The sequence below is a fragment of the Myxocyprinus asiaticus genome, chromosome 31 (genome assembly GCF_019703515.2).
Source record: "Myxocyprinus asiaticus isolate MX2 ecotype Aquarium Trade chromosome 31, UBuf_Myxa_2, whole genome shotgun sequence".
NCBI classification, from domain to species: domain Eukaryota; kingdom Metazoa; phylum Chordata; class Actinopteri; order Cypriniformes; family Catostomidae; genus Myxocyprinus; species Myxocyprinus asiaticus.
In genome coordinates, this window is record NC_059374.1 from 14,297,671 (window position 1) to 14,424,360 (window position 126,690).

General features: G+C 37.8%; 2 protein-coding genes and 1 pseudogene across 2 annotated transcripts; all 3 read right to left on the reverse strand.

Moving 5' to 3' along the window:
* Window positions 1–4,403: 4,403 nt before the first annotated feature.
* Window positions 4,404–78,353, reverse strand: LOC127421903 (prostacyclin receptor-like). Its single transcript, XM_051665112.1, has 3 exons — window positions 78,013–78,353; window positions 74,387–75,322; window positions 4,404–6,876 (listed from the first exon to the last, which is right to left on the reverse strand). Exons 2-3 carry the CDS (start codon window positions 75,209–75,211, stop codon window positions 6,598–6,600), a joined length of 1,104 nt encoding a protein of 367 aa, XP_051521072.1. The 5' UTR covers window positions 75,212–75,322; window positions 78,013–78,353; the 3' UTR covers window positions 4,404–6,597.
* A 17,639-nt stretch (window positions 78,354–95,992) lies between these two features.
* On the reverse strand, window positions 95,993–103,378 carry LOC127422114 (4F2 cell-surface antigen heavy chain-like; annotated as a pseudogene).
* A 6,395-nt stretch (window positions 103,379–109,773) lies between these two features.
* Window positions 109,774–118,806, reverse strand: LOC127421898 (protein phosphatase 1A-like). Its single transcript, XM_051665107.1, has 6 exons — window positions 118,143–118,806; window positions 115,924–116,495; window positions 111,937–112,054; window positions 111,665–111,779; window positions 111,284–111,347; window positions 109,774–111,107 (listed from the first exon to the last, which is right to left on the reverse strand). Exons 1-6 carry the CDS (start codon window positions 118,543–118,545, stop codon window positions 111,090–111,092), a joined length of 1,290 nt encoding a protein of 429 aa, XP_051521067.1. The 5' UTR covers window positions 118,546–118,806; the 3' UTR covers window positions 109,774–111,089.
* Window positions 118,807–126,690: the final 7,884 nt, after the last annotated feature.

Below are 126,690 nucleotides of genomic sequence, written 5' to 3' on the forward strand. Positions count from 1 at the left end.
ATCATAGTGGAATGCAGTGGAGAAATAGCAGAGATGGTTCTCTGATCTTCTAAACTACAGCACTTCCACTGTGACCAGGACTGTGGAAAATGTTTGTGTGGCCCACACAGTGTTGAAGCTGACGTCTTATTTATTGATCCAAAAGCAAATGGAGGAGAAAATTGTCTGGTTTTTCTTCCTCTGCGCACTGTACCGCCTCCACAACTCTCACAATGTGACATATATTGTAAACTGGGAAAACTCTTTTGTGGCCACATATGCTAATATTAACAAGAGCACTTCTATGTGACCATAAAGACCTTTTGAGGAAACCTACCTCTTAAATTTTTAGCAGCAGTATTTATATGGTTTTGTGCACTGGCAATGTAGAAGAGCGATCCAGTACTAGACTAGATAGACAGACGGACAGACAGAAAGGTAAACAGATAGATGGACAGACAGGTAGATAGTTAGATAGACAGACAGACTGATAGATAGACATAATGACAGGTAGATGGACAGACAGAAAGGTAAACAGATAGAGAGATAGACAGAAAGGAAAACCGATAGACGGACAGACAGGTAAATAGATAGACAAATGGATAGACAGATAGAAAGATAAAGACAGGCAGATAGGTAGAAAGACAGACAGAAAGCTAAACAGATAGATAGATGGACAGACAGTCAGAGAGGTAGATTAATTGATAGACAGACAGACAGATAGATGGATGGACAGAAAGATAGATAGATAGATGGACAGACAGTTAGACAGACAGGTAGATGGAAAGACAGACATATAGGTGGACAGACAGACAGAAAGGTAAACGGATAGATAGACAGACAGATAGGTAGGTAGATAGACAGAGGGATGGACAGATATATAGATAGACAAAGACAGACAGGTAGATGGACAGACAAAGGTAAACGGATGGATAGATAGACATAAAGACAGTCAGACAGGTAGGTAGATGGAAAGACAGATATATAGGCGGACAGACAGACAGAAAAGTAAACAGATAGGTAGATAGACAAACGGATGGACAAATATATAGATAGACATAAAGACAGACAGGTAAACAGATGGATGGATGGATGGATAGATAGATAGACACGACAGGTAGACGGACATACAGGTAGATAGACGGACAGACAGATATATAGATAGACAAAGACAGACAGACAGGTAGACGGACAGACAGAAAGGTAAACAGATGGATGGATGGATGGCTGGATAGATAGATGGACAGGTAGATTAACTGATAGACAGACAGGTAGATGGACAGACAGACAGACAGACAGAAAGGTAAATGGATAGATAGATAGACGACAGACAGACAGGTAGATAGATAGGTAGGTAGGTAGGTAGATAGATAGACAAAGACAGAAAGGTAAACGGATGGATAGATAGATAAATAGGTAGATAGATGACGGACAGACCGACAGATAGACACAGTAGATAAATAGAACTATTTTTAAAACTTCTTAGAATGCACTCATCCAGTCAGAATTTAGAGTCTGAACTATATGCCTTATAAAGCAATTCAACCATCTGTAAATGAGCGCTAACTTGACCATCTTCTCCATTCCTCACTGCTCCTTTCCAGAATCCATACATAATGTAACAAAAAGCAAATTCAGTCATTTAATCTGACTCATCCTAATCCAATCAAGTAGTCTCAGAAAAGAAATAGAGCTGACCTTTTGTAGATTTCAAATACAGTACACAAATAAGATTGCAAATACCGACTGATGTCACTGGTGTTGAAATGTTACCAGAGTGTGATTAATGGCTTCATAAAAAGGCCTGCCATCTGCTGAATGCTTGACGTGTGTTGCCAAAGAGCATCTTATTCCCCATCAAGCGTGTACGCAAGGACCTATAATCATAAATCCCTGTATTTGGCATCATACTCATCATTTTCCTCTTCTGTGGGAAACTCTGAGTACAATGATAGAAAAATTGAAAAGGAGGTGAAACGAATAGCACTGAGAATTAGGTCTGTTTCACACCACACTTGTTACGGTCATAAACGACTTGGAGCTTTCTTAGAATTGTTTCACCCAATAATGATAATTTTCATCATTTACTCACCCTCATGCTGTTTTAAACTCGTATGACTTTCTTCCTTCTGCGGAACACAAAGATATTTTGAAGGATGTATGAGGTGTTTTTGTCCATACAATGTAAGTCAATGGGGTACAAACCTTTAAGCTAAAAAAAAGGCATAAAGGCAGCATAAAGGTAATCCATATGACTCGAGGAGATTAATCCATATCTTCTGAAGCGACTCGATCGCTTTGGCTGAGAAACAGAGCAAGGGATTCAAGTCCTTATTCCACTGTAAATCTAGACATCCAAAATCTCCTTGATGTGTGCATTCATGAGAGAACCACATTCACACACTTCCAAGCGTTTGACGCATGTGCAGAGCACTGTACATGAACCAGACAAAGCGTTGCCAGGTTCGTGCCAAAATCCACAGCCACCAAAAGTCGATGATAAACACTAAAAAATAAAAATACATCTTATTGATATGTAATGATACCGAGATTGAGTACCTGGCAATTGCATGCAGCGTCAAAGTATCACCATCTTGAAGCCTGCACTGTGTTCCAATCAGGCCAAATGTCAAGATTTATAATGAATAAGGACATGCTATCATATCGTTTCTGAAGCCATGGATTAAACCACTCAAATTGTGTGGATTACTTTAATGCTTCCTTTATGTCCTTTTTGGAGCTTGAACATTTTAGACCCCATTGACTTGCATTGTATGGACAAAAAAACAACACATCCTTCAAAATTCTTATTTTGTGTTCTGCAGATGAAAGAAAGTCATACGAGAATAAGATAGTACTCATTCAAAACCCACAAAAGACCCTCATTTGTCACCACTTACTGCTGAAGAGGTGTAATTTAAAGAGATAGCAACTGAACAAATCACCGTTTACTTTAATTCCTTGCTAGTTCTTTTTAAATTCCTGATGGCAACCGAGCCGCCTCTTCAGCTGAATGAAGATTAACAACAGACTGCTGAAAGTCATACTGGAGTGGCCATTCATTACAGAGAGGGATGGCAACCCACATCTTTCATGCATTTTACACTCGCCGAAGCGTTGCAGCGCAATCCATTTTACAATTGCTTAGACCAACAGCTTAGAGCAAACTTATATTTGCTTATGTAAACACACAATGCCTCTGAGACTTGTTCTCAGATTATGAGACCATTACATACTCAAGGTTATTATCAGCAGGGTGAGACTTGAATTTTTTATATTGTGTTCAACTTCTCAAAAATCTTTGGCTGGCTTGCTATTTATTGTCATTCTTAGGGCTCTTTGTAAGACCAATACAGTAAAACGAAGTCTGATTTGATCAAATCAAAACACAGAAATGCTTGTGTTAAAAGTCGTTTCATTTTTTTCTAAAACCCCGCTACTAAATAAATAAATACCAATCTAATAAAAAAATAAATATTCATAACTTTTAATGTGATTATGGTCCTGAGAAATTGACAAAGACACATGGTTGGGCAGGGTGTTGTTTTCTTTACTCAGTGTCCATGAACAGGCAACTCTATTCTTTTACTAGCATGAGTCAACAATACATGAACAAACCCAGTGTACACAACTGAAGCATCAGAGTGCAATTTAACACGGTTTCAACTGTACAAAGTGCAAAGAAACTTAGTTAAGCTATATATCGATTTACAAACACACAAAACATTATTTCACAATACATTGCATAAAATTCATAGCATGCATGCATGCAGACATAGCATGCTTCTAACATAGTGGGGAAGAAAGTGAATTTAACTTCCGGTCAAACCTGTTTCGTTGTACACACATGACCAACAGTATAATTTCTGAACACTATACATAGTACATACATTAGGGGCTGTTCACACCGAATGCATTTTTGCATCCCTCTACGCTGTTTTTCAATTGTTTTTCTAAAAAAAATGTGCGCAAGACAGACATCTTTGACCGGAGCATCTTGAAGTACCGGCATTCTGTTCCCTTTATTGCGCTGAATTTATTGATTTTTTTTTCAAAAAAACATGTCAGTCTGAATGGCCCCTTTTTGGATTATTCTCAGGAAACAGTGCTCTTTATATCTGTGTCCACATATACTTCAGATATAATTAACAGGGATGCTGAATTATTTCTTTGATATTATTTGTTAGATTAAATTCTGTGTAATGCAAGAAACTTAAAATAACACAATTGTGTGTTGGGGGTATTTTAACAAACAAAACATACACCAATTTTCCCATGAGATCAGTTTGTGGATATAAAATATTGTTTCTTGAACTTCTGCAGTGACCTTTTCCAATTAAATTATAAATGATTTTTAAAATCTGTTACAAACGTCACTTCACTGGTACAATGGCAGTTTCCTGAGAATTACCCTAGTAAAACATACAAGACTGTCCATTTGTTCTCAGCTGTTTTGTAACAGCTGACTTGGACCCATGTGTAGTTTTATAATAGCTGCAAACAGTCTATAAATATGCATCAACACAATGTTGCATGGCTCCATTACAATAACCACTAAATATGGTAGACGAAAGCAAGTGTTCTTTCTTAAAGTCAGATATCCATGGTTTTGAATTAAACATTTAGGATTATACTTTGAGAGCAGTTATGAAAGCAGACGTGCATTGCTTTGGGCAGGATAGTTTGAACCTTGTTCTAAACATTCAGTATGGTGAAAGCTTTTTACACTATACAAAAGACTTTCCCCTCATAGTCTTTTCCCAAACAGCACAATATGTTCAGGCCAGTTCCGGTTAGAATCTCACCTGTCAGAGACTATCCATTTGGCCCGCTTTAGTCTCCTGTACGTGGGCCAGATACCTGTTTACTCACTCTTATTTTTTTTTTAATTAAATAATTACAATTAAAAGTATTTTATCCATACTTATGTACCACCATGAAATAATAACTGAAATGTGATCTGTAATTAGAAATCGGAAATTATATTTTTTCCCCTCAAAAAATTGCAGTTTGTCAGGGATTTTATGTAAACATGCTACTTTATCCAAACAAAATGATCAGACACTGAATGACTTAAATTTAAAATAGCACAAATGTTTCTCTAAACACCAAGAGGAGCAAACATAATAGCAGTTCTATTTAAATTTTTCACTAATCTGAGACCGTATAAATGGGCTTTTCACACTTTAAATTGTTCCTGGGTTATTATGTTCCATGTTTCACACTGTTTATACTGAGTTAATAAACCCTGGCTTAATATAGTCTTTTGCATATTTACTAGAGGTAGAACATTATATCGGTTTTACAGATTAATCGGTACCGATAGTTGCTTTTTGGAACTATCGGTTATTGGCAGATATCTCAGTTTTGCAGTTGCTGATAGGGTTTTTTTTTTTTTTTTTTTTTGTAATTCCTCATCAATAATCCTCATTTGGTGAAATATATATACAAAACTTTTCATCTGGTGGATATATAGGCTATAAAATACTTAATTTGGTAAATACTTGCATAAAGAGCATTGTAACGGTTTATAGTTAAATATTGGGATTTTGGTTGCACAATAAACTGCTTTGGGAACTGTATTAATTTTTGACAAGGATAGGCTAAGAAATATTTATTCCTTCTAAAAATCGATATTTAAACTTACAGCCGATTAATCGTTATTGGCCTTTTCTGCCACCTTGGTTATCGGTATCGACAAAATCCACTATTGGTCGATCTCTAATATTTACACATTTAATAACATTGATTGGATAGGCACAGCACAGAGCCTGTTTTAACAACTGCTTCTCCATCAATGGAAATGTGTCTTCATCACTCCAATTGTTGTATTTGTCGTCAATTTAATGTTTTAACTGTTTGAATGTTTAATGAGGCACTGTATACCTTTGGCACCGCAATTCAGCTTTGCAGTGGAGTTTCATAACTAAGGGTTAAAAGCTAACATGTTTTCAAAATTACAAATGGGAAACCTTGCATAAGCCAGGGTTAAAAGTGGCCTTTACTAAGGTTTAAGACATTAACCCAGTGTTAGGTGTAGAATGAAAAGCCTGGTTGGGAGTCATTTGAAGTGTTGTTAGTCACTTTTGCATTAATATAATTGATGGCTCAGCTTCCATTCCATTAGTCCATATCTGAACAAATTGTTCACTTGTGAGCTTCAAGAGCATGTTCAATGCTTGATGACTGGAAACTGCAGAATAACTGACAATCTGTGGAAACTTTTCTTTGTATGTGTGTGGTTTGTGCCACTACCCCAGCTTTGCTTAATGACATTGGTGGTTTGTACCTTCATGTTCTTTTTTGAGTTTTTCTAACAAGCACACTTGCATCTCTAGTATGTTGGGCACCTAAATTTCGTGTTTTACATGTACAGAAGAGCCTACTTAGCCCTAAACATTTGTTTACATATTTACAAAGTCCATTTTCTTCTCCATTGCCATGACGCCCATGTTCTCATTCTTGGTTCTTACCACCAAAGATACATTTTGTATTGGCTTTAAACCACTCTTAATGTAGTTTTTAAATCTTAACTAAAGTTTCCAAGTCTCATCTTCACCTTTTGAAATTCTTCAGTGCACAACGCAATAGGTACTTTGTCAAGAAATGCTCTGTTCTTCATTGGGGAAGGCTGCAGTAGATTTTGTTCTGGATGCTGGAACTGTGACTAAGATCTCCAGCCTCCAGAGGGAAGGACAGGGCAGTTTGAGCTGTGGTCTTCACTGAGTCTCTGGAGAAACGGCAGTGGAAGAATGAACGAAGGTGGTGGAAGACAGCCTTGCGGAAGATGATGAAGATCCAAGGGTCCAGGATGGGGTTAAAAGCAGAGAATCGGAACGCCATGAGATTCTGCTGGTCATTCCCCACCGGACTAATGGCATTCACAAAGCCACAGATCTAAAAGAGAGAGAGAGTGAAATTAGCTTAGTGGGAAACAGGGCTATTATTGGGGTGGTTTTTCTATGGCAGTTTTTTTTTAAGTAATTTGCAGTCTGTATGGTGGAATTTAATTACCATTGACTGGCCTGCATGCTTATTTTGATTCAGAAATTTAGAAACTGTGTTTTCTGCGCAATTAAAGAGCAGAGTTCCATAAATCTAACTCTGTATTGTTTAATGTGCATATTTTACTATGTGTAATCCAAACGAATTGTTGAACCCAACTGCTGAAGCCTATAATTTTATTTTATTTCCTTAAAAAGGAACTAAAAAATACAAAAATACAAAATACAATAAAAAATACATCAACTAAAAATTACAACTCCCACCTAAAAGTTTTAAACCATAACAGGCCTATATACGCTGTAAATCAAACATGCATATGACGAATGTAGAGTTAGATTGATGTAAAAATCACATTTAATCCAACCAGGATGTTCATACTGAAGGCACATTGGAAAAATGTTTTCTCATTTGAAAGTAGCCCAGATCAGACTGAAAAATGTTGAGCGCTTTTAGCTGTTCACACTGTCATCCAATTAGGGACTTCAAGCAACAGCTGCAGACGGGACGGCTACGGCTACCAGAAGCCAAGAAATGCAAAAATCATGATGCAAAAATAAAGAGGATGGTGTTATGGAGCATTCAATACTTCAAGAACAAAAAATATCATATAAAACAGCGAGTGAATGGTAGCTTTTAGTGTTAAATGATAACATACTGTCAGAAGAAGAGTTTTTACTCTTTTTAACAAGTCTAAAAACCTGTATATTATATTAACCCTGTAAAGCTTGACATATGAAATCTGAAAATTAAATATTTTTGACATTAAACTGATTTTAATGCATTAGACAAACAAAAAAATAATTTTGCATGTTTTTATTTTTATTTATTTATCATATTTGATACACTAGGCTTTAAAGGTCATTATCCTCCTGAGGCCCAGCAATTAATTTTTGTGTAGGACATTTGTTATTTAAGTTTTTCTTATCCCATAAATGCTACAGTATTAAATCTTGGGGTATTATCAGAGGACTCCCTGGGCTTTTCAGAGATATCTAATGTTTGAGAGTTTGGCCATGACAACTTCCTCTTCTTCGTCTATAAATATGGATTAAAATGTATCAAAGTTCAATTCAGCACATCAAATACAATATGAATAAAATATTATTTATTCAATAAACAATTTTTATCATATGTATTTTATGCACCAAACACTATATGGACATTTAAAAAAGGGAAATCGTAAAACATTTTCACGGGGTCTCAGGAACTTATGGTAAGATGACATCATTAATAGCTTGTAATGTAAATTAATGAGATCTTTATAATGCTCGAGCAAGCTGCATATATGAAAATACACAGAAATATTAGTTCACACTTTAAATATATCTAATAAAATGTACATGTACATAAAAAGCTCTGTGATTTTTTTGTTTTGTTTTTTGTGGTGGGCATGAATGGAATGTAATGGTGATTGAGAGATATACCTCAAAAGGCTGTTGTATCATATTTGATCCATGGATTTAAACAGGCTTTTTCAATAAAATAATATACAAAATTTTAACCAAGCACAAGTTGCTTATATTCAACAAGTCCTCATTTTAAAATATCAGTAACAACATAATCATTACTGTCACTTTTACATTATTAAAATCAGCAAAGATTTCACAGAAAAAAACATTTTTGGAAAAATTAAAAAAAATATTTTTCCATCAAGAAATGCCCGGAAATGTCCTTTAGGTGGCAGCAGACATTCTAGTACATTGCAGACAACAGTATTTTCTGCAAAATTTTTATTATTTTTATGATGCACAGGCTTTAGAAAATAACGTATCAAATTTGATACAGGCGCCGTTATAGGGTTAATGTAGTTGTTTTTATTCAAAGTCTATCCTAACCAACCATGGGTACTACATTTAACATACAAGTTAAGGAGGATGTTTAGGCTACTTTTTGTGCTCACATTACAAGTGTTGTAAAACACAACATTTTCCCACCTAATCTGTCACTTAGTATTGACTACAGCAAATTAGCGATTCTCACGTAGTAATTTTTAGGTAGCTTCCTATCCAAGACTTAATTTTAAGTAAGGCAACATCAATAAATGAATTTGGTTAACCATTTCATATTGAATAGATAATACTAATGACAAATGGGAAATACAGTTTCCTTGTGTCATTCCAAACCTGCTGTTTTTTCTTTCTTCTGTTGAAAACACAGAAGTTTTTTTGCTATTGTTTTCACATAAGCTTTCAAATCTCCCACATTCAAATGTACCACATTGGCCATACATATTCGACAGACAACCCGAGTACTTTTTAAACAAAATGTTTCACACAGCACAATGACTGTGGCTGAGAACTTACCGCATGATTTCAAGTCAAAGAAAGGCTAAGACGACCTTATGATAAGACAAAGGTCAGTTTGTTTTGTAGGATGGGGTTGTACTGTCTGGAACTATCAAAAACACTCGGTTTTAAGACAAAAAAAGCATTCTCTTAAACCAGGGGTCTTCAACCATTTTCAGGCCAAGGACCCCTTGGTATGTAGAGAGACGGAGCAAGGAGTGTTGCATTTTATGCCTATAAAAACGTGTATGGTACCATATTATTGTATGTACACATTTTATGATGTTTACATTGCAAAGCCATTAAAATAATTATTAAATTAAGTATAGAAGTGGTCAGCAACCTTTTTGACATGAAGTGCTATTTTTATTTATTGTTTTGTAATCACTGTGCAACATCCCCTCCAAAAAAATAAATAAAAAATAGATAGATAACAGACAGACAAACAGAAATACAGACTGTCCATGCAGAATAAGAAAACTTTTATAAGGTTACTGATAGGCCTATATCTGGAGTCTTTATCTCATGTTAGTGATCGATTTTATACATATGTTTCAAAATCACAGTTAATTTCTGTAGGAGGAAAACGTCGTAATGTGGACAAAATGACTGTGTGCACCTTTAATTATGTTGATTTGACAGCCACCGTCAGTGTAGCCTATGGCAGCTTGATAATCTCAGTGGTAACTATATATTTAGACATATTACATATACATAGGTCTATACTGTATACTAAGTAAGTATAGGCTATTGTTCTGAAAGCAAAAAGCAACTAATAATACAAGAAACTGTAGGCTGACATTCGCACACCATGGAAAACGCATAGCAGACACGTTTACTTACGCAACCCTCTACTGCAGCGCTGCTTAACATGATATGCGTTGCGTTATGAGCGGCTCGTAATGAGCATGGGCGATGGGCTAATTTTGTCAAACTTTAACAATGTTCACGTTCCATTTAGATCATTTCAAAATAAAACGGGATGCATGAATATGAGGAAGGTTTAATGCAAGAGGAAGATTTGGCATGCAGGTTCGAGGGGCTTCAGAATGTGGATGGACTAAAATACGTACTCCTCTCTTGCCAGGGACGTACGAGCACGAGGATCAAGTGAGAACGACTACTACCGGGTCCTTGAATAACGTATAACGTGTGAGTAAGGGCAGCCGGTGAAGTTTCTGGCGCCCCCTAGGGAGTTAGTGCCCTACACATACTGCGTAATATGCATATAGGGAGTGGTGGTACTGTCTCTCACTCACGTGCGAGTGATTATTACGAGTGCCGGTGGTGGATCAAACAGTAATTTGCGGACCCCCTGTTGAAGAACATTGTCTTAAACTATAATAAACATCACAACAGCATACACAGCATCATTGTACAAAATATCTGTTATATCAGTCTCAGATTTCCTGCAATAAATAGTCAACAGATTAGTTCAAGGCTGTGCTCTGGAAAATAAAATAAAAAAAACAGGTCTGCATTCTGGCATAATCATTTCTGAAACACAAGTCTTTGAGGTTGAGCTCAAAAACCGAGACCATGAGCGTTGATGGGAGGAGACAGCGCAGATGTGGAGCATCCCATTTCATTGTTCTCAAGGGCTCAGATTCCCACAATCATATAACAGATTATGCAAATTGCCGCATAGGACGTATAAAGACAGATCATTTGTCAAATGCTAAATGACAGTCTGTAATCTTTTGGCACAGATCTTGTTTTGCATTGTGCATGTCCAATGGTTGCGAAAGTAATACATTTCCCCCAAACTGAGAAACATGTTCTTCAAGAGCGGTTTGAAATCAGGCTTGGTTTCCATTGCTAATACCTCATTCCTCAATTGCTAATTTCCGTTTGATTTCACATCCACCTTTTATGAAACAAACCTCTGCTTCAAGCATAACATGCATGACACCAAAAACAACACAGGAAATGAAAAAGAGAGTTCTGTCATCTCAGATTAACCCAAAAGAGAAGCCTTTTTCATTCTGTGTATACAGTATATCTTAATTATTCAGTATATACGTATCAACCCCTTTAAAGCGAGCGTCAACCATCAATGACAGGAAAAATCATGTTTTCGAGCTATAAATGGTATTTAGCCCTGTGAAAACTTTGTCCTCCATTTCCAAGCCTGCTCACGGAGAAGTGATGTATTTCAATTGATAAAATCTCTGCAATTAATTACATTTCCCCTATGTGGCTTGGAGCTGATGAAATATCAGGATATCAGTTGTAAAGGCACTAAATATAAACTAATATTTTTGGTCCATATGCTGCCTTCCTCTTCCTCTTGCTCCATGGTCAAATAGGACTATGAATCTCCTAAAGGTGTCAGTTTTGTGTGTGCATGGCTGAAATACTGAATGAGTTTTGTCAGGTACAGTCTGCATTGATTGGTTAAAGCCAGGTTTCAGGTGACCGCCTCCCTTTGAGTATAAAATAGGCTTTTCACACTACACTTAACCCTGGGTTAATGTCTTTTTAAACTCAGTATTAAGGCCACTTTTATCCCTGGGTTAAGCAACATTTCACACTTATCATTTTTTGAAAGGGGGATAGCACCGTTTTTAACCCTGGGATATGAAAACCTGCTTTCTGTGCCAAAGGTATAGAGTGTTTCTCTGAAGTATTTAGCAACAGACAGCCAATCATTTACTAAATAGAACTTGCCTCGTTAAATATTTATGTAGTTTGTAAAGTTGCAGAAATTTTGCCGAACAGTGCTGGCAAACGGATAAACATGAATGGTTAGACTATCATGTATTAATGGACTTTTGTAAGTAAAACGGGTTGTGTGATCATCCCTATCCACTGTCATTGTATTGATAAGATGGGCCGTGATATGCATTAAAACATCTAATTTTGTGTTCCGCAAAACACAGCGAAATCGTAGAATGAACAAGTGTGATGTCATTTTGAACTAAATCTGTCCAAAATAAAGGTGTTTTTGAGTTTGTTGCAGTGGTCCGAAACAGCTTGTTAGGGCAAATTTTCAGAAAAAAAATTCATACTGGCTGCTAAATACCTTTTCATTGCAATTGGCCAACATCATTGATGGGTGTGACCCTGTGCTCCACCTACTTTGACGCCACCATTTTTTCTGTTAAATTTCTTCACTCAACATGAACACACTGAGGTAGGGCTGTCAACAGGGCTGAGAAACAAATTCAAATTTTTCACTAAAATATTACCACCATTCAAATTAAATTGGAAGTTTAAATGCATCAATTTAGTTAGGGGAAAAAGCTACAAGACATCCAGATTTTAAATTGACTTTGTCTCCTAAGTCCACAAGAGGGTGAAATGAATACATGTAAACTGAAGAGCACCGTGCTATGCATAACATTTTATACAGACAGAGCGCAAAAGATCTCGACGCGCTTTTCCATACTGAACACCTTTCAACTTGACACAGCATTTTAAAATGCATTGCTTATGTTTTGTTATGATAGGGAGCAAGATGCAAGGGCCAAGGATCTCAACCGTAAGGGGCTATTCACTAGGGGTGTAACGATTCATCGATCTGGATCAATGCATCGATCAAATCACCAACGTTACGATACATCGATACAACACGTAAACATCGATGTATATTTTTTAAGATGCATCTTTATTTTGAAATTCTCTTGCCAGCCACGTCCGTACGCATTTCTGTCAGGTGATGCAGCAACCTTATGAAATTAATTTTCCTTTATAAGCTCTAATATGGTTCTCAAATGGGACAGATGTGCGCGGAGTGACTGAAGCCTGAAGTTGCACTCTGCTCTATCCATGTGCGTGCGTAACAGGTCTGCAAGTTCTGGTTACAGGATAGCGAGCGGCTTACATGCGCAATTAAATTGGGCTTCCCTCGATATCGTTGCGCATGCAACACATTTGAATTCAACCAATTCAAACAGTTAAACAGCCGCAATTTTCTGAACATAGCTGACGAGGGAAAAAGAAAACACCTGCCCAGCTCCAACATCAGTTACAAGATTTTTCACATCTACACATAAACACCCTTACTTACATTTATCACAGTAAACTGCAACAGAATCTTTCAATACAACTGAGGTAGCCAAGAAAAAACACGGATAGCACAAACTCTCCTGTCATGGGCATGTAAGTATTTTGGATTGAAAGGCTTGCTTGATTGTTGTAAAGATGACAAATTGTCACTGTAGTGTTTACCTCATTCCACAAGGCAATGAGCTGTCATCGTATGATTTATGATCACATCATGTATGTGACTTTATTTTTTGTATTATTTTATTTTCTGTATTATTATTTTTTTTCCAACAACTGAAGTACATTATATTCTTGTGGATATCCCAATCTGGATCCTGGAATTGCACTTTTCAGAGAGCTCTATAAAATTATAATTTGGTTGCATTTGTGAGATAATGAATGTAATTGATTCGTAAATTATAATGTAAAATGTAATGTAAAATCTTATCGCGGCAGAATTTGAGGTCTCTGAAAAAATTATCGCTGGCTAAGAGAATTGATATAAGATCGTATCGTGATGAAAGTTGCAATTTACAACCCTACTATTCACACCGAATTCGTGCAGTTTTTCTATGTAAACATAACACGTTGGGCCGTGTTTCGCAGTTTTTCATCATCTTGCACAGGAGCACTGCGTTTTTTAGATGCCGTGTGAAGTTACAAACAACTTTGCACTGGTGTTTTAGCGCAAGATGCGATCGGTTGGAAGTAATCGTCATTGCTTGGCACACATCCAAATTTCGAAAGCGCCATGTAACAGGTAATGGATGGGCAAGGAGGAGGTTGGAGCCGGCTGAACAGTCAACGTAACATAAAACATTAGACGAACACACACAGCGTGTGTGAGCTTGGAGCACCTCCTGGAATCGGTGAACCTAGTCCTGGCATAGCTAAAGCAGGGCCTGATGTTGTGCATGGTGCATACTGGCGAGGGACTTGATGACTTCTGCCAACTACAAGGACTCCATGCTGGCGTATTTCCTCCAATTCTCCTGGGTTTTGGCACCACTGTAACAGATAAAGTATGGGCAAGGAGGAGGCGGGAACCGGCTGAACAATCAACATAAACTTTTAATGCACAAATGAACTTAAACAATGAACTTAAACAAACAGACACACATGCAACGTGGCCGTGTGTCTCTCTCTCTCTCTCTCTCTCATCTCTGGCATGGTCCCTTTTTATCGCTCTCCTCAGTGCTTATTGCAATCAGAAACAGGTGTTAGACATCATAGCGCTCAGGTGTGTGCACCTTTACCGCTTTCTCTCTCTCCGGACAAACGCTTGACCACGTCCCCACCACACAGCGTTTTAGCATTCTAATGTGCATTTTTATCTTAAATTCGGCAAATATTCGAAAATTAATTTGACGGTCTTTAGGCCTATTCACACCAAATTCATGACAAATATGCGAGACGAACTGCCGACGAAAGGTCTATTCACACAGAGACCAAAAACAAATAAAATTATAGCTGCAAGCAGCAATTATGGGGCCTACCACCAGCATGGCAACCACTGCACAACCCAAAGATCTCACAGAGCAAGCACAGATCACGTTGTCCCTGAATGGATTTGAACCCACAACTTTGCTATCCACTGCACCACGCAGCCACAACATTGCAGTCAACAAAGGGACATACCAAGCTTAGATTAAGCACAGCTGTTACCATGATCAAATTTATTTTCATGTAACTTTTCAAAAAAGATGCAAATCAACATTTGACTGGGGAAAAGCCCTGCCTCCATTCATTAAGCACAATACAAAAATCTTCGGAACTACACACATTTCTAATGCATGACTTGCTGAGGTGAGGATCGAACCGGGAACCTTCCATTTGACATTTCATGGCTCTGTATTTTTTTTTCATGAATTTGTATTCATCTAACTTTTCAACAGAGATCAAATTCAGAATTTGATTGTGGAACAGCCCTGCAACCATTCATTAAGCTGATACAAAAATCACTAGAACTTCTCAGTTATCTTCAGGACATGATGTTGATGCATACCAATTTTCGTAAAGATTTATCACTTTTTTTTTTTTAATACAAATTCTAAATAGTGGAGATATATGGCTGATATGGAAACTGATTAGCATGCTAAGCTAATGTTGCCTATGGATAGCATTGTATAGCAGATAGATAGGAAATAGCCTTACAAATGCACTGCTAGCATGCTAACTGATTAGCATGCTAACCGATTTGCATCTCGAAATTTGCATACCAATGCATACCAATTTTCTTTGAAATCTGACAATGTATTTAAAGGGGACATATTATGCACAATCCACTTTTCAATTTTTTTTTTAACATAATTATGTGTCCCCAGTGTGTGTAGACAACCACAAAATATGGAAAACGTATTATATTCTAACCTATAATTGACAAATGTGTCATTTTATTTGCACCGTTTTTATAATGATTTTGATAATAAATACTCTGTAGTTTCTACCAAATCTTGTCTCATGTGATCAAAACTGGTTGAATTTCATGGTTGAATTTGCAAAGAAAGTGTTAATGAATACTCTGGCCATATACTATGTAAAAGTAAGTTACGTGTGGGATTCCTATATTCACTCAGTATTTAGAAGTTATGAATGATGTAACTGAAGTAATATGAAGCCTAAGATTTAAGAATACCTGAAATCAGAGATTGCAATTAAATTAACAAATCAGCAACACTTACTGCTCTATTCCACGTAGCCGCAAGGGACCATAGTAAGCTCTATAAATGTTGAACACGTTCTGTAGAGAGAACACGCTCAAAGAAACGTGCTCCAATCTAGGATGGTCAATCATACATGAGGGATTATCCTGAAGGTGTTGCAGCTGTTTTGTAACCTTTATTACCATAAATTCCATAAGGTAAGTGTCATGGTATGTCATAAATACAAAATTTGATTAGAGAAATTATAAGAGCATCTAACCAAAACAGTACCTGTGGTATCTCCATGCCACATATATTCTCTGTCTCTGTAGGCATTGTATCACAGTTTCCACATGAGCACCTTTACCACAATTAAAAATTGAGCGTTATACTAAATGTATCATGCCACTATATTGCGCTTAGCGCACGTCATTACAGTACTTAGTGTGTGTTGCTTACTGAAGTAGTACTGTTCCTTACAATGAAATGCAGAGAAAGCTAAAGTTGGCATTAGACACCGAACAACACATCATCCATCGTAGCAAAATGGCTGAAATAACCCTACAAAAGTTACACAAATTCGTCAACTACCATTCCAAAACGTCCTGGTCCATGCTTATTATTGTGACTTCTGCCGTAGTCCCTCCTTTTTTCAGGGTCTGACTCGGGTTCAAACATGTACGGCTGAACTCCGCTGTTTTCAGTAGCAGCCATATTGGTTCTCCTGCATTGTTTTCACCGGGGTATCCATGGCACCAGCAGGAAAGGCACAGTCCACTTCCAGAAAGGGGTGTGGGGAGCAGCAGCTCCTTTGCATTTAAAGCTACAGATACTAAAGCAGCCTGTTTGGAACAGGGCTACAAACAGGGGTATAAACACATGGTAGAATAAACGATCTGTGAGGTATTTTTAGCTGAAACTTGACAGACACATTCTGAGGACACCTGAGACTTATATTACATTGTGTAAAAAAGGGCAAAATATGTCCCCTTTAAAAGATATATTACTTTTTTATAAAATTGAATATGGTGGAGAGACAGTATAGATGATATGGGGAAAATCGGTATCGTTGAAATGCTCATGATCCACAGAAAACAACCCCATGATTTTAGGACATATGGTTCAAAAGTTACAGGCAAAAATATTTATAAAAAAACATTTTTTCACATCTTTTGACTCATAGGTGGCGCTGTTGCAAAACTCTGTATGTGCCCTGAGATCATGGTGCTGATGAAGCACACCAAGTTTCGTTTTGATAGGACAAAGTGTTCCCGAGATACAGCCTCAAATCCGTTTGCACAGCCACCTCGTTAACTATGATGTTGCCTAACTTTTCAACAAAGGCAAAAATAAAAATTCGTATTTTTTTCAATCTGTGCAGCTCAGCCTGGAGATTATTTTGAGACCTTGCTTGGCAGAATTGGGTAATGTTTGAAGGAATAGTAGTGAAAAAATTATGAATGATATAATCCAAGATAGCGGACACTGTAATTGGCCGTTTTAAAGGTGTCATGAATTGGATTTTTATTTTATAATGTTCCTTGAGGTCCACTTATAATATAAGTGTGATTTTTTTCATTAAAAGTAGTCATAATTTGGGAATAATTGGTCATTTTCTATCCAGTTTTTGTGCCTCTGATTCAAATGCTCTGTTTTTTGGGGCATGTGTTCTTGGAAGACTTCAGTGTAAACGCCCAGTGCTGTGATTGGGTAACATCTTTGCATGTGGATAAGTGTAAACGCCCCCGCCATTACGTGTGTGTGGGGTTGTTTTGAAAACTTCGTATGGTTAAAAAAATGACAACCAGAGGAATTCATACATGTTTGAGCCAGAGTCTGATCCTGAATTAACCCCCTCCACAAACACCACGGATATTTCAGTCTGTGACAGCATGGTAAGTAATCACTGTAATTTACTTGTCTATTTGTGTAATAAATATTACTTTTATTCTTGTTTAAACCAAGACGCAGCACGACGGTGTGTATCTTGTTACACAGTTGGGGCATTTTCCAACGATGAAACATTTCTGTGTTTTACAAATGCTGAGTAATGCATGACAATACAAAATAAAGTGTAAATACATGGTGCTATCACATTTATAACTGTGAAAGGATACACTTACTGTGCAACATGTAAACTTATATAGGATACATTTGCTGGTGTTTGTCACACTGTCATTCGTCATATAATCATCTTTCATCATATATTCAGTGTAGTGACAAACGCACACATTGTTCATTACAGTGAGTCATGTTTTCATTAAAAAGGAAAGAGATTGTCTAAATATATTGATATCAATACTCTTTAGGTGCATCTGTGGCAAATGTGCCATCATGCCAACAGAACAAGAATATATATGCTGCTTAGAGATCCCTGTGCATTAAAACTAATACACGAGCGTCTAAAATCACTAGGATCAAATCAAATACTCAGTACACATCTAACAGTCTGTAACATACGAAGCAAAACAATTAACATGGATACTCACACTTGTTTGTTGCGACATCACTGTCGCGTCCAATATAGTTGGCACTGCATCACTTTTAATTTGTGTCTCTGCAAAGCCTGCTTCGAACTGTGTCTTATTTGTGAAAGTATCATCAGTAAAATGAAGCGAGCAAACAAACACGTCCAACGCGATCCGGGACTTCATTAAAAATAAACGTCAGCCACTCTTTCTTAATGTTGGGATCCTTGCGAAGCAAATGCAAGAGATCTAGTTTCCCACAACCTGGCACTGCACAACATCTTGACATCTTCGTGGCCATCGTGACACCTCCTGTTGCTCCAAAAATAATCTCACTGCTCATCTCTAACGGGGCTAAGCAGTGTCGATGATAAAGTAGGCGATGATCTGTTTATACCTCACTATGACATATTAGTGAGGAGGAAGTAGAGAACAAGCCATTTTGGCACCTTGGTTTCAATAAAGTCTTTTTTTGGACTAACAAAGAAGTTTTCGGTTCTGAAATTTACAGTATGTTTTTATAGTGCTATGAACTCTTATATGTCAAGATATCATGGTAAGTTTGATTTTCCAATTCATGACCCCTTTAAAGTAAGGGGTCCATTTGAATCATCAAGAGGAGAGTAATCAGACAAAAAAGAACTGTGTCTCTCTAGGCCAAACGGTTCAAAAAGTGCATTTTTGACATGGTGGCGGCGCTACAGAATATGTCCTAGAGACCCCAAATTAAACTATGTACGCTTCTATGGGCTGCCATAGACTCCCATTGGTGAGGAGGAGGAATAATAATAATACTAACAAAAACAATATAGCTGCAAGCAGCAATGATCAGGGCCGTGCCATTCCTTAAGCACATTGCAAAGAGCTCCGGTACAACAGAGTCACAACGTTTATACCAGCTGAAGCGGGTATCATATCAGGGTTCACCCAGTCTTTTGAACTGAAGCCCAGAGCTCTAACTACTGCACTACACAATCAACAATCTGACTGATGTCAAAGAGGCATTCTTGGTTGAGAGTATACAACTTTTTCTGAGAAAATAGTTACAGCTTCGTTTTTTATTATTTTTATTGAAGCAGAAATTACGCAATAAAATACAGTCTGCATTGTAGTAAGCACAATATGAAAACAGATCAACAGAAATAAAAATTTTAAAACTGCTCTTTCCTGGACATGAACTCACGACCTGTTGACCTGTATTCCAATGTGTTTACCACTGGGCCATTCAGTTGACACAGCTCAAAACTGTCAAAGAGACATTCCAAGCTGAGAGCATCAGGTATATATATATATATACACATACACACACACACACACACACACACACACTCACACTACCGGTCAAAAGTTTTGAAACACTTGACTGAAATGTTTCTTGTGATCTTAAAAATCTTTTGATCTGAAGGTATATGTTTAAATGTTTGAAATTAGTTTTGTAGACAAAAATATAATTGTACCACCATCTTAATTTATTTCATTATAAAACTAAAATGTAATAAAAAAAAGTTTTTGAAACTGATGACTTGGACCAAATAATAAAGAAAAGCAGCCAATAAGTGCCCAACATAGATGGGAACCGCTTCAATACTGATTAAAAAGCATCTCAGGGTGATACCTCAAGAAGTTGGTTGAGAAAATGTCAGGAGTACATGTCTGCAAATTCTAGGCAAAGGGTGACTACTTTGAAGATGCTAAAATATAACACAGTTTTGATTTATTTTGGATTTTGTTTAGTCACAACATTATTCCCATAGTTCCATTTATGATATTCCATAGTTTTAATGACTACTATTATTCTAAAATGTGAAGAAAAAAAAATTATAATAAAGAATGAGTGTTTCAAAACTTTTGACTGGATATGTGTGTGTGTGTGTGTGTGTGTGTGTGTGTGTGTGTGTGTGTGTGTGTGTATGTGTATATATATATATATATATATATATATATATATATATACACATACATACATATACACACACACACACACACACATACACAAACACAGTTGCAGTCAGAAGTTTACATACACTTAGGTTGAAGTCATTAAAACTCTTTTATTTTATTTTTTTAAACTACTCTACAGATTTCATATTAGCAAACTATACAGGTGCATCTCAATAAATTAGAATGTCGTGGAAAAGTTCAGTTATTTCAGTAATTCAACTCAAATTGTGAAACTCGTGTATTAAATAAATTCAATGCACACAGACTGAAGTAGTTTAAGTCTTTGGTTCTTTTAATTGTGATGATTTTGGCTCACATTTAACAAAAACCCACCAATTCACTATCTCAAAAAATTAGAATATGGTGACGTGCCAATCAGCTAATCAACTCAAAACACCTGCAAAGGTTTCCTGAGCCTTCAAAATGGTCTCTCAGTTTGGTTCACTAGGCTACACAATCATTGGGAAGACTGCTGATCTGACAGTTGTCCAGAAGACAATCATTGACACCCTTCACAAGGAGGGTAAGCCACAAACATTCATTGCCAAAGAAGCTGGCTGTTCACAGAGTGCTGTATCCAAGCATGTTAACAGAAAGTTGAGTGGAAGGAAAAAGTGTGGAAGAAAAAGATGCACAACCAACCGAGAGAACCGCAGCCTTATGATTGTCAAGCAAAATCAATTCAAGAATTTGGGTGAACTTCACAAGGAATGGACTGAGGCTGGGGTCAAGGCATCAAGAGCCACCACACACAGACATGTCAAGGAATGTGGCTACAGTTGTCATATTCCTCTTGTCAAGCCACTCCTGAACCACAGACAACGTCAGAGGCGTCTTACCTGGGCTAAGGAGAAGAAGAACTGGACTGTTGCCCAGTATTCCAAAGTCCTCTTTTCAGATGAGAGCAAGTTTTGTATTTCATTTGGAAACCAAGGTCCTAGAGTCTGGAGGAAGGGTGGAGAAGCTCATAGCCCAAGTTGCTTGAAGTCTAGTGTTAAGTTTCCACAGTCTGTGATGATTTGGGGTGTAATGTCATCTGCTGGTGTTGGTCCATTGTGTTTTTTGAAAACCAAAGTCACTGCACCCGTTTACCAAGAAATTTTGGAGCACTTCAGGCTTCCTTCTGCTGACCAGCTTTTTAAAGATGCTGATTTCATTTTCCAGCAGGATTTGGCACCTGCCCACACTGCCAAAAGCACCAAAAGTTGGTTAAATGACCATGGTGTTGGTGTGCTTGACTGGCCAGCAAACTCACCAGACCTGAACCCCATAGAGAATCTATGGGGTATTGTCAAGAGGAAAATGGGAAACAAGAGACCAAAAAATGCAGATGAGCTGAAGGCCACTGTCAAAGAAACCTGGGCTTCCATACCACCTCAGCAGTGCCACAAACTGATCACCTCCATGCCACGCCGAATTGAGGCAGTAAATAAAGCAAAAGGAGCCCCTACCAAGTATTGAGTACATATACAGTAAATGAATATACTTTCCAGAAGGCCAACAATTCACTAAAAAAATTTTTTTTATTGGTCTTATGATATATTCTAATTTTTTGAGATAGTGAATTGGTGGGTTTTTGTTAAATGTGAGCCAAAATCATCACAATTAATAGAACCAAAGACTTAAACTACTTCAGTCTGTGTGCACTGAATTTATTTAATACACGAGTTTCACAATTTGAGTTGAATTACTGAAATAAATGAACTTTTCCACGACATTCTAATTTATTGAGATGCACCTGTAGTTTTGGCAAGCCAAATTTTTCCAAACGTTGTTTACAGACAGATTGTTTCACTTTTAATTGACTATATCACAATTCCAGTGGTCAGAAGTGTACATACACGAAGTTAACTGTGCCTTTAAACAGCTTGGAAAATTCCAGAAAATGATGTCAAGCCTTTAGGCAATTAGCAAATTAGCTTCTGATAGGCTAATTGGAGTCAATTGGAGGTGTACCTGTGGATGTATTTAGGATGTGTAAGGCCTACCTTCAAACTCAGTGCCTCTTTGATTGACATCATAGGAAAATCAAAAGAAATCAGCCAAGACCTCAGAAAAAAAATTGTGGACCTCCACAAGTCTGGTTCATCCTTGGGAGCAATTTCCAAACACCTGAAGTTACCACATTCATCTGTACAAACAATAGTACACAAGTATAAACACCATGGGACCACACATCCATCATACCGCTCAGGAAGAAGATGCATTCTGTCTCCTAGAGATGAACGTAGTTTGGTGCAAAAAGTGCAAATCAATCCCAGAACAACAGCAAAGGATATTGTGAAGATGCTGGAGGAAACAAATAGACAAGTATCTATATCCACAGTAAAACGAGTCCTATATCGACATAATCTAAAAAGGCTTCTCAGCAAGGAAGAAGTCACTGCTCCAAAACAAGATCCAGATTACAGCTTGCAAGTGCACATGGGGACAAAGATCTTACTTTTTGGAGAAATGTCCTCTGGTCTGATGAAACAAAATTTTAACTGTTTGGCTATAATGACCATCGTTATGTTTGGAGGAAAAAGGGTGAGGCTTGCAAGCAGAAGAACACCATCCCAACCGTGAAGCATGGGGGTGACAGCATCATGTTGTGGGGGTGCTTTGCTGCAGGAGGGACTGGTGCACTTCACAAAATAGATGGCGTCATGAGGAAGGAAAATTATGAGGATATATTGAAGCAACATCTCAAGACATCAGCCAGTAGGTTAAAGCTTGGTTGCAACTGGGTCTTCCAAATGGACAATGACCCCAAGCATACCTCCAAATTTATGGCAAAATGGCTTAAGGACAACAAAGTCAAGGTACTGGAGTGGCCATTACAAAGCCCAGACCTCAGTCCGATAAAAAATTTGTGGGCAGAACTGAAATAGTGTGTGTGAGCAAGGAGGCCTACAAACCTGACTCAGTTACACCAGTTCTGTCTGGAGAAATGGGCCAAAATTCCAGCAACATATTGTGAGAAGCTTGTGGAAGGCTACCCAAAACATTTGACCAAAGTTAAACAATTTAAAGGCAATGCTGCCAAATATATGTAAACTTCTGACCCACTAAGAATGTGATGAAAGAAATAAATGCTGAAATAAATAATTCTCTCTATTATTCTGAAATTCACATTCTTAAAATAAAGTAGTGATCCTAACTGACCTAAGACAGGGAATGTTTTCTACGATTAAATGTCAGGTATTGTGAAAAGCTGAGTTTAAATGTATTTGGCTAAGTTGTATGTAAACTTCTGACTTCAACTGTATATACATATATATATATATATATATATATATATATATATATATATATATATATATATATATATATATATATAATTTAGAAATGTATATCTACATGTATACCATTTTCAGAAAACTTAGAATATGGAAGCAATTATACATTAAAAGTTTTGTTTGAATTGACTAAGCATTTTGACCACTATGTGGCGCTGTCTCCAAACTGCTTAGGTACCCTCAGGACATGATGTCGAAGACCCCTTCCAATTTTCCTTCAAATCGGACCAAGCGTTTTAATCCTCCTATGGTATTCATTCATTTATTTTCCCTGAAATAATTTTTAAAATGTAATAAAAAAAAAATATTTTATCTGATCAGTACAAGACTTGGTGATTTTTTCTCCATTTGCCATCTGAACATTAAAAATGTTTTTTTTTTTTTTTTTTTTAATTGGGCTTGATTCAATGTCTAAGTGGTCATTAAAAAAAAGTGACACCTTTTGGTATTCGCCATCAAAACTGACCGACCGTTGAAAATGAATGGGAAAGACCAAAAAACAGAGCAATTACTTGTTTTCATCTGTCAAATACAATCAATAAATCAGCCTCAATGTAGAAAAAAACAGACAGAAATTATAGGTTAGACTTTAAAACATCCTCAGTGCAAAGCATACACACCCACTCACAAACACAAGAAAGAACTAGTGAGACTTTAACACAATGCTTTTTTTTTTTTTTTTTTACATTTGTCAAATAAAACCAATAAATCAGCCACAATGTTAAACATACATACTCAGAAGTGAAGAGTTGAGATGATAATACTCAAACAATGCAGAACACACACACACACACACACACACACACACACACACACACACACACACACACGCAGAACCAGGGCATAAAAAAGTGCAGCTCAACAGCAATCTTTTGGTCATTGTTGGCATTACAAGTCATCTGTTGTTTTCCAGCTGATGACAGCAATCTGACACACACACACACACACACACACACACGTTTCCAAAATACATTTTTAATATAGAAAGTTTGAAACTGCAAAATGTTTACTCTGATTCTTCTGTTTTATAATATTTTCAGAATTTTGCAGTTCATTTCTGTTTCTTGATGTTCATTTTCTTGAAATTATTATGCATTTACTTTGAGTTATAACATTTTTATGTTTGAAATAAATTATTGATAGAAAAATGCTTATTCTGTGTCTTTGTAACACAGGTCAGGTTTGATGACAAGCATAATGACATAAACTGCAAAAACTGACACTTCAAATCAATTTTAAAATGCTAAACTTTGACAAATAATATTTTGGTAATGTCTAACTATATAAATCCAAATGCATATCTCGTGATAAAATAAAAAATTAGGTTACAACAAACATCAGACTACACAGTAGGTGGCTATAGCCATCTACTGGCTGTTACTGACATGACATGGTTTTCAAGTCATGTTATTTATATTTTGTTCACCAAATGGCAACAATCTGCCTCCAATTTATGTCACATTCTCGTATTTTCTTCTTGTTTCAACTTATAGAAGTGTAGGTTCTGAATTTTTTTTTACATGTATTTATTATTATTTGTATATTAAATTAATGGTAACATTTAGACATTTACATGTAAATAAGATCAAAATAGCACAATATCCCCAAAGAAATGCATAATTTTATTGTTCTTCAGGGAAGAAAAAATTGTCAAAAAGGGTTCATCAAAAAAAAAAAAAAAAAAAAAAGGGTTACACATCTAAACCTTCTCCTCAAAAATTGACCGCGAATGCATATATATGGCTGGTGTTGGGAAAACTGATACTGTTGAAATCCTCATGACCCAAGGAATCCAAAGACACCAAACTCATAATTTAAGGACAAATGGTTCAAAAGTTAAGGGCAAAAATAGCCAATTTTGAAATTTCTTGACCCACAGGGGGTGCTGTCACCAAACGTTGACTGTTACCTCATATCATGGTCCTGATGAAGCATACCAAATTGCGTTTCGACAGGACAAAGCATTGCTGAGAAACAGCCTCAAATCCATTTTCATGTTGAGCTCGTTAACTTGGCATTATTTCTGAACGGTAGCATAAATTAAATTAATTTCTGGTCAGTTCTGTGCAGCTCGGTCTGGAGATTATTTTGAGCCATCGTTTGGACAAATTGGACAAAGTTTGAAGGACAAGAAAAATTTTAACTGTAAATTTCATAATGCAAGACTGCAGCCACTATAATGGGTGAAGTTTTGGTGTAAGGGGTCCATTTGAATCATTAATAGGAGAGTAATCAGACAAAAAACAAAAACAAATGGTGTCTCTGGGACAAACGGTTGAAAAGATACATGCAAAAGAAATACATTTTTGAACTGGTGGTGATGCTATATAGTATGACTTAGAGACCCAAAATTTGGTATAGGGGCTATTCATGCCCACCCCTATCAGTGTGCCAAATTTAATCATTTTCCTATGTACGGTTCATTGGGCTGCCATAGACTCCCAGCCAGAATAATAATAATAATAATAATAATAATAATAATGAAAACAATAGTATAAACGCATACTTTGCTTTCGCATAGGTGCTTGGGCCCCTAGTAATAATAATAATAATAATAATAATAATACTAACAAAAGCAATAGGTGCGACACTACCTTCGGTGCTTGGCCCTAATGAAAGACAATTTCACCCCTGTACAGTAGACTGTTCTACAAACATTAATTCTGGTGCATGGATCTTTAACCCTTTAAGCTCGGATGGGCCCGCCGGCGGTGTTCTGTTTTGATCATTTAAAAAAAGAAAAATTGCACTGTACATGTTATTGCAATCAGTAAAAACATCAAACTAGCCATGTATTCTCTTGCTGGAAAGCTCTCAAAAAGTAGAATACAACCAGCCAATTTGTTTTACTCACAGACAAAAATATAGCGAGTAATAGCTAAGTATATGCCTTTGGCAATTATGTTGGTGTTGCTTTAATGCCGCGTTTTGGCTTATAACTTTAGAAAATATAAACAGAACATAAAATATCACATACCATTACTTAGAGGAGGTGATTATTTTTCAAACAAGCCCACACACAAGGTGATCAGATGCATAGATCATTAGATAATCCACACAAAGCACAATGTGACACATGGCCACCAGGAAAATGCGGCATGTAAATGACAGACTTGATGCAGACTCAATGAGTCAAAAGGCACTCATTCTGTGAAATCTCATTACTAAAATCATGTCTCCATGCTATGTATACCTTTAGTCGTTGTGTTTGCATGTGTTATTAGTTCTTATGTACAATTATGATGTTTTATTTGTTTGGAGAGGCTTTTGAATATATGAAAATGTTTTTAGACACCATGAAAAATTATTTTTGTAATGCTATAACTTTTGATTGCTTTGTTGTATCAACACAAAATTCTAAAAGCCATGATGAACAAAACAAAAGAGATACACTATATTGCCAAAAGTATTCACTCACCCATCCAAATAATTGAATTCAGGTGTTCCAATCACTTCCATGGCCACAGGTGTATAAAATGAAGCACCTAGGCATGCAGACTGCTTCTACAAACATTTGTGAAAGAACAGGCAGCTCTCAGGAGCTCAGTGAATTCCAGCGTGGTACTGTGACAGGATGCCACTTGTGCAACAAGTCCAGTCGTGAAATTTCCTCGCTACTAAATATTCCACAGTCAACTGTCAGAGGTATTATAACAAAGTGGAAGCGATTGGGAATGACAGCAACTCAGCCACGAAGTGGTAGGCCACGTAAAATGACAGAGCGGGGTCAGCGGATGCTGAGGTGCATAGTTCGCAGAGGTCGCCAACTTTCTGCACAGTCAATCGCTACAGACCTCCAAAGTTCATGTGGCCTTCAGATTAGCTCAAGAACAGTACATAGAGAGCTTCATGGAATGGGTTTCCATGGCCGAGCAGCTGCATTCAAGCCATACATCACCAAGTGCAATGCAAAGCGTCGGATGCAGTGGTGTAAAGCACGCCGCCACTGGACTCTAGAGCAGTGGAGACGCGTTCTCTGGAGTGACGAATCACGCTTCTCCATCTGGCAATCTGATGGACGAGTCTGGGTTTGGCGGTTGCCATGAGAACGGTACTTGTCTGACTGCATTGTGCCAACTGTGAAGTTTGGTGGAGGGGGGATTATGGTGTGGGGTTGTTTTTCAGGAGCTGGGCTTGGCCCCTTAGTTCCAGTGAAAGGAACTCTGAATGCTTCAGCAAACCAAGAGATTTTGGACAATTCCATGCTCCCAACTTTGTGGGAACAGTTTGGAGATGGCCCCTTCCTGTTCCAACATGACTGCGCACCAGTGCACAAAGCAAGGTCCATAAAGACATGGATGAGCGAGTTTGGTGTGGAAGAACTTGACTGGCCTGCACAGAGTCCTGACATCAACCCGATAGAGCACCTTTGGGATGAATTAGAGCGAAGACTGCGAGCCAGGCCTTCTCGTCCAAAATCAGTGTCTGACCTCACAAATGCGCTTCTGGAAGAATGGTCAAAAATTCCCATAAACACACTCCTAAACTTTGTGGAAAGCCTTCCCAGAAGAGTTGAAGCTGTTATAGCTGCAAAGGGTGGGCCGACGTCATATTAAACCCTATGGATTAAGAATGGGATGTCACTTAAGTTCATATGCGTCTAAAGGTAGATGAGCGAATACTTTTGGCAATATAGTGTATATAATGTCAAATAAGAAAAAAAGTAAAATTTTGGCTTTTTTTTTTTTTTTTTTTTTCTTAGGCTGAAAGTCTCAGAATATCTCAATCGATATCATAACAAATTGAAAAGTTTTTTTCACACACAAACCACTCACATTAGGTTTTCAATTACTACCTTTGGCACATAAATTGCCACCCAGTGCCACCAGCTCTGCATGTCATCACTAAAGAGCCAGTGATGCCCACTTCACTCGTTAAAATATCTCAAACAAACACACCACATTCCCCTACATGTCCCAAAGACCTCATATGGTTCTCCAGCACTGTTACTGTATGTTCTCCATGGTGGACTGCAAATCAAGCCATGACAGGACACCAAAGATGGCCCATTAGTTTCTTTAAACAATCACTTACTGATGAGTTGCTTAATATTAGAAAATAACAGTTTGATCAAAATATTTTGAATCTGTATTGCTTGTTTTTTCTAAATATCCTTACAATATTTAACAAAAATTATTAATCTATATATTAATAATATTAAGACTTGTTTTCAGAGAATGTATCTTAAACATTGGGAGATATCTGTTTTAAGCATGCTTAGTTATTTTTATTGGAAAACAAGACACTAATTAAGACTTTTTTTGCTTTGCAGTCTTATGAAATATCTTCCCAGAAGTTAAAACATATAATTCCCAAAATGAATCCCAAATATGAACCCCAAAGTATGCAATAAAATTAAGGGGTAGCATCAGAATCATGCACTTCAGCCCCCTTTATACACATTTATTGAAAGGTGTACTAGAAAGAGGTCTGGAAATGAAACAAGCCAGACTAGAACTCGAGTCACCTTAACAATTTAAAGTGATTCAATATGTGTGCTAACCACTAGAAAATGATCCTGCACGTATCTGTGGATTCTACAGCCTAGAACTAGAACAGTTATTAGCCAAAGCAAAACACAAATTATCCAAACATTTACTAAACCATCAACAAGCATCTTCAACCGCATTACTGCACCAAGTATTACAGTTTAATATAACTTATTTATTAATATCACTGCTACATGTACAGTATTGACAGTTCTTTGCCTTATGCACAGCCACTTTAGCCATAACCCTTATGTGCTAATTGTACAGTTTTTATTGTGCTGTGTGTATTGTTGTTAAATTTATTCTATTGGGACGGTAAACGTAAGAATTTTGACGTACCTATTTCTTAAGGTGTCATGTTTGAATGCAATTATGCGTGAATTTCAGAGGGGAGGATTTTCACTGAGCAACAACTTAATTTCAGTCTGTTCCTCACACAGAGTTATTGTATGGCTTCAGAAGACTTGGAATATAGTCATATGGTCTACTTTTGTAGTGCTCTTTGTCCTTGTGGGAGCTTGATAACCTCAGTATCCATTCACTTGCATTGTATGTACAAGAGCAGCATGGATATTCCGCTAAATAACTTTATTTGAGAACAAAGAACAAAGTCATATGGGTTGGGAACAAGTAAATGATGACAGAATTTTACATTTTGGGTAAAATATTTATTTAAAAATAGAAAATAAATTAATGATTATATGCACAGTGTTAATCTCGCCAGTAAAATGACTGTTGAAAATGTTGCATCAGAAATAAAATAATAAAAAAGTTGCATCATGATGATAATTAAATGGTTTTAATTAAAGGAATAGTTCATCCAAAAATGAAAATTCTCTCATAATTTACTCACCCTCATGCCATCCCAGAAGTGTATGACTTTCTTTCTTCTGCAGAACACAAATCAAGATTTTCAGAAGAATATCTCAGCTCTGTAGGTCCATACAATGCAAGTGAATGGTGACCAGAGCTTTTAAGGTCCAAAAAGCACATAAAGGGAGCATAAACATAGACTCCAGTGATTAAATCCATGTCTTTAGAAGCAATATGATAGGTGTGGGTGAGAAACAGATCAATATTTAAGTAAATATTTACTATAAATTCTCCTCCTGCCTAGTAGGTGGAGATATGCACGAAGAATGCGAATCGCCAAGAAGAATGTGAAAGTGATAGTGGAGATTTATAGTAAAAAAGGACTTAAATATTGACCTGTTTCTCACCTACACCTATCATATTGCTTCTAAAGACATGGATTTAATCACTGGAGTCTTATGGATTACTTTTATGCTCCCTTTATGTGCTTTTAGAGCTTCAAAGATTTAGTCACGATTCACTTGCATTGTAAGGACCTACAGCTGAGATATTCTTCTAAAAATCTTCATTTTTGTTCAGCAGAAGAAAGAAAGTCATACAAATCTGTGATGTCATGAAGGTGGGAAAATGATGAGAAAATTTTCATTTTTGGGTGAACCATCCCTTTAAACCATAAATCATAAGAATATGATGTGAAAAATGATCAGTGCAAGATATTGCAGAAATGTTTTTAGAAGAAGAAAAATGTGTGGAAAATGAATGTGACATGACAAAATACCGAATACATTTAAACAACATTTTCGTCAAAAGACAAAAACTATGACTCAAACAAAAAACTTGCAAAAATGAATTCTGAACATACACGCACACACAAAAAACAGATACAGCTGCAACGTTACTCATATTCACAGCACTTTGTTCTAATATTTGTCTATTTATTTGCTCCTTGAGTTTTGTATTTGGCACCTTGCTAAATATAGAATGGGCAGAATGTGACGGCATCTTATCTGTTTATCAGCAAAATAAATTGCAAAACAATTGTGAAATGCACGACCAGACTTCTACTGATATTTTGAAAGAAAACACCTACTTAAAGATGAAATGTGTCAATTAGCATCATCACACAGTAATACAAAAATAATCACTATTTTCATACTGATTCCAGAAAGCTCCCCCTGTCTTCCACTGGTTGTACAAACAGTTAGTCCCACCCCAAACTCCATTGTAAGTGCCTCACTGTAACCTAGATTTTTGCTTTTTTTTTTTTTTTTTTTTAAAGATGGTAATCAACATTATGCCACAAAAGCTGTCATTTGAGCTTAACTTGTATATAACAATATTCCTTTAAAAAAAAAAAAATCACACATCAGCTTCAACAATTGTAAATCTAACAGACTTTTTATTAAAAATATAAAGTTGAGACATTAAGATTATTTCACACACAGAAGTTTGAATTCTTCTAAAGTATTCATAGCAGAAATGAAACTGATTGCTTCATTGGAATGACCGTTGTTTCTACTCTAAGAGCTCTTAACACCTACATGTGCTTATTTCCTGTTTTTATATATTTATAACCTACTTTTAACAGTGGCATGGTTTGCACTGCACCTTTAGGCTACTCTTTTAAGGTTTGCAGTATTCATTCCGCAACTAAGATGCATTGTTTTAAGCGCAAATTTCTCACAGGAAGGGGGACAGTTCTCAAAGTGTGAACATTGTTAAAGTATTGTGAAACAAACACTGGCAAATCAATTTTGAAATACTCTAAAGTTACAGAAGTCTAGTACGCTTTTTGGGGATACTAAAGAAAACACCCAAACTGCATTCTTTCCTTTGGGTTTTTACAACTCAAGATAAAAAACAACACTTCCAATCACCACATCTACAGTCATCCAACAACACCACAATCCCTGAGGTCTGCTTTTCCCGACACTTGCCGTCTTAATCAGATATCATAATTTCCCTTCACTCTCCTCTCTGTTGCTGCATTGCAACCTTCTACCGGCATCTGCGTACTTTCAGTAGCTAACCTGACAGAACAATAAAAACCAGGCATGTCAAACAGATATAGAGCCTCTGTATGCTTTTAGTAAAGTCAATGTATTGGTGATTGGCATGCTATGATCAGTGTTGGGTAAGTTACTCTAAAAAAAGTAATTAATTAGTTGGCCACTAATCGCAGGGTTAGCGGTTCGATTCCCGAAGTGTCCTTGGGCAAGACACTGAACCCCAAGTTGCTCCCAATGGCAGGCTAGCGCCTTGCATGGCAGCTCTGCCGTCATTGGTGTGTGAGTGAGTGTGTGTGAATGGGTGAATGAGTCACAGTGTAAAGCGCTATGGAACCGCTTAGGTTAAAAAAGGCGCTATATAAGAGCAGACCGTTTGCCATTTACTGACTACTAATTACATCTTCTACCGTGTAATAAGATTACTGTACTAATTACTCTGTCTGAAAAGTAATTGCATTACTTATTACTAATTACTTTCTACAGCCCTTATTAACCTCGACCAGATGAAAAATACAAGGATAGAAATGAAACTGTTCTTTTAATTTTTCAAATAAATTATATAAAATCAAATAAATTATTCAAGAACTGGCCAAAGAATTTAAGGGGGCAGTGTTAAATTAGAAAAAAATAATATATAATATATTTTCTCCCCTTTTCTCCCCAATTTGGAACGCCCAATTCCCATTGCGCTCCAAGTCCTTGTGGTGACGTAGTGAATCTCAGTTGCCTACGTGTCTGAGACCATCAATCCGCGCATCTCATCACGTGGCTTGTTGAGCGCGTTACCGTGGAGATGTAGCGCGTGTGGAGGCCCACGCTATTCTCCACGGCATCCACGCATAACACACCACGCGCCCACAGAGAGCGAGAACCACATTATAGCGACCACAAGGAGGTTACCCCATGTGACTCTACCCTCCCTAGCAACCGGGCCAATTTGGTTGCTTAGGAGACCTGGCTGGAGTCACTCAGCACACCCTGGATTTGAACTTGCGACTCCAGGGGTGGTAGTCAGCGTCAATACTCGCTGAGCTACCCAGGCCCCCGAAAACATATATTTTAACATTAGACGTTACATTTCGATTTTAAATTCACTATTGTTTTATATAGAATTGTTCTATAGTCTAAACATTATTTAACACAATTACATCAGAAGTAACTGTAATTAAATTACTGAAAAAAATAAGAGTAATCCCTTACTTTACTTTTTTCAATGAAAAAGTAATTTCATTACAGTAATTCATTACTTAGTAATGCATTACACCCAACACTGGCTATAATATAGTATGCATAATTGGAATGCATCAAAATTACTATTGCTCATACTTTTTCAAAATCCCTCACTGTAAGTATTACATTTCGATTCTGAAATGTGACTGTGGTGACATTTTTGCTAAATTATTTTACGTGGCTCTTTATGTATCGTGGCAGTTGCGAGGTGAAATGTCCACTGCGGGGTGCTAAAAGAGAGTAAATTTAGGTTTTTAAGGTTAATGCTCTATCAAGTGTTTAAATCAGCAGAACCAACCTCCCAACCCTAAACACTATATCAAAATCTAACTGATAGAATCAGAAAAAGAAAAACTGAGATGAAAAACAGATGAGGTTTTTTAAGGTTCATCCATTGAGTTTCATACCAACAAAACTGACTTCCCTAACTGACCTCATAAAAGGTAAAAGTAAGAATAATTCGCAATTGCTAAAGAAACCACGTTTTAAATGCTGCCCACTAAAAAACTATTCCGTTTATTAATACATGACTTGTATTACACATAGATAACTGATACTGGCATTATATTCATGCTGTATAGCCAGAGGGGAACTGGCCCCCCAGCTGAGCCTGGTTTCTCCCAAAGTTTTTATCTCTTTATTAACTAACATCTTATGGAGTTTTGGGTTCCTTGCCACAGTCGACTTTGGCTTGCTCACTGGGGGAATAAAGACAAATTATTTTTTTTAAGTCATGATTTTCAATTATGTTTTCCAAAGAAACTGCTCAATGAGGACTTTAACCCTTTAAGCAAAGGGTTAAAGTCTAAAAATAATAATAATCAAAATATTACTAACTACAGCCCTGATCAACACAAAATAGGTATTGTTTTAAAGCTTAGAAGCTCTACTTTACAATGCATGTAAGCATTAAGACCAAAACTGAACAAGTGCTTTGAAATTTGCAGACAGATCAGAAGATTTCCATTTGATAATTTATATAAAAAAAATTGCATTGCACATATTATTGTAATTGGTAAAAACATCAAACTGATCAAATAGCCATGTGTCATATGTCATTGGAAAGCTTTCAAAGAGTAGAATAAAACCAGCCTATTTGTTTACCCACAGACAAATATATACCAGAGTAATAGCTAGGTATATGCCTTTGACATATGTTACATGTAAACAGGTGTTGTTTATTTGCTGCGTTTTTGCTTATAAATTCACGAAAAATAAACAGAACATAAAACATAAAATACCATTACTTAGATTATCTTTAAAACGAGCCCATACAAAATGTAATCGGATGCATGGATCATTAGATAATCCACATGAAGCACAATGTGCACACAGCTCATAATGTGCAATCTGGCTAAAAAATTTTAAGCTTTCTTGGATCTGTTGACTTTATCGGAAATTATGTAGTACATTGTCCAGCAACATGGAACGCTAAACCAATTGTATTAGGATTCAGATCGCTGCAACCAGAGGTGGAAGTCATCCAAATATGGGCAGAGAGGATCGTTCACTCTAATACATCCAGGTACATAACACTGACACAGAATGAAACTGAGATCTCGTTACCCATGCCTGCATGTTTTGGAGAGAGAGCATACCTTTAGTCATTGTTGTATTTGCATGTGTAATTAGTTCTTATGAACAATTATGATGTTTTATTTGTTTGGAGACGTTTTTGGACAACAGGAAAAATTTATTTTTGTAATGCTATAACTTTTGACTGCTTTTTTGTATCAACACCAAATTGATACTCACGTTACAGGTGACATGATTTGGAACAAAACAAGAGTTTTTCAGAGCTACCTTATTTACATCCTGAGGTACTGTATATAATGTCAAATCAGAAAGATAAGACAAAAAAGTAAATTTTTGGCTCAAGTTTTTTGTTCCCTCCAGCAGTTTCTTGGGCTGAGTGTCTCAGAATTTATCATAATCTGTATCAGTAAAAAGTTTGAAACATTTAATTTACAATGATACCAAACATTTGACCCTCGTTTTTTTTGTCAAGTTATAAGCCTATAATATTGGGTATGCCACTGAAACAGCATATCTTTAAAAACACCTTCAGAGCTTAAAGGGTTAAGACACTTAAGACATTACAAATATTACAGTATGATTTTGTGTAAAGATGCTTTGAAACAATGTGCATTGTGAAAAGTGCTATACAAATAAAAATTTCTTGACTTGAAATACATTTTATTTTATATAATTCATTTCTGGCATTGTGCACTGGCAATGTGAACCCCCATTTGGGAAACCTTGAGTTACCACAATTCCACAGAAAAAATGCAACACAAATGTGACAAGGTTGTAAACAGTGCAGAGTGGCTATTGCATTGTTTGACGTGACAGATGACTAGTTATCCAGAGCAGTTTCGTTTGCACACACAGGTTGTCTGAAATGTGTGTGAATGTAACCGTATTTAGCACTCTAAAACAGGACTGACAATTGTATAAACATAGCCATAGAGACTTGGCCGTGAGCTCTTTTAATACGGCCCAATAAGTAACCACCCAGAAACAACCCACAACAGTAAAGCATCCAAAAATTTAAAAATCTATTATTTGATCAAATAATGAAGCCTTTTTCTTTGTGTAGGCCTTGCAAATTCAGAAATATGTGGTAAAGATGAAAGTACATGTTTTGATTCAATCATACAACTATTCTGGGAATGTCTTGTACATAATGAGAAAAACAGCTTTTTAGATGGCAAATAAATACAGTCAATATCACTTTAAACTGTAGTAAGCATAGCCATTTAAAGGAATATTCCAGGTTTAATACAGGTTTGGCTCAGTCGACAGCATTTATGGCATAATGTTTACCACAAAAAAGAATTTCGACTTGCCCCTCCCTTTCTTTAAAACAAGCAAAAATCTGGGTTACAGTGACTTACAGTGGATGTGAATGGGGTCAATCTGTAAACGTTAAATAATCACTGTTTCAAAAGTAAAGCCACAAGACGTAAACAATGTGTATTGGCATGATTTTAGTGTGATAAAATTGCTTGCTAATCTCTCCAAAATTTGGCCTCACTACCTTCCATTTTAAGTGACTCACTGTAACCTCAATTTTTTCACTTTTTTAAAGAAAAGGAGAGATGAGTGTAAATATTTTTTTGTAGCAATCAACATAATTCCACAAATGCTGTCAATTGAGCTTAAATTGTGTTGAACCCTGAATATTCCTTTTAGAAGTAGGTTCAATAGATTGTCTACAACTTACAGTTCCCTAAAATAGCATCAGGTCGGTAACACATTAAGCTTTTCCGTCATTCATGATTAGATTGTGTTTCACTATGAGGGATTTAAATAGGTTGAAAGGCATCTGCTGCAGCGGTGAGTCAGAATTCAGGTCAATATGAACACAAATGAAGGTGGATAAATGGCCGTGTGTCAATAACAGATGCCCTCAAACCAACAACAAGAGCTAAAATAGGAACAAACATCCTCCCAGGCCTGCTCAACAACTTAAGAACAAAATAGAAGAAAAGGGCGATTTGTTTGGAACCCCTCCCTCTCTGTGACTGCTTGCACAATTCTGCCCTCTTCCCTTTTGTTAAAATAACTCAGCATGGAGTGCATTTTCAGTCGGACTAAAGCAATAATTTGTCTTTATGTAATGTCATGTAAACACTTCAGTCTGACTGAGATCATACCAGTTTGGTTTTTGCGAAATCTAACTAACAGACCAAGATAATGCGATTGTAGCTTAGCTTCTTCCAGCATGTATACATGTTAATCGAACCTCAGTTGGCCTCTGCGTCATGCGCATGCTCTGAAAAACAGAGGTGCCGCACGATGTGTATTCAACTCGGAAGTTGAACGCAACACAAAGAAGAAGAGCAACAACACAAATGTTCCTGCATTTGAGCCTCTAAATCAGCCTCCTAAGGGCACTTCAACGGGAGAACAATGATAGCCATGCTGTGAGATCACTTCAAATGCAATTTCCAATTCAAATGACTTAAAAGGTAAGTTCAGAATAAACTTTATTTTTGAGCCCCACACCTTTAAGCCCTCCAAAGCTCTCACAGTGGATGGTAAAGTCTTCGAAGGGAATAGGGCATAGGGATGATCACTTATGAATGGAATGCACCCTGTATCATTGCGAACGCTAGAAATGTTAATTTTTTGGACTGATCAGCAGTCTATAAGCCATTCAGACCTGTGACACATTGGCCCTGGTATTACGATGCATCTCTAGTGATCCGATCACATGTGGTCAGGTGAGACACATCGCTGTTTGCATCTGGTCACTTAAATGCGTCTCCTGTGACCACTTGTGTTCGGATTTGGAGAGGAGGGTCTCCGTTTCACAACGAAATACATGTCAGTGTGTTACTGCATGATGCGCACCAAAGTCAGAAAATTCAAAGAAAGTGCTGACAAAACGGGGCGCTGTTTCACCCAGATGCGACTGAAATTTAATCTAAGCACAAACGCAACATGTCAAGCAGAATTATCCATAATTTTAGTGGATTAGCTGTATTAAAAGAGCTTCAGATGTTCATGCTTCTCATCTGTGTTGATATCAGACACCCTAAAGAGGACCTGTGAAGCTCTCATGATTGTGTATGTATCCGCTTTTTTAAGTTTTATGATCGGATGGATTATCCCTTTTAAAGTAGCTTGTAAACGGCAAAGTTTAAATTCTTGTTTTAGCGCAACGGTTGATTGACAGGTGAGGGGTGGGGCTTCACTGCTGCCATGATGCATACAGGACGGATTAGCGTTTACACCTCAAATGTGATGTGGTCACATGCGTTTTGGCCATTCGTGTGTGGTTTCTGCGATCTGATCACAAAACGCTTTAGGGCCTGTTTACACTTGGCCACTTCATGCCTTTTCATTGATCGTATGGCTATCCGATCATGAAAAGACCAAGTGTAAATGCCCTCCGAAACGCATTCGAGATGGATTGCAATCCGATTGCTCAAACCACTTCAGGAGGTGGTTTGAGACACATTCCATTCGAAACTGGTCAAGTGTAAATGCATCTGGCTGTTCAAGTCACATATGTAAACTTTACCCCACCCAAACAGCGCTATGTCAGCATAGGAAAAATGCAAAATATAACTATAACTATAATAAAATATTTGCATAGGGCTCGCATCACGCAATAAATAATAACAAAGAAAGAGACGAATGCATGTTGTAGGAGAGACAGAATGCTTTTCCTAACTTATTTGATGCAGCGGATCACTGATGAAACTGAAACTAAACAATGACATGAGCGTAGCTGACGCGCATGATGCATCTTACCTATGAGAAGCCCTGAGGGGTAAAACAGACAGACACAGGCCCATACACAGACACACACTCGCTGGGCAGATTCACTTGGAATCAAATAATAAAGCACATCTTTTAAATTCACTGCCCGGAACTAGCAAATTCACGGAAGTGAATTCATGGAAGTTTTATATGCATATTGTGCAGGAACTGAAGATAGGCCCTTAGACCCCGTTTAGACCTGACCTGTATTTAGGCTGACCACATGTGATCGGATCACCCGAAACACATCTTAACCCTCAGGGGTCGACGGACGCGTCGGCGCGTCCTGCTGGATTTTTTCCTCATAACAACGGAAACAACTTAAAATACTCCGTCATTTTTGGGCATACAGATAAGTGTAAGACATCATTAGAAACTATAAAGGGTCTACTTTTATTTGTGTACACTCTCAATAATAACAAAACCTTGTGCTTTTGTAAAATAAAGAAAATAAACAGGGTGCGCTTTCAGCCGTCTCTGTCTCCGCGAGCATCTTTCTGAAACATGTCACAAAAATGAACTGAAACTCAGCGAATACTTATCACACAAACATGAAACATATGTCTAAAGAAAGCTTAAAATGTCTACTTTTAAATAAAATAAATATTCTCCTGCAATGTAATCTGTATGAAACAAAGCGATGTACAGTTTCTCCTGGCTCAGCTAATTATCCCTAATGTGATCACACCCACGCACAGAGGGCGCTATTCACACGGTAATGTGCTGAGGCGATCAATGCAAATGGTAAACACCCCAGAGGCAAGTTTTATAAATATATATATAAACAATATATAAAAAAAAATCAGGATTCTTTGATGAATAGAAAGTTCAAAATAACAGCATTTATCTGAAATAGAAAGCTTTTGTAACATTATACACTACCATTCAAAAGTTTGGGGTCAGTAAGAATTTTATTTTATTTTTTTGGAAAGAAATTATTACTTTTATTTGGCAAGGATGCATTATATTGATCAAAAGTGACAGTTAAGACATTTATAATTTTACAAAAGCTTTCTATTTCAGATAAATGCTGTTATTGTGAACTTTCTATTCATCAAAGAATCCTGAAAAAAAATTATATATTGTTTATATGCCCTATATCAGATATTACATTTTATTCTGTTCCCAGGGGAGGGGTCTTTGTCTCCTCACGTGTGAATCACATCAATATTCATGATCATTCACGCCTCCTCGCATATGGCCTATCTAACACTAAAAGTGTCTTACAAAAGTTAAATGACTATATTGTTTTGTATGAATGAATGATCAGGATGGTTTTCACATTCAGATCCAGTTCTCAAAAGTCTTGTGAACAAATGTTTAGTATGTTATATGGCCTTATTTCAGTGACTTAAAATATTTGTTTTTCAACAACCAAGCATAAATGTTATTTTCTCAAAAATACAAACATGTACATACAAGTTGTTCACACATTATTGTAGCTCAGTTTGTGCTGAATACAGTGTTATCAGACTTTAGCCATTAATATGTTTTTAAGCAACTGAAAAAAGCACAAATGTCAAGGCATGTCAAAACTTCTCCAGGGCCCAAAAACACCCTCAGACCCCAGAGGGTTAATACCAGGTGGAAACGGGCCATTGTTGTGCCTCTAATTATCATTCCTTTGTCTGTATTCTGCCCATTGACTAATCCTCTTTTCTGTCTGCAATAGTAACACCAATATCACCCAACACCCATCTTTGCAGCAACAAATGTCTTTCTATAAAAATTAGTATAAAAAAAAACTTTCTTGATCTTACGTGAACTATTTTCACAAATTCCATCATAAAATGCAATAAAAGAGGGTAACAGGAGCATCCTAGGTCAAGGTTAGCATGCTAGCATTAGCGCCATGAATGCAGAATGTAAGCATTACAAATTATACATTATCTACTGCATACATCTTACTTTCAATTATCATCGAGTGGTTATAGCAGCTTCTTTTAATGATCTCATCTGGATTCCATTTATAGAATGAGGCAAAAAGCATGATATTTATTGAATATGAGTCTGAAGCAAATGACAGGTACAGATATAGAACTGTTCAATACTGATAACAGATACCAACGATCGCTAGGAAAATATAGACAAAGCATATATTTTCTTAATTGTCTATTCATGACAACTTTCCTCAGTCTGAACGTTGTTTTTACGCTTCACACAGAGTTTATAAGGATAATGTCTTTACAAATTAAAAGAGCTCAGTGAAGCAAAGCAGAGCTCATATATAGCCAAACTGCATTGTCTTCTGCCTTCGGACAACACCATAAGCGGAACGGATAACGTTCATCTGATCTGCACTAAAATCAAAATGTAAGAAATGCACATTGCTGTAAAGTTTTTATGATGTCGTGCCTGTTGTGTGCGTCTCACTGTTGAGAAGCTAGTTAGCTGACTTCTTCGACAAGCTACTATGATGCAAAAGGTCAAACAGAAATAGTCTACGTCACTTCCTCAGCTGACATCTTCCATCAGCTATTCGATTACGCATGATGTCATGTTAATTTGGACAGAGCGATGAAGACAGTAGCAGACTATGCAAAAAAACACGGTAGCTCGATTATAACTGCCCATGTAAACGTACTCATTTTCTCTCTGAGTCCAAATGTACCAAGCCAATACAAATATAAAGTATGTACCGTACTGTATATAAAAGTATGTACAGTATATAAAAGTATCATCTTCAGTCTGAGTCACTGAATGTTAGTGTTAGTGGTGCTTGCCAAGGCAATGTTTATACAGGTTTCTTCAACTTCTGGCACTTTTAGCACTGTGGATTTCTAGAAAGTAACGTCTCATTAAAAAGTTTTTCACACTCTAATTTTTTTTATTTGTCTACTATGTCAGGGTTCAACACATATGGGTATGTACATGCATCATAGGAGAATAATGTCATTTTCAAGTCAAGTCATTTTTATTTGTATGGCGCTTTTCACAACACACATTGTTTCAGAGCAGCATTAAAGAAAATTATGCTATCAGAAAATTATGCTGTAATGTCTGTAATGTCAACATGGGAATTCCCACCACAGTGTCATTTCCAGCACATCTCAAATTCTGTGTTGTGTTTAATATAATCCAGTGGTGGAAATGACGCTGATAGAAATTACATTTTTAATGTTGAAATGAAATGGGCGACTCTTTTGTCTTGCTAAGACTAATTTCATTGCTATCATTTTATGTACCCTCAATACGCACAATTAAATAATCTTTTCTAATTTTTTAACTTGATTGAAAAAGACGGCCAATAAAAATATTGTGCTCACAAGGGAAATTTACATTACATTTTCTTTGCTTTCTTCAAATATCACTTGTCTCATGCTTCATCACAAGCATGCTCTTCACCGAAACTTTTATCAACTTGGTTACCCAAGTACACAAAACATACACAAAAACTTTATTAGGGGCAAAATTGTTTGGTGTGGCGCCACAGCCATACTGTGGGACAGCTGTAATTTATGAAAAACATTATAGAAATAATTTCCAAACAATAAATAATTAAATGGTTTATGTTTATTTTACTCTTTGTTTTAAACATGTAATAGTTTATATTTTTATAATGGATTTTCATAGTTAAATATTGAAAGTGAAAACCATAAAATCTATATATAAAATACATTTGAAAAATACCAAAAATAAATGGCATGATACAATTTTCCAATTCAGTTTTATGATTTTTTATCTGTTGGGCTGGTGAGGGTGCTCAAACGTTTTCATAGCACCACAGAGTCACAGTGTTTTCACTTTTTGGGGAATCAACCTACAAATGGCTTACTTACAGTTGTCTCTGTATATTAAGCAGATTTAGACTTTTGCTAAAATGTGTGTCTCCTCTAGAGTTTCAGAAAAGATCTCAAATATCTCAAACTGTGCTTTGTTTTACCAAGATACCAAAGTCGGCAATCAAAGTCAGAGATTTCAATGCAAACTCAAACATTTCTAATCAAGTTCTTCTAAATCCAAATGATCCAAGTGTATTGTTTTTTTCTTCTTTGAATCAAGAAGAAACATCTGCTTTTGATACATCAGTGCAAGCTAATTGATAACTCAATGAAGTCTCTTAAGCTAAGAAAGAGCAACCTCTGAGCAATAACATTTTCCTCTGGGAATCCTTTAAGTTGCATTGTAGTGTAGCTACACTGACAATATAACACAGTTCCTGCCTGACAACACATTAGGAGATGTTACTATGGGAACAAAGAGTAACTCAAAGGTCAGCTCAGAATTCTTTACTCATGGGACTCTAATTAGCCAAATAATGGGTCTAAACATGTTCTCCAGAAAATGTCCAGGCATACAGAATTGGAAATGTTCAGACATCAGATCCAGAACAGGTCTGCACACATACCAGCATTTCTGAATCATTGTTTTAATCACTGTTATCAGCCAGTAAGCATAGTACTCAATTGCCTTGAGGACCTTTATTTTATCGCTGTAACATATTAAGAATGGTGGCTGGAACTGAACATACATTATTTCACAAGAAAACCATTTAAAATTTAATATTTCCAGAAAATAATGGCTGCCACCGAAGCCAAAAGTCTAACCCTTAAAATCTAGCACTAGATCTGACCCTTGCTGAATAAAAGTTCACTCGCCAATGTTTTAACATTACAAAAAACTCATCCAGAAAATGTTCGCCACAGTGTAGTGTTGGATCACAGTTACTCATTAGCATGTATGTGAATGCTAATTTCCATGTGGTTTGTTTGTTCTTGAGTCTCTTTTTGGATTCTAACAGAGAACTTTGGACAAACAGCAAACTATCACGCAATATGATAATGAGTGATTGCTAAGTAAACATGACTGCTGAAACAGATGCTTTATTTACGTCTTTAAAAAGTTCAAAACTAGCCAAGATAAGAAGACAAATGTAAGTTCTTGACTTTCTGAAATGTAAAAATATCTCAAAAAGCCATACTGTGGTCTTATCTAGGTATCAAGAGACTTTTGGCATACTAGAACTGTAACAAATGATACTAGTGTTTTCTACATCTACAATCTTAATTTACAGCGGTATGGCAAATGATTAAAAGGATTGTTCACGGAAAAATTAAAATTCTCTCATTTACTCACCCTCATGCCATCTAAGATATGTATGATTTTCTGCAGAACACAAACAAAGACTATTAGAAGAATATTTCAGCTCTGTAGATCCATACAATGTAAGTGAATGGTGGCCAGAACTTTGATGGTCCAAAAAGCACATAAAGGCAACACAAAATTAATCCATACGACTCCAGTGGTTAAATCCATGTCTTCTGAATCGATATGATAGGTGTGGGTGAGAAACAGTTCGATATTTGTGTCCTTCTTTACCATAAATTCTCCTCTCTGCCCAGTAGGTGGCCATATGTATGTGAATCGCCAAAAACAAAAGAAGAAGAATGTGGAAGTGAATGTGAAAGTGAAAGTGGAGATTTATAGTTTTATATGCTTTTTGGATTTAAAAGTTCTGGCCACCATTCACTTGCATTGTAGAGACCTACAGAGTTGAGATATTCTTCTAAAAATCTTGAGTTCTGAAGAAGAAAGAAAGTCATACACATCTGGGATGACACGAGCGTGAGTAAATGATGAGAGAATTTTCATTTTTGGGTGAACATCTCCCATGGTAAAACAACTGTAACACACAGCCTCTAGTAGCTTGTTTCTTTATTCTGTAGAAAACAGGCTGGTAGGCTACATGAATGACATGAATATCTCTGACATGTGGGCAAAATCAGAGTAGGCACTGAATTGGTGACACATTAAAAATGAACATCAGTATGGCAATGACTAAACAGTAGATCTTGATGTTGCCAGTTTTGCCCACATTATACACTTCAATAAATATGAAAACACATCTAATGGCATTATGCATAATTTTTTAATTTATTTTATAATTATTTTTTTTATTCCCTTTTCTCCCCAATTATGGAATGCCCAATTCCCACTACTTAGTAGGTCCTCGTGGTGGCGTGGTTACTCACCTCAATCCGGGTGGCAGAGGACAAGTCTCAGTTGCCTCTGCTTCTGAGACAGTCAATCTTATCACGTGGCTCGCTGTGCATGACACCGGAGACTCACAGCATGTGGAGTCTCATGCTACTCTCCGCGATCCACGCACAACGCGCCCCATTGAGAGTGAGAACCACTTAATCATGACCACAAGGAGGTTACCCCATGTGACTCTACCCTCCCTAGCAACCAGGCCAATTTGGTTGCTTAGGAGACCTGGCTGGAGTCACTCAGCACACGAACTCATGACTCCAGGGGTGGTAGTCAGCGTCAATACTCGCTGAGCTACCCAGGCCCCGGCATTATGTATAATTAAACAATTTAGAGAATGGCAGATTTATGGTGTAACAATGGGTCTAAGACTACTGCAAATTTAAATACAAATTTATTTAAATATAAATTCAAATTTTTTATTTTTTAATGTAAATTTCCTTTAGAGTAAAAGTGCTCATGTGACAACAGGCAATGAAAGGCTCTCGGTGCTAAATGTTTTCTTTGCTACTACAACATAAATACGGAGTGAAATCTGAATATTTACTAGTCAGTGGCTAATAACAGACAATAACAACTTTGTAGTCGCATGGTGCACCATTTGGTTGCATACAGGTATGCAAGTGATTTGTTTATGTTAGTACTGTAGCAGTTCACCCAAAATTGAAAACTCTAATCATTTACTCACTCTCATGTATTTCCTGACTAGCATGATGTTCTTTCTTCCATGGAACACAAAAGATTGTATCTCAAACTGTGCACAGATTTGCCAAAATAAAATCTGCATTCAAAAATCTGAGATCTCAACATTTCCATCAACTTCAAAGACCAAATAATCTTGGCTACGCAATCTATTTTAAGCCAGTCGCACACTAGACAAGAAGCGCCACATGGAAGATGTTAGGTTAAAATGTACATGCATGCATCAGGGAATATGTGTAACTTAGGTGCTGTGACAAGTCTCCATTTTATTGCCTTATTTTGATAAACTTTAACCCTTTTTCTAGAAGTACAAATAAACAAGTGTCTCAATTAATATGAGGTCATGGAAACTGCAAGTATGATAATTACTGGGTAACATTTTACAAGGTTTGCATTAGGTATCATTAACAATAGCCTAGTTTCCAACCACTTTTCACGCTATCTTGTTATAGACAAAGTGAAAATGCGTAAATTTTTTTTGGAGAAATTTGCCGTCTTCTGCCGGTTTCCATTCAAATAGCCTTTTGTTATCGACAAAGTGAAAATGTGTAAAAAAAATGTGGGAAAAATTTGCCGTCTTCTGCCTGTTTCCATTCAAATGGCCTTTTATCGATAAAAATGGTGTGTGTGATGACGTCATGCCTAAAAAAACACTGTCACATACGTTTTGGTTTAGCGCAAAAGAAATCTGCCCTGAAGGCGTTTCCATTCAGAAATGTGTGTTTATCGCTAATTCGCTTCCCAGAAGTCCCTAATTGTTTTTCCCCTGAAGTTTTGGTAAAATGGGGAAAGTATTGAGACAATTCATTGAAATTAGCCAGCTTACTGTCATTTTAATTTCACAAATAAATGCAATCAGAAGGGAGCAGTTGCCCTTCTGATAGGACTGTAATATTGGTCCTGATGTTTCGCCTATCGCAGGTTCCGACCCGAATGCGAATCGTCATGGCCCTGTTCAAGCTGTCAACCTGCACCAAGTAGTCGGGGAAACTTTCGGTCTTAGTATAAGGACCATCTATTGATGTGTATATGCTGTGTGCACAGCTATGAAAGAAAAACTGATGCAGTGTAATATCAGGGTTTACATATGATACATTCTTGATATTCAATAGGCTATTTTGAACAATCATCTAATCTAAAGCATTGCCATCACAACTGCATAATGTCCCGCATATTTGTCCAGCAACTTTTAACGACCAACTGAACTTGATTGTCATCTCAAATTAATTTTAGCATCATAATGCAATTTACAATTTCTGAAGAAGCTCAGCAAATGCGATCCGAGGTAAAGAGGGTTAGATTTAAAATATTTAAAAGTTTTAAAATGTTCAAAAGCTCGTTTTCTGAAAGTGAACTCCGCATTGGACAAATAGTTCTGAAGTGTAGAAAATGTCATTCAGCCGACTTTATTCGCCTGCAGAACAAGGTAAGGCTAATTTAAGTTTGTGTAAAGAAAAGGCATATATAGGTCTAAAAATATTATTTTTTTCATTTGATAATATATATATATTTTTTAATTTAATGTATTTTTCGTTTGGCAATTTATTTAATTTAATATAGGGAATTTTGCCTGCATTTTTTCAAAAGTATAAACAATAATTTAATACAATTGGGCTATATGTTAGTGTCCAAAAAACCACACTGAAGCTTTTCTTCTAGTATTGTGCATATATTTTTTATTTAAAACATATGTGCACAGAAATTATATGTTTTTTGTATTGTGGGCTAATTCCGTGACTGCTGTCTATTATTTTGATTGGTGTGAAAAAGCAATTTTAATAAATAAACGGATGGCTACCGCGATTAAATTAATCACAAACAGTGGCCATTCATTTGTTCTCCGTGCACTTGTCAAATGTGCATGTCTTGAAATGAGATATTTGTATTGGCACTCCTGGAAGTGTCATGTTTGCAGTGATCGGATCTTTATGCCGTTCAGATCAATCCATAATCACGTGTAATAAATTGGCTTTCAAGGATCCTATACCTTGTCATCATGATTAACACAGGCAACGATTGGGGTAAATTCTGTCATGTGACACTACATTTTTGCATTAATGCCAATTTTCTCAACAAAGTGTTTCCAAACCAGTTTTTCACGACATTTGATGTATCAACATAGAATTTATGCGCTAGAGTTAAATGGAAAAATATTATGTCGACACTTGTGAAATTTTTCCATCAGCTTAATTCTGATGCGCTAAAAAAATCCTTGGATGGAAACGTAGTTAAAGTATAATACAATTTTCCAGCATTAATTAATCTTGGCTAATGTAAATTTATAAAAATAAAATTGTTTATTGTTTTTTTCATGTTAGTTCATAGTGTATTAACTGTTAACTTATAAAAACTTTTGTTAAAAATGTACTAGTATATTTAGAAATTAACATTAACCAAGATTATTAAGTATTGTTCATTGTTAGTTCATGTTAACTAATGTAGTTAACTAATATTAACAAACACAACCGTAAGAGTTATCCATTAAAGTAACACAAAATAAGAAAATGCTGTTTAAAATAGTTTTAGATAGTTTTAATAGAATAGGACACTGCTGACAATGCTTGAAATTCCATTTCAGCTACCCACATTCCTATGTATAAATGTTTGAGCAACCAATTCATTTTTTTTTTAAATGTATAAATAAAATTACATTCTGAATAGGGCCTATAACACAACGCCTCGAAATATATATTGTAAACAAATGCAGATAGGATGGTTTGGTTATTTTCCAGATTAACTACTCATATTTTCACTCTATGTGATATTTTTGTGTCTTTATATCGGCAGTGTCTGAATTCCTTCCCCAGCAGATTATTCTTGACAAAATGTGAAAAGCCATAATGATTTGACAAATGCTGTTTCTGCTATCCTTTACACAAAATAAGCCTCAAAGTCTCAAATAGCCACAAAGCAATATTTTTCATTACTTATTTCCTGCATTTCTGTCAGGCATGAGCATTATTCAGCAAGGTGTGCAGTCTGTTGTCTAATAATACTGTTATAAGAAGCTGCGCTCAGTTCCCAGCAATGCTTTGCATTATGAATAAATTATGCAGATTAGTGTGTACTGCTTAGCTTTACTTCTTGCCGATTTTACACTGCACAATGTATATCTAATAATATGCTTAAAGAGAATTAACTTTTCCACTTTTGACGTGAATGCAGGAGGTGAGGTGTCCAAGTCACATCAGCTACTTACTGGGGTACCTCAGGGCTCAGTGCTTGGGTCACTTCTCTTCTCTATATACACAACATCACTGGGACCCATCATTCAGGCACATGGTTTCTCTTACCACAGCTACACCAATGACACATAGCTCTACTTGTCATCCAGCCCAACAACACCATGGTGACAGCTCAAATCTCAGCCTGTTTGGCAGACATCTTGGCCTGGATGAAGGAACACCACCTGCAACTTAACCTAGCAAAGACTGAGCTCCTCATCTTTCCAGCCAACCCTGCTGTTGAACACAACATCACCGTGCAGCTGGGTTCAACTACAGTAATGCCTTCCAAAACTGGACTACTGTAACGCTCTCATTGCAGGCCTCCCAGCATGCGCAATTAGACCCCTGCAAATGATTCAGAATGCAGCAGCACGTCTGGTCTTTAATGAACCAAAGAGAGCACGTTACACCACTCCTTGTCTCTCTTCACTGGCTGCCGGTTGGCATGTATCAAATTCAAGGCTCTGATGCTGGCATACAGAACTGTCACTGGGTCTGCACCAGCATACCTAAAATCATTTCTGCAGAGCTATGTTCCCACCAGAAGCCTGCGGACGGCTAAGGAACGGCGCCTTATTGTACCAACACAAAGAGGCACCAAAACATAACAAAACAAAAATAAATGAATAAATAAATATTTAAAAAATATACACACACTATATATATATATATTACTATTCTGATACTATTGAAACTTTGTAATGCAGCACTTTTCGTACCACTGTCTGAATCGCTTATGATGTATTATTCCTCTTTTGTAAGTCGCTTTGGATAAAAGCATCTGCCAAATGAATAAATGTAAATGTAATGTAATATACATTTTACATACAAACAATATGGCAGACAAAATCATTTGCTTGTGTTTGAACTGAAGTACCCTTAACACCACATACAATTAACCAAATGAAATCAATCAGCTGATAATTAAAAGACAGCAAAAGTAAATGAAGCATGTGTCAGGTTATGCAACTAACCAGACAAATCACAATAACACAATAAATCATCAGAGAAATCAGTCTGAAGCTAAATAATAACAGGCAGATTTAAAATTTTGAACAAAAATGTTTATTTGAAATTCTCAATAAGGCCAAAAACTTCAAAGAGAGTTACTTAATATGACTGTTAGACACACAATGTTGATATTTGAGAGCAAAGCCTGCAGGTGAGTATATGCACATGACTGTAAAACACCCAATATAACACAATTGTAAAGTACAACACTGAAAAATATCTCAATTGTTTCTCCTAGACATTTGCTGAAGTCTCCTGCTTCTCAGATTCTTTTCTGAGCTATGCTATCCACAGTAATTGTATAGAGCTATACTCCTACTGTGTCAACAACTGACTCATTTGTGTCATAACTAAGAACTCGATAAAGTTTGCTGAGCAATGATCAATAACTACGTTTCCATCCAAGGATTTTTTGCGAAAAAAGTTTTAGCGCATCAAAATAAAGCTGATGGAAACGCAAATTATCGCTAAAATTTCACAAGTGTCGACATAATATTTTTCCATTTAACTCTAGTGCATAAACTCTATGTTGATACATCAAATGTCACGAAAAACTGGTTTGGAAACACTTTTTGTTGAGAAAATTGGCATTAACGCAAAAATGTAGTGTCACATGACAGAATTTACCCCAATCGTTGCCTGTGTTAATCATGATGACAAGGTATAGGATCCTTGAAAGCCAATTTATTGCATGTGATTATGGATTGATCTGAACGGCATAAAGATCCGATCACTGCAAACATGACACTTCCTGGAGTGCCAATACAAATATCTCGTTTCAAGACATGCACATTTGACAAGTGCACGGAGAACAAATGAATGGCCACTGTTTGTGATTAATTTAACCGCGGTAGACATCTGTTTATTTATTAAAGTTGCTTTTTCACACCATTCAAAATAATAGACGGCAGTCATGGAATTAGCCCACAATACAAAAAAAAAAAAACATTTCTGTGCACAAAGATATTTTAAATTAAAAATAAATACACAATACTAGGAGAAAAGCTTCAGTGTGCTTTTTTGAAACACTAACAGCCCAACTCTATAAAATTATTGTTTAGCTTTTGAAAAAATGCTGGCAAAATTCCCTATATTAAATTAAATTACCAAACGAAAAACACATTAAATTAAAAAAATAAATTTCAAATGAAAAAATATATATTTTTAGACCTATATATGCCTTTTCTTTACACAAACTTAAATTAGCCTTACCCTGTTCTGTAGATGAATAAAGTCGGCTGAATGACATTTTCTACACTTCAAGACTATAAACTATCAAAACTATTTGTCTAATGCGGAGTTCACTTTCAGAAAACGAGCTTTTGAACCTTTTAAAACGTTAGAATTAGAATTTTTAGAATTTTTTTAATCTAACCCTCTTTACCTCGGATCGCATTTGCTGAGCTTCTTCAGAAAATGTAAATTGCATTATGATGCTAAAATTAATTTGAGATGACAATCAAGTTCAGTTGGTCGTTAAAAGTTGCTGGACAAATATGCGGGACATTATGCAGTTGTGATGGCAATGCTTTAGATTAGATGATTGTTCAAAATAGTCTACTGAATATCAGGAATGTATCATATGTAAACCCTGAAATTACACTGCATCAGTTTTTCTATAATAGCTGTGCACACAGCATATACACATCGATGGATGGTCCTTATACTAAGACTTAAAGTTCCCCACTACTTGGTGCTGGTTGCCAGCTTGAACAGGGCCGTGACGATTCATTTGTGTCGGAACCGGTGGCAACTTGCAATAGGCGCAACATCAGGACCAATATTACAGTCCTATCAGAAGGGCAACTGCTTCCTTTCGATTGCAATTCCTCATCTTCTGATTGCATTTATTTGTGAAATTAAAATGACAGTAAGCTGTCTAATTTCAATGAATTGTCTCAATACTCTCCCCATTTTACCAAAACTTCGGAGGAAAACAATTAGGGACATCTGGCAGGCGAATTAGCGATAAACACACATTTCTGTATGGAAACGGCTTAAGGGCAGATTTCTTTTGCGCTAAACCAAAACTTATGTGACATTTTTTTAGGCATGACGTCATCACGCACACCATTTTTAATCGCTAAAAGTCAATTTGAATGGAAACAGGAAAAGACGGCAAATTTTTTACAAAAAATACGCATTTTCACTTTGTCGATAACAAAATAGCACGAAAAGTGGATGGAAACTAGGCTAGTGTCACATTCTTTTATGTGGTTGGGTACAGCAGGTGCAAATTTTTTGTTTTTGTTTTTATATTGTGTTTGGTTTGTTCATCTAAACAGCGTTGTAGGACAGTAGGGTATTCCAGGCAGGAGAGCAATAAGAGGGTTTTGAAAGAGAGAAAGAGAGGGCAGGTAAATCCCGCTACTGTTTCAAAGTGACTAGCACAAAGACATACCTCCGACTCGAACTGATCATAGCTGTATCCTGGCTGACATTGAGGTTTGGAGACGTGCAAGTGTTGCTTCAACGGTGTCATACTCTTTCAATGTCTTCTATCATAGATGAGATATAAGGTGTAAACTAGAGGTCTACCGATAGTGGAATTTGCAGATACTGATATCTAAGGTGGCAGAAAAGGCTGACAACCGATTAATCGGACAATAGTTTTTAAAATTGATTTATTAAATGTAGATACATTTTCTTACTCTTTTCTTACTGTGATGATCACAGACATGGAGGCTACGAGAGTCTAAAATGAGTAAAATCTCAGATGTGTGTTTGTTATGAAACCAAAATAAATCTTAAACTCTTAAAATCATCTAAAATATATTACAATAAAACACTATAAAGTAAACATTGTCATAAGGGCTAATAAATACAGTATGAGCAGTAATTCATCAACAGTAGATCATCATTCATCAATAGTATATTGTCACTGATTGCTTGTGAATTGGCATATGTGTCTTTTTTTATAACATTGCGCATTAATAATTGTGAATTAGTCCATAAACAGTAATGGTGAAAGAGTCTTGGCTCCTTTACAATGCTCTTTATGTAAATATTCAAAAATTAAGCTTTTTGTAGCCATATATATATATTCACCAGATGAATGGTTTTGGCCACAGAGGAATATAGAGGAATAAAATAATAAATAAATAAACTATCGGCGACAATTTTTGCTGATAACCGATAGTTCCAAAAAGCAACTATCGGCACCGATCTATCGGTCGATCTCTAGTGTAAACCTAATAAATGTAATGTCTATGCATTACTGTTCAGAGTAATAAGGCTTGTCAAAGCCAGCATACTGTTTTTTATTAAACAAACTTGGGTTAGGTTTTTTATTTATTTAATGTTTTCAAATCTAAGACTACATTTTAAACTCTAAATCCCCAACCTTTAAAGATACGTCCACCAAACTCGGCAAAGACATTTAGTCTGTTCGGATTCTGGTTGCTGTATCTTTCTAACTGATCATACTTAAGAGGTTACCACATGACTCCCATTATCATTGCAAATACATTGGACTCTATGGAGTAAAGTGTCCACTTCAGCATAGGGCTGTCAATTGGCTAGAGAAACCAAATTTGAATTTTGACCTTAAATATTTTCAAAATTCGAATTAAATTCAAATTTTTAAGTCATCTGATATACTATAACGTTGTTTCCTTAGTCCACAAGCGCACTGTGTTATATTACATAGAACATTCTTGGCTGTTAAAAAAAAAAAAAAAAAAAGAGCATCCCATTTTCAAATAATGTGCATAAAACAAGTAAATAAAAAGTTTTAGTCGGTCCATATTCTCAAATGTTAAGTCAAAAGTAAAAGGAGGAGGAAAATGCTTCAATAGACAGTTCACATGATGTTACACTTGCACTTATGCCACAATATACTACCCTAGACTCAAGCTTCATAATAACAGCGAAATACCACATTGTTTTTATTCATTATAGTTGTATGTAGGGTAGCAATATTCCCAGATAGCAGTGGTATTCGGCTGAACTCGGTGGTGAAGCGGCTCAGACTATGAGCCCATGCCAGAGTCTGTTCAAACAGACAGAATACAGCAGAATGGATCTGAACGTGAGGATCGAGACACACATTTCAAGCTGAACTCCTTTCCTGACAACACATTAAAAAAACGTATTGCTTAATCTAAGAAATGCTTATAAGAGACCAAGACACAACGGCCAAAGGCCTCCACCTATGAGGCTGTTCACACCGAACGCTATTGCAACCATCCATTTGTTTTTCTATGTAAACACATGCTAGACGAATTTCTTTGTTTCTCTTTGTTTTGTTTATTCAGTGTCATGTGCAGGAGCGCTGTTTTTTAGATGCTGTGTTTAATAAAAAAGAACTTTAAAAAGCGTCTTGAGACACCGGCATTCTGTTAAACTGTATTTGTTGCACTGTGTCTAGCCTTTTTAGCACAAGAAATACGATTTATCTGAAGTCATCATCAGTGCTTGGCACACATCCAAAATTCCAGTGCACAGTTTTAGTATTCAAATGTGATTTTTTTTCTTAAATTCGACGAATATTCGAATTTCAAATTTTAATTTGACAGCCCTACTTCAGAATTGACCTTGGCACTGCGTTGCGCTTCAGTCAAGTGTTGTAACACAATTAAAAAATTTTGACCCCATTGATGCTGACCTTTCCAAGCATCAGCCAATGATTAACAGGCTATTTGCATATATGCATATTTTAGTCTGACTTTGCAATGACATGTCCAACTTAAACCATAGCGATCAAAGCAATTGCAAAAGGACTTTTTTCTTCTTCTCTAAATACATATTTTCTGTTCTGGGTTCAATACTAGTTCAGCTCAATCGACAGCATTTATGGCATAATATTGATTACCATAATACTTAGTTTTGACTTGCCCCTAATTTTCTTTAAAAAGAGCAAAAATCTGGGTTACAGTGAGGCACTTACAATGGAAGTGAATGGGGCCAATCTGTAAATGTTAAAATACCACTGTTTCAAAAATATAGCCACAAGACATAAACAATATGGGTGTTGACATGATTTTAGTGTGAAGTTTCTGTGTAAAGCCATGACGATGTCATCAAACACTAAAATCCTAAAACAACTGTAAAAACGACGATTTAAACAACTTTAACAGCTCAAATAATACATGAGTTTTAACAGAATTAATGTAAGTGCTTTTATAAAATTATAAGTTTCACATTTCTGCCTTTAATCCCTGCAAATATTGGCTCCATTCACTTCCATTGTAAGTGCCTCACTGCAACCTCGATTTTTGCAGTTTTTAAAGAAAAGGAGGGACGAGTCCAAATCATTTTTTGTGGTAATCAACATTATACCAAAAAATGCTGTCGACTGAGCTGAACTTGTACTGAACCCGGAATATTCCTTTAACAGCTGTCTTTGCAAATCCTCTTTAACTCTCTCTCTCTCTCTCTAACTCTGTATCTCTCTTTCTCTTGCCAGTCTGTTGTTATGGCAAAAACTGAGATAAAAGCAAACGTTTCCTATGTTTGTCTGTGATGGAATTAACTTAGCTCTTCCAACACACTGTTTTTGGAAAGACACGGTGCAATGCAAAGTGAAACCACCTGTGTAGGCGTAATTATGATAAATTAAAGATAAATATGTTAATAGGTTTAAAAATGTGCCAGTGTATTTACACGCACCTACAACATACTGAAAGCTTCCTTTGTAAAACCTGTCAAAATTGAACATACAATAAACTTTGGATGGACATCCATTTTTGACTTTCAATAGTATTTACATCAAAAAGCACTTTACTTTCATTACCAAAGGGAATCCCCGATTGCTTATGATTTACATTGCAAACCCACATTTCTAGATCTAAAATGAAGATATTTGAGGCTAAGGCTACATAGAAAGGGAAAGTTTAAAAGTTTACAAAGTCTATAGACTACCTCAACATGTTTAACATGGCTAATTTGTTTCTACAAAGAACTGAGATAATTTAACTGTCATTTTGAGACCAGAAACCTTCTGATTAATAACAGGGAGAATTGAGTATTTTGAGCTAGGTATTTCAGCCATATACACCGTATACCGTAGACTTTGTCAGTTTAAACCAGTCTGGCCATTCTCTGTTGACCTCTCTCATCAACAAGGCATTTCCATCCACAGAACTGCCACTTACTGGATGTTTTTTGTTCTTGGCACCATTCAGAGTAAATTCTAGAGACTGTTGTGTTTGAAAATCCCAGGAGATCAGCATTTACAGAAATAATCAAATCAGCCCATCTGGCACCAACAATCATCCATGCGATTATTTAATCAGCCAATCGTGTGGCAGTAGTGCAGTGCATAAAATCATTCAGATATGGGTCAGGAGCTTCTGTTAATTTTCACATCAACCATCAGAATGGGGAAAAAAGTGATCTTGGTGATTTCGACTGTGGCATGATTGTTGGTGCCAGATGGGCTGGTTTGAGAATGGCCAGACTGGTTAGAACTGACAAAGTCTACGGTAACTCAGATAACCGCTCTGTACAATTGCGGTGAGAAGAATATAATCTCAGAATGCTATTCTGAGATGCGGGTTGGCGCTATTTTGGCGGCACGAGGGGGACCTACACAATATTAGGCAGGTGGTTTTAATGTTGTGGCTGATCGTTGTATATACAGTAAAGCATGGCATTTATCAACACAGGACTGAATATCATAAATGTTCAAAATATATAAACATTGTTTATATTAAAATAATAAATGGTTGGTCACTCGTAAAAACAAGAAAAGAAGAACTGGACGATGTTTCAGCTCCAGAAATGCAAAAACAATTTGTGAATGCATAAACATACAATGTTCTTGTGATCTTTCATGGAAATACTGCCATGTCACAAGGTCAGGTGTTCCACACAAAAAGTACTAAACATGCAAAAAAAAAAAAAAAAAAAGTCTTCACATTAGTTACTTTTTTTTTTTTTTTAAATCCTCTTAACAGAAGCCAAAACAAATCTCTCGCATAAAATAACAAGCACGCATTATTCACTATATTTTATGTTTTGTAATAACATTTAGGGCAAGGCAACAAGAGAGCATCTGGAAAGTCTGTTGCAGACGTATACGGCTGCAGGCTATATGATCTTTAATTTGATAAATGATTTGAATTACAATCTATATGTTTGTGATTTTTGTCCAAGAGAAGTTCCAGAGAGCTGGTTTTTCCTGTGCACTGTGAAATCCGCACACAGAAATGCCCTTTGGACGCCCTTAAGGTTTGCAAGTTATATTTTTCTTATTGAGTGAATCATTAATCTTTGTTGCTATTAATTTAAATGGTGATGCCACAAAACATTTTTTGCTTGAGCTACTTTATTCAGAATGTTCTACACAAACATTACATAAAGCTGTGTGAAGTTCTTGAATTAGACAAACACTGCAATTAATTGATCTATAGAACAACTGACAATTGTGTAAGGATGTGACTGATTTTAATTTTGTGGCTCTATACTGTATGTCAGAACTTGTCTCATTTGTGTTTATTTATTTCTCTTAAGAAATTTTAATACTTAAAATTGATACTTATAAGAAACATAACAAAGAAACTCATCAAGTCTCCTGAGCTATGAAAGCACAACCTCTGAGCAATATAATTTTCCTCCAGGTAATCAGTACAAGTTTAAATCTAACAAGCCAAATAACAATAACATTATAGAGAACATTAGACAAAACAAAGTATAATTTCCATTTAGTGGAAAATGTCATGGTGGTTTGTATTGCTCACTGCAGATTCGCAGTGTTTTGATTTAATTGTTTGATTAAATACAGTATGATTCAAAAAAACCTTGGCTTAGTTTTTAAGGTTTCCAAACAAACCCTCTCTCATCAAAATAAAATTACAGTGACTTGAGTGATCAGGAGTCGGCCATATTTTTGGTTGGCTCTGGGTTCGGCAGTAATTGGAAGCACCTGATGAAGCCTGAGAGACTCGTTCTTCAAAACTTTGGAGCGTTCGGTCAATGACAACAACAAGAATACCACAAGCCACATTGGGGAAAATGACAATCCAAGAACAATAACGTTCAATTTGTGATCCTTTCAGTTGGGTAGGGCAGGAAACAACACATCTTTTGACAAAATGAACATTAACACATTTAAGCCCTGAGGTATGACTTTGTGTTGACGCTCTATTCTTTTACAGGGAACTGACGTTTCTCATACAATACCAAAAAGCATACCAAGCACCTAAAACTATTATGAAACAGAAACTAGAAGTGAAAAAATATTTTTAAAACTAAAATAAAAATAGATATGGAGTTTAAAAACAAAAACAAAAGTGACATCCATCCACACATCAATCCATCTATCCATCCATCCATCCATCTCTCCATCCATCCATCAATCTACCCTTCCATCCATTCATCCATCCATCCATCTACCCTTCTATCATCCATCTATCCATCTGCCCATGTATCTATCCATCCATCCAATCTATCCATCCATCTAGAGAAATTACACAATAGGGCCAAAATTATGTACAGTAGACACCCCTGTCTAATTAACAATTTGGGGAGCACCCTTTTCTGTTCACTGATGCTCTGGTGTCCAAATGGGAGCAAATCCCTGCAGCCATGTTCAAACATCTAGTGGAAAGCCTTTCCATAAGAGTGGAAGCTGTTATATTATTAAAGTGAAGGATTAATGTCAGTGGTTTTGAAATGAAATTTTTACCAAGCACATATGGGTGTTGTGTGCTCAAGTGTCCACATATGTTTGGCCATAAAATTTACTACAGTTTTTGTATTTTTAATCAAAGCTAGATGGTCAGATTTTTTAAAAAGTAATCTCCTAAACCTGAACTTCAGTGTATTCTGTCTCAGACAACCACCCAGTTAGACTAGAGGAGGGTATCTGAATAACATGTAAATACAGCCAACCATAGTTGCTTTGGAATGTTATGTTAGGGGCAGGTAAATCGATGATGCCACAATAATAAACCAGCATGCAGCAAAGTAGTTATAGTGAATAATGGCAAACCAGTCTTTGTAAAACCTAAAGACAACACAAACAAAATTAGAGACTCATTAAGTAGATCCAAACAAATCTAATGAATATATTTAATAGATTCTATATCATGATCCATGCAAATTTAGGTAAATCCAGCGATTAGTTCTGGGCCATCTAGTGAAATATCTGAACTGATCCAGTCCATTCTGCTGAATCATAAATGTTCCCAAGACGTCAGAGTGACGGTAATCAGAATTTACTGCTAAATGTAGCAGTGATAGCACATTTATAGCACATTCAATTGCCAGCAAGTACTGCAGATGTGTTGTCATGAATTGGACAAATATATCTTTGAACTACAGCTGTGATGGTATTCCAGTAATCTGTGTACTGTGCAGTTTGTGAAAAAGTGGTATGTGTCAACAAAAGCAAATGGAACAATTTGGAATGCCATGTTTTAAGGACCCCCAAATATCATGATCCCTTTGCGAGGGACCCTCTTTCCAAATAAAGTGAGCTACTGAATATTTTCATGTTCTGTATAAAACCCCATTTATTCTGTGTAATATTATATAGACAACATGTTGTTTGCTAAATTACATAATTGTCTTTTTTCCTATACTGTTACTATAATAATGTCTGGAAAAATAAATGATTAAAATAATAATCTGGAGAATATTTATAATAATAGTTGGAAGAAAAAAAGATAGAGTAATTGTTAGATGTACAGTATAAAACTGAGGATAAACATTTTCTTTTAAAATTTGTGTTTATCAAAAGGGGTTAAATCAATAAATATTGCTCCAAAGAAGTTTTATGGAGATTTGTATTGTCTTCAACCCCCAGTGAGCAAGCTAAATGTGTCAATGGCTAAGAAAAACTTCCTACAATATACACAAGTAAAAATTATTCTGGAAAGTATGTTGCAAGAAAGGAGAGATACATACTTATAAATATTATATAGTAATACTTAAAAAATATAATTTCACAAAACAATATGCAGGTTTATTTTTATTTCTTACTGTTAAAAACTAGTGCCGTCAATAGAATAAAATAATCCTGTTTAATCATCTCATAATTTCCGACCAGTCTTAAAGTGCATTTAAACAATAATGTCAAATTCATTAAACATGAACACTTTTTCTGACATTTTCCATGGACCCCCTGAAGCCCCCTAGGAGTACCCAGACCCCAGTTTAAAAACCCCTGTCTTAAAAAAGAAATTGGCCAAAAAAACTAAACAAAACATACAAACTACATTTAAAATAGAAATATGCACCAAAACTAACTAAACTAACTAAAACTGGAAAAATAAACATTTGAAAACTGAAATCATCCTTGTATATCCCTCGGCAAACTGGAGTCTGATGACCTCATGGTTTCTAATACCAATTGCATGTAATTAATGATTATTAAGAAAATGTCTGGTCTGTATTGGAAGGCCTGAAGGGACAAACTGGAAAACCCAAGCCAATTCAGCAATGATATAGTACTAATTTTACATCAGCTTTCATCAGAATTATGCGTTGCGGTGCGATGAAAACCAGTGAAGGGGAGTCTGGATCCCTACTACTCATTTCTGACCAGGCACCCCACTCTTCATCAAACTCTCTCCATAAGTTACTCACATAACCAAAACTGCAATCTAAGGCTTCCTGTGGAGCGTTGGCACTCCCAAAAAACACATTATGTCAGGGGCTCTGCTTAAGAACTGGTTTCTGCACTCAAAAAGTGCTTTCCAAGAGTGTTATTCTTGGATATAAAACAGTTACAGTAACAATCGGTTCACATGACATTATAACGTAATTTTCAGAAAGTCAGTTTGACTTTGAAACCTAGACCTTTTCCATAAGGAGAACTGCATGTTTTCTTTGGGTAACCAAAGGGTTCAATCGATAGTCTTAATGAAGGATTCTGTAAGATATCACTGGGTCTGTGCTCAATAGCTCCATCTCAGGCCCCTTTGAATATTAATGATGTCATGGGTTTCATATGACCCTATTTATATGCCACACTGTACATGGGCAAATGTGATATTATTGGATTTTTTTAACTCTGATTATCTTCAGTAGTTACTGCAAAGAGTTTCAGATATCATTGTGTTCTTCAATATCTCCAGGTCAGCACCTCTGACGGCTTCTGTAGACCCAGTGTACTAGACAGTAATGTACAACCTTACCGCAGTATTGATCTCAGTATTGATCAATGCCTTGATGGTGGCCATTACTTTCTACAGCTCAGATGATCAAGATAGGGGAGACTTAAAAGGCAGCAGTTAGCAAAGCAGGCCTTTTATGTCCAAGCAGTTTTAGTACATACTGTACAGTACATATTTGATAAACAGCAGATTTGTTCTTATGCAGGAGGTGTAATTAAGGACAAGCCTATGATGTGATCAAACAGTCCATAAAATGTACTATGGAAATATTTACTAAAGGTAGAAACATCCAGTAATTAGCCTATACTCCATCATAAATGCTTCAAGAACATAAGTTCAACAACAAGTCTAGCACACATTTGGGCAAAACCATATCAAGTCAACATAAAATAAAAATTGTCCTTATTTACTTTCTTAATGCAGGTTCCTGGTCTTATTGTGCATAATTCATCAGTACACGTTAATCCCAAGAATTATAATTTTTTTGTCTTTCATCGTCTGTAAGCTTTCATCAAAGTGCAATAAATGGCTCCGCCTCTGAAAGGACTTTCCTTTTTGGACGACATCACCTAGACCGGAAATAATGTTCCCCAATAAATAGCTATTTACTGTATGTGTAGTTTAGGCTCCTGTTGTTGGTAATGCAATCTCTCTTAAATCTTGCAGATAGTTAATGCAGTTATTAGCAGTCTTAGAGACACTGGAAGTAAATGTGTTCACTCGGATGCATTCCTGTTGACTGTATAACGTCATTTACAAGTAAAAATTCAACTTGATTTTGGCCCCACCCTCTGGACATTTAACCTCAACAACACATCCAGCATCCACCACTGGGGGCAGTTGTTCAAATTGCAGTTAATATAGTATTTTGACTGTGAATTTATAGCACAATCAGTCTGTATCGAGTTGCTCTTGAGGGTGAACTTGACCTTCAGCCTCTACAACTCCGTCACAATCCAATCAATTCCAAATTAATAAGATCAAGTCCCTTCCTAATTTTTTTGTCTCGTTGAATATCCTGTTTCATTCTGTAATTAGTTATATTACATAAGTAAAATGGGTTGTAAATGCCATTTCATGTCGACTTTTAGAATGCAAAATACAGCAGATGCAGTTTGTATAAATAACATAAAATTATTACAGCTGTCAAAGTTATTGCATTTACGCATGTGATTAATTTTCAAAGTTTAATGCGTTAATAACGCGATTAGCACATTTACCGTTAATAAAGCATGAACCAGCATATGCACTGGTCGAAACTGGACGTAACCTTTGCGATGTGTCCAAATGATGGAGAAATGACCTCTTAACGCTATTTGTTCTACAAAACAAGCCCAGATGGGATAAATCAAGTACTTTGCAGCCTCTGTAAGGAGCAATTCAATTACCACAGAAGCACGTCAAGTCTTAACTATCACGCAAATGCAGAACGAGACGTTTGTAAACATGTGGAGTATTTATTTTGTTTTTCTTTTAATGTGGATTTCAAAGTGGCGCTCAAAGCTGGCGTTGCCACCCTGACGCGAAGCGGCTCACGATTGCTGTAACATAGCGGATAGCCACAGTCTACCGGCAGATTAATATTGTGGATGATGAGAGTTTAAGAGATTTATTCCCCGTTGCAATGAATATGCAACTTATGTGTGGACTAGTTCTTTCAGTTTGTCAAACTCCACTATTTTAGTGCATTTCTGTCTTTATACTATGGAAGGCATTGTTTGGAAAATGTTAACAAAACATTTTTGGTACAGAAGGAAATAAGTGCACAGGAAAATAAATATATATAGAGTAAAATTTCAGCACTTTCAAAATCTGTGATTAAGTATGAAAAATTATGCGACTAATCGTGAAAAAAATGTACCGACTGACAGCAATAAAAATCATTTGTTTTCTGTAATGCCACTGTTAAGACATTATTGTCTATTATTAATACACTAAATTTTCTTTTTTTTCTTGGTCAGTCTTTTCTCTTTTAGACTGGCTTTACATCAAACGTTTACCGACCAGTCCACTTCCTTAAAAATATGTCCTTAATTAGGTCACAGGCACAAACATCTGCTCTTGTACCAAAAATGGTAGTTGGAGTAGCTACATCTGTAAACAGTTCCTGAAACACAGATTAAAAACACTGGCTAACATTTAATAAAAACAGGTCAGTTTTTTTTTCATAGAAGGCAGAATGCACGGCAGGAGTGTATTGTCTCACTTTAAAAAAAACAAACTAAACCAAAACTGAGGTCTTTCCGAATAAAAAATCTTTAGTGATTGGTTGCATCTAAACTATGTAGTTGGTTAAAGGATTTGAAAAATAATTAAAGTAGTTGTACAATATTATACCACGGGTCTGCTGAATGCTTGATTCTGATTGGTTGACGGACATTCTAAGGTATGCAATTATGTTTCAAGTAAACGCACGGCTGTGAAGTAGTTCCAGGTCTTAACTGCATAACGGTTCCATATCACTTCCCCAAATTATTTCAGTTATTTCAAAGAGCCCTACAGGCTACCACAACAAAATAACCAATTAAAACAAAGACATTGGTTAAGTACATTGGATAAGAATGACAAACAAAGTCTATAATATCCTAAATGTTTTTAAATTTCGATGGAAAAGCGTCCTTGGGCTCCCTCTCTTTGCTCTCGTCTCACCCACACACACACACATACACACACACACACCGTACATGCTACTACAGCAAAATAACCATATAAACAAAAACATTGGTTAAGGTAAATCAGTTAAGAATGTCAAACAATGTCTATATTATCCTACATTTATTTAAATTTCGGTTGAAAAGCTCCCTCGTCTCCCCGCACTTACACACGCTCACACACATACATACACACGCGCATGCGCACACACACATGTTGGTGTGGCTATCCTTATGAGGACTCTCCATAGACATAATGATTTTTGTACTGTATGAACTACAGATTCTATCCCTAACCCTAACCCTACCCCTAAACCTAACCCTCACAAAAAACGTTCTGTATTTTTACATAAAAAATAAAAAAAAACATTGTTTAGTATGTTTAAGCGATTTGAATTATGGGGACACTAGAAATGTCAGCATAAACTACATTTATAGCATAATACCCTTGTAATTACCAGTTTGTAACCTAAAAAAATTTCCTCGTATACCACCCAAACCCGCCCACACACACACACATACACACACAGACTCGCGTCACGACCAACAAATAGAGCCGCACCCCTGCGACTTGATCAATACAACAGTTTCTATTATCCGGAGAAACTTTTTATGTTTCAGTGTATTTTGCCCTAATCAGCCTCACATAGCTATAGTGGACAGCACTGCGCTACCCCTCCCCCTCTCTTTCGCTCACACACACACACACACACACACACACACACACACACACACACACAACCTTGTTACTCCAATGCCGAAAAGCAGTGCATCCTCCGTTGCTAGTTCTAAAGTGACGTTTTCGTACTAGCAACGAAGGCTTGAGCTGTAACAGAGCTAGCTACACTTGATCAATACAACAGTTTCTATATTATCTGAAATATCTGTGGGAAACACCCTCGCGCTCCACCTCCCCCTCTCTTAAGCTCTCACACACACACTTGGACACACATACATATACGCATTACGCACACACTTATTAGAGAGTGAAAAATAGAGAGTGAAAAAACACACCTGCATCTCAGCAGGGTTGAAAACAGGTGTACATCGGAAATATGGCGACTCTCACTGCTGCTGAGAATTGCTTAAACATACATCTTGGCGATTTTGAAGCAATGTTACTTCTGATGAGTGCTGCAACAAATAAAGGTAATCCCACAGGCACTCTCTCTCAGTTTCTGAGCTTCTCTCTTTCGATCCCTCAAAAACAAACTCACACACACAAACGCACTAACTTGTTACTCCAGTAAGTGCTCCAGTAAAGCAGCGCAAGCCTCACTATCCTCCGTTGCTAGTTCAAAAATGTCACTTTAGAACTAGCAATGGAGGATATCGAGGCTTGCGCTGCTGTACTGGTCTTGAGCTGTATCAGAGCAAGATGCTGAATCAGTGGTGGAAGAAAGTAGTTCCATTCACAAGAGCGTTTTAGGGATGAAAACCAGAAAATGTCTTGAGATAAAACCCTGAACAATGTCTTTAGGTGTGGTAACTGTGGTATAAGCAGAATAATTGACTTCGTCCCATTGAATTATTGAAAAAAAAATGCACACCCGAGGTGGTAATGCGGTCACGATGCGTAGCGGAGTTCAACGGTCCATCGTCAATTATTCCTTACCTATTACTTGGACATATACTTAAAAGATATGTTTGTATGTTATATTGTGCAAAATATATTATCTTATTTTTTACAGTGTGCTTTAATAACTCATTATTGGATGAAGGTCGCAGAAAACTCAAACAAATACATTCCGTTTGTTTAACTTTGTGACATTTCTGCACATGATATGACTAATGAGACAACCCACAATACAATAAGACCAGGGGTTAAACTGGGCCAGGACGGTCCGGAACGGCGTTTCGGCACCTTCAATTCCAAAAAGAAAAAAAAGGCAGATACTATTTTCACCCTGGTGAAAATAATGGTATATGCTATTTACACCCCAGTGCAAACAGTGGCATATATTATTTGCACCCCAACCCTGGTGCAAATAATGGTAGATACTAATTGCACCCTGGTGCAAATATTGTCAGAAACTATTTGCACCCATATTTAAATACTAACATACAGTATGGGCAACACTGCAGTGTTTAATGTTTTATTTAGAGTCCCACAGACACAATACATTAATCCCAACCCCTACACCTAACCTTAACCTTACCTTAGAAAAATAACCTTGGTTTTACTACAGTAACCATGGTTTCGCTATGGTATTTTTTGTACGTTTATAGTAACCACAAAATTAACCATGGTTACTGTATTAACAACATATTACTGTACTCGACATTCACCATGACCAAATCACCGCAACAACATTTATATTCATTTATATCTATTATTTTAAGTAGTATTAAAAGAAATATTAAGAGTGGAATCAGGAAATCGGATTACAAAACACGAAATCGAACCACGGTCGCTAGGACAACAGTACACAGTCACACACCATCTGTACTCCTCACGCCACTGCAGCGACAACTATTGTTTGGTTTGTCGTATATTTCTTTGGTTCCATCACACTATTGGGGTGCAAATAGCTGCACTGTGACAGATGCTACTTTGCAAAGAGACACTCCTAAAAAATGCTTGTGTGTCAGTCCTTTCCATTTATTGTATTCTCCGATGCATTTTTTGTTTGATCCATTTAACACATTCTGTCTCTATTTAGCAAGTGTACTCGTTCAAAAGTATTTCAAGTTCATTATGCTTCGTTCTAGTCAGTTGCGGACTCTGGTAGAGGCAACATACGAGAGCAGCACGAGACCGCACCCTCGCATATAGACGCATGTTCTGCTTCTGTATTGCACCGTGGTCTGATCTCTGATTCATAGAAATCTAATAATATGGAACTGCTCACCGTTTTCTTAGATCCACTGATATGCGTAGTGATTTTCCTTAGTCTATTTTAAAGCTGTAGCCTATATACGAAGGTTTTGAATCCAGAATCAATTGCATCCAAAGCAACATCAACACAGATCAAAAGACCACTTGACTAACACACTGTAAAATGTTTCAGAGTTATTTGTGTGTGTGTGTGTGTGTGTGTGTGTGTGTGTGTGTGTGTGTGTGTGTGTACTCCATTTTTGTTGATTCAGCATGTATATTTATTATGTGTGTTTGTTTTTTTCTTTTGGAAAACTTTTTTTCTAGCAAATATACAGTGGGATTCACTAGTGAAATGCTTCTTCACGCCACAGTGGAATTTTAAACTTTTATAATTTAATGCAAATGTTTTCATTTCAAATTATATAATCGGAACAACAATTGGAGTAAAAGGTAATTGTGTAGAAGGTGTTTGCTTCCCCTGTTAAGAACAATGTGCATTTACTTTTAAATTGTAACATAATTAGATACGTTTCTATCAGATGACTCCCAACCTAGGGCAAGAAGGTGGTAAACTTTTCCCAGCTGTCATAAGATTTTTATAAAATGTATCAAATAAATTTGAAATCATTCTTAATCCAGTATTTTTTATTTATTTTGTTGTCATCTAATGTAAAATACTAAACCAAATATTAAATGTAATTTTTTATTTTCACAATTAAGTTGAATTAGGACATACATAAATAATGACAGACAAATTATATAACCATAATCATAACCATAATCATTTAAACCCAGTAAAAATGTATTTATCTGAAAGAAAAAACTTTTTGTGAATTACATACCATACATTATCGACATCACCTGATTTTAGGGTTCCCCCACCTCTGAAATCCCAATTTAACCCCTGAATAAGACTGATGGCTGCAATAAACAACAAAAGGTAAGAAAAGGATATATGAGGCCAGTAGTCTGCAAACAGGTGGCAGATTGCAACCTTTATACAGTAGCAGTTCAGCACAAGTGAATTAACAGTGCTGAAATACAGCGGGCAAATGTGATTCAAGGCTAACGTCTGTTGTATCTTTATTGAGCAAACAGTTGTGCCTAACAGCAGTCATACAATAAATTAAATTCAGATGACAGAGCGTTCAAAGGTGGCACATCATTTCCTGGTCAATGTGGGGCATTAGATATTACAGGATCTGACAAATGCCCAGTTTAAACCTCTCACAACAATGGCATGCAATTTTAACATTGCATCAAATCTTGAAAATGTAATTTCTTCAAAATATGTCATCCATGTTACAACATTTATCACATGTCCTGGATTAAAGATCAGACCATGGACTTGATCAGCCTTCAACAACTATTAATGGCAGATTTCTGTTCACACTCTGTCCTTTTCCTTTCACCCCTGCCCCTGCTGGCACATCACTGATGAGAGATGTGCTCCCTGTCTCTTATTTCCATTACAACCAAATATGAATTTCTTTGGGAAAACTAAATTGTTCTCTAAAATGTTTGGCATAATGGTAATGACAGTGACAGTATTTGGGAAAGTGATTATTCATAATACATAATATAAAATACCAAATCAATTGAAAATCACAGAATTTTCCTGATTTTAACACTTTAAATTTATAATAAAGGGGAAGTTTAAAAGTCTGGTTGGCGAAAAAACCCAAAACAGCCTTTCAAAACTCTTAAAAATGAGGAAAAAGTAAAAATAGTTTACAAGCATAGTAATCTGTCCTTTAAAGAAATGCTTTAAAACCAATCATTGTAGTTTTAAAATCATCTCAGGCAACAAAATCTCAGGAAGATTTCCCCTAATTAAAGAATCTTCCACATACATACACCTTTCTGACAAACAAAACTCAAGTATGGTCAAAATTGGTCCTTGACTTCTATTAAACCAAAGAAATACATTAACAAAACCTTATCAGATATTGTCAAATAGTTCCTTCCTCTTATTTGATCTGTTTCTTAACTAACCTGTTGGTTACACATGGCCTCTCAAACATGAAATGCCCAGGCTGATATAAATGTTTTATACTGGCTAAAGTGAATAGAGCTATGCCTTATGGTTTAATGTTACACAGGTTATATATGGCATTAGAGAGGGTGCATATGTGGGTGATTCGGAGTCTGTGTGTATGGAAAGACAATCACAATGGTTTGGTTATGTAAACTGTTTGCTTTGGATAAAGTACCTGTGTTTATGTCCAGGCAGATAACAGAGCATCTCATGAGACAAAGGGAATACTACTGTCACCTGCCAGCTCATTCACTCTCTCAGATGAATAAATAGTAAGTTAGAAAAAGACAAAAAGGAAAGTTTGTAAACTTTAAGAAAACGGTTGATAGTGCAGGGACTGTGCATTGCGTGAGCTTGTGAAAAAGGATTAGGGTGTGCCAAGAACACACTACAAGACTGAAGCTCATCACTGTTTGATGTTTCAAGTCTCTGACTAGCCTGTGACAAACCAACACATCACCAACACATACAATTTTACTCCTTTCTGACATGAAAACTCAAATATGGGCCAAATTGGTCATTGTCTTCTATTAAACCAAAGATATACATGAACTCGGACTTATCAGATATTATGACTAGGGCAGTGAATAGTTTAAACATTTTTAACTAATTAATTGCACAGTTTTCTGTGTTTAAATTGCGATTAAGCGTAGTACAGTACATCGTACATTAAAACAAACATTAAAATATAATCATGAATATATTTACCTTATAATTTGTCTCAAATAACTTGCAAGACATTTTTATAGTCATAATTTTTCTAAATATTTTAATATGTACACGTGTTGAGTTAATTTGACAAATTTTACAGGTATAAATCTTTGATACAAGTATATGTTTACATGCCATAAATTCAGCTGACATACTATAATTAAAAGTTTGGCAAAATCCAGTGGACTTTTTTTAATAATAGGATCAAATGGGAAGATTCAATTCATATCAAGTTTTATTGGCGAGAGAAACTTAAGTGTACATTGCCAATGCAATATTAGACACAATACATACAGATACAAAACAAATTGAATGCTGAAATTTAATTTGCTGAATTTTCAAAATTTCAAAACTATTATTTTCTCTGGCCGCCATTCTGTCTAATCGCACACACTACAGTTGAAGTCATAAGTTTACATACACCTTAGCCAAATACATTTAAACTCAGCTTTTTACAATTCCTGACATTTAATCATAGAAAACATTCCCTGTCTTAGGTCAGTTAGGATCACTACTTTATTTTAAGAAGGTGAAATGTCAGAATAATAGTAGAGAGAATGATTTATTTCAGCTTTTATATCTTTAATCACATCTCAGTGGGTCAGAAGTTTACATACACTTTGTTAGTATTTGGTAGCATTGCCTTTAAATTGTTTAACTTGGATCAAACGTTTTGGGTAGCCTTCCACAAGCTTCTCACAACATGTTGCTGGGTTTACATACACTAAGTTAACTGTGCCTTTAAGCAGCTTGGAAAATTCCAGAAAATGATGTCAAGCCTTTAGACAATTAGCCAGTTAGCTTCTGATAGGAGGTGTACTGAACTGGAGGTGTACTTGTGGATGTATATTAAGGCCTACCATCAAACTCAGTGCCTCTTTGCTTGACATCATGGGAAAATCAAAGAAATCAGCAAAGACCTCAGAAAAAAATTGTGGACCTCCACAAGTCTGGTTCATCCTTGGGAGCAATTTCCAAATGCCTGAAGGTACCACATTCATCTGTACAAACAATAGTACGCAAGTATAAACACCATGGGACCACGCAGCCATTATACCACTCAGGAAGGAGACGCATTCTGTCTCCTAGAGATGAACATAGTTTGGTGCAAAAAGTGCAAATCAATCCCAGAACAACAGCAAAGAACCTTGTGAAGATGCTGGAGGAAACAGGTAGACAAGTATCTATATCCACAGTACAACGAGTCCTATATCGACATAACCTGAAAGACTGCTCAGCCACTGCTCCAAAACTGCCATAAAAAAGCCAGACTACAGTTTGCAAGTGCACATTTGGACAAAAATCTTACTTTTTGGAGAAATGTCCTCTGGTCTGATGAAACAAAATGGCCATAATGACCATCGTTATCTTTGGAGGAAAAAGGGTGAGGCTTGCAAGCCGAAGAACACCATCCCAACCGTGAAGCATGGGGGTGGCAGCATCATGTTTTGGGGGTGCTTTGCTGCAGGAGAGACTGGTGCACTTCACAAAATAGATGGCATCATGAGGAAGGAAAATTATGTGGATATATTGAAGCAACATCTCAAGACATCAGCCAGGAACTTAAAGCTCGGTCGCAAATGGGTCTTCCAAATGGACAATGACCCCAAGCATACCTCCAAAGCATATCTCAATCCGATAGAAAATTTGTGGGCAGAACTGAAAAAGCATGTGCGGGCAAGGAGGCCTACAAACCTGACTACCAGTAACACCAGTATAGTCTGGAGGAATGGGCCAAAATTCCAGCAACTTATTGTGAGAAGCTTGTGGAAGGCTACCCAAAACATCTGACTCAAGTTAAACAATTTAAAGGCAATGCTACCAAATACTAACAAAGTGTATGTAAACTTCTTACCCACTGGGAATGAGATGAAAGAAATAAAAGCTGAAATAAATCATTCTCGCTACTATTATCCTGACATTTCACATTCTTAAAATAAAGTAGTGATCCTATATGTATATATAAAATTTATTTTACATAAATCTTTCTGTTGCTGTGTGATTTTTAAAGTGGTGTTATCGCAATGCTAGGGAGTTGTGGGTGGTTGCAAGGGCATTGCAACAGTGTTACAACACTGTAACACTGTACCTAGATGAGCTTTTTCTACCTGACCTAACTCTTAAAAGTTTTGTTGGTGCAACCTAATGTATTCAATTTGATTCAGACATGTCAAACTATATTTTTTACTTGAATCAAACCAATCAACTTAGTGATGAATGTGATGAATGAAGCAGTAGTGTAGTCTTATGCCCACCTATCTTTCTTTGGATTTTGCGTATGCCCACCTGAAATAAGTGATGATATGTATGGCTGCCAGAACAACAAATAGTCTTTTGAACCGGAATTGTTACAATCTACCAACGCGATGCCGCAGCACCATTGAGTGAATTGTGTGTGTGTGTGTGTGTGTATATATATATATATTACTAGGTCATCTACGAGTCATTTAGCACCAGGTTCTCCACAAACATGCGGTGCATGATGGGAGAGGGGCGGCACTCATCCGGCCATGCCCCAGCCCCGTCTCGAACGTCTCTCCTTGCGGGCCGGCTATCCCGGGCCAATCGGAGTCCTGCTGTGCTGCGGCATCGTTATGTTTAGTGGGGATTCTGAGGCGTTCAGTCATAATCCCACAGATGGTAGCTTCGTACCAGTGGCTCCTCAGCCAAGCACACGCACCAAATGTCTGAACCTGCAGTTCCTCTCGTACTGAGCAGGATTACTACTGCAACAACACATCATCAGTAGGGTAAACCTGACCTGTCTCATAATGGTCTAATATACTAGTATACTGGTAAAATATCTCAATAATGCACGCAAAGTATTAAAGCACGCGAGTTCTTCCTGTTTCCTCGTGCAGCTGTAATCTATTGTGAGCGTCAATAATGCGCTTTGATTAATGGCATTAAAACGCAGTTAAAGTAATACATTGATACATGATTAATTATGTATCAACATCACCCGACATCACCCAGGGAAAGAGCTGCAGGTGAGCCGAAACTGCAAACACTCCCTTCAATTTTAAGCAGGCTCTCAGTGCTAATTCGGATAGACATGAAACAATAACTAAAGTGTTTGGGGTGTTCATGTGGGATTTCCATGTATATTAAAATACTCAAGCAGCATTATCACAACATCCCTTCTTGTATCCATTTTAATAGCAAGGTTATTCCTTTTGTAGTGATGTACAGCTTCTGCATATTGAATATATGTTGAGATGAGTCTGAAGTGCATTTATGTTGATGCATGTAGCGTAATAGTGCAGGTATTAAGTTAAAATGTTGATTTAGAGAAGGATCCTGATGAAAAGTTTTTTAATGGTTTTACTTTAGTAATATTGTAGTAACCATGACTGCAGTCACTATGGTTTTATGAGCAAAAATCATGGTTTTGCTACAATTAAGCATGGTTTTATAACAGTAATACTGTAGTTTCCATGTAGTAACAATGATTTTACTATATATTGTAACATTGACAGCAACCACATTGATTTTGTGGTTACCATGATTTTACTACAAACATGCTTAAACTATGGTCACAAATACCGAACCGTACCGAAACCGTGATACAAACCGAACCTCTTTCATAAATGCACAGTATGCACACCTCTTCAGACACTACTACACCACTGGCATGAAGTAAATTTTCAGTTAACATTTTTTTTTTTTTCAGTGTATGTTGTAGCAAAGGGGTTCTTATGTTTGTTTGTTTTTTTGTGCATAGATAGGGTGCGTAGGGTTTTCTGGATGGTTGCAAAGTCAACTTTTCGACAAGTAAATTTTTTTCGCCTATTTCATCATCTGCCAGGTTTATAGCTTAGAAAGAAATTGTATACACTGGTGGCCAAAAATTTTGAATAATGTACAGATTATGAAAAGAAACTGGTACTTTTATTCAACTCTGTACATTATTCCATATTTTTGGTCGCCAGTGTGCATCTCAACAAGCCACAGGATTTGAGGTAGCATTCATGTCCGTAGAAAACATGGTGCATTTAATTAAATTTTTTTAATTAATTTTTTACTTTTTTTTATTTGGCTTTAAAACTTTTTTGGGTTTGTTCAAATAATCCCTAGTATGCACAATAATGATACTGTATCACAATAGTGATGTTTGTCTAAGCAAGCACCAGTAATGTAAAAGCAAATGATTAGACCATTAACCATATTTAGTTCATCAACTCATCAATTTATTCCAAGTTCTTTTTAGAAATATGGCTCTATTTTACCATATTCAAAAACAAAGATCCTAAGAAAAACACTTCCAAACTATTTTTGATTGTAGACTGACAAAAGAAAAGCAGAGCTGGTCTAATCCAGTCTTCCAGGGTAGTCAAGTTTGCAGCATGCCTCTAAAATTATCACGTAACACTGACAGTGAGGTAAAATAACACAGCAACTGACATTTGGGGTTACAATAAAAACATAATAGCCTTTGTTATGCAATACAGGACTGAAAAGCAGCTCCCCCATGGCATGTCCACACCCAGCGATCACTACACACAACAAACTAAAACAAAACTTGCTCTCTCTGAAAAAGGTATGCGTTACAAAATCAGGTTTTCAAAAGCATGTTTTCCCAGCTTGGTGATTAATAAAAAGGCAAACGTCTTCTTTGGTTAATCATATGAATAAACTATTAGTAGTTTGTGTTAAAAGAATTCCATTACAAAATGCAAAAGATTTATTTTCTTATAGCGTGGCAATCTTTAACTCCAAGACCTTAATTTGGAGACTAAACAATCCACACAACTGTGAATAATTTACTACCACATTGCAAAGACAGTCTGAATTACCTTCCAAAGCAGAATCATTTGTTTTAAGTGAAATTATGGTTCGATTAGAGCTATTTCCAGTCTACTACATCAGTTTAAAGTGATGTCAAGGGCTGGGAAAGAGCTACTTGACAGTAGGGTAGCCTACTTAATACAAAAGATTAGTTCCACAAACAATGATCCTAGACCAATTGAATCCTAATCCTTAGTAAAAAAAAATAAAATACAAATACAAATACAAATAAAAAAAAAAAAAAGGCTGCCAAACTGAGAGAATGAGGTTTGGTCTAGGACTAACTTTAATCTAGACTAAAACCAGGCTTAACCACTATCTTAACCCCCTAACTACAATGGTCAACCAGCTGCAACAGCTACATTTTGATCTGATCCTAAAGAGGTTTCCACATGACTTGAATCAGTGTTGCTGAATACATTGAGCTGTTTGGAGTGAAGGGTCAGCTTCAGCGTTACTTGTTGCACCGCAGTACACTTCCATTCAGTGTTGCAACGAGGTGCTTAAAGTTCAAATTATTTAAAATTTGATTTTGTTGCTGATGACCTTTCAAAGCAGCAACCAATGATTACTGGACAATTCAGATTATGTATCATTATGTGGGCAATGTCAGGGCTAACCTCAAAAAAGAAGACATTCTCTGCAACAAGTTTCATCTGGAGATCAAAGGGGCATTTGATGCTGGCATTGAGTGGTGCGTTGATGGCCCGATGCAAGTCATGTGGAAGTAAAAAGTCTGGCAAACTGAGACAATGAGGTTTGGTACAAGACTAACTTTAATCTAGGTGTAAGGAAGCATTTCAGCTTCCCTTTTTTAAAGACCAACATAGCTATTTTTTGCTTGTGAATACCATGGCTATGCTGGTCCACCAGCTAGACCAGCACTAGCCAGTTCTGTGTAAACCAGCCTGGTATCTGTGTTTGTCTAAACTGGTCTTTTCAGCAGGGGTAAACCATAGAATGTGTCATGTACTCACAGTCAGCGGTAAGGAGCAAATGACGAAAATGAAGGTCATGGAGGCCAGTAGGATTAGATGGTCCATTTCTTCCTCTCCTTGTCCAAACCAGGTACTCAACCTCCTCTTTCGTCCGGCTGACACCACCGAACCCCGGCGAGTTATTTGGCTCCGGTGCATGCGGCACAGGCTGACAATGACTGAACCGTTACACAAGAAAACTACAGTGATGAGGAGTGCCATGAGCACAGAGTAGGACAGCGAGAAGGCCAGCGTTCGTCTCTCCTCATCCTCACCCTCTCCTTCTGCCTCCATCTTGATGAAACACCACGTCCCAGGACAGTACTGCTTGTGCCTTCCATATCCAAAGAAGGGCAGCAAGCAGAAAGCAAAGGTAAAGAGATAGATGAGTAAGAGGACAATCTTAGCAAAGCTTCGCCGCACATGTTTCGAGTAGAAGTAAGGGTGACTGATGGCAAGGCATCGCTCCACCGCCATGGCGCATAGTATGAACATAGAGGCCAGGCCGAAAAATGTCATGGCGAAGGCGAAGAGTCCGCACAGCCACCAATTTCCTGTAAGACCTACCAGGGATGTGCTTTGAGCATAGCAAACGAAAACTGGTGGGCTGAGTAAACACGTTCCCACAAGATCTGTCAGAGCAAGGCCCGTCACGAGGATGCAGAAGACAGAGGACTTGGTGCGATGCTCTTTCTGGTGAACCCCTAGGATAGCCAAGGCCAGCAGGTTGCCGACCACCCCAGCAATGAACATTACAATGCTCATCACAGGGTTCCCATTTACATCAATTCGAGTGATGTTCTCACATGTCTTGTTTGAGAGCATGTTTAGACTGCCTTGCCCTTGATCCCTGACCCCAAAGGTAGGGATCGGGCAAAGGCTGTTCTGTCTATTCCACTAGAGCTGCAGTTCCTTTTCTTTGAGAACACAAAGAAACTGTAAAAGAGAAAGCATTTTTTTCAGATTTAAGAAGTCTATCACACTTCTCAAGCACATCCATGGTTGCCTAAAGCATATATACACTCTTAAGCAGTGGTTCTCAAATGGAAAATCGCGACCCAAAAATTAACCACAGGTATGTTCTAACAGGGCCACTGACAGCAGGTAAAAAATAATGCTAAATGCAAATACATGCAATTAAAAGGTTAGTTCACTGAAGCATTTAAGTCATTAGTTACTCAACATCATGTCATTCTGTTGACTTTCTTCCATGGAACACATACAGTGTACGTTAGACAGACAGAATGTTAGAGAATTACAGACTCAATCACCATTCAATGAAAGAGAATGGTGAATGAGACAATTAGTCCCTAACATTCTACCTAGCATCTCCTTTTAGAACTTCATATGAGTTTGTAACAACATGTACAAACTGTAGGGTGAGTAAATGATGACAGAATTTGTATTTTTGTGTGAACTATCCCTTTAACCACATAATTGGGAAAAGTTTGGATAGCAAACTAAACTTATCAACTTTTAAAAGGGACGAGAAAACAAAAACGCTTTCCATATTTTTTGTAGTTGATCCAAGGGTGTGCATGTCTAATCAAACTCTACAGTATTTTGGCGCAAACTCATCCATCACTTGGCAATATAGCTAATACTAATACACTTTTAAGCCTTGTTTTTGCATAATTTAGAATATTGTGAAGCCTGTGTAGAATGCCAATTTTAATCAAATTTAATGTTTGATTTTTATTCAAATTTTTTTGTAATGCACAATCAAGAACCACTGCTCTAATGACACGGCCCTTCAATTTCCAGAGTACACTGTCTCTGTTATCAAATGCAAACAGTGCTTATTTTGACTATACTTTTAACTTATTTAAATATTCAAAATTAACAAAAACTGTACATTGCTAATAACCTGCACACCTTAATATGTTGTTATATAACATCTGACTGCAAAGGTTTCTAAACTGGTTTCTTGTTCTTGCTTTATGTAATGTACAGTGGGGTCCAGAGGTCTGAGACCACACTGAAAATCTGAAATCGTTTAAATCTGACGAAAAAGGTCAGATTTCCTTACATCCATTGAAGCACATAAGATGCTGTTTGGAACATTCTCAAATCTTGCTGGATAACATGATCATCAGATTTTGCACACATTTGTGAAGTCCATGCCAGCTCAAATACATGATGTTACTAAACCAAATGGGGGCATACCTAATACTAAATGTTAGATAATTTTGAAAAGAATGCAAAAAGCTGCATTTTAATTAGTCTCAGACTTTTGGACCACACTGTTTGTGTGTACTATCTTACAGACTCAAATTACTGTACATGTTTTTTTAATTTCTAGTATGTTATTATTTATTGCCCATCTTATGTATCACTTCCTTACTAAGTAATGCTACTTTGCTGCATTACTCGTTGATAACAATTAACCCTTGTGCGTCAATAAAAATAAAAACAAGTTACTCAGAGGTCCTTAGAGGACAAAAATGTCCATGTCAAAAAACTGCCATAATAATATTATATATTTATATTATTTTCCACTTTCAGTGAGTTAATTATTTTTAACAAACATCAGTCCTGGTCATAAATACCAAATATTCATATATTTTCAGGATTTTAACCCTTTCAATGCCAGTTTGTTTATATAATGCCACTTTTGTTTTTTGTTTTTTATGAAAAAACACAGAAAATTAATTATTTTCCATATACTAAATGCTAAGGGGAATATTTCTCATTGGATTATCACAGTCTGTGATATGTCAATGATTAGCAACAACATTGATTTTGATGCATTATTATTTTTTGTGCAGTGTCAGATTAAAAAAAAAAAAAAAACTCAGGACCTTAGAGGACAAAAATATCTGTGTCAAAAAAATACCATAAAAATATTATATATTCATATTATTTTCCACTTACACTGAATTAGATTTTTTACCCAACATCAGTCCTGATCATAACTACCAAATATTCATTTATTTTCAGGATTTTAGCCCTTTAAATTCCAGTTTGTTTACATAATACCACTGTTGTTTTTTTACACACACACACACACACACACACACACACACACAAATTTCTCAATATACGCATACAAAACACACTCTGACATCCATACCAACACACCCACACAATTTTAGCTGCATCATTTATTCAATTGGCCTGCAGTGCTCTATAATACAGCAAACAGAAAATAGGAAAAAAGCATGTATTTGCTCCATAGGCTAAACATGAGAAAAATGGCACCATCTGGTGGAAAATATTAAAAATTTAAATTTTGAAGCTAAGGCTCCGGAATGAAAGCATAAATATAATAGAATTCATGATTTTATGCTTTAATGGCACTGGGATCAAATATTGCAGTTTTAATGGGTTTCAATGGGGACATTGTTGTCCTGAAGGTCCTGAGTGTAAATATTTGTGTACACAGTGTATTATAGATGTATTTTAGGAACTGAGGTTGAAATATCAAAATTCCCCCCAAAATACACACCTTTGGCAAAATTTATGCCGTTGGTATTAACACAGCCAAAATGATCGAAAAGACAAAAATAAAAAAAGACAAAAATGTCCCGAAGTTAGCACAAGGGTTAAATAAATTCCGAACAACTACTGTAGGTTGTCATGACAATAAAGCATCGAATCTTGAATCATCACATGTCAATACGCACCTGTCAACGGGAAACTCATCCGTGTCTAATCATGACGCTGCATTCCCTTCCTTTTCCTTGTCACTCCAAAAACAATATTCGAAAGCGAAATCGATATGACAGTTCTTCGGTCGCCCCTTTCATCTGTAGCTTTCCCTCTTTAAATTCATTAAACGGTTGTTAGTTGAGTTACTTGCCTGTCCAGTTCTCGCCACTCACAGATTTCACATGTAAAACAACTCCACACTCGAGTTTGTTAGGCTCCGAGACGGTGAGAGGAGCCTATAACGAATTCAGTCGGTAGTTATATCAATAACTCACTTTAGTTAAGACATCCACAGACTGTTCATTCCTCCACCTCGTGAAGGTAGATGAATGAGATTTCCTTCCTGTGGCTGATAAAGAAGTCGCGCGAAAGAGGAGGAGCAGAGAGCTCAGTTTTTACACATTTTAATAGTGCGTACTGAATATAAATGTAAACAACATCATTAGTTATTGCCCTGTTTACTCACTTTAAGTTATTTATTTTGCATGATCATCTGATAATTACAAGGAACATTCCTCCTGTATAATTCACAATGGACTATTATATCATTGTGTCATATATCATTGTGTCATATATCATTGTGTTTAAACAATATGTCTTATTAACCCTCCTGTTATGTTCGAGCAATTTTAATAGTTAAAAAAAAAAAAACAGCATTAAAGTATTAGGTTGATAAGTGTTCTGACTTGTAATAATGATTAAAAAAAATTTCAAACTTGTTTACATAAATATATATATATATATATATATATATATATATAATATATATATATATATATATATCTGTAATGATGAAAAAGGTTACATATATAAAACATGAATAAATGCAATGAATTTGCTAATTTTGTAAAGATATTTTGATTACTTTTATTGTATTTTACAATGTTTTGTACCCCCCCCCCCCCATTTATTCATGCATTTTGTCATGAATATTGTTATTTTACTAAATTATATTATTAAAAAACACTAAAGCCAATCTTAAAAGCATGAAGAATAAAGATATTTTTGAGAACTGTAGACAAAAATAAATAAATAAATAAAAAATTCAGCCAACATATTTTTCCTTTAAAGTCGGCATGAAATGAAAATTCACACTATCTATTTTCTAAATGTGTGTTATTGATCATATTGTGAACAATTCATCCATGCATATGTTTTATTTTTTAATTATTATTTTTATTTATTTATTTATTTTTTTACCTCGTAATCTTTAATCAAAATGTCATAACTCGATCTTCCGGTGAAACGACAGACTTCTCTCTGGTGATGTATGAAGGACTTCTCCAATCATTTAGTCCGTTTAAACCCTGCCCCTTTCTTATAAATACCACAACCTTGCGTAGAGTTGAACGAAGCATCAATCGCATGTTGGTGAAGATGGCAAGGTGTATTTCCATCTGATTTCCTTCAAAACTATCGTTCCTTAACCCAAACTTCCTTAGTTACGGGTCAGCTGGCTTGAATTTAAATTTCGAATATGGAGGAATAACGGCGAATTCGCGGTTGTGTTCGAGACATTTCACGGCTGAATTACTGAGGTTATCACTAATGAATACAACACTTTGGATGCCTGTGGAGTTTATTTATATTTTTGAATGCCGTTATCTTAGGATGCACAGCACGAGTAAGTGTTTTTTATTTTTATTTTTTATTTAGTGTATTGTGATTCAAAATGTTAAAATATGGTTATCTTCTAATCGCTCGTTTTTCAGCGGCTTCAGCCTCTTCGTAAGTAAAGACCGCGATGTGCTCGTGTGTTTATGTTGTCAGTTTGATCATAAATGTGTTGAGATCGCTGCTCAATTTCACCGATAACTGGCTGGTAGGGGTGTGTGTGTCCACTGCAAACTTGCATTCACATCTGCTTCCATTCTGCTATGCAGTGCCCATATTGTCACAATCCAATCATAAAACCAATGGATAAACTCAAATCCCCACCCCACATTTTTTTCTTGTTTGATAAGCTGTTTCACTCGGCTTTAATTTGCATTTTGGTCAATAGAGGGGAAACTGCCAGATGCAGCAATACTGTATGTGCAATATGGGTTCTTATATATGGTGCTTTGAAGATTTAAGGCATTCTTTTTGTTACATTTGGCTCTTAAGATCAGTGCATTGTATTCACAGTGCAAAAGGTTTTCCAATGATTGTAAAACTATTAAAATCTGTAACAGGACTGCCACTAAAAAAATTATGAAATCAATTTATGAATTCATTCATTCAATTCATGTTTAAAAATTGGGTTAAATGTAACAATAAATTATTTAATACAAATTTAAATGCAACTTTTCAATTGCATTTTATAAGAGCATCTAATAACAAATTATTAAAGAATATCTATAAATTGAAACTTAAATCCTTAATTTAATTTTAAGTATCACTCTTCACTGTCTGTCTACACCAAACCCTCAATCTTTCCAAAATTGTTTCCATGCCCTGTTTGTTCTGACAGAATAACAAGAGGCAGCGTACAGACTGTATTATCAGCCCATTAAAGTAAATGAATACAACTTCTACAATTCTGAAATTAGATAAAGTTTTGGTGCATCTGTTTTTGCGTGTGTGTACATATATTTGAGTCCATTGGGACATCAATTGTGATTGTCTATCAGCACGCATTGTGAATATTTGAGAAGTATGGAGCCACGAGAAATAACTACACAGCACTTTTCGCCAGGAAGCAGACCAAATTATTTTCCTCTTAGACTTAATGGCCCATGTTATCAACCCATCATAAACACTTACATGTGGCTCTGTTTACAGCTTTTTGAGAATATTGGTATCAATTTTACTTATACTTGAAATTCGCCATGTTTATGCTGCCTTTAAAAACCCCATGAAATCAAATAGTTGATATATTTTAAAAACAAATCAATCAAAAAAGAAATAATAAAACTCCTGGTTTAGTCATGATGTATATTTTATTCAAACTTCCAAATTTACATGAAAGCACATCTGTTAAGATCCTATCAGTCTTGAGTCAGTTTCAGGTCATTTGCCCAGGAACAAATGACCTGAAAGATGGCATTTTACTGCAGGCTGCTCACTGTTGTCTGTTTAGTCCCAAAAGACATGTGGCTGGAATTTTGCATCATCATATTCCGATCACTGGAGTTCAGCAACAGCTATTGTTGCAAGACTGCTCTTTGCAAAGCACACATACATTTTGAGCGATTACAGATGGTTCGAAAGGAGTTTGTTTTGAGTATATGTTAATCGAACACATATTTTGATTGGGAGAAGTTGCAACATAGTCTCATGACAACTCATGTAATAATTCATACAAGATAGCGAAATCATTAGATATTGTACGACTTGGCATGTATGAAAAGGTACAACTTTTATTCTCATGTGAGACCGACCAATCAACAAACAGAATTTCAAATTAGAGTCATCAAATTTTAGCTATCCTCCAATCCAACACTTCATTTTAAGAAAGGAAACGTTTGTGAACAAATTTTGTGGCTCATTTAGAATTTATTTATGCAATACATATGACTTATGTCAATAACATAATGCATTTCCCTCGTCTCATTCCAAACACTGATGTTTCTTCAGTTGTACACTAAAGTTACTTTTATATTTAAATCATGGTTAGGTTTAGGGTTTGGGTAAGGGGTTAGACTTTAGAGTTAGGTTTAGATTTGGGTTATGGGGTTAAACGTAGGAAAAATCATAATAACTTCATAATATATTGTTCATTCATTTTTCTGTATGGGCCTAAAACTCATATGTTTTTGTACAAGCCAACTCGTGATTTCTTACGATTTTGCTATCTTGTTCTATTAAAACATCTCGTCATGAGACTGGGTTGGAAGTTTTCAGGACAGTGTATGTCACTCTGAGAGTGGAAATGCCAAGATGGTTTCTTTTCAAGTTGGTCTCTTCGACGCTGCGTCAGTTGCTGACGCAATGTCAAACTCCTCCCAGGAGTGACAACCTCTGAACCCTTTAAAGTCATACCAATTTATTGGCAGATGGTGCTTGATGCTCCACCCCTGATGAGCGCGTCATCTTTGCTTCGCTGTTGATATTGCACATCTTCAGTGAGTGGATTATTTTCTACTTCCCTGTTGTGCCATGATGGACAGTGTATCCTTTATCACTTACGTGTTTTAAATGCTGCTTTGTGATAGTGTTGTGTGTTTTATTTTCTGTAAAGCACATAAAAGAGCTGTTTGCTTAATGACGTCTTTTTTAAGATGGCATTTCGCAAATGTTTTCCACCATGTGAGCATTATTTCCCTCTGGCATGATCGCTGCTTTATTTGCCTGGGACAAGCTCAAGCTTAAGCAGCGCTTGGTGTGACTGATTGTGTTCACTGTGAGCGCATGAAACTCAAGATGCTTCTGAAGGACGATCTTGGTCCCACTCCCATCCACCATACTCCATCTGTGCCTTGGCTTAATAAGGAGATCAGGCCCAGTGACTACAGAATCATAAACCATAGAAACCTGTGAACGGAAGCACCGCAAGCAGTGTGAGAGGACTTGGAATCATGGCAAATGCGGAGGCATCAATACTTGGCTAAAAGGTAGCCCCACCAGACCGGCTCTCTCACTCAATTCTTCTGGCCAATATATGCTTTCTGGACAACAAACTAGCCGCATTCGACTACGGCAGTCTACCCAGTATGAAATAAAGGATGTCCAGTATATTGGCAGGTCTATGGGTGGGCCAGTGTCTGTGGAGTAACTTCCCTAGCTAATTTTGTCAGAAATTTGCTTCTCACTTTCCCCACAATTGTGAGCCTGGAAATAGAGCATAACATCTCCTCTGTAACACAGGATGGTTTCTCCCTGTTTTTACTATTGTGTTTACTATTTACATCGGCATGCCAGGAGACTGCTGTTGTTAGTGCCATGCCACAAGACTGCCATGTTGCAACACGACTTAAAACATACACAGTGTTTTTTTCTGACCCTCGAGAGGGCCCGGGTAGAAGTTGGGTACTGTGCATAACCGAACTTAGCTACATGCTTCAGTTCACAAGGCAGCGTTTTGTCATCCACCATGTCGGTGCGAGACACACTGGTCTTGCGGCCAGAGGTATGAAGTCTCCTTGCCAAAGACACGATACAGACAATGCCAGCATGCAAGGCACAGAAAGGCATGGTTGGTTACTCAGAGACAGATTTTGTCTCACATCCATCCTCTGAAATGGTTTGTGTTGATCGGCCTGAAATTATGCATCCTTTCATGTTCAGATAGCCCCTCATCACAGGCCATTCTTGAGATTCGCCTTTGAGGGCACTGCATTTCAGTTCAAAGTCCTGCCCTTCGGCTTGTCCTTAGCTCCTCGCGCATTCACGAAATGTGTCGATGCAGAGCTTGCTCCACTGAGCTTGAGCAGTGACCGTGTTCTGAATTACTTTGATGACTGGTTGCTTTTAGTGCAGTCAGAGGCACAAGCATGCAAGCACAGGACCAGCTGCTAGCACATTTGAAACTGTTGGGTCTCAAAATCAATTGGGCAAAGAGAATTAGAAAAACAGTTCTCAAATTTCCTTCTAGGAATGACACTCGACCGTTGAAATTTTTTTAGGGGCCTTGGGTTTGATGGCCACCGCTGTCGTCACCCCATTGGGTTTGTCGTCTTCGCATGCGCTGGATCTCTCCAGTGCTGGATCAACTCGAGAGTGCCTCATCATTTTTGAAGACACGTTGCTTAAGCCTTGTAGTGATGCGCTGCTGCCTAGCCATGCTAACTCTTTGGAAAACATCTGCGGTTTGTCATGTAGTTCCGGACACAACACACGCTGAGGAGTAGGGATGTAAATTGCAAGTTTCATCAAGATACAATGTTAAATTGATTTCCTTAGCCAGTGATATGTTGTCTACTCTTTAGCCTCCATTTGTATGTTGCAAAATTATTATTATGATAATAATAATATTATGGTATTATATGTTATATTACTAATATATATATATAACCTTGTCAGGTTTAGGTTCTACCTGACGGGACCGTGGCAGTATTGGCCTGCACATGGGTCCGGTTGTTTGGACTGCCATGCACGCATCACCGCCGTGCCCTCTCCGGTGATGTCATGGTTCTGTCAACCGGTCAGGTTAGGCTTTGTCTGACGAGGATCATCATCGTCCCCTGTCTGTCTTGTGTTTTGTGTTCGTGTTTTGTGTGGGTGCACGGGTCTGATGGTGGGTTATCGCTGTGTTCGATTTGCCGCCGTGTGCCCTCCAGTGATGTCACGGTTATGGCACCTTGTCAGGTTGTGTGTGTGACTGTGGAGGACCATGTCATCATCGTCCCTTGTCTGTTTTGTCAAAGCGTGTTTATGTTTGAGGTGTCGCTGGCATGCTGCATCAGTGTTTCCATGGGAACCCTGATTGTTTCCATGGGAATGCTGATCATTACAAATTTCATCTGCGAGCGACACCCATGTTTGTTTCTCTTATTTAAACCCCCGCGTGTGTCATGTCCGATGTTGGATCATTGTGACTGTGACTGTTACTGTTGTAATGGTACTGTAAAATGTGAAGGTTGTGTTTGCTGTCTTGTTAACTGTGCTCTTTTGTATAGTTGAAGCTTGCTTGTATGCCTGTCTGTAGAGGTGTGTTACCCTCTCGTTGGCTGCCGCCTTCGCCGGTTCAAAAGCCCTATCCCTGTGGAGGAGGATTCCTTAGTTCTCTGCCCGCGTCTCGGGGGAGAAAGTTCCTGTTATTTGAAGAAGAACTTTTGAGTTGTTAATAAATCCCGATTGAACTGTTACCTTGGGTCCTGTTTCCCGCACCCGTGACATATATATAATATATAATAAACGGTTGTTTTGTAGGAGAATCCTGGGAAACTTTAAAGTGTGTAATTTCTGAGCCACTAGTGCCAACAAATGGAACTGCAAAAGTACTTTGATTGTTTCAAATAGGTTTCCCAAGCACTTCCACCATTTGGCATTGTCTGCTATGTTGGAATGGTCAGGATTTTCAAACAAACAGTTTTTTGATAATGCCACAGTATTTAAATTTTTCTGGAAAATCAACTTACAAATGGCTTGACTTACCTACATATGTCTATCCATGTTAAGCTGGGATTGGATAAAATATTTTAAACTTGAACAAATGTACACAATTTAGCTTTAAATGTTACAGGGAATATCATATTCAGTCTGTGCCACTAACGTTACTAAACAGAAATTCAGAATTTGAAGTGTAATTGTAGTGTAATAATGCTGGGGCAATGTTTATTTTGTTCAAATAACTTAAGCAAATAACTTTTATTAAAACATACAGAGTTTTAATTGTGTTTTCTCCGATTTCAGGAACCATTTGGCAAATTCAGTTTGCTCTGAGCTACACCCATGCAACCACAAATATTTTACTTTACACATCTTCTGCAGTTTATTATATGCTTCCTATTCAGCTAAACCCCACATGCTGGTTACAAATGTTTGCATGTGAACCTAAAGTCTGAATATGAATTTACTAGCTAATGCCATTGTTTACCCTATTCTCTTTCAAAATTTTGTTTTTGTCAAAAATGCCCATGAGCACTGGCATAGAATTGGGGGAGATAGGGTCAACACGTCCCCTCCAATGCTGTGAAGGGGGTGATTTGTCAAGCGCCCCCTGCAGGAATAAAACTCACAAGACAGTCAGTGGCTGACAACGTGCAATTTCAGTCTGTAGGTCTGTAACCCACACAAAACCTTCGTATGAATTTAGAATGAGTCATATGTCCATAGAAATGATTAGTTAAAATGATTAGTTGTTTTCATGGTGAGGAACGCAGACAGGTATTTCAGATGAACAGGTAAGAATTGTAATTTTCTGAACAGGTAAATGTTTTCTGAAACATTAACCCTAATGGTTTTTCTGAATTTCTGATTTGATACAGTGTATAAATATTTAACAGTATGCATTGGATTAGGGATGATGCAATTATACGGTTAATTTAACTGTAAGAATTTAGAACCCATGGTTAAAAACCGTGAAATGCTTTATTTACACATGGCAAAAATATTAGATATAATGTATAAATATATAATATAAAAAAAATTTCGTAAGATTTTGTAAGCCTGTGGGAAAACTTACGGACGGTGGCCACGGTGCTTTAATGGCCAGGTGTCATGAACTGAATGTGAACTTTCAATTCACATGAAACTGAAACTTAAACACACGAATTCCAATATATAACAGAGGAATTTGATCTACCAGATTCATATCCATCAAAAAAGCGACTTAAATCGGCTGTTTGGCAGCATTTCAATGACTGACTGAGGACGACGGATGTAAAACAAGCAGACAGAAGTCCTAGAAAGACACACATTCTACAAATTGGACAGGATGCTCCCCTAGTCGTCCAACAACAAACTAGTAAGTTTAATATTTTTAGTTGTGGTGATTTTAAAGTGATGAATTAAAGAATTTTTGTAACGTTTAAGCGTGCTGACAGTGTGCGGTGCATTGTGTGTAGGTACTATCAGCAAGTAAACTTTGAAAAGTTGCGTCTTAAATCGTCCTCATTATTTAAAGCATTGCTTCTGTACAAGTTCACCGCATTCAACAACAAATGTACATTTGAGTTATGATCAGACTTTTAATTGCCTCCTGTAAGCAATGCTCCCATTATTATGCATAGTCCACAGGTTGATTTGTAAGGTGTTGTGGACAGTATTTAGAGTCTGTTGCTGATTCTTTATGTTGGGGTGTCTGACAGACAGTGGGTTGCTTTAATAAACTGATGCAGAAGAAAAAACTGTTTAATGCCATGAACTGCATGTTGTGCACTCACAATAATCTTACATTTACACTTTTTCTTATTATAGGGCTTCCCTTAATTGTTATGTGATATGCATTTTTTTTTTGCATCAGTGCTGTTGCATAATAAGCAAATGTCCAAATAATTGTAAAACCGGTTAACCGCGTTTTTTTTTTTTTTTTTTAATAACCCTACATTGAATATACTTTATTTATTTGTCTTGTCCGCTGGACCCACATTTGGTCCCCCTCAGTGTTCAAACCAAATCTACACCATTGCCCATGAGCAGAATTATACAAGCAAAATTTTGCAAAGTGGTGCAGTTCACAAGATGTTTTAGACATTTTAGATTTTTTTAAGACATACTTTAATCTACAATCACGTTATTCATTTTGACGGCACAATGACGACTTTAAAACATTACAGACATTACAGCATTTTTTGTTACAGCATGATTTTCTGTAAAGCTGCTTTGAAAATATGTAATTTGTAAAAAGCACTATACAAATAAAAATGACTTGACTTTAGAGTGGCACCAAAAGCGAGTTGTAAATTATGTAATACAGTCTGCATGAATGCATATTTTATTAACTCTGTAACCCAAACCCCAGTCCTAAACCTAATTGTCAGTGGAGTAAAAATTTTATCTTAGAGGGAAAATGCAACCCCCAAATCGCGCTCACCATAGTTTATGTGAATGCGATTACTTGCTGGTTTCCATGGGACCAGAACCTGTGTCCCTAAAGGCACAGGTATACTTCGTTTTTGAGCATTATGGATCAGATCGCACCCGGCCGACCGCATTGCCTTTCTGAGTATACTTTTCTGAATGCAAACGAATAGGAACGCTTTCAACGCATGTGCACTACGACTGCTTTGTGACAATCTTTTAGTTCAGTCAATGGGCAGCGCATGCAAAGATGATGCGCACAGATGAGGAACTCGTCCACTTGTCAAGAAAATCTTGGTGGCGTGCAGTCAGCATCTTGCTTCCAAAAGTTTGTGTACCCTGAAATCATCCCCATGAATCAGCCGAATTACTGACAAGCGCTATCCCCCATCAGATATTTTGGCATCAATTAAGACACAATTACCACTCTGTAGACATTTCACCTGAAAAATAGAGCTCAGCTCACATGTGCCCATATATTCAATGACACTTCCATCATCGGCCACTGGGGGCAGTGGTTCAAATTTCAGAAAGCACAGACCGATTTCAGCGGCAGAATTTTCAAACTACTTTCACCGAGTTCACAAATTCTCTGAGATTTGCATTTTAATTATATCATTTTATGTTGTGGATACAATCCTGGGTATGTATCTACATATATACACAATTAAGCATATTTTAAATATTGGTTACAAATGCGCATTTTAGTGATTGGAACAATTTTGTTTAAGGACTTGTATTGAGTCAATAAAAACAGACAATCTGTGATTGATGGATTGAAACTGAATCTTTCAGCCATGCATGTCCCTGTAAACCCACTTTCATTTGAAAAGTAATACTGATTTATAGGGTAAATCTGGATAGACATTTAGTCTGAAATGATATGGCAGAATGTGTGTAAAGGGATAATTCAAAACTGATCGCTTCCCACTGAGCCCTTAATACATAACATCCACTAGACATGCAAGAGCGTGTGTCTGCAATGACTGTTTGTATGGTTTCCTTTATGTGAAGAATGCTGTGACATTCCTTGTGTTTTCAGTGTTATGGTCACATTCTGCAAAGACTTCTTATTTTTCACCAGAAAACCATAAATATTCATTCTCGAAGATTCTTATTCTTTTTAATATTACATTTTTAATAGCAATATTAAATGATACATGATTATGATTCACTCCAATTTTCCTAATTTTTTTTATTATTATTATCAAAATCTCTATGTTAATTGAGCTATTTTTATGTCAAAAATGTTTCATAATTAGAACATAATATGTACAACAGAGAGTTAAGATTGCTGCAGGACTATTCCTATTAACTTATTCTATTGTGTTGTAAATTATGAAAATGTATTTAGCTTAAGCTTGTTGTCTTGTACACTATATAGACTGTTGTAAGTGCAAAGATCCGAAGTTCAAATAGATTTTATACAGGATGGTGGATGATAACAATGTGACATATAGAAATAAATCGAGCAACCATATTATTCATTAAATATTTGATAAATTGATTATTTAATAATTTGGTAATGTCTGTTTTTCTCTCTTTATGTGTGTATTTTTATTTGATTAATTCAGTCATCAATTTATCTATTCATTTAGGATTGCATATATACACAGTGGTATTGAGCAGATGTTAACTTTTCCATCAAGTGTTTTGAAATGCTAGAGATGTATTTATAGTCTTTTCTGCATTAGTTTTCTTTTCATAGCCAAACCACATCCAGTAATTTACAGTGAAATAATTCATAGCAATCCTGTCATTGGCACCTATTATTTGCAGTTCACAGTTTTGACTTGAAAAAGAACAAACTTGAAAAGGAACAAAAGTGCAGTTTAGAAGACAGTAGTTTGCTTACATGAACTGCTTAAATTTTGAATTGAGCTTAAATCTGAATATGTATTGGAGCAATGTAGTATATTATTGGTGCATGACTTTACACTTTGCAATAAAAGGAAAGGTTTTCATTATCTATCAGACTGTATAATCTATTGAGTAATTTATTTATTTCCCTTTGTCCTCAGTGACATGAATATATTGAATTCTGTTTGTAATCATCTGCAGATGAGAAATGCTGGATTTGGAGTTGTTCTCATGAAAGAAATGCCAAACACAACAACATCTGATTTATAAACATTTGATTAATTCCATGTATGGTAAACCTGAGAAACCTCAATAAAAAGCCTGCCCACTGCCCTTGCTTTTTTGACTCGACTTTTACTTTTTTGGAAACATTTTTATTAAAAATATATAAAAACATTTAAGTGCCGAAACCAGAATTTTCTGTGTCAGGATACTTATGACACAATACTTTTGAGACTGCAGACTGAAAGTTACTGTATTATGGCATTCACTGATCAGCCACAACATGTAAACCACCTGCCTAATATTGTGTAGGTCCCCCTCGTGCCGCCAAAACAGCACCAACATGCGTCTCAGAATAGCATTCTGAGATGGTATTCTTCTCACCACAATTGTACAGTGCGGTTATCTGAGTTACCGTAGACTTTGTCAGTTCGAACCAGTCTGGCCGTTCTCTGTTGACCTCTCTCATCAAAAAGGCATTTCTGTCCGCAGAACTGCTGTTCACTGGATGTTTTTTGTTTTTGGCACCATTCGAAGTAAACTTTAGAGACTGTTGTGTGTGAAAATCCCAGGAGATCAGCAGTTACAGAAATATTCAAACCAGACCATCTGGCACAAACAATCATCCATGCGATTATCTAATCAGCCAATCGTGTGGCAGCAGTGCATAAAATCAGGCAGATGCTCGTCCGGATCCCTGACACCCCGCTGGCCACCCTCGATCGGGCAGGGACGTATCGTATACCGGTCTAAAAGGGGATACATACCAAGCTTTGGTGGATTCAGGCCGTTCTCAAAACTATTCACCAAAGCTCGGTGCAAGACGGGGCATTGGGCATGGATAAATGGGTGCTAAGGAGGTTCCCTGGGGGTGGATTTCCCCTTTGAAACTGTCACACTCCATCCTGGCGTCGCACTCATATACCCATATTTTTCAATTATTAAAGATCGGTTGTATCGAGTGACGCAGGATACTCAAACAAAAGAAAATACAACCCAGTTATTAGTACCGAAGAGCCATCGGAAACCCTCTTCCAGGCGGCTCACTATAATCCATTGGCTGGCCATTTAGGTTATGAGAAAATGCTGAACCGAATAATGACCCATTCACAGGGCATTCACAGGGAGATTCGCAAGTGGTGTGTGGCATGCCGTGAATGTCAGTTGGTGAATCCAACAGCCACCCCAAAAGCGCCATTGTGCCCTCTACTGCTGATCGAGGTCCCCTTCGAGAAAATTGGCATGGACCTTGTCGGGCCATTAGAACAGACCGCACGCGGGCATCGCTTTGTATTAGTTCTGGTGGACTATGCAATGCGATATCCGGAAGCAGTGCCCCTGCACAACATCTCAGCACATAGTGTTTTGCGGAGGCACTCTTCAGAATAATCTCCCGAGTGGGGATTCCAAAAGAAATCCTCATTGATCAAGGCACTACCTTTATGTCATGAACACTACGCAAACTGTACAAATTGTTAGGTATTAAATTGATTCGCACCAGTGTTTATCACCCGCAAACAGATGGGTTGGTGGAACGATTTAATAAAACTTGAATAAAAAAATAATTTTAATAATAAAAAATATGATTCAGAAGTTCATACACGAGGACGCTAGTAACTGGGATAAGTGGCTCAAACCCCTGTTATTTGCATTGCAAGAGGTCCCACAAGCCTCTACAGGGTTTTCCCCATTCGAGCTGCTGTATGGGCGTCGGCTGCACAGCATGCTTGACATCATAAGGGAAGCTTGGGAGAAGGGACCTTCAAACAGTAAAAATGAGATTCAGTATGTTCTTGATCTTAGAGCAAAACTCCACACTTTGGGTCGATTAACACAGGAGAATTTGCTCCAAGCTCAGGAACGTCAATGCCGGCTGTATGACAGGGGCACTCGACTACGGGAATTCACACTGGGAGATAAAGCGCTTATATTACTGGCCACCTCAAGCTCTAAATTTCTCGCCAAGTGGCAAGGGCCCTTTGAGATCACATGGCGAGTCGGAGATCTCGATTATGGGGTTAAGCGAATGGATGGAGCGGAGCACATCAAATTTACCACCTCAACCTCTTAAAATCATGGAGGTAGGCGGTCCCTGTGGCCTTAGCGACGGTAGTCCCTGAGAAGCTGGAGCTCGGGCCGGAAGTGACTCTCAAACTAAGTTCATTCACCCCGGTCCCATGTGGGGACCACCTCTCGCCGTTGCAGCTCACAGTCGTGGCCAAGTTGCAATCGGAATTTGCAGATGTGTTCTCACCTCTTCCCGGTCACACGAACCTCATAGAACACCATATCAAGACCACCCCAGGGGTGGTGGTTCATAGTCACCCCTATTGCCTTCCTGAACACAAGAAAGGGTTGTTCAGGAAGAATTGGAGGCAATGCCCAAGATGGGCATAATAGAAAAGTCGCATAGCGATTGGACCAGCCTGGTGGTTCTGATACCTAAGAGCGACAGGACGGTCCGGTTCTGTGTAGACTATCATAAATTTGCCGCTTATATGCCTCGGATTGATGAATTGCTCGATCGGTTGGGTGCAGCTCTATTTTATTCAGCACTGGACTTAACAAATGGTTATTGGCAGATCCCTTTAACTCCAATCTCCCAACTTACACCAATATGTGACCCTTCCGTTCGGTGTGTTCCGGACCCCAGCCATGTTTCAGCGTCTCATGGATAAAATTCTCAGACCACATACAGCATATGCTGCTGCATATTTAGATGATATTATTATCTATAGTAATGACTGGCGGCGACATATGCAATATCTGAGAGCTGTCCTGAGGTTGCTGTGATGGGCAGGGCTCATGGCCAACTCAAAGAAGTGCACAATTTGGCGGGTGGAAGTTCAGTATCTGGGGTTCCACTTGGGCCACGGGCAGGTGCATCCCCAGGTTAACAAAACCACAGTGATCGTGGCCTGTCCGAGGCCCAAGACCAAAAAGGTCAAACAGCTTCTGGGGCTGGCTGGCCACTACTGAAGGTTTGTGCCTAGTTACTCTGACATTACCAGCCCACTGACTGATCTTACTAGAAAGGGGCCCCCTGATCTGGTCCAGTGGACGGAGTCGTGGCAACAGGCTTTCCTAAAAATAAAATCTGTGCTTTGCGGGGGACCGCTTTTACATGCTCCTAATTTCTCTCTCCCCTTTTTTGCAGATGGATGTATCTGACAGAGAGCTGGGGGCAGTGCTCTTGCAGGAGGTGGAGGGGGAGGAGTGACCGGTGCTGTACATTAGTCATAAGCTCTCGTTGAGAGAGACTAAGTGGCGGCCCACGGCGATCAAGTGGGCCGTCCACACTCTCCGCTACTGCCTGCTGGGGCGGGTCTTCACCCTCTGTTCAGATCACGCCCCACTCCAGTGGCTCCACCGCATGAAGGATACCAATGCGCAGATCACCCGTTTGTACCTGGCACTTCAGCCATTCAAATTTGAGGTGGGGGGGAGGGGGTAGTTGGAAGTCTGGATGTTGCCCTGGCCTGAGTCGGGCAGTGGGGATATGTGGTGATGGGGGCATGGTCGTGTACTGAATTTGTCTGCGGGAGAGAGAGAGCGGTAAGGCTCGTCACCTGGGTTATCATTATCTCTAACACCTGTTTCTTGTTGTAGTGATGGCAGAGGGAGACATAAGAAGGAGCACAAGCCGCCAGAGTGGGAGATGGACTGAAACCAGAGAGACTGTTTCTGCATCTGCAGCAATACGACGCATTTGTGTTTTTATGTGGTTACTGAGAGCCCTTTTTCTTTAAGTTTTGAATGGCGCTGAAGAGTAAAAAATACTCACGTTGACAGTTCGCTGCCTCCTGAATCCTCCATTGCTCAAATTACGAACCTGCTACAGTTATAAAATGGGCTCCTGACAATATTTCTGGTCATTTAGGGGTAAGAAAGACATATGACCAACATATATGGTACAACATATCTTTTGGCCTCGGGATGTGTCTAAATATATTAAGACTTGTCATGTATGTCAATTGTCTGGGAAAGTGAATCAAGACCAGAAACATGCTCCACTCTGACCAATTCCTGTGGAGAGTGAACCGTTTGAGTATTTAACTGTTGATTGTGTGGGTTCCTTGCCCCGTTCAAAATTGGGTAACGAATACCTGTTAACTTGTATGTGTCAGGTTACACGCTATCCAGCTGTTTTTGCTCTTCAGTCTATCACTACGAAATCCGTACTAAAAGCACTTTCCCAATTTATTTCAATTTTTGGGATACCTGAGTTTATACAGTCAGATCGAGGTACCAGTTTTACAACTGGAATGTTTGAAGAAGTGTTATGTCAACTTAATGTCCAACATATTAAGGCTTTGGCATACCATCCACAAAGTCAAGGTGCTTTAGAGCGTTTTCATTAGATGCTCAAGTCCTTGTTATGTGCTTATTGCACTGTATTAGAACGGGATTGGGAGGAAGGATTGCTGTAGCTTATTTTGGCAGCTAAGTGAATGGTAAGATCTGTATATAGAGCTTTAAATGTAGTTGTGGTGAAGGTAAATTGTTTTACTCTATGTAGGTTATTGTATGCTGGGGGTTCTATCTTATGGGGGAGGGTGTTATGACCCTGTCAGTCCGCCACCTGCTGGCGTTGCATTTTCTCGTGTGGTGTGTGTGTTTATGTCTCCGTAGGTGAATGCTGGCCTGATGATTGATTGGGAACACTGGCGCACAGTTTTCCCAGTCTATTTAACCCCCTTCCTTTCGAGTGGTTGACTGAGTATCATTCCCCTCTGGGCTCCATTCAACACACATGTCTTGTTTTCGTTTACTATGATTTATTTGTTACTCGAGTATGATTGATGTATTTGGCAAGTGTGTGTGCTGTCTATTAAAAATCCCTGTTTTTGAATTGGAACTCGTCTCCCCTGTCTTTCTTGTTATGTCTTCGTAAATGAAGACGTAACAATGGTTATTCATGCAAAATGGTTATAATCTGCTTTCACTACAAAAAATTCTCCACTCTTTTCTTTTGTGTCTTCAGTTAGTGTAAGGGTGTAGACATTAAACTTTTAATTAACTTGCCATATATACACATACAGTGGCAAGAAAATGTATGTGAACCCTTTGTAATTACCTGCATTTATGTATAAATTTGTCTTAAAATCTGGTTTGATCTTCATCTAAGTTACAGTAATGAACAAACACAATCTGTTTTAACTAATAACACACAAATTATTGTATATTGTTCTTGTGCATATTGAATACATAATTCAAACATTCACAGTGTAGGCTGGAAAAAGTATTTGAACCCCTAGGCTAATGACGTCAACAAAAGCTAATAAGAGTCAGGAGTTGGCAAATCTGGCACCCAATTTATGAAATGTGATTGGAGGTGCGGGTTATAGCTACTTTAACTTATAAAAAGCACTCAAACATTTTGAGTTTGCTATTCACAAGAAGCATCTTCTGATGTGGACCATTAAGCTGGAAAGGGTTATAAAGTTATCTCAAAGAGCTTAGATATTCATCTGTACACAAATTGTCTATAAATGGAGATGATTTAGTACTGTGGCTACTCTCCATAGAAGTGGCCGTTCAGCCAAGGTGACTCAAAGGACACCACAGAATGCTCAATGAGACAAAAAGAACCCTAGAGTGACAGCTAAAGATTGAAAGAATCATTGGAACTGGTTAACATCTCTGTTCATGAGTCTACTATATGGAAAACATTAAACTGGCATGGTGTCCATGGCAGAACACCACGAAGGAAGCCGCTGCTTTCCAACAAAATGCGTGCCTGACATTTGCCAAAGACCACCCTGACACTCCACAACACTACTGGAAAAATGTTTTATGGACTAATGAAAGTAAGGTTGAAGTGTTTGAGAAGAACACACAGCACTACATATGGTGTAAAAAAGGGCAACTCATATGAACATGAAAACATCATCCCAATGGTGGAGGGAGCATCGGGATTTGGGGCAGCTTTGCTGCTTCGATGCCTGGATTGCTTGTCATCATCGAGGGGAAAATGAATTCCCAAGTTTATTAAGATATCTTACAGGATGATGTCAGGGTGGCTGTGCGTTAGCTGAAGCTCAGTAGAAGTTGAGTGATGCAGTAGGACAATGACCTTAAACATTTAAGTAAATACACTACAGAGCGGCTTAAAAAAAAGAAGAAAATCCACCTTTTGGAGTGCCCCAGTCAGAACCCAGACCTTAACCCAATAGAGATGCTGTGGCATGATATCAGGAGAGCCGTTCACATCAGACATCCTAAGAATATGGCTGAGCTGGAGCAGTTCTGTAAGGGAGAATGGTACAAAATTCCTTCTGAATGTTGTGCAGGTCTAATCAGCAGCTACCATAAATGCTTGGTTGAGGTTGCTACATAAATTCTCAAACTAACAAAAAAAGTTGTTGGGTGAACAGCGCAAGTTCTGGCATGAACAGCACAAGTTGTTGTGTGAACAGAACAAGTTGTCACATGAACAGCATAAGTTCTCGCATGAACAACACTAGCTGTCGAGTGAACATCACATTCTTACTTGAATCCGAGTTCTAGGGTGAACACAGAGCCTTTGTGAACGAGCTTCTCTCTTGCACTTATGAATGCGTACAGGACACATATGACATGAAATAAGTTATATATTATTTACACATTTACAAAGTTATGTACATTTCAAATGGGTTTGGAATGACAGAATTTTCATTTTTAGGTAAACTGTCCCTTTCAGATTCAGTGTAACACTAATAAAACCTGCTCACCTGTTGATTAGCATCTCCGTCTACATGCTCAGACAAATTCTTAAAAAATAAATAAAAATAAAACGTTTTTATGTAGCCATGGCTTACTTAAAGCTCATTGTTTGTAACATGTTTATTAAAAGGCATATGACACTAAATTCAATGCAACACAGTTCTTTATAGGCTCACAATGAATGTATAGACAAGTACGATGATTGCCAGTACAAGTTCAGCTGAACAACTTCATAATACCTTTCGTCATCCAGTGAACTGAACTCTTGCATCAACACACTCCACACCATTAGTGTCTGCAAACCATAAATACACATCCATTTCTATCCTGGTACTGGGCAGTCACTCCAAACAAAGATGTAAATATAATATACAACCTTCTCCAAATAATTTCTCAAAGCCAAATGCCCACACACTTTCCATACAATCAGAACACATCAGTCTGTTTTCAGACGGTTTTACCTTTGCAGAGAAGGCTGCGTCTGTGTCACAGATTCCAAACTCTGAAACACCATGCTCCAGCCAGAACCTCAATGAGTACTGGAGAGGAAAATGTTACCACATACATGATAATAAACCAAAAGTAAGCAGAAATAATGACATAAACCATTCATTTTGACCACATGAATCAATTGTTAATTTAGAACTGGATGAACAACTGTTTTATCCTTACAAAAAGTACTATGGTGGTGCCATGGTACAGTGATATTGTCCTGGTTACTTGCATAACCTCCATTCTCTGATGGAGGGAACAAGACTTTGTGTCAATGTAGTGACAATAGGGGTCACTCTTGGGAGCCCGAGACACCTCTGGTCTTTGATAAAAGGCCAATGAAAATTGGCGAGTGGTATTTACATACCACTCCCTTGGACATACGGGTATAAAAGGAGCTGGTATGCAACCACTCATTCAGGTTTTATGCTGAGGAGCCGAGACAAGGTCCTGGCCATTTCAGCGGGTAGTTCAGCGTAGTGGCAGGAAGGACACAACGTCTCGTTCCCTCCATCAGGGAACAGAGGTTACGCAAGTAACCAGGACGTTCCCTATCTGTCACTCACTCGACGTTGTGTCGATGTAGTGACACTAGGAGTCCCTATACAAAATGCCGCAACTGGCTGAACTGTGTTACGTGAACTGCCGGTGTGTGATGGGCAGACCACTGTGTGCCTCGTAGCCAGCACACCAGGCCGACATGTAACCTCCCCCAACACTGTTATGAGTGTCAAACAGCCCTTTGGGACAAGTCGATTACCCAAAAGATAGAGACGGGCTAGCCCAGTCGTAGCCTCTTATCCTCTTTTTTTCCACTCCCCAAAAAAAGGGGGATTAACCGACTGGGCCGACCAGGTCTAGTCGGGGGGGTCTCCCTCCCAAGGGGAGGACACCTCGGAGACCACACCCCGCCCAGAGAGAGGGGGGGTATTTAAGTGGAAATACGTCACATGGTCTTGCCGATCTATGTCGGAAGTATGCCATGTGGAGAAGTCCCATGGTAGATCAGCCATCATGACGGATTGGAAAGCGCAAGCCACGCATCCAAGCTCCGAGCGAGGGGGACCAAAGGGACAATCTCGTCAGACGTACCGGCAGGTGGGGCCTCACGGTGGGGTGGAGCCCAAGGTGCCACACCATGTTGTGGCCGTGCTGTGTCCAGGGACATCGAAGCACTTACCTGGCTCCTTGTGACCACCACAGAACAGCCTGGGATGGGGAAGGAAGAGGCCTGTCCTCGCGACCCGTGGAGACTGTCACATCGGGGGCAGATTTGTGCCACAGCTGGGCATGCAGGGGTGGGGAGACCGCCACTGGAGCGCCAACCCTGCAAGGATGAAAAGGTGGACGGTGGTCGTGATGACGGCCGTGTACACCAGTTATGTGACCCAGGGAACAAGGAAGCTGCTCTTTTGCTGAACTGTTGGGTGCCGCAGCCACTTGGGCATGCGGTGAAATTAAATGAAAAAGCAACAAAAGATTCTCCTCCCAGCCCTCCACCGGGGGATGGAGTGATCTGTTTACCAGCTCCAAGGTGGGTTTCGTCGTTGCTGGGTCGCCCATCTCAGGGGTGCTTCAAAGCCTTCCGTGGGTTTTAGCGACCGGCCGTGAGACGGGTGGCGTCTGCTTCCTGCAGTGGGCTCCACACCAGGGCCGGGCCGAAGGGGCGGGCTGTGGCAGAGCCGGTGCAGTCACTGCAGGGGGATGCCATTGGCGACGAGCAGGCGGGGTGTGGGATCTTGAGCCGCGCCAGAGCAGGAAGTGCCAGATAGCCTTCGTCTGCTGCTTCACCGTCGAGAACTGCTGGGCAAAGGCCGAATAACCCAAACCTGGGAGATAGGGGCAGCAAGGAACCATGCCTTGTTGGCCTCACCCATCTCGACCAGGTTGAGCCAAAGGTGGCGCTCCTAGACCACTAAGGTGGACATCACCTGCCCGAGAGACCGCACCGGGACCTTCGTCACCCAAAGAGAGCGAGGTCGGTCACCGAGTGCAGCTCCTGCATCAAATCTGGGGCGGAAATACCCTCGTGCAGTTCTTTTAGCGCCTTGGCTTGGTGGACCTGCAGGAGAGCCATGGCGTGCAGGGTGGAGGTGGCTTGTCCAGCGGCACTGTAGGTTTTGGCCGTCAGGGACAACGTGAACCTACAGGCCTTGGACGGGAGCTTTGGGCGTCCGCACCAGGTGGCGCCGCTCTGCAGGCATAGGTGCACTGTGAGCGCCTTATCCACCGGGGGAATTGCCAAATAGCCCCTGGCTGCCCCGTCATTGAGGGTAGTGAGGGTGGGAGAGCTGAAAGATCGGGACCAGGCAGTAAAAGGTGCCTCCCACAATTCTGTCAGCTCCTCGTGCACTTCCGGGAAGAAAGGGACTGGAGCAGGGTGTGGCTGCTTTGAGCGGCGCTGCGAGCCCAGGAACCAATCATCGAGCCGCGAGGGTTCAGGGGAGAGCGGAGGGTTCCACTCTAGCCCGATGCTCACGGCCTCTCGGGAAAGCATGTCCGTCATTTCCGCATCAGCCTGTGACTGGGCAATCATCCCCGAGGTGGGGGGGCCCAGCTGAGGCTTCTGCGTCCGACTGGACGAGCCCGCTCTCCGATGCTGCACTTGAGAGCTCACCAGCTTCGTGGGCTCCGAACAAGAGGTCGAACTCGGCTTGAGACGAGCAGGCGGACTCATCCGGAAGCCCGATCGGGGTAGACGAGCGTACTGGGGAATGGGAGGTCCGTGGGGGGATACCCGGGGGAGGTGGTCCCATTGGGGTCCCCAAATCGCCCCCAGAGCTAGCCGTGCTGGCCTCATACCCATAGGTAGAAGGACTGAGGCGGGGAGCCGCTGGGGTGGCTTGCTTTCTTACAAAAGCAAGCCGCGACCGCAACGTTGCCATGGTCATGTTCTCGCAGTGAGTACATGATCCATCCACGAATGCTGTCTCCGCGTGGGTCGCGCTCAGACACAAAAGACAGCGATCGTGACCGTCCGAAGTTGAGAGGAAACGACCGCAGCCAGGAATAAAAGATGCGTCTTTAAAAAGACGTTCCGTGTGTGCCGCTCTTTTAGAGGAATATACTCTTTTCGAAAAATATACTCTCTTTTTCTGCCGAAGCGCCCAGGGGTGTTCTCTGCAGTGTACCAGTGCAGAGGAGGGAGAAGCCGCTGAAATTGTGCCGTCAGATCCAACAGAGGTGAATGAACAGTCAGCTCAGTAAACATCGACCGTTCAGCTCCGAAGAGAAAATCTGAATGAGTGGTTGCATACCAGCTCCTTTTATACCCGTATGTCTGGGAGAGTGGTATGCAAATACCTTGAGGTGTCTCGGGCTCCCAAGAGTGACCCCTAATGTCACTACATCGACACAATGTCGAGTGAGTGACAGATAGGGAACAGATGGTAATGCCATAGTACTTTTTGCAAGTCTACCATCTTGTTTTACATAATGTTGAGAGACTGAACATATTACCTGTACATGCCCTGATGTACTGGACCAAAGGTCAGTGTTATTACTCAACTGCTGCTCAGACAGTTCCAATACGCAAAGATCCAGAATTATTTTTACACCTGAACCAAATCAGATAGTTGGATCAATTAACATTGCATTAAATGGTGTTAAATCGCCAAGTTAAACTTTTACTACTAAAACAGACACTTAATTATGGATTTAAGAAGTAAATTGGACAACTAACCATGTGGCATTTGTGGTAGAGATAGATGTTTTCACAAAAAGTATGAAGTCATTATTTCATTATTTGTTTGCAAATGCCACTTGGTTTGATATTTTGTTTTCTAAGCCAATGACATTCATATACTTCTACAGTTTGGCTTGAGTCTCCAAATATTTCTTTGTACTTATGTTACTGTGCGTGACGCTTCTAGGCTGAAAAAAATATGGCTAAACAGCACCATCTAGTGAATTTCAAAGGTAGCACAATCATGAACCAAAGAAGTGAGATGCTGTAATTTTACAAAATGTTTAACTGTTATAAGATGGTGAATGGCAGAAATACCAAATACGAAAATAAGAGCAAGTGCAATAGTCAAGACCATTCACCCTGCAAATCTACCTGCTTTAAGGCTTTCTATGATTAGCTGCCTGAATTGTGGAAGAGTGCCCAGTCGTTGGTCAATCTCTGCCAGGTTAGAAGGGGACTCATCATGCTGGAACATCCCCTCCAAGATCACAGCTCCAACCCCCAGTGACTTCAGGTATGACAGCCGCTCGGACACCTCTGAACGAATAACATAAGCTATCATGCTTGGCTTTACTAATGTGTCATTTCCTTTGCGTCAACAAACGGAATTGCAAATATAATAATATGAGACAGAGATCTCTGAAAATTCCCCCCATTTTTCATTGGTTTTACAAAAATATACTCCCACCCCACACTTACACAATTAGTCGGGCTAAAGGGATGCTCAAACAAACAGAGCAATGTTTTGATTTTGACATTTTTTGGGGAAAATTATCTTGCAAATGGCTTACTTACAGTTGTCTCTGCATATTAAGCGGGGATAGGAAGTATATTTAGTTTGAAAAACCATACACACATCAGCTTTAAAACTCCCATTCTCAAGTCTATGAAAGAGCAACCTCAGAGCAATAAAACTGTCCTCCGTGTAGACCCTGTGTTAGGCATTTGTCACAACAACTGTGCTAAATGTTCTGCACTGTGGTTTCTGGACACACCAACTTTGACTGACACATTTGACTTTGAAATGTGGGTCTTCACGATTAAAGATGGGTGAAAAGTGGTAGAATGTTTTGACAGTAGTAGAGGTGTTGTGAACATAATTGGCACTTATATGAATATTTTACAAAATAGGGCCTGAAAGCCTTCAAAACTATATTTTTTCAACAAATAGTCCGTAAAAGTAGGTGTTTATCCTTCAGAAACTGTTGATCATCAATTTTCTATTCATTTTTTATAAGGTTTGCAGTTTTTGCAACCCTGTTATCAAAATTTGGGACATGTCTAAATATGGTTAAACAGTGATTTGTTGGACAGCTAAATATTATGTTTAGGATCATTTAAATCTGTTAATAAATAAACATCGTTTTTCTACTAATATGGACTTTTCTGTGAGATGCAGACATTTGATGTATTTAAAATTAATTACTTTTCATGCTAGGTTAAAGCTGAAGTGTGTGACTTCTTTTGTGTTTAAAAGGACAGTACACACAAAAATGAAAATTCTCTCATCATTTACTCACCCTCATGCCATCCCAGATGTGTATGACTTTCCTTCTTCTCCTGAACACAAACGAAGATTTTTAGAAGAATATCTCAGCTCTGTAGGTCCATACAATGTGGGTGAATGGTGGCCAGAAATTTGAAGGTCCAAAAAGCATATAAAAATAGCATAAAAGTAACCCATACGTCGCCATTGGTTAAATCAGGGGCGTAGATTCCGGGTAGCTCCCGGGTAACCCCCCCGATAATCAAACAAGTACTAAAGTAGAATGTGAAAGTAAAAGTGGAGATTTATAGAAAAAAAGGACTTAAATATTGATCTGTTTCTCACCCACATCTGTAATATCACCTCAAATACTTTCTCTCATTCCAGCTTAATATGCAGTGACAACTATTAGTAAGCCATGTGTAGGTAAATTTTCTTGAAAACTGTAAGCACTATCTCTGTGGCACTATAAAAACTATTTTTTGAGCAGCCTGTCCAGCACGACACAACAACTTTGAATTGGTGTGAGTCGTGGGAGGGACTTCTCTGTTTGTTGTCACATGAATGAGTGACGTTTGCGACAGACAGGAACAGCCAATCGCGTGATATTTTCAGAGTTTGGACATGAGCTTTATTACCACCTGCTAGGGGAATCTCCAAACTGCAAATGTAGGAACTGAGTGTAGATTATGTGCTGAAATGTGCGTGGTTCTGAAACGTCTTAGTGCAATGACCTATTTCTCAGGAAATTAGCAAACTGCGCTTTGCGCCACTTCATTACCATACAATACACCCACAGTTTGCGCACATACACCCACAGTAGCGCAAACATTCCCACTCATGCCCACCTGTGCTTTGCTCTGGCACGATAATTGCACTTAGAATTAGTGCTCTCACGAAAATGAGATAAGACGTTGCACGTATTCGATGCGCGTTGCGCTGTGCCTAGCATGGTCACGAAAATAGAGCCCATAAAGTCAGAATAAACTTCTTTATTTTATCTAATAGTTCTCACCAAAATAATAATACATTTTGAATCTATAACCTTTAATGTTCCATGTTCCTATAATGTACCAACTGCTATTATTGATACTGCTGTAAATTATGCTTTTGTTTATTTTGCCTTACTGCTGATACTGCTGACCTCTCCACTGTCTACATCCATGAAGATCACCAGCTGCATGCGATAAAACACATCATTCTGCTACCAGTGCAGTGAAGGATGCACAGCCCGCGGACTTTGAATGATTATAGCAATTGCAGTGCCGAGCATGAGCAGCCAACCAATCCAGAAGACCAGAACCAGACGAGAGCGAATCTTCTTCCATCCTGGTCCACCGGCGCACTTCTCCAGCTCCTCTTTGCTCAAGGGCTTCCAGATGTACTGGTGGGCCTCAGGTTCAGGGATGAGGAGAGGAACAATCTCTGACCTATCCTGAAAAGCGAATCGTCCTCCAGGTGTTGTGCTGCCATAGCCTAGATCACCTTCAACCTGCAGTGGCATCTTGTTTCACTTGAGAAACCATGGAGAGGATGATCAAATCATACATGATGATTGTTGTTTAGATATCTTTTCCATAGCAAACCTAAAAGAAAATTCTCAATTCTGAACAATGATGTCTTTGGTCTATAAATTACATCAATACTGTCAAGTATAACAGTACTTGCATGTAACAGGAACAAAAGTGTGACAAATTCAAGCCTATTCATTTGAAAAATAAATGTCTCCCCAACAGTACACTAGGCATGACATTTACATAAATTGCTGTAGAAAGGCTAATCCTAGTCCATAAGGTGCACTTTACCTGTTAGGAAAGTTTTCAAATGAAAGGAGATCTTTCAGATTATGATGGTTGCTTTTGTTTCAGTTTTCAGTTTATTGTGATAACAAACACTCAATTTGTAGAGTCAAAGCAGTCGCAATGAAGAACAGGTTCCACTGATATTCTAACATGTTTTTTTCATGTTCTCTGGACAGCCATCTCTAGATTAAAGGAGCTGTAAGCCATTTTTTTTTTTTTTTTATTGAATGGTATGCAGACATTTTTCCTTTTCTCTGAAAGATATGACTGAAATAATTGTCCTGAGATATATCACCGGCCTATGTGACAGCACTGTGTAAACAGCAAACAAAAATCTGACCGCGGGCCACGGTCAAATTCTTTGACCAGCCAGTCAGAAGACTTTGATGTGCTTTCTGTCTGTCAATCATTTTGCTCGTTCTCATAATGTAGCTGTTCAGTGTCGCTCTCAATATTGTAGATCAGTAGTCTCAACGCTTTCTTTGGAGGGCAGTGTTTTGGAAAGAGGAGGCGTGTCTCGTGGAAGTTCCAGCACCTTTGATATGTAGATAAATCAGTGTGCTTCGCACTTTTGACCACCAGGTGCCAGTAATGTCCACTATTGTGCATTACAAATGACAGAGAAACAACTTTTGGGCACTTCATCTGTCTGCATCCCGCCAAAGAGTGTTGCGACACTGACATAGACTTCTGTTGTAATCGGAGTGACACGTGCCGTGGGGCAACCGATAGATCCAAACACCGAATAGTTCCAGCACTGAGCCCCAGTTCATGAAATGACTGCATTTTTTGACATTTTAACACATTAGCTGACCTCTCGTGAATAGCGGTATTTTATGTAGCCAGTTCTAGTTAATGTTTATCGTTAGATAATAGCTATATCAAGGGACAGTCCTAATGCAGCGGAAGAGATAGAAAAATGGCTACCAAGACTGCACAGTCTTGTGGTGGGACCAGGTCTAGGGAGAGACTTGTTACTGAAAACAACCAAGGCATGTGGAATCTATTCACTCTCCCTTGCATTCAAAACAGTGTCTTAAGCCAGCTGCTTGTGCATAAGCACAAAACTAAGTAATATTTTTAACAGTGGTTAGATAGAATACAGTGATGAATTTAAGCTGCACAACACAACTCCTCATGTTTATGGCTCCCTGTGACTAATCATTTCCCAGAAAAAAAAATGGCTTGTAGACTTTTGAGAATGTCAATGAAAGATCTCATACTGGTGATTCCAACTTTCTCTGAAAGAAGCACATGTACACTGCTGCTTAGGTGATTTTGAACTTTAATCCATCAGTCCCTTGTGCGTAAAGAAATGTATACACCTAAAACTAGAATATCTTTATGTAAATAGGGCAGTTCTACTGTGGAGCTGGAATTGCAGCCCAATTTTGATTAGACCGATGAAACATTTATATGTGTACATAAAGATTGTGTTGAGTGCACAATCAGTGTGCTTATTGGACCAACATCACTTAAGTATTTTTGGATGACATTTAATTTTACATTATCTTAAGATAACACTTTTTTCTCTCTCGTTTAGGAGGTGATAGAGAAGTCTAAAGCAAGAGATATCCCTATAAAATCAAATCAAATCACTTTTATTGTCACACAACCATATACACAAGTGCAATAGTGTGTGAAATTCTTGGGTGCAGTTCCGAGCAACATAGCAGTCGTGACAGTGATGAGACATATACCAATTTACAATAAACATCAGATTTACAACACAATTTAAAATCTAATATACACATAATTACACACAACACAATATACAAATAATAACATACACTGTACAGTATACAATACACACAATATAGAATACACATTATACAATAAAAAGTATATATAGTATATATAGAATGTAGAGTAGGTTGTATTGTACTGTATTGACATTCAGGCTGTCGGTTGATAGTAAGTTGTTAAGAGAGAATCTAATATAATAATAATATAATTTATGACCGGTGCGAGATATAAGAGTAAGAGTAATAAAGTGCAGTGCTGATGTATTTTGATCGTGGGAGATCAAGAGTTCAAAAGTCTGATTGCTTGGGGGAAGAAGCTATCATGAAGTCGGCTGGTGCAGGTCCTGATGCTGCGATACCGCCTGCCTGATGGTAGCAGTGAGAACAGCCCATGGCTCGGGTGGCTGGAGTCTCTGATGATCCTCCGAGCTTTTTCACACACCGCCTGGTATACATGTCCTGGAGGGAGGGAAGCTCACCTCCGATGATGTGTCTGGCAGTGCGCACCACCCTTTGCAGTGCTTTGCATTTGTGGGTGGTGCTATTGCCATACCAGGCGGAGATGCAGCCAGCCAGGATGCTCTCTACAGTGCAGGTGTAGAACCGTGTGAGGATGTGGCGGTTCATTCCAAACTTCCTCAGCCCTCTCAGGAAGAAGAGGCGCTGATGAGCCTTCTTCACAACGGCCTCAGTGTGGACAGACCATGTGAGTTCCTCAGTGATGTGGACACCCAGGAACTTGAAGCTGCTGACTCTCTCCACTGGTGCTCCATTGATGGTGATGGGACTGTGTTCTCTGTCTTTTCTCCTGAAGTCCACCACAAGCTCCTTTGTCTTACTGACATTGAGGAAGAGGTTGTGCTCCTGACACCAGTGTGTCAGAGTGTGCACCTCCTCTCTGTAGGCTGTTTCATCATTGTCAGTGATCAGACCTACCACCGTCGTGTCATCAGCAAACTTAATGATGGCATTGGAGCTATGTGTTGCCACACAGTCATGTGTGTACAGAGAATACAAGAGTGGGCTGAGAACACAGCCCTGCGGGGCTCCAGTCTTGAGGGTCAGTGATGAGGAGATGTTGCTTCCTATTCTAACCACCTGGCATCTGCTTGACAGGAAGGCCAGGATCCAGCTGCACAGCGAGCTGTTTAAGCCCAGAGCCCGGAGTTTCTCATCAAGCTTGGAGGGCACTATGGTGTTGAATGCTGAGCTGTAGTCTACAAACAGCATTCTCACATAAGTGTTCTTTTTTCCAGGTGGGAGAGAGCAGTGTGTATTGTAGATGCAATGGCATCATCAGTGGAGCGGTTGCTGTGGTAAGCAAACTGCAATGGGTCTAGTGAGAGAGGCAGCACAGTGCAGATGTAATCTCTGATTAGTCTCTCAAAGCATTTGCTGATGATGGGGGTCAGAGCAACAGGACACCAGTCATTTAAGCAAGTGATTTTGGATTGCTTTGTAACAGGCACAATGGTCGATGTTTTGAAGCATGTGGGGACTACAGACAAAGAGAGGGAAAGGTTGAAAATGTCCATAAAAACACCAGCCAGTTGGTTCGCGCACGCTCTGATGACACGGCCCGGAATGCCGTCTGGACCCGCGGCTTTGCGGATATTCACCCGTCGGAAGGATCGGGTTACATCCGCTACAGAGACGGAGAGTGAACTAACCTCTGTAGCTTCGGCTGCGAGAGCTCTCTCCACGAGGGTGGTGTTATTTCCCTCAAAACGAGTATAAAAAGTATTTAGCTCATCCGGGAGAGAGGCAGCGGTGTTCACAGTGGAGTTTTTATTCCCTTTAAAGTCTGTGATGATATTATTACCTGCCACATGCTTCTAGAGTTGGTGGTGTTAAACTGTCCTTCAATCTTGTTCCTGTACTGACGTTTATGCTCCTCCGCGTTCCCGGAATTAAAAGCGGAGGTCCGCACATTAAGTGCCGCGCGAACATCGCTATTAATCCATGGCTTCTGGTTCGGATAGATCCGTATTGTTTTGGTCGGAACGACGTACTCTACGCATTTTCTTATGAAACACGTTACGCTATCAGCGTAAAGCTCGATGTCGTCATCAGAGGCGGACCGGAACATCTCCCAGTCCACGTGATCAAAACATTTCTAGTGTCCCCATAAATCAAATTGCTTATAAATCATACTAAATGATTTTTTTTTTTTTGAAAATGTCAAAATGCAGAAAGTTTTTTTTGTGAGGGTTAGGTTTAGGGGTAGGGTTAGGGTTAGGGGATAGAATCTATAGTTCGTACAGTATAAAAATCATTATGTCTATGGAGAGTCCTCATAAGGATAGCCACACCAACATATGTGTGTGTGTGTGTGTGTGTGTGTGTGTGGTTTGTTTGTTTTCAACAGGACGGCTTATGAATGGAGAGTGGAGTGATGACCAGGCTGGTGGAGCTTGCCATTCCTGTAAGCAGTGGAGTGGTGAAGAAGCTGGTTAGTGGGGCTATTGGAATGGTGGAGTGCTGGAGCTGGAGGAGTAATGGTGACACAATTTTTGGTTATTTTAACTCTGTCCTTCAGTACATTGGATTTGAAATGAAACAATGATTAGGAGTTTAAAATGCAGACTTTCAGCTTTAGTATGAGGGTATTATTTGGTCATCAAATTCAAAGTATCTGCAACCAAGTACTAAATATGATTATTTTATTTAGGTTTATAGGAACTTGTGCAATAAATGTTGGTCCTCTGAAATTGGCAGTCTGTCAAATGTCTATAATTACTACATGGTTTACTTGATACATCTGAAAATACCAACAAATTTAAGCTGAGAGTTTGCACTTGAAGTCCATAGTCATTATTTAATTTCAGATTCAATGTACTGGACCTAACTGTAGGTGTGTACTCTCACTTTTGTAATCTCTACCTCATTAATAACTTTCGATGTGTATTTAATCTATGCCCTTCAATGTATTAACCTTAACACAGTTTCATCTTTCTTTACTACTCCCAGTTCTCTCCAGCAGCAACAGACTTGACTCAACACCTGGTCTCTTCTGTGGCCTATGACATGGTCTGCTTCCAGTGGTGTAATGTAACTAAGTACATTTACTCAAGTACTGTAAGTACACATTTGAGGTACTTGTACTTCAATTGGTTGCCTTGTTTATTTTGCACTATTAACCAAACTTCTTTATTGTGTTAAATTGAGCAGTTGCTAACATTCATTGATATTCACTTGTTGTGCATGCTTATGTGAATGTCTTAACATAAGATAACATTAGGATGTGAGTAACTATGACCACAGAAGCACAAGAAATATATTAATACATACATAGTGTAATTGTATTCTACGTTATGGGAGCAATCCCCCTTCCCTCCAAAATTAAACACAGAAAAACTGATTAATGCTGTCTCTCCATCACTCGCCAGAAAACATGCTATTATGAATGTAGTCATCCTAGTAAACAATATACATTATGCGTTAATATTTACTGAAAATTGTTGCAAATATAGTCGCTAGTGCTGTCTGTCCCGCTTAAACCCATTCAAACAGGTTGACAGTGCATATTTGTTTGGAGCTATTGACAGCTACAAGAACCACATGGTGGCAAGTTCAAAAAGTGTCGCAACTCTGTGTTTCAATGCTGCTGCATCTCGCAAGTCGACAAGGAACAACCACAACACAACACGCCCATTTCAAGGAATGTGTCTGCCAAATGAATAAATGAGTAAATGAATGCCCACTTGGATAATAAATTGATTCCATTGCTAAAATAACTTTTAAAATTCTATCTAATCACTGTATGATTCATGTTGTCTTAACTGTGTAAATGGGCTATAACAAATAATAACTTTTAAATTATATCACATATTATATTATTAAACCGAAGATATAAAAGTGAAATTAATCATTTCCCTGTTCTGTTTTCTCCAGTTAGCTCACAAGCAAACCGGTTAGCCTATTAGCTTAGCATACTGCTAGCTTCTTCTCCTCTTCATTTTCATCACATATCTGGTCACTGTTGCCACCTAGTGACACGGCAGTATAATTGTATTCATAAGAACTTTTAAGTTACGGTCTGTTTATTAATTTTACAAAGTTTTCATTTTTTTTAAATAATTTTTAATAGTGGTTAGGGTAAGGTAAAGGGGCAGGGGAAGATTTAGCTGTAGGGTTGCTGCAGCACTGCTAATAAACACAACACACACAGTTATACACTGGATGTGACATCCAACTGTTGCAAGACGTCAGCATTTCTCTGGTTATTTAAATGGGGTGTAAATTGTAGTGGGTATGCCTTGACACAGACACTTCTCCTTCATCCTGGGGCTTCAGGGATCTCATAACAATAATATACACTTACAAACAGACATTATACAAAATAAGACCCTTCAAAGACATCTTTATTGGTGTACTCAAGTCAAAAAATTCATCATTTAAAGTATTTTTAAAAAACAACATCAAAAACACATTGCAGAGGAGAAAAAGAAATATGAGACAGAGACAGACAGAGAGCTAAACATAAATCAACAAAGACAAGTACTATATAATTACAATTATAATGATTATATTATATATATTATACTTATAAATATATTATTGACTGTATTGAAATGGCCTGTCTTAAAGAAATGTTCCAGGTTCAATACAAGTTGTGCTCAATCGACAGCATTTGTTGCATATTATTAATTACCCAAAAAAAAAAAATATATATATTTTGACTCGTACCTCCTTTTCTTAAAAAATAAATAAATAAATAAATAAATCTTGGTTCCAGTGAGGCACTTACAATGGAAGGGCAATTTTTTAACATTCACTGTTTCAAAAGTATGGCCACAAGACATAAAGGATATGCATGTAAATATGATTTTAGTGATGATACAATCACTTACTAACCTTTTCTGTGTAAAGTTATAGACAATTTTACAACTTTGTTACCATGATGATGTAATATCAACAAACCCTAAAACCCAAAAACGACTGTGAAAATTATGATTTTAACAACTTTACAGCTCAAATAATACACAAGTCTTAACAGAAGAATTAATGCAAGTACTTTTATAAAATTATATGCTTCACATTTCTGTTTAAACCCTCCAAAAATGGACCCCATTCATTTCCATTATAAGTGCCCCTCTGAAACCCAGATTTTTGCTTTTTTTTAAAGAAAAGGAGGAACTAGACTAAACAATTTTTTGTGGTAATCAACATTATGCCACAAATGCTGTCGACTGAGCTCAACTTGTACCGAACCCGGAATATTCCTTTAAGCGCATTTGTGCAAATCATAAAAACCTTGTCAGATAGTGCTAAACCTTTTTTTAACTTGGTTAACTGTAAAACAATCCAGAACCACAATATTACGTAAAAGGATTAATTGCAGAAGATTTAGAAAAATGAAATGTTAGTAAAGTGAAGTTATTTAAATAAAGTGAATGCATTCCACAAGAAGTACAATTTCTTTAACACAGTGTCTACTGTAGAATGCTTTGCCTTCATGGAAGTCTTTGATCATTTCACCATCTCTTTCCTCTTGCTGTTTCTATGTTTACAACAAACAGCATTGTACAGTTTGGCTAAACAGTTTGACCTCTTTAAAGCAGGTGGCACAGAAATGTCCTCCTTTCATTATTCTCCTCTGATTATTACGTCTACAGAGATACAAGGCTTGATTCCATTTCCAGGGTAACTGCCACTAGTTGGAATCCTACGAGCCGCCCATTTCCTAATATAAAAGTATACATGAGAATTATGTAATAAATGACTTTTCATGACTTTGACACCAAATAACTGCATGTGATTTTCTAATTAAATTGTTAAATTGTGTTGAATGAATCATTAACATTGTAATTCAAGAAAGATTTAACATGTGAAATAAGATTTCAAAGTTTCAGCACCTACCATCTGCTCAATAGATCTAAAGGCTGCTGAATATTTTTGATATGCGGCAATTATGCAATCTCTCCTGCAAAAGAAAGAAAAGAGTCAGAAATGCGCAAGCATTTTGTCCACTGGAAATGTTTTTGGAAAGATGTATTTTCAATGTTTTTTCGGCTAAATGATCAACACAAAGGTACACAACAGTACATCACATACATATAGTGCATCTACCCTGAATATGGCCAGATGCTGTCCTTTCTTTCTTTCTTTCCTCCTTAACCATATCATTAATTAGTCATTATATCTACCCAAAAATGGCCACAAAACAATCATGTTTTCAGACACTGTACAGGACAAAAAAAAAAAAAAAAACAGGTACTTCTCACTTTCAGTACCACTCACTTGCATGAAATGCCGCCACCTGGTGGAAGGCCCGGAATGTTCTCAGATGCCAGGAATTTCATCACGTAAAGCAGGTCAGGTTCCTTATCTTTAGCTCTGATAATGTGAATGATCTCTGAGTAATGTGAAAGGAAAAGATACGATTATACAGAGAAACTCTTGACATTTTGGAGACTTTATATTATACACATCTGCTAGGAGGACTTCTGCATCTAATCAGGCCTCTTTATAGTATCTGCAACATTTTATACAGAATGAAATGGTCCGTTTACCTTCCACTTTTTGCTCAATGATTTGCTCAAGCTCTGTCTCATGTTGCAGTGCCTCCAATTTAACCTTGGGGGCGCCATCGAAGCAGATGATGATGATGCTGATGTTGTCTAAACTTCCCTGGAAGATGTGAGAGACATTTTAATAATCTAAAATTAAACAGAAGTCTAATATCAAAAGGATACTTTCTATAGAACTATTTCATACTATAGAACCTTTAAAACCTCATCTATCTAGAGCCTGTGTTCTATGTCTCAATTCATTCTTTGTAACTACGTGAATAGATTCTATAAAACCATCACAATGGACCATCCATAACATTTTATGAATTTTGTTTTTGTTTTATTGCACCAACATTTAAGTAAACATTGCTTAAAGATACTTTCTCACTTTGAGAAACTGAAGTAGCCATAAAAAAGTATTGTTTAACTTTATTTTTTAGCAAAAAAAAAAAAAACATTTTGTGACAAAAAGGTTATTTGTTTTTATTTATAAAGAGTTCTTTGAAGTTTGAAGAAAAAAACTGAGGCTTCTACATAGAATCCCAATGAATTTTTTTTTTTTTTTTTTTAAAGTGTAGATTACTTGATATTTTACTTTAAAGGGTCATGACATGCCTTTTCTTATTATTCATGTTCCTTGAGGTGAACTTATAATATTAGTAGTATTTTTTTGCACAAAAAAAAAAAAAAAAAACAGTCATATATTTGTAAAACATAATCCTTTTCCACCCTCATTCTGACCCTCTGTCAGAATGCTTGGTTTTGGTGCTGCTTCTCCTTTAAGACTTGACAGTACACGCCTCTATTATGATTGGCTCTCTGCTCTTGACTGACCTGCACTCTCCTTGCCATCTCACTGCTCACCACTACTGAACGGGCTACGGAAGTGATAAAATAAACTAGGCGTTGTTGTGTTGTTGTGGAGGCAGTCAGATACAAATGTTTACCACAGTGTGACATCAAAATATGGAGGAAGTAGAGAACGAGTCATTTTGACGGCTTGTTTTCAAGAAATGCTCTTTTTGCGGTGAGGAGGAAGTTTTGAGTTCTGAAACTTACAGTATATGCTTTAATAGTACAATTACCACTTATATGTCAAAAGATCAAGGAACATTTGATTCTTCATGTCATGACCCCTTTAAAAAAGCCTGCCTAAAATGCCTAAACAATTTTTTTTTTAATCTCACAACAAATGCTATGATATTTTTCATGATATTATAATAGAATAGATAAATCTATGTCAATAATACTAGAACACACTAAGAAATAGCAACACAATACACTACAATAGATGATTAAATATCCAACAGGAAGTGGTAGAGTTCAAGCAAGAATTCAGATCACTGTGTTCACAGACAGCTAATGCCAGTTCAGACTGGTTACAATCCAAAGGCTCTCTTGGCCTGGTCAAGTAGTTGGCATGGATCTCCCTGAACCTGAAGACTTAGACAGTCTGAAACTCACCCGTAATCCCCATCTATCTCTCTCTCTCTCTCTCTCTCTCTACCTGTCTTTCTTGTAATCATTCTATTTAAAGCGCAGTATCTTCATAAAGAACAGGTCAAGCTGTTTCTATTACGTGCATTGTAATCTTCCTCACTTTAACTTGCGGCAGGGAAATATCGCATTATATATTACATAACCTCAGAGTAACCTGTAATCATTTTACAAAGTTTTAGAAGGCTGCTTGTAAACATTATGTCTGGCAATTGATAAATACCAGATGACTTAATCAATCTCAGACTTGAGTCATTGACTCTGACCTGCATCATTAATGAACAAATGACAAGTGGCATAAAATAATGCTGTACTGAAGCCATGAAGTTTATAATGTGACAGGATTGATGGTACAGTGGCATTAATTTCCAGGGATCTTCTACTGCTTCGTCTTGCAAAGCCAGAAATTATGATGATGTCACAATAATAGAATACCAGTTAGTTATAAAGAAATAACCTATTTAAATTACTATGCATCAGTTTTCGCAAATGGTTGTACATACATGCTGGAAAATGTAGAGACAGACTGGAAAATATTAGCAAAATTATATTACATGTCTCCTTGCACATATCGCGACATTTCCTAGGTGAAATGTCCAATGTGTGTTTCTAAAAGCAAATAAAATTGTCACCTAAACAGAGGAGGTTTTAAGAATAATGCTCTATTAAGTTTTAAATCAACCAAAACTACCTACCCTAAGCCTTAAACCTTATCCTAACCGATAGTATCATAAAAAGCAAATGTAACATGACAAACAAAATGAAACAACCACATCATTTTGCACATCTACAACACTTTTGACACACATGTGCAACACTCAGTTGAGCTACTGCAATATTAGAGGCTTGAACAAGCTTCTAAATAGAGTTGGTTATGTAATGCAGATGTTAAAATGTATCAGCATACAAATCATGCACATTAGTAAAAGAGCTTTTTGATGTTATAAGATAGCATTGTGTGAGGAACAGGGCAAAAAGTAATTGTTTATGAATAGATAATCTGCTGTTTTACTTGTAATTTGTGTAAAAGTGACAAAAATCGTTGTTTTAGCACATCTAGTGAGCACAAAGCATTGAATACTATATCCCACAAATTTAATGCAATGCACTAGGGATGTGCACGAGAAATCAATTAATCGAGTACTCGATCAGCTTTAAATATTCGATTAGTAAAATCACTACTCGAATATTGCAATTAGATTTTTCTATGTGCCTTTGCCTTTCCATGGGAAACAATTAAATCTGCTTTTCTCGACTAAATCTTGCCATTACAACTCAATCCATTGGTTGGCACTGTGGATACTTGACGTTGTTAAAGGAACAGTTAAATACTGTAATTATTTAAAGTGATTGTATCACTTTAAAAGACTTGGAATGTACAGTGTGTGCAAATGTTTTTTGTCATTTTTAAATAAGAAATGCAGGTTCAAACATTCAAGGTTGAATTTAAATTCTAAATTTCAAGTAATCGATTACTCATTTTCTTATGTGTTAGAGTACTCGACAACAAAATTACTCAGAATGCCCATCCCTACAATGCACTCCACTTGATCTTCCAATTTCATTGGGAATAAACCAGCGATTTTAGCATCTTTATTTATTTTGTCTTTTCTTGACATTTTTACATTAAATTGGATTAAAAATACAAAAGACCTGATTGTATTTTCGAGACGATAACTGGATGGCACTCATATTTAACAACCAACATAATGTGGTCATGTGACAACATGGTCGTATACTATTGTTTTAAATGTTTATCATTTCACCTTGCATACTGTTTCATATTCTTCTTACAACTACTACAATAATTGCTTGATGAGCTCAGTTTTCCTTTCGGTGTTGATATATTTTCTATTGAAACAGGATGTTTGGGTGGTATACAGTATATCAAAGGGCTTTATCCAAATAGGCTTTAGTTATGTCACAGCCATGGTGAGCCATGATTGGCTACTTGTTAGTCAGGTGGTATTAGGGGAGGGACATTCTCATACTAGAAAGTATTTGATTGGACAAAAAGCAGTGATGCAGATGAATCATCTATATTTTTCATCAGATGGTACATATTAAATGTATATCTACTTAAGGTTAATGTTTACAACTTTGAGGAGTACACTAGCATATAGATGGCTTCAAAGCTGATAGACATGAACTTAAAGCCAAAAAAATAAAAAAATAAATAAAAGATACAGTAGGCAGTATCCATTATATACCGCACAGAATGCAGTTAGCAGTATGCTAGTGTTTAGAAGCGCTCGTTGCACTGGTGCTCAGTAAACATGTCTTTGTTTCCTAGCAGACTGTTTGAAAACCTGCCCACCCTGACGCCCTGAAGTTGCGTAGTAATCTATCATTTCAGTTGGAGTTTATAATTTTGGCAAGTGTTTGAAACTTTTGTGTGCAATAAGCAACAGATGGTCTGTAAACAGTCTGAGGGCATGCTGTCTGAGGCTGATTCACTATCTACTGCCAAAACCATCCGTTGAAACCAACCTTATATAGGCAGAGGTCAATGACCTGTGCACAGATGTCCCTCAGATCATCACAGACCTGCAGGCGGTTGCGTACAAACGCACACAACTCCTCATTACCGATGGCATCCCAGACACCATCACATGCCACAACCAAGAACTCATCTTCTGGAGTCCTCTCCAGCTCGTACACCTCAGGTTCAGGTGACACCAACTGTTCAGTCTGAGTCCTCCATTCCACCTCCTTAAAGTCGAAATCGCCAAGACCCCGAGACACGGCCAGTGAGCCATTGATGCGCTGCAGGGTGACGGATCCACCAGCATTCTGGATGCGCTCTTTCTCACGTGGGTTGAAGGGTTTGTGGTCCTCCGTGTAGAAGAACACCTGGCCATTCCGGCAGAGGAAGGTCCTTGAATCGCCGCAGTTGATGAAGTAGATGTTCCGTGGAGAGATCATAACAGCAGTTGCCGTTGAACCACTGTGGTCCCAGCACTCATTGCGGGCCTGGGTATGCATGTGGCTGTCAATGCCAAGGAAGCCATCTCTGATGCCGTCTTTGACCTGTTCTACATCCTCACCCACCGTTACACCACCTGGTTATATAATCATACTGTTTAATCACAGGGTCAAACACCGTAACTTCTAAACAAGGCTCCTGACCTGACTTTCAACCTGCTTGAGTGAAGCTTGTTACAGACTGACGGTTAAGCTTTTAGGCTAGTTTCTCTGACCATGATTAAGATTTGTTGCATTTTCTTGACATGAGGCTAATGCATTAACTAATGTCAACCGATATTTTGGCCAAGCCTATTAATTAACTGAGATTATCTCTGTACATCAGTACACGGTTATCATCCTTGCTACAACGCTTTTAACGGCTTTTAAAGTTACGTTTAATTGACAAAATTTGTGATTCTTTAAAAAGAAGAAGCAAAAATCGCAGTTACAGTGGCACTTATAATGGAAGTGAATGGGGCCAATTTTTGGAGGGTTAAATGGCAGAAATGTAAGGCTTAAAATATATGTTAATTCTTCTTTTAAAACGAGTGTATTATTTGAGCTGTAAAGTTTTTTTTGTAAAGTCAATTTAATGGTCATTTTAGGGTTTACGCGTTTTCATCGTTATGGCATGTAAGCGATTTTATCACACTAAAATCATGTTTACACGCATATTCCACATCTCGTGGCTACACTTTTGAAACAGTGAGTATTTTAACGTTCACGGATTGGCCCCATTCACTTCCATTGTAAGTGCCTCACTTTTATTTAAGGTGTATTGTTTTTTCAATATTTACAGTAATCTAAATTATGCCACAAATGCTGTCAAACTTTATTTTAACTTGTATTGAACCTGGAATATTCCTTTATTTTTTATTGATTTCAAAGCTTTTACAAAGTTCAGCTTTCTGATTATCATTAAAAAGCACACAATGTTTGACCACTAGCCTTGAAGTGGTCTGTCTTGTTTTTGTCCAATCGCTTTTGGAAAATATGCTTTTTCCACCCAGTATTAAAAATGTGCCAATTTTAGTTGTTGACAAATTAATAATAATAATAATACAAAAGTTTTATTCAAATATCTAGTTAGCAATGCATGCTAAGGCAATTATCACCTAGGGTTGCCAACTGTTAGCCGGGATATCCCGTATTATGGCCGAAATTAAGATGCTAGGACGACTATTGTCCTAGTGGTGAAACGCTGGAGGGGGACACCCCGCACCCCATCGGAAGGTTGATACAGCCTATATTGACAGAATCGTGTCCTGTATTGGAGCAATAAAATGCTGAAATGGAACCCCCATCATAGGGAAATTCACCAGGTGAAATTCTTGATCGTGCAGATTCCCACTGAGATGACCGAATTTTGCAATTCAAAGGTAAATGTGACCCCGCCTTAAGATTTTTTGAGTAGAGATGTGCTATTACTTTTTTAAGCGATCAGATTATAATTTGTACAATGGACAATAAAACAGGCAAATAAAATCCTTACATTCAAGGAGGAAACTGAGTCATACCTAGGGGCCAGAACATTGGGACCAGACTTGGGGGTGAGGTATTTTGATTATGGCCAGAAAGCAACAGCCTATCCCTCTGAACATCTTAACTTCTGTATAACAGCACCCTAGAAACCACCAAGATCACCCTAGCAGGAATAATGATTTTACTTTTGAAAAAAGCTTATTCTACAAAAAGGTTTAATTTGACTACCATATACTGTAGATTGTATAAACGGTGAGTACCTGTGTCAAGAATAAAATCCAACAGGTGTCTGGAGCAATACTGAGCCACCATCCTCCCCGCATGTCCATCATACACAGCAAAATAGCTCCAGTCTGGAAACCCATCAGCCATTTCTGGCATGCAGGTGTGGGCGTCCTCCATCTGGGCACGCCAGCCCTGCATACTGGCCATGGCGTAGTTAATGCCATATTTTGAGCCCCCCTCTTCTGTGTCCTTATTCAAAACTGGCATCTGTAGGTAGGGGCTGGGAATGTCCTCTTCATTGTCAAAGTCATCCTTATCGGTTCCTGGGTGCCTTTGCCCACCCTTAAAGAAGAAGGTAACCATCTTCTCAGTTTCCTTCACCAGCTGCCTCAGGAAAGAGGGCACCTCCATGGTGCTGGCCCGCCTGGCTGTTCTCATGGCCACCTGGATTCTCCACTTGAGTCTCCTGCTAGTACTGCTCCTCAAATTCCTCTTCCTGGTCTTTGGAGGTGATCCTGTGCCTCAAATTGAGTTTGAGACAATAAACAAGCGGTGATGGCTGTACAAATGGTGTGTTTTCAAAGCTTACCGTTGATTTGGTCACTCTTTGTATGCTAAAGAAATTTTTGTTTGTACAATAGCTCACTTGACTCTTTTGGTCCCCATGAAATCCATTGGGTAGAACTAACAGAAGCTTATGTTCTGAAGTCTCATGAATTCTGTGTGTTTATCACTTTTGCCAAGCACCTATCAAGCTCTGATTGGCCAATCTATTTATGTCCACTCATCCTTAGACACAAACGCTAGCTGCACTGTGTTCTGTCTCTCCCTACCTCTGTTTTACGCCATCATCTAATCCCTACTTCGTAATGTGCCTGGATTAGTTTGCAGATTCACATGCACTTGAAGAACCACACAGTGTTTCATAATGAGCATCCAAAGCATGGATGCATATTGTGTGTTACATATAAAATCCAGGGACAGGCAAACAGGATGGAATTTATTGGGACACTATATTGATATTGAGTCTTAGTGGGATGTGTCCAATTTTCAAACCCTCTTGTTTATAAAAGTTTTTAATAATGTAAATGTGGAATATGCTACCAAATAGTAAGAGAAACATTTGGTACACATCCTGTGGATCTATAGTAAATTTAATATATAGAGAATAAAATGTGCACTTTTAAACAACATAATCCCATTCTTTAACTGTTTGCATCTACTTGATCTTAGAGTCACTAAGGGGCCATTCACACAAAAAGTGTTTGTGTGTCCATCTGTGCTGTGTTTTAATTGTCTTTGTAAACATGCTCTTGATGGATGTCTTTGACAGCTGCGCCGTGTCACACTGTTCATTCAGCGTTTCTCAAATTAGTGCCACATTTTTTTTATGGTGTGTCAAGTTTATAGAGCTTCAACTTTTAGAAATGCATCTTGTGTTCCATTCGTTGCACTGCGTCTATAACCCCCCCCCAAAAAACTTTCTGTCTGAAAGTTGTTCTACATAATGTATGTTTTATTTACTTCTTTACACTTGCCGTCAATGTATCCAGGTAAGGAGGTGCCACACTTATATTCAGTACATCAGTACGATTGTGAGTGTGATATTGCTTTTTTAAACAACAGTTCTATAGACAAGAAATTAATATCAACTAACTTACATTTTAGACACAATATGGACAGTTGGTTAATCTCTTTGTTTTGCTGCCAAAAACCACACAAAGCCTAAGCAGGATCAATCATTGTGTGTCGCTGAGCTACACACAGACTGACAGCATGTCTGAAATGCCTTAAACACAGACAAGCAGAGTGATACAAACAGTGAAGCGCCCTAGTGCTGTTTTACTAATTATCAGCAATCTTGGAACACCACGTGTCCAATCAGATTGGAGAACAGGAACTAACCGTTTAATGTGTATCATTATGTCCCCCCACTTATGAGAACCACAAGTTGCCATATACATTCTTAATCCTCTGTATGTAAACATTGGGTTTCTCTGTAATGAATAGATAGATTAATGTAAATGCTGAATTGCTAAAGGAGGAATGGCTACCTGAAAGGTTGCATAGCATGTCAGCATGTCTCTTAAGCTAATTGTCTTTATGAGTAATAGGAGTTGGCCTCCTTTGGAAGCCCTACTTCTTAGAAGGCTTGCAGATTATCTGTGTTTAAGTAGCACAAGTGTGGGATGTTGGACCAGAGCCATTCATACAAAATGACTGATTACATTGAGGCAGGGCATTGCAGGACTCTGACATTAAAACAAACAGCTACATATCTAGAATTAGAATACAGGTGCCTCAGTATCCTATATTGCCAAAAGTATTCGCTCATCTGCCTTTAGACGCATATGAACTTAAGTGACATCCCATTCTTAATCCATAGGGTTTAATATGATGTCGGCCCACCCTTTGCAGCTATAACAGCTTCAACTCTTCTGGGAAGGCTTTCCACAAGGTTTAGGAGTGTGTTTATGGGAATATTTGACCATTCTTCCAGAAGCGCATTTGTGAGGTCAGACACTGATGTTGGACGAGAAGGCCTGGCTCGCAGTCTTCGCTCTAATTCATCACAAAGGTGCTCTATCGGGTTGAGGTCAGGACTCTGTGCAGGCCAGTCAAGTTCTTCCACACCAAACTCGCTCATCCATGTCTTTATGGACCTTGCTTTGTGCACTGGTGCGCAGTTATGTTGGAACAGGAAGGGGCCATCCCCAAACTGTTCCCACAAAGTTGGGAGCATGGAATTGTCCAAAATCTCTTGGTATGCTGAAGCATTCAGAGTTCCTTTCACTGGAACTAAGGGGCCAAGCCCAGCTCCTGAAAAACAACCCCACACCATAATCCCCCCTCCACCAAACTTCACAGTTGGCACAATGCAGACAGACAAGTACCGTTCTCCTGGCAACCGCCAAACCCAGACTCGTCCACCAGATTGCCAGATGGAGAACCGTGATTCGTCACTCAAGAGAACGCGTCTCCACTGCTCTAGAGTCCAGTGGCGGCGTGCTTTACACCACTGCATCCGACGCTTTGCATTGCACTTGGTGATGCATGGCTTGGATGCAGCTGCTCGGCCATGGAAACCCATTCCATGAAGCTCTCTATGCACTGTTCTTGAGCTAATCTGAAGGCCACATGAACTTTGGAGGTCTGTAGCGATTGACTCTGCAGAAAGTTGGCGACATCTGCGCACTATGCGCCTCAGCATCCGCTGACCACGCTCTGTCATTTTACGTGGCCTACCACTTTGTGGCTGAGTTGCTGTCAGTCCCAATCGCTTCCACTTTGTTATAATACCACTGACAGTTGACTGTGGAATATGTAGTAGCGAGGAAATTTCACGACTGGACTTGTTGCACAGGTGGCATCCTATCACAGTACCACGCTGGAATTCACTGAGCTCCTGAGAGCGGCCCATTCTTTCACAAATGTTTGTAGAAGCAGTCTGCATGCCTAGGTGCTTCATTTTATACACCTGTGGCCATGGAAGTGATTGAAACACCTGAATTCAATTATTTGGATGGGTGAGCGAATACTTTTGGCAATATAGTGTGTATATATATATATATATATATATATATATATATATATATATATATATATATATATATATACACATATATAAACACACACACACACTGTAAGATATACATGTATTTGAGAAAATACAGAATAATTTAACATTCATTCTACATTTTCAATAAAAGTGTAAAATTCCCCTAAAAATAAATTTATTCACACAGAACTGACAGTTTTCAGTAAATATTGCTCATTGAAATGAACAGATTTTACTTATAAAGTTATATTTTGAACTTTACTTAATTTTATGCTCCATTTGCGACAATATATTGAGTTTATGCTCAGAGTTTGGGTTTATACAGTAAATATAATTTTACAGCAAAATATTGTAATATATATGTATATATATATATTACCATATAATTAACTGTAAAAATGTATATTATGTTTAACAAGATAATTCATGTACTTTTTCAGTAAACTATTGTTAAAATACAAATTTTTCTCCCACAAGTCCCTGTAGTGTAGTTAATGTTTATTGCATTATTTTAGTGTCAAATGTGTTACCCTGATGGTTTTTGCATCGGCTCATGTGTGTTTACCTTCCATTGTGGTGCGACCAGAAGCACGTTGCATCAGCAGTATTGGAGATCTGGTTTCAAATCCTGTGTTGAAATCAGGGAGTAATCACGTTTACATATCAGTAACCAGAGTGATTCAGAGGTTGCATTTTTCCCTCTTACATTTTTACTCCATTGATGGTTAGGTTTAGGTTTGTGGTTTGGGTTGTGGGGTACAGTTTATAAAATATGCATTCCACTTTACTGTATTACAGACTATACAGCTAAAAACAACTCGCTTCACGACTCGCTTTTGGCACCCCTCTGTGGATATTACACCTGGAAAGGGAGCTCACACATGCCTATGTGCCCAAAAACACTAACCGATTTGGCCACTGGGGGCAGTGTTTCGAATTTCGGTAAGCACAGATGGATTTTATCAACCTTCTGTTTCCAATTTCACTGTAAGATCAGTCTGAACGAGTTTGACTTTCTGTGTGATTATTCATAACTGTTTGCTTCCATTTGATTAAAGTAAGTTAATTGACGTTGCTTTCTTCTCCAATTACGATATATTATGTTTATTTCTCCATAAAATTATTTCAATACAAACAGAACACAGCCTAAATAAATGAGTATAAGCGAAATCACTTACTCGTTCACCCTCTCTCTCTTTATAATGAATGCCACATACTGCATTATATAGGGAATAAGGGCGATTGCATACTGTTCTGAAGGGAACTAACCAGTTAAAAGTGAAATGCCAGTTGATTAAAGATACCTCTGATTGGTCAATGACTCATGGCAGCCGCGAAAAGGTAAAACATTCTTGTCAACGTCATTCACAATGGAGCCGCCTCTCCCATCGAAACTTGCATTTACAACATACTATGTTAAACTACCTTAATATGCTACTAATAGCTCGTTTTTAATTTTGTGACCCTTCTTGATTTAAACATGGGCCTTGTCTGTCTGCACATGACATATTTCATTTGTTATAGAAACTGCAATGTCCTCCACCATTTTGTCCTCTCCAATGTGGAAACTCTGGTAAGAGGTAAACAAGCACCTTGAGTTTGTGTAATTAATCAGTCTGTTGTGTCTCTCAGCTGTGATGAGCCTCAATGATGAAGTTGTTAGTTTAAAGCTGTTTAAAGCTATTTCCTAGCTTTAGTAGTGTAGTAGTAATACGAGCAATCATGGAGTGTTGTTGTATATAAACACTGAGTGACGCTGACTCACTTCGCGTCACCAACTGGCTCATATTACACACAAAAATGGTCTTTTGCCTCCACCTGCTGGCTAAAATATGTAATGTCACAAAATTAAATGTAAAGAGACAGATGGCTCTTAACAGATCTGCACTGCTCTTACACTTTAGTTTAGAATGGCATGAACACAGTGATACACACAGTGAAGCGTCCGAGTGCTGATGGTATGAGACCATCAGTACTCATTGAACGTCTCTCGTCCAGTCAGATTTGAGGACCGGAACTAACTGTTGTATATTATATTATATATTAAGCTCTAATATGTATATCTATCTGTGGGGGCCATGCTTTCTGTTGTAGGGCTCCCTGTTCTTCTAATCTATTCTATTCTATTTGCAAAAGGAATGTTTGGGAGTCGAAAATGTATATTTCCTATTGACACACTAAAGCTGAAGATATGTATGTAAATAAGCATCTTAAGCAGGGATGTAAAAATTAAGTATGGATACTGAGTGAAAATTTACTCAATTAAAAGTATAAGTATCTAGCTAAAAATATGCTTGAGTAAAAGTATAAAAGTATTCACATTAAGTTTAACGTAAGTGTTAAAAAGTAAAAAGTATCTTTTTTTCTAGCTAGAATTAAATCAAGAGAGGAGACTGTGTGAGAGAGGATATTGTTAAATTCGATTTGTTTGTTAAGTCACCTTTACTATCTCCGACGACTGTTATATTTCTCCCCAAGTGGCATTTGCAACCTTGTCCTGGAATCATGTTACAATAACTATATTTTTGCATAATGATTTTATGTGGCCTGTTGTACATAACACTGCAATTGCATAGTGGAATAAACACTAGAGGCGCTAAAACAACAATGACATTTATCCCCTTTCGCTCAAATCATGAGTAAAATGGCAGATTATCAGTTCTAAAACACTTTTAAAACACGCTCTGTTCCTCACACAATGCTATCTTATGACATATAAACACTTTTACTATAGCGCATGACTTATTTTAACGTTTGCATTACATAATCAACTATATTTACAAGCTTGTTTAAGTGTGCGCGGTAGCTCAACTGATGGAGTGTTGCATATGCGATACAAAGCACCGGGGTACGAGTCCTGAAGAGCATGCAAGTTGACACGTGAGCCAATAAGTGTCGTAGAAGCACCACAAAATGACGTTGTTGCTTCAGAAATTGTGCTTTTCATCTAACATTTTATTTTTCTGACACTATTGGTTAGGTTTATGTTTAGGGTAGGAAGGTAGGTTTTGTTAAAGGTAGGTTTTAAATTATCAATGGAACATTAACCTTAAAAATATAATCTGTCCGGGAGAACATTTCACTCACTTTTAGCGAGACGTGTAATGAACAACATCATTTTATTCTGCTAAAAAAATTTCACAGTCTCGCAATGTTCCTTGCATGGGAGAAGGCACTCACGAATTGCAATCTCCCAGCCCTTTGAGACACAGAGAAAGATAAAAAAACAAAAAAATAAAAAAAATTACAAATAAGCTTTGAAAAAAGTTAGTAATGTTGTTGGTTTTGTGAATTGTTTTCTGAGGTTTGCTACAAAACCTGGCTGTTGAGCAGATGGATTCATTTAATAAAATTCATAATTAATATTTACTCAGATTTCATTATTTATATTATCATTATTATTATCATTATCATTGCTGGTTTAATAGTTTTTATTATAATTAATAGTTGCCTAACAACAACAACAACAAAAACAACAACAATAATTCAGCAAATAGGAACAAGAAATTCATAGATATGATTTAAATATGAAGCCATGAGTAAAAATAAATTACATGTACACATTTAATTACAAAAGCTTTTTGTTTTTATATATATATTTGCAACGAGAATGATCATTTATGACGTTAACTATCCAATCTGTAGAAGTTGTAAGGCGTTTAGATTAAAGTTTAGGACAAAAAACGTCAGTCTTTCTCATTTCGTGCTCATAGTTTTGAATGAATACATCACATTCAGTCAGGCGGTCACAAACGGTCTAGTCGCACAAATATTTCAACGGATCCGAAGCTCAAATCAGATCAGAAATTCTGCCTCTGCAGATGGTCGGAACTCCGCACAGCCGCCATACGACACTCCATTTGAAATAACTGACCTCTGGTCTTTCATCTGTCATTTGTTGGGTGCAGTGAAAAGGCGGCTTCAGCCCAGTAAGACGAAAGAATATGATCTGCAAAAAAAAAAACTGTAAAGCGTAAAAAGTACTATTTTTTTCTTTGGAAATGCAATTAAGTGAAAGTACAAGTATTCCATTTAAACTGCACTCGAGAAAAGTACAAATTCCTAAAAATAATACGTAAATAAAATACTTTTACTCAATGACTTTTCACCCCTGATCTTAAGACAAATGTTTTTGTGAAACATCTTAAGTGCCTAAAGTTTCACAGTACTGTATAGTATATATATACAGTATATACTGTATTATACTGTATGTCTTAACACATTGCCTACCATGATTTAGCCAAGTAGAGTATCAATCAACTTCATGTCATACTTGGCCAAATCACAGCAAGCAATGTATTCCTGAATCAGCATTCTTGTTGGTCCTGGAAGAACATTCCCTTCAACCAATCAGGTTTTTAAGGTTTGGTTTAGGGTTAGTCTTAAGGCTGAGGTTTGGGGCTTAAATGACATTCTTACCAACCAATCATTTGCCTCTGATTTTAGAGGTAGTAATTGGTCAGGTTTATGGTAAGGGATAGGGTTAAAATGTTGTTCCAAGATGAACAAAAGATGTTGACTCTGGTCCTTCTTGACAAATCACTTGCAAGACTGGTAAATTAACCAAAAATGATTGTATGTTGTTTTCTGATAACAAATAATAATAATAACAATTCATTAGACAGAAATCAGAAAAGGCTTTTGTTTGATTAGTATTGTTTTGTTCTTATCTATACCTATAGACATTATGGGCCACGGTTCAATTTAGCATTGTGATAAAGCTTATAGACCACATGACCATTTCTCATTTGCATGAGTACCTTGCAACCCATGTGGCTTTGGCTCTGCTGAAGAAATGGACACACTAACAAAATCTACATGAGACTTTAGACTGAAGGCTCCTATTACAATACATACTGTCATACAGTCTGTTGCTGGGTTTAAAGCAGTAACAGAACCCTAAGTAGAAACATCTGTATTACCTTCTACCATTCTTAAAAAAATGTAACACATTACATTAATATTTCCTTTGTTAAGGGTTTATAAAGGGGTTCATTAATGACTATTAAGTCATTTACAAATGC

Coding starts and splice junctions, on each gene's coding strand:
- LOC127421903 (XM_051665112.1), bottom strand. CDS start 75,211: ATGCTCTCAAACAAGACATGTGAGAACATCACTCGAATTGATGTAAAT. Junction 6,877..74,386: donor TTTGCTCCTTACCGCTGACT/GTGAGTACATGA, acceptor TCTCTCTTTTAG/ATCTGTGGCTTTGTGAATGC.
- LOC127421898 (XM_051665107.1), bottom strand. CDS start 118,545: ATGAGAACAGCCAGGCGGGCCAGCACCATGGAGGTGCCCTCTTTCCTG. Junction 116,496..118,142: donor GGATTTTATTCTTGACACAG/GTACTCACCGTT, acceptor TTATATAACCAG/GTGGTGTAACGGTGGGTGAG. Junction 111,348..111,664: donor GGTGGCGGCATTTCATGCAA/GTGAGTGGTACT, acceptor TTTCTTTTGCAG/GAGAGATTGCATAATTGCCG.